This window comes from Ranitomeya imitator, chromosome 5 (genome assembly GCF_032444005.1).
Source record: "Ranitomeya imitator isolate aRanImi1 chromosome 5, aRanImi1.pri, whole genome shotgun sequence".
Classification (NCBI taxonomy): domain Eukaryota; kingdom Metazoa; phylum Chordata; class Amphibia; order Anura; family Dendrobatidae; genus Ranitomeya; species Ranitomeya imitator.
Window position 1 is genome coordinate 294,099,322 of NC_091286.1, and position 129,750 is coordinate 294,229,071.

The 129,750-nt window shown below is 44.8% G+C and overlaps 1 protein-coding gene across 1 annotated transcript; it reads right to left on the reverse strand.

Annotated features, from left to right (window-relative positions):
• Positions 1 to 58,773: 58,773 nt before the first annotated feature.
• Positions 58,774 to 103,070, reverse strand: LOC138637504 (uncharacterized). Its single transcript, XM_069726250.1, has 4 exons — positions 102,950 to 103,070; positions 101,369 to 102,330; positions 96,153 to 96,203; positions 58,774 to 60,232 (listed from the first exon to the last, which is right to left on the reverse strand). The coding sequence occupies exons 2-4, from the start codon at positions 102,075 to 102,077 to the stop codon at positions 59,676 to 59,678; spliced, it is 1,317 nt and encodes a 438-aa protein (XP_069582351.1). The 5' UTR covers positions 102,078 to 102,330; positions 102,950 to 103,070; the 3' UTR covers positions 58,774 to 59,675.
• Positions 103,071 to 129,750: the final 26,680 nt, after the last annotated feature.

Sequence of the window (129,750 nt, forward strand, 5' to 3'; positions counted from 1 at the left end):
AAGGAATTGAGAATGCCAGTCAGAAGCGTTCAAACCGTGATTAACTAATGGGAAATCAGGGGCTCTGTAAAAACAAAACCACAGTCAGATATACCAACAAAAATGTCATCCACAACTGCTAGGAAAATTGATTGGGATGCAAAGAAAAACCAACAAATAACATCAGCTGAAATACAGGACTCTCTGAAAACTAGCAGTGTAGCTGTTTTAAAAATGCACAATAAGGAGGCACTTAAAGAAAAAAGGGCTTCATGGTCGAGTCGCCAGAAGAAAGCCATTACTGCGCAAATGCCACAAAGTATCTTGCCATCAATACTTTAAACAGCACAGAGACAAGCCTAAAAACTTCTGTAACAAGGTAATTTGAAGTGATCAAACCAAAATTGAACATTTTGGCCACAACCATAAATGTTACATTTGGAGAGAGGTAACAAGGCCTATGATGAAAGGAAAACCATTCCTACTATAAAGCACGGAGGTGGATTGCTGATGTTTTGGGGATGTGTGATTTACAAAGGAACAGGAAACTTGGTAAAAGTTGAAGGAAAGATGAATGCAGCACGTTATCAGCAAATACTGGTGGCAAATTTGCACTCATCGGCCTGAAGCTGCGCATGGGATGCACTTTGATGTTCCAACATGACAACGATCCAAAACACAAGCACAGAAATAGAGAAAGCTGAGCACCACTGGTGATTCATAGAGCCAATACCATCAGCTGATCAAAAAATTCCGCAAAAATAAAACCTTTTTTTGCATAATCCAAATGAAATGAAAAGAGCGGTCTCTCACCGTAATGAAGTCCAAACTTTATTGGTCCAAAAAATGTTTAAAACATCTCAGGCAGGTGGGGGGGCTGGAGAGTTATAAGCAACTGTTAGGTCTGTATGCTTGATAATTCCTTATCCTTCCCTGTTTTGCTTTCTTCCCCTTCCTGCACACCCTGGTGGATTCCTCTGTTATATGTGAGTGAATATTTTGTGTGTGTGGAGTTGTCAGTTTCTCCTCGTCTTTGTTGCAGACGGCTCCTGTGACCTCTCTGCTGCATTGCTTCATTTATCCTGTCTAAAATCCCTCCAGAGTGCTGATAATGATCTGTGATGGTGGTGGTGGGGAGTGGAAGCAGACCCCTGACACACTATGCTGTGGTGACCTGAGGTCATGGTGAGGAGGAGACGCCATGACGGGAGAGCATGGAGGCAGCTGAGAAGGCAGATGCTGCAAATGCCTCCTACGCATGGAGACTGGAGATAGCAGCCAAATTGGAGAAGTTTGCGAGGCTGGAAGGAGCAACAAAGATGATTGCTGAAGGGGGAGAGGGGGAGACCGAGGAGAAGGAAGTCTCAGAGGCTGATTCAGTAAAGGAGGGGTTAATGGGTGAGGATGAACAGTAGGAAAAGGAGAGTGTGGAGCAGGAAGACACTGAGGAGCCTGCTATAGGGGAGCCCACATTGAAGGATGTATATAACTTGGTTAGATTCTGTAAGACTGCACTAACAGCCCTTACAAAAAGTGGATGGGGCTAAAGAAAAAAGGTCCAGCATGAAGGCAGCCATAAATAAAACTGCCGCCAGAGTGGGGGCAGTGGAGGAGAGAGTGAGTGTGCTGGAAGACCAACTCTCTAAAATGCAGAAGTCTCACGCTCAATTTTTGCAGAAATGTGCTGCCCTGGGTGATAAAAATGATGACTTGGAAAACCGCTCAAGGCAGAATAATGTGAGATTAGTGGGCATCCACGAGAAGGTGGAAGGGACCGATCCTACAGCGTTTATTGAGGATTAGCCCCGCACTAAAATTGACATCAATATCTTGACCAAACTTTATGCGGTGGAGAGAGCGCCCCGCGTTCCAATGAGACCCCTCCCGCCGGGATCCCCACCCCCGTACTATCCTTGCTAGGATCCTGAATTATAGGGACAGAGACATTATATTAAAGAAAGCAAGAACGGCCAATGATCTGTGTTTTAATGGCCAAAAGATTTCCATTTATCCTGATTACTCGGCCGAGGTGCAAAAGCAGAAGATGCAATATGGTGCAGTAAAGAAAAGACTGAGAGACTTGGCTTTGGCTTATTTTACCTTATATCGGGCAAAGCTCAGGTTTGTGGCCCTGGAAACAGTGCATTTTTTCCAAACACTGGAGGAGGCCGCAAAATGGCTTGACTTAAAAAACAGCCAGCTCCAGGCGGATAAGGGCAGAGTAAAGTGAGCGGAGTGAAATGCCTTGCTGTGTTGTGCTGTTCTTTGACAAGGAGAAACGAAAAGATGGTGCTGTTATATGGAGGTTTCTTGTTCCTGCATATTAATCGATATGGACTATGGAGGGACTGATTGTAATAATAATGTCTATATGCATATGCGGAGGAGGTGTGGGGGAGTTTTAGATAGATAGTGGTTCAGAGGTAACGTTTATAGGGTAGCTAGACGTTGGAGTACCCACTCTCTTGTAAGAGAGGGAAAAATACAACAGGAGAACTGTTAGGCTATGTGCACACGCAGCGGATCTGCAGCTCCGGGTCCGCAGCAGTTTCCCATGAGTTTACAGTACAATGTGAAAGCGGTCCTAAGGGGTCTCTTCTTTCGAGAGATTTCCAGGTGTAGGTCGAAATATAAGCTAGAAGATAGGGAAATAATAGAAACCTTGGAGAGGGTGGAGAGGTATATGGTATTAGACCCGTCAGTAGAAAATCAGTGTAGGCTAAGGGGTGCACAGGAAGAGGTAATAAGGTGTATTTGAGGAAAGCGGAGAGGAGGGCCTTCCAGAAAACGCAATTTTATTATGAAGGTAAAAAAGTGGGGCATCTGTTGTCAGTGGTGGTGGCAACGCAGAGGGAATCGTCTTATGTATATAAATTGAAGACTGATGAGGGAAGGGAGGTGGGAGACACAGAGTATTTTGGGGGAATTTAGACGATTCTATAATCAGTTATATTCTTCGGGATTGGGGGACTCATTGGGAGACATAGAGGGTTTTCTTCAGGAAGCAGGGCTCCTTAGTATTAAAGACAGTGATAGGGGGAGACTGGAATGGCTATTATATCTATGGCTAATAATAGGGCCCCGGGGTCAGATGGTATCCCGAGTGAAATTTACAAACAATTAATTGAGATGGTAACACCCAGATTGCAAAAGGTTTTTGAAGAGGCTCTTCAGGAGGGTGAATTACCGGCATCCATGAGGGAGGCTGTGGTGGTGGTCATTCTGAAGGAAGGAAGAGATCCGAGGTTGGCGGAATCTTATAGGCTAGCCGTTTGGTGAGTGTGGTTCAGGATCTTGTTCATCCTGACTAATCTGGATTTATGCCAAATAAGTCTACGGCGATTAATTTGTGTAGACTCTTTCTGAATTTGCAGCTGCCGTCAGACAATAGGGGTAGTAGGGTTGTGGTATCATTGGATGCGCATAAAGCGTTTGATAGTGTTGAGTGGCAGTATCTTTGGAGGGTGTTGGAACGCTTTGGTTTTGGGTCGACCTCTATTTCATGGATACGGTTGCTATATACTTCCCCAACTGCTAGGGTCAGAGTTAACGGGCAAATGTCTGGGAGTTTTGCGCTTCATAGGGGGACTAGGCAGGGGTGTTCACTGTCCCCGCTGCTTTTTGCTTTGGCAGTGGAGCCTTTGGCGCAGACAATTAGGAGGACGGCTTTGGTTAAAGGGTTCAGATATGGCATGGTAGAAGAAAAAGTACCCCTGTATGCAGATGATGTGTTGCTTTTTTTGGAGGATTCCGGAGAGTCGTTATTGAGAGCAATGGATATTATTAAAAACATTTGGGTCTATATCGGGATTAGAAATTAACTGGGAAAAATCCACTGTCATGGCTATAGATGATTGTGTTGTTGATTTGCCAATTTCGGGGGAGGGTAGTAGGCTGGCAATGGTGCGACAGTTTAAATACCTGGGCATTCAGGTGTCATTCCCGATTTCGAGCTATGCAGTTTTGAATCTGATTCCACTGCTGAGTAAGTTTAGAAGTAAAGTAAGGGCATGGTGTAAACTGTATCTTTCAGTAGTGGGAAGAATTAATTTGATTAAGATGATTTTGATGCCCCAACTGCTGTACGTCTTGCACAATGCCCCTATATGGTTCCCTAGGCGGTGGTTTCGTACTATTGACTCTATATTTAGGGATCTTGTGTGGGGAAAAAAGCAGCCGAGGATCAGACTTGAGATATTACAGAGGCCTAAGGATGGAGGGGGACTGGCGCTTCCGAACCCTTGGATTTATTACTTAGCTGCTCAGGGCCAACAGACGAGGGGATGGAGGGATATGTCTGGGGCTGGTTCAATACAAAGGGTCTTGGTCCAGGTGATGGGGAGGGATCCCTTGGTTCAGGGGTTGGAGGCAGGAAGATTCAGGAAGATGGGTTTGGTGTATCCTACTTTAGCGCTGATACATAAAGTCTGGGAGGCAATTAAAAAGATTAGAGGTTTGTAGAACTTGACAAATTTTTCCCCGATATGGCCAAATGAGACTCTACCGGAATTTGTTAAAATGGTAGAATTTAAAAATTGGATGAGACTGGGAATACAGTACATGGTTAAGGTGCAGGACATGCAGGGACTGGTGCCCTTTGGAAAGGTTCGGCATGCTTATGTTACGCAGAGAAAGACAATGAATATGGAGATTCACAAGGATATATTCATTGATTATGTCTGCACAGAGGAGGGAACAAAAGGGATAGTGTCGGACATTTATAAGGATCTAATGCATACTTTTATAAATAATTATTCTACTAGAGCACAGGGGAAATGGGAGGAGGAATTGGGTAGGGATAGAGGAAGATAAATGGGAAGTGATTATGGAATATATACCCCAATTATCGCTGAGTGAACCTGGTAGACTCTCGCAGATATATGTACTCCATAGAGTATATAGCACTCCTGAACGGCTCTACAGAGCGGGTCTTAGACAGACTTCTGAGTGTCCTCGGTGCTGGGTGGAGGGGGCTTGAATTCTCCATATGTTATAGCAGTGTCCGAATCTGAACCCATATTGGACTGCGGTGCTTAATGCCATAGGAGGAGCATATGGTTGTAGGATTGAGAGGGATCCTGTGGTGTGTATACTGGGATATGTGGAGGAGGTCCAGGTACATAATAAATATAAGGTGGCATTAGCTAGATTATTATATATTGCGCGGAAACTAGTCGCAAGATACTGGATAAATGAAGATCCGCCGACGTTGAGGGAATTTTTAAGACAGTCTGACTCCATTGTGAATATGGAAAAAAACATTTATGTTAAGAGAAAAGGCATAAGAACATTTGAGACACTATGGACACCTTGGGTGGAGAGAAGATGACCCTGAACTTAGGTTATACCATGCATTATTCGCTGCTCTTGTATGTAATGGGGGGAGGGGAAGGGAGGGAGGACATTTCTGAAACTAATGACCATTGTTAATGTTATTCTCATTGCGATTTTTGTTTTATTGCTTTGTACCTTGAATTTGGGTAAATAAAAATGTATCTGATTTAAAAACAACGAGGAAGGATAAGCCATCTTTCTGCATAACCCCATATTGGCTAATGTAGACCTGATAAATGCAAACATCCCTGAGGCCATCTGTTTATGTGATGCTATGAGACATGGCTACAGTAAATAGTGAATACCTGGCTGGACAGTGATGTGTGAGTATTCTGAGTGAGCTATCATCTTAAATGTTCAAAGAAGCTGAAAAAGGAGGAGACCGGGAAGCCATCCATAAGTTTTAGTACTGCATTGTACTAAGGTTTAGTAAGGTTGCCAAATTGATCTATATTCCTGTTCATCAAGTCTGTCTACACAGTCTAATATGTCTGACTTAATTGGAAACTTTCAGTTGATTCATGTATAATGCGGGAAGGCACAGGAAACGCACTCATATCTTCCTTTTACACCCCTGCGAGCTACATGAAAAATGGGTCCTGGGTTGTTGTGTTTGTTCCTGCTTTGAGCCCATGCAGGCTGCCAGTAGCTATTGGTGTTGGCTGGCCAGGACCATATGTAACACAGTTCAATAAAGGATACTCCCATTCTAAAACACAGTCTTTGCTGAACTGTCATTTGATAAGGGTTATCTACAAGGTATAGCGGGTGCAAAGTCTTATGGAAGTTTCCTTTACGGCAAGAACCCTTTTCCAGATGGCAACTCTGTCTCATAAGTTGCCCCAGGATCTCGCTATCCCTCTCCTCCAATCGCCTTTCACTGTGGATAACCTCTTGAATGCACTGTTCACTTGTCGCACCATACTCCAATTACCCCTAACGGGAAGCAGTCACTTGCCTTAACACTAAAGACCCTGCCACTATGAGCTAGTCCAAAACATTAACTGTCTCCGACTCTGAAGTTTGGTGCTGGGCAGACTTAATCTTTTACACAGTTATGTGCAAACATTACTATACTGTACATTACACAGGAACATATTACATTACAATTCACATTATACATGATACAACACTACGAGATTGGTGTATTCAGGGTTAGGAACGCGATAGTCCAGTCCACCACCCGTACACATGCTCCCAAAACCACAGGTATGAATCACAGCTTTGCTGCACAATTACTGTCAGGTATATTTTTCTCTGAAATGTTCTGGCCTTTCAGAGAATATATAGTTAAAAAATTCAGCCAGAATCATAGGCAGAGATTAGACTAGTCTGCCCATTGCCAGCATCTTCCAGTACAGCTGTAGTTGATTGACAAATCTCTCCCATACCCCAAAAAATGGTCAATCAACTAGTATGGTGAGGTGAGAAACCTGCTCAGGGTAGGCACTGAACTAGTCTTGTCTCTATCTCTGGTCCCCGTACTAAATCTTTCAACTATACAGTGAGTACGGAAAGTATTTAGACCCCTTTAAATTTTTCACTCTTTGTTTCATTGCAGCCATTTGGTAAATTCAAAAAAGTTCATGTTTTCTCATTAATGTACACTCTGCACCCCATCTTGACTGAAAAAAAAACAAATGTAGAAATTTTTGCAAATTTATTAAAAAAGAAAAACTGAAATATCACATGGTCATAAGTATTCAGACCCTTTGCTCAGACACTCATATTTATTTCACATTCTCTCGATTTTCTTCTGATCCTCCTTGAGATGGTTCTACTCCTTCATTGGAGTCCAGCTGTGTTTAATGAAACTGATAGAACTTGATTTGGAAAGGCACACACCTGTCTACATAAGACCTCACAGCTCACAGTGCATGTCAGACCAAATGAGAATCATGAGGTCAAAGGAACTGGCCAAGGAGCTCAGAGACAGAATTGTGGCGAGGCACAGATCTGGCCAAGGTTACAACAGAATTTCTGCAGTACTCAAGGTTCTTAAGAGCACAGTGGCCTCCATATTTCTTAAATGGAAGAAGTTTGGGACCACCAGAAGTCTCCCTAGACCTGGCCGTCCAGCCAAACTGAGCAATAGTGGGAGAAGAGCCGTGGTGAGAGATGTAACGGAGAACCCCAAGATCACTGTGGCTGATCTCCAGAGATGCAGTAGGGAGATGGGAGAAAGTTTCACAAAGTCATCTGCAGCCCTCCACCAGTTGGGCCTTTATGGCAGAGTGGCCCGACGGAAGCCTCTCTTCAGTGCAAGACATATGAAAGCCCGCATAGAGTTTGCTACAAAAAACACATGAAGGACTCCCAGACTATGAAAAATAAGTTTCTCTGGTCTGATGAGACAAAGATAGACCTTTTTGGTGGTAGTTTCAACGTTTCTTTTTGTTTTTCAGTCAAGATGGGGTGCAGAGTGTACATTAATGAGAACAAAAATGAACTTTTTTGAATTTACCAAATGGCTGCAATGAAACAAAGAGTGAAAAATTTATAAGGGTCTGAATACTTTCCGTACCCACTGTATTTTCAAAATATACTTGACCGCAATCATGCAGTCTGGCCTTATTTTTGTTGCCTGGGGTTTGGGCAGCATGAATCAGCTGACAGGTTCCCTTTAAAAGGGTATTCTCACCTTAGACATGGAAGCCACATCTATAATGTATTAATGATATATCCTGTGAAAGAACAACTTTAAGAGGATAAAAGATCACAGTGATGTCTGTGTAGACAGGCGCACCATCACTACAGCTGCTTCCACCTGTTGCATTATAGTTGTTTCCCATACTCAGTAATATCCTGGTGATGTGCTTACTTATCTAATTATAGGGTGTAACACATTCTAGCTCTGGAATGCTGGTATAGCAACATTCTTATCAAATAATCATCTTAGCTTAAATGTACACTCCACAGGTAGAGGATGTACCCATTTAAATGTTTATTACTCATCCAGGGCACGTGCTGACCAATACTGCACTTCATCTATTCTTCCTGCCATATTCTCACTTTTCTTTGCTTACAGGAAAAGATCAAAGGCAAGTGTAAAAAGGTCATAAGCCCTACCACAGTCCATTACATTTTTTTTTGTAAGTATTTTCTGCAACCTAACACCTGTCTTGGGCAGACCTTATTATCTAACAAAAGAGTTGTCAGCTTCAGACTATAATTGACAAATCTACGCAGAACACTCCTCAATGTCCTTCTAACTTTAACTTTAACTTTGTAGAAGTTCTCTGTTGTTGAATCTCAGCATACAGAGTGGGTTCCTTCAACCCTCCTTGGTTCCCTTGCAGCGAAATAACGATATTGCAAGATCGTGCTGTGTGCACAAAACACTGCGTTTGCGCATCTTTTACTAACTGAAACATTCTCTTAGACCTGTCCCACATGTCCAGATAATTCCGGTACCGGAAAAATCGGTACCGGAATTATCCGTGTCCGTGTGCTTACGTAGCACATCAGTGTGGCACACGTGCGGCAGCCGTGTGCCGACTGAGGACCACACGGACCGTGCAGTAGACAGCGCTAGAGTTAAGCACTGTCCCCTGCGTGCGGTGCTGAAGCCGGTATTCATCCCTTCTTCCCAGCAGCGTTCGCTGGAAAGAAGGAATGAATAATCTTTTTTTTTATTTTTTAAAATAAAGTTGCCGGTAATCTGTCCCCTCCCACCCCTTGTCCGCCCGCCCGCTGGCATCAGCGCTTAAATCCTCTCAGTGTCGCAGGTCTTCCTGTATGAGCGGTCACGTGGTGCCGCTTATTACAGTAATGAATATGCGGCTCCACCCCTATGGGAGGTGGAGCCGCATATTCATCACTGTAATGTGCGGCACCACGTGACCGCTCATACAGGACAAGCAGCGACGCTGAGAGGATGTAAGCGCCGAGGGAGCTGGGTAAGTATTTTAATTCCAGCGGGCGGGCGCACAGGGGGTGGGAGGGCGCAGATTACCGGCAACTTTATTTTAACCCCTTTCTGACATTAGACGTACTATCCTGTCGAGGTGGGGTGGGCACCTATGACCACCGGCGGGATAGTACGTCATATGCGATCGGCAGCGCTCACGGGGGGAGCGCCGCCGATCGCGGCCGGGTGTCAGCTGTTTATCGCAGCTGACATCCGGCACTATGTGCCAGGAGCGGTCACGGACCGCCCCGGCATATTAACCCCTGGCACACCGCGATCAAAGATGATCGCGATGTGCCGGCGGTATAGGGAAGCTTCCCGCAGGTAGAGGGCTCCCTGCGGGCTTCCCTGAGCCCCCTGCAGCAACGCGATGTGATCGCGTTGCTGCGAGGGTCTTACCTCCCTCCCTGCCTGCTCCAGCCCCGGATCCAAGATGGCCGCGGATCCGGGTCCTGCAGGGAGGGAGGTGGCTTCACAGAGTCTGCTCAGAGCAGGCACTGTGAAGCCTGCAGCACTGTAAGTCAGATCAGTGATCTGACAGAGTGCTATGCAAACTGTCAGATCATTGATCTGTGATGTCCCTCCCTGGGACAAAATAAAAAAGTTAAAAATTTTTCCAAATGTGTAAAAAAAAAAAAAAAAAAAATCCTAAATAATGAAAAAAAAAAAATATTATTCCCATAAATACATTTCTTCATCTAAATAAAAAAACAAAACAATAAAAGTACACATATTTAGTATCGCCGCGTCTGTAACGACCCAACCCATAAAACTGGCCCACTAGTTAACCCCTTCAGTAAACACCGTAAGAAAAAAAAAGAAACGAGGCAAAAAACAACGCTTTATTATCATACCGACGAACAAAAAGTGGAATAACACGCGATCAAAAGGACAGATATAAATAACCATGGTACCGCTGAAAACGTTATCTTGTCCCGCAAAAAACGAGCTGCCATACAGCATCATCAGCAAAAAAATAAAAAAGTTATAATCCTGAGAATAAAACGATGCAAAAATAATTATTTTTTCTGTAAAATAGTTTTTATTGTATAAAAGCACCAAAACATAAAAAAATGATATGAGGTGACGCTGTAATCGTACTGACCCGAAGAATAAAACTGCTCTATCAACTTTACCAAACGCGGAACGGTATAATCGCCTCCCCCAAAGGAAATTCATGAATAGCTGGTTTTTGGTCATTCTTCCTCACAAAAATCGGAATAAAAAGTGATCAAAAAATGTCACGTGCCCGAAAATGTTACCAATAAAAACGTCAACTCGTCCCGCAAAAAACAAGGCCTCACATGACTCTGTGGACAAAAATATGGAAAAATTATAGCTCTCAAAATGTGGTAACGCAAAAAATATTTTTTGCAATAAAAAGCGTCTTTCAGTGTGTGACGGCTGCCAATCATAAAAATCCGCTAAAGAACTCGCTATAAAAGTAAATCAAACCCCCCTTCATCACCCCCTTAGTTAGGGAAAAAATAAAAAAATGTATTTATTTCCATTTTCCCATTAGGGCTATGGCTAGGTTTAGGGCTAGGGTTAGGGCTATGGTTAGGGCTAGGGTTAGGGCTAGGGTTAGGGCTAGGGTTAGGACTAGGGTTAGGGCTAGGGTTAGGGCTAGGGTTTGGGCTAGGGTTAGGGCTAGCGTTAGGGCTAGGGTTGGGGCTACGGTTAGGGTTGGGGCTAAAGATAGGGTTAGGGTTTAGATTACATTTACAGTTGGGAATAGGGTTGGAATTAGGGTTAGGGGTGTGTCAGGGTTAGAGGTGTGGTTAGGGTTACTGTTGGAATTAGGGTTAGGGGTGTGTTTGGATTAGGGTTTCAGTTATAATTGGGGGGTTTCCACTGTTTAGGCACATCAGAGGCTCTCCAAACACGACATGGCGTCCGATCTCAATTCCAGCCAATTCTGCGTTGAAAAAGTAAAACAGTGCTCCTTCCCTTCCGAGCTCTCCCGTGTGCCCAAACAGGGGTTTACCCCAACATATGGGGTATCAGCGTACTCAGGACAAATAGGACAACAACTTTTGGGGTCCAATTTCTCCTGTTACCTTTGGGAAAATACAAAACTGGGGGCTAAAAAATAATTTTTGTGGGAAAAAAAGGATTTTTTATTTTCACGGCTCTGCGTTATAAACTGTAGTGAAACACTTGGGGGTTCAAAGTTCTAACAACACATCTAGATGAGTTCCTTAGGGTGTCTAGTTTCCAAAATGGTGTCACTTGTGAGGGGTTTCTACTGTTTAGGTACATTAGGGGCTCTGCAAACGCAATGTGACACCTGCAGACCATTCCATCTAAGTCTGCATTCCAAATGGAGCTCCTTCCCTTCCGAGCCCTCCCATGCGCCCAAACAATGGTTCCCCCTCACTTATGGGGTATCAGCGCACTCAGGACAAATTGGACAACAAATTTTGGGGTCCAATTTCTCCTGTTACCCTCAGGAAAATACAAAACTGGGGGCTAAAAAATAATTTTTGTGGGAAAAAATTGTTGTTTTATTTTTACGGCTCTGCATTATAAACTTCTGTGAAGCCCTTGGTGGGTCAAAGCGCTCACCACACATCTAGATAAGTTCCTTAGGGGGTCAACTTTCCAAAATGGTGTCAGTTGTGGGGGGTTTCTACTGTTTAGGTACATTAGGGGCTCTGCAAATGCAATGTGACACCTGCAGACCATTCCAGCTAAGTCTGCATTCCAAATGGAGCTCCTTCCCTTCTGAGCCCTCCCATGCGCCCAAACAGTGGTTCCCCCCACTTATGGGGTATCAACGCACTCAGGACAAATTGGACAACAAATTTTGGGGTCCAATCTCTCTTGTTATCCTCGGGAAAATACAAAACTGGGGGCTAAAAAAATAATTTTTGTGGGAAAAAAGTTTTGTTTTATTTTTACGGCTCTGCATTATAAACTTCTGTGAAGCCCTTAGTGGGTCAAAGCGCTCAAAACACATCTAGATAAGTTCCTTAGGGGGTCTACTTTCCAAAATGGTGTCACTTGTGGGAGGTTTCAATGTTTAGGCACATCAGTGGCTCTCCAAACGCAACATGGCGTCCCATCTCAATTCCTGTCAATTTTGCATTGAAAAGTCAAACGGCGCTCCTTCCCTTCCGAGCTCTCCCATGCGCCCAAACAGTGGTTTACCCCCACATATGGGGTATCAGCGTACTCAGGACAAATTGTAAAAAAACTTTTGGGGTCCAATTTCTTCTCTTACCCTTGGGAAAACAAAAAATTGGGGGCGAAAAGATAATTTTTGTGAAAAAATATGATTTTTTATTTTTACGGTTCTGCATTATAAACTTCTGTGAAGCACTTGGTGGGTCAAAGTGCTCACCACACCTCTAGATAAGTTCCTTAGGGGGTCTACTTTCCAAAATGGTGTCACTTGTGGGGGGTTTCAATGTTTAGGCACATCAGGGGCTCTCCAAACGCAACATGGTGTCCAATCTCGATTCCAGTCAATTTTGCATTGAAAAGTCAAATGGCGCTCCTTCGCTTCCGAGCTCTGTCATGCGCCTAAACAGTGGTTTACCCCCATATATTGGGTATCGGTGTACTCAGGACAAATTGTACAACAACTTTTGCGGTCCATTTTCTCCTGTTACCCTTGGTAAAATAAAACAAATTGGAGCTGAAGTAAATTTTTTGTGAAAAAAAGTTAAATGTTCATTTTTATTTAAACATTCCAAAAATTCCTGTGAAGCACCAGAAGGGTTAATAAACTTCTTGAATATGGTTTTGAGCACCATGAGGGGTGCAGTTTTTAGAATGGTGTCACACTTGGGTATTTTCTATCATATAGACCCCTCAAAATGACTTCAAATGAGATGTGGTCCCTAAAAAAAAATAGTGTTGTAAAAATGAGAAATTGCTGGTCAACTTTTAACCCTTATAACTCCCTAACAAAAAAAAATTTTGGTTCCAAAATTGTGCTGATGTAAAGTAGACAGGTGGGAAATATTACTTATTAAGTATTTTGTGTGACATATCTCTGTGATTTAATTGCATAAAAATTCAAAGTTGGAAAATTGCGAAATTTTCATAATTTTTGCCAAATTTCCATTTTTTTCACAAATAAACGCAGGTACTATCAAAGAATTTTTACCACTATCATGAAGTACAATATGTCACGAGAAAACAATGTCAGAATCACTGGGATCCGTTGAAGCGTTCCAGAGTTATAACCTCATAAAGGGACAGTGGTCAGAATTGTAAAAATTGGCCCGGTCATTAACGTGCAAACCACCCTTGGGGGTAAAGGAGTTAAAAACCAAAAAAAAAAAAAAAAAGATTATTCATTCCTTCTTTCCAGCGAACGCTGCTGGAGAGAAGAAATGAATGGGGCTTCAGCATCACACGCGGGGGGCGGGATACAGCGCTTACAGTAGCGTTGTCTCCTGCACGGCACACGGACTGCACACAGACAACATTCGTGTGCAGTACATGTTTTACACGGACCCATTGACTTTTATGGGTCCGTGTGATCCGTGCGCTCCCACGAACAATGACATGTCTCCGTGTTTTCCAAACGGACACACGATCTGTGAAAACATTGCTGACATGTGCAGAGACACATTGATTTTAATGTGTCTACGTGAGTCAGTGTCTCCGGTACGTGAGGAAACTGTCACCTCACGTACCGGAGCCACTGACGTGTGAAACCGGCCTTATATATATGGGTGACCATTGGATCACTGCTTAGTAGACAATGCAATAAAGCCGGGTAAAGAAAAAGAATGAGACCTTGTACTTTCACAAGGACATGGAGGGTTGTGAGATCCGACTCTGTTTGCTGTAATCCAAAACCCGAAAGTTTGGGCCCAACTGATAAGAAGTCTGGCCCTTTTGTTAGATATTAAAGAGTGTTTTACTCACTTTTACCAATAACTTGCATTTAGTAAAATCACCAGTGTGGGGCTGTCCACTCTTTTATTAGGAAAAAGGAGCTGAGCAAGACCAGTGATAGATTCAATATAATGGCTCATACACATATGCGAGAAAAAAAAACGGTCCGTAATCTGGACCGAAAAAACGGAGGAAAAATATGCGATTGTCATGTGAGGTCAATGCGATTTTTTATCGCAACATCTGTCTGACATTCGTATACAATGCGATTTTAACATCAGCTTTTACATACAGCAGTTCTCTGTGCTTTACACAGTTTTAAAACAAAATATTCTTCAAAACACACACACACATATACAGTGGGGCAAAAAAGTATTTAGTCAGTCAGCAATAGTGCAAGTTCCACCACTTAAAAAGATGAGAGGCGTCTGTAATTTACATCATAGGTAGACCTCAACTATGGGAGACAAACTGAGAAAAAAAAATCCAGAACATCACATTGTCTGTTTTTTTATCTTTTTGTTTGCATATTATGGTGGAAAATAAGTATTTGGTCAGAAACAAAATTTCATCTCAATACTTTGTAATATACAAAGTATTGAGATGAAATTTTGTTTCTGACCAAATACTTATTTTCCACCATAATATGCAAATAAAATGTTAAAAAAACAGACAATGTGATTTTCTGGATTTTTTTTTCTCAGTTTGTCTCCCATAGTTGAGGTCTACCTATGATGTAAATTACAGGCGCCTCTCATCTTTTTAAGTGGTGGAACTTGCACTATTGCTGACTGACTAAATACTTTTTTGCCCCACTGTATATATATATATGTGATAGATAGATGAATAGATAGATAGATAGATAGATAGATAAGTAGAAAAGCCCGCAATTCCTGTGCGCATACAGTAAAATCACACTGACTGGTTACAATAGAATAGATAGGATAGAAATATACATATAGTATAGGTGTATATATATATCTACTATATAATTGTCAAAGGGTCACTTCCGTCTTTCTGTCTGTGTGTCCTTCTGTCTGTCACAGATATTCATTGGTCGCGGCCTCTGTCTGTCATGGAATCCAAGTCGCTGGTTAGTCGTGGCAAAACGCCCACGACCATTGCCACGACCAATCAGCGACGGGCGCAGTCCGGCGGCAACATGGCCGCTCCTTCCTCCCCGCAGTCAGTGCCCGCTCCGTACTCCCCTCCAGTCAGCGCTCACACAGGGTTAATGGCAGCGCTAATGGACCGCGTTATGCTGCGGTGTAACGCACTCCATTAACGCTGCTATTAACCCTGTGTGACAAACTTTTTTACTATTGATGCTGCCTATGCAGCCTCAATAGTAAAAAGATCTAATGTTAAAAATAATTTAAAAAAAATAAAAAATCATCATATACTCACATTCCGGCGCCTTTCCCGCTCCTCGCGATGCTCCGGTGACCGCTCCATGCAAGCGGCAGGTTCCGGTGGCAAGGATAGTATGCGACAAGGATCTGCCATGACGTCACGGTCATGTGATCGCGACGTCATCACAGGTCCTGCAAGAAAGACCTGCCATGACATCACGGTCATCACAGGTCCAGCGCCCATACCAACCCTGGGACCGGAAGCTGCCCCGTGCACCGCACACTGGGCCAGGACTTCAACGGAGGGTGAGTATATGTTTATTTTAAGTCTGTATACTACATGGCTCTGTGCTGTATACTCCGTCGCTGTGCAATATACTACGTGGCTGGGCAATATACTACGTGGCTGGGCAATATACTACGTGGCTGGGCAATATACTATGTGGGCTGTGCAATATACTACGTGGACATGCATATATATATATATATACACAGTACAGACCAAAAGTTTGGACACACCTTCTCATTGAAAGATTTTTCTGTATTTTCATGACTATGAAAATTGTAAATTCACACTGAAGGCATAAAAACTATGAATTAACATGTGGAATTATATACTTAACAAAAAAGTGTGAAACAACTGATAATATGTCTTATATTCTAGGTTCTTAAAAGTAGCCACCTTTTGCTTTGATGACTGCTTTGACCACTCTTGGCATTCTCTTGATGAGCTTCAAGAGGTAGTCACCGGAAATGGTCTTCCAACAATCTTGAAGGAGTTCCCAAAGATGCTTAGCACTTGTTGGCCCTTTTGCCTTCACTCTGCGGTCCAGCTCACCCCAAACCATCTCAATTGGGTTCATGTCTGGTGACTGTGGAGGCCAGGTCATCTGGCGTAGCACCACATAACTCTAATTCTTGGTCAGATAGCCCTTACATAGCCTGGAGGTGTGTTTGGGGTCATTGTCCTGTTGAAAAATAAATGATGGTCCAACTAAACGCAAACCGGATGGAATAGCATGCCGCTGCAAGATGCTGTGGTAGCCATGCTGGTTCAGTATGCCTTCAATTTTTAATAAATCCCCAACAGTGTCACCAGCAAAGCACCCCCACACCATCATACCTCCTCCTCCATGCTTCACGGTGGGAACCAGGCATATAGAGTCCATCCGTTCACCTTTTCTGTGTCGCACAAAGACATGGTGGTTGGAACCAAAGATCTCAAATTTGGACTCATCAGACCAAAGCACAGATTCCCACTGGTCTAATGTCCATTCCTTGTGTTCTTTAGCCCAAACAAGTCTCTTTTGCTTGTTGCCTGTCCTTAGCAGTGGTTTCCTAGCAGCTATTTTACCATCAAGGCCTGCTGCACAAAGTCTCCTCCTAGCAGTTGTTGTAGAGATGTGTCTGCTGCTAGAACTGTGTGTGGCATTGACCTGGTCTCTAATCTGAGCTGCTGTTAACCTGCAATTTCTGAGGCTGGTGACTATGATAACATTATCCTCCGAGCAGAGGTGACTCTTGGTCTTCCTTTCCAGGGACGGTCCTCATGTGAGCCAGTTTCTTTGTAGCGCTTGATGGTTTTTGCAACTGCACTTGGGGACACTTTCAAAGTTTTTAAATTTTTCGGACTGACTCACCTTCATTTCTTAAAGTAATGATGGCCACTCGTTTTTCTTTACTTAGCTGCTTTTTTCTTGCCATAATACAAATTCTAACAGCCTATTCAGTAGAACTATCAGCTGTGTATCCACCAGACTTCTGCACAACACAACTGATGGTCCCAACCCCATTTATAAGGCAAGAAATCCCACTCATTAAACCTGACAGGGCACACCTGTGAAGTGAAAACCATTTCTGGTGACTAACTCTTGAAGCTCATCAAGAGAATGCCAAGAGTGCAAAGCAGTCATCAAAGCAAAAGGCGGCTACTTTGAAGAACCTAGAATATAAGACGTATTTTCAGTTGTTTCACACTTTTTTGTTAAGTATACAATTCCACATGTGTTAATTCATAGTTTTCATGCCTTCAGTGTGAATTTACAATTTTCATAGTCATGAAAATACAGAAAAATCTTTAGATGAGGTGTGTCCAAACTTTTGGTCTGTACTGTATATATACCTATTCTATGTGTATATATCTATTCTATTCTAACCTGTCAGTGTGCTTTTACTGTACACTGCACTGAATTACCGGCTTTTCAAAGAACACCAGTGCGTAAAAATCGGACAGCACTCGCATGGTGCGAGTGCTGTGCGATTTTTATCTTGCACCCATTGACTTACATTGGGGAGTCTCCCCCGAGAATCGCAGCAATACGCAGCATGCTGCGATTTTTTTTCTCAGTCCGATATCCGCTGAGAAAAAAAAATTGCAGATGAGATGTAACTCATTGAACAACATTGGTTCGAGTGCAATTCGATTTTTTATCGGATTGCACTCGTCCTTTCTCGCACAAATTAGTATGAGCCCTAAAGGGGGTTTTCTGGCTGAACATACATTTTTTATTCACTGTACTAGACTGCAGATTGCTGAATCCTGATGGTGTGCAACATACTTGTGGCCACATGTTGACTAGCGTCTCATCTGCCTCGCTCAGTAGAGCAGATTACGCTCAAATTATGTTCAATTTGGAAAACCCCTTTAATTAAAAAATGATGATTTCTAGAGAGGGCCTCTGCTTGAAATCTTTGTTTCAGCTAGATCATATTTTTTGTTATTGAAAATAATATACCGTATATACTCGAGTATAAGCCGAGATTTTCAGCCCAAAATTTTGGGCTGAAAGTGCCCCTCTCGGCTTATACTCGAGTCACGGTGGGCGGCAGGGTCGGCGGGTGAGGGGGAGAGGGTGCTGAGGCATACTCACCTAGTCCCGGTGATCCTGACGCTCCCTCTGCCGTCCCACGGTCTTCGGTGCTGCAGCTCTTCCCTTGTTCAGCGGTCACGTGGGACCGCTGATTAGAGAAATGAATATGCGGCTCCACCTCCTATAGGGGTGGAGCCGCATATTCATTTCTCTAATCAGCGGTGCCGGTGACCGCTGATAGAGGAAGAGGCTGCGGCACTGAAGACCGTGTGACAGGCAGAGGGAGCGGGACGCCGGGAGCAGGTAAGTATGTAATATTCACTTGTCCGCGTTCCACACGCCGGCCGCCGCTCTGTCTTCGCGTCCTCTTGCTCTGACTGTGCAGGTCAGAGGGCGCGATGACGCATATAGTGTGCGCGCCGCCCTCTGCCTGATCAGTCAGTGCGGAGAGACGCCGGGACTGGACGCCGGGAGCTGCAAGCAGCGAGGTGAGTATGGCATTTTTTTTTAATTGCAGCAGCAATGGCACAGCTTTATATGGCACAGCTATGGGGCAATAATGAAGGGGGCAGAGCACTATATGGCAGCTATGGGGCAATAATGAATGGTGCAGAGCACTATATGGCAGCTATGGGGCAATAATGAACGGCGCAGAGCACTATATGGCAGCTATGGGGCAATAATGAACGGTGCAGAGCACTATATGGCACAGCTATGGGGCAATAATGAACGGCGCAGAGTACTATATGGCAGCTATGAGGCAATAATGAACGGCGCAGAGCACTATATGGCAGCTATGGGGCAATAATGAACGGCGCAGAGCACAATATGGCAGCTATGGGGCAATAATGAAAGGCGCAGAGCACTATATGGCACAGCTATGGGGCAACAATGAACGGTGAAGAGCACTATATGGCACAGCTATGGGGCAATAATGAACGGTGCAGAGCACTATATGGCACAGCTATGGGGCAAGAATGAACGGTGCAGAGCACTATATGGCACAGCTATGGGGCAATAATGAACGGTGCAGAGCACTATATGGCACATCTATGGGGCAATAATGAACGGCACAGAGTACTATATGGCAGCTATGGGGCAATAATGAACGGCGCAGAGCACTATATGGCACAGCTGTGGGGCAATAATGAACGGTGCAGAGCGCTATATGGCACAGATGTGGGGCAATAATGAATGGTGCAGAGCACTATATGGTACAGCTATGGGGCAATAATGAACGGTGCAGAGCACTATATGGCACAGCTATGGGGCAATAATGAACGGTGCAGAGCACTATATGGCACAGCTTTCTATGGTACATCTATGGGGAAATAATGAACAGTGCAGAGCACTATATGGCCCAGCTATGGGGCAATAATGAACGGTGCAGAGCACTATATGGCACAGCTATGGGGCAATAATGAACGGTGCAGAGCACTATATGGCACAGCTATGGGGCAATAATGAACGGTGCAGAGCACTATATGGCACAGCTATGGGGCAATAATGAACGGTGCAGAGCACTATATGGCACAGCTTTCTATGGTACATCTATGGGGAAATAATGAACAGTGCAGAGCACTATATGGCACAGCTATGGGGCAATAATGAACGGTTCAGAGCACTATATGGCACAGCTATGGGGCAATAATGAACGGTGCAGAGCACTATATGGCACAGCTTTCTATGGTACATCTATGGGGCAATAATGAACGGTGCAGAGCACTATATGGCACAGCTATGGGGCAATAATGAACGGTGCAGAGCACTATATGGCACAGCTATGGGGCAATAATGAACGGTGCAGAGCACTATATGGCACAGCTTTCTATGGTACATCTATGGGGAAATAATGAACAGTGCAGAGCACTATATGGCACAGCTATGGGGCAATAATGAACGGTGCAGAGCACTATATGGCACAGCTATGGGGCAATAATGAACGGTGCAGAGCACTATATGGCACAGCTTTCTATGGTACATCTATGGGGCAATAATGAACGGTGCAGAGCACTATATGGCACAGCTATGGGGCAATAATGAACGGCGCAGAGTACTATATGGCAGCTATGGGGCAATAATGAACGGCGCAGAGCACAATATGGCAGCTATGGGGCAATAATGAAAGGCGCAGAGCACTATATGGCACAGCTATGGGGCAATAATGAATGGTGCAGAGCACTATATGGCACAGCTATGGGGCAACAATGAACGGTGAAGAGCACTATATGGCACAGCTATGGGGCAATAATGAACGGTGCAGAGCACTATATGGCACAGCTATGGGGCAAGAATGAACGGTGCAGAGCACTATATGGCACAGCTATGGGGCAATAATGAACGGTGCAGAGCACTATATGGCACAGCTATGGGGCAATAATGAACGGCACAGAGTACTATATGGCAGCTATGGGGCAATAATGAACGGCGCAGAGCACTATATGGCAGCTATGGGGCAATAATGAACGGTGCAGAGCACTATATGGCACAGCTGTGGGGCAATAATGAACGGTGCAGAGCGCTATATGGCACAGATGTGGGGCAATAATGAATGGTGCAGAGCACTATATGGTACAGCTATGGGGCAATAATGAACGGTGCAGAGCACTATATGGCACAGCTATGGGGCAATAATGAACGGTGCAGAGCACTATATGGCACAGCTATGGGGCAATAATGAACGGTGCAGAGCACTATATGGCACAGCTATGGGGCAATAATGAACGGTGCAGAGCACTATATGGCACAGCTTTCTATGGTACATCTATGGGGAAATAATGAACAGTGCAGAGCACTATATGGCCCAGCTATGGGGCAATAATGAACGGTGCAGAGCACTATATGGCACAGCTATGGGGCAATAATGAACGGTGCAGAGCACTATATGGCACAGCTATGGGGCAATAATGAACGGTGCAGAGCACTATATGGCACAGCTATGGGGCAATAATGAACGGTGCAGAGCACTATATGGCACAGCTTTCTATGGTACATCTATGGGGAAATAATGAACAGTGCAGAGCACTATATGGCACAGCTATGGGGCAATAATGAACGGTGCAGAGCACTATATGGCACAGCTATGGGGCAATAATGAACGGTGCAGAGCACTATATGGCACAGCTTTCTATGGTACATCTATGGGGCAATAATGAACGGTGCAGAGCACTATATGGCACAGCTATGGGGCCATAATGAACGGTATGGAGCATCTATTTTTATTTTTGAAATTCACCAGTAGCTGCTGCATTTTCCACCCTAGGCTTATACTCGAGTCAATAAGTTTTCCCTGTTTTTTGGGGCAAAATTAGGGGGGTCGGCTTATACTCGGGTCGGCTTATACTCGAGTATATACGGTAATAAAATAAGAAAGTGTCTGTCAACGAGCTATTTGCTACTGATTATAGTGAATTATAATTTCTCACATTTCATCATCTCCTCCAACATATACCTCAGAATAAATAGTGATTATGGCTGCATGTATTGAAGCTGATGTTGATGTAATTGTGACCCTTTCCTATGATCGTTATTGGTGACAAGCCATTGCATGTAAAATTAAATCAATCATTTGATAAACTTGGAGATCATTATTGGTAATGAGCATAATTTTCTCTATTATGTGTCCTTTTACTTACCTCCTGCATGTTGCCAAATGGCCAAGATGACCTACAGGAGATACATAATAACAAATTTGTAGTATGACTTGATCTTAAGATAGGCCATGAATAATACATTTAAGGACACCACAACACTATTTATTCAAAATACAAGTATGACAGTAGTATGACTGTGTAAATTGCACTTTAGGTAAAGGAAGAACTGCCTATATGAGTGGTTGTTCTGGTCTTTCCCAGCATCAAGACCATGTGAATTATATAGGATTATAACAATTCCACAGATGTAACAGTGCACTGTCTAAAGAAGGCTGGCAGTAATAAAGCTTCCCCGGACATGTTTTACACAAGCCACTGCCTTGAGCAGTTCAAGTGCGGCACCCTCAAGTGGCTGAGGCAGAAATTGTAGGAGAGAATGCAAACACAGCCATAACAGTACCCCATAGTCATATTGTAAAAAATATACAGCAAGAATAAAGTCCTTTAATTGAAATAAACACACACCGTCCTCTTTTTTCCATTTATTACTGTGAAAATAAAAATAATAAAAAAACATATTACTCACCTGTCCGACGGCAATCCATTTGTCCAACAGAAAAGTCCCGCTCTGAATCCAGGACACATTGAGCTGAGCTTAGGGCGCAGCTTCAGTGACGAGCGGTAACGTCATAGAGGTTACTGCCAGTCACAGCCAGCTGTTCAGAAGCTCAGTTCTGCAGTAACCTTCATGATGTCACCACTAGCACCATGAGAAGATTCTCACGATGCTACTAGTGATCTCATTGAAGTCACCACAGTTCATTGGGCCGCTCGTAATGAGCTGCCAATGGGAATCGCAGCTTCAGTGACCTGTGGTAACCTCAATGACATCACCGCAAATCTCTGAAGCTGCACTTTCATGCTCAGCTCAGTGTCTCACGGCTGTCAGCATGAACGGTCACTTCATACCATCATTCAACAAGGCATCCGGATGAAGCAAAGATGGATTATGGTGTGGGACAAATGGATTATCGATGACATTTGAGGAATATGTTATGAATATATCTGTTATTTTTAATTTTACACTAATAACTAGGTAAAGAGGGTGGGGAGTGTTTATTTCAAATAAAGGAGTCTGTGTCTTTCTTTCAATTAAAGGACTTTATTCTGTCTTATAGATGCCTCTCCACTACTAACCCCTGGACTTGATGTCAGCAGCCAAAAAGAGCTGACATCAACCCCAACCCTATTATTCCACTTACCACTGCACCAGGGCAAGTGGGAAGGGTGAGGATAGGTGCCAGATTTGGCACATCTTACTGATGTGCCTTGTCTGGAGCCCCTGAGGGCTGATGTTATTAGCCTGGGAGGGGGACAATATCCATGGCCCCTTCCTTGGCTATTAATATCAGCTCACAGTTGTCTGTTTAGCCTCTGCTGGTTAGAATTTATGGAGGGAATCTGTCTTTTTTTTCGGGGGTTCCACTGTAAACTAACCACTGAATGCTAAGCAAAAAGCTTAGATCTGTTATTGATAGTGTGGGAACATTTAGGGCTAATGGCACTTTCTCAGCTTATTAATAGCAGCCCCCAGCGGTCAGCTTCCTATATCTTTGAACATCTTTAATATCTAACACTCTTTCATTTCCATTGTGAATCTCATTCCATATGTGCCACACTGACAGCACACCGATACACAGGTAAGGGCAGCACACGGACGTCACATACATACACACGGACCACCGATCTCACCAGTACTGGTTTTTCATGTACAAGAATCACGAGGGCATGTGAAGGGAGCTTAAAACAGTGCAGTGTTTGTATTATCTACAACATTCCATTAGTGCAAAAGTGGCTGTGTATTTCACTTGTCTGTACCGGAAAGATATATATCTTGGTACCGTGTTAGCCAGTAGATAGAAAAATATTTAGAAGTGAGAGTCCTCAGTGGTTGATACCTTAAATAAATTGCATAAATATGTGATTCTTCAGAATTTGTTTTAGTCTTTGCCTGATGAAGACACCTGTGTAGTCTCGAAAGCTTGCAATTTGTTACCATCTTTTCAGTTAGCCATTAAAAGGTATCAATCACTGAGGACTCTCAATTCTAAATATTTGACTTGTCTGTACACTAAGTCCATTAAAAACAACACTTACTTCTTAGGTCGATCAGGTCAAAAAAATGTGTTGTTATTTTGAAGTGCATTTGCAACAAAACTGCTCACAATTTAGTTAAAAACAAGATAAATGACAGCAGAATGCGCATAATATGTATAAACCTGGTGTTATGGGGTCATCTAGTGGTAGTTTTGTAGGTTTTTTTCTCCCCTAGAACCAATTTAGCTGCAGTAAATGGAAACAATGAACGAAGATTGGTATATGAAGTATGCTAGTTTGAGAAAGGGGATAGCACAGAAAGTATTGTCCAACACAAATCTAAAAGGTGTTGGAAAATAATAAATTATTATTATGAGTAGAAGACCGTACACCTTTTGTTTTTTAAAAAGTGGTAGAGAGGTTGATTGATACATTTAATACATGTTACGCGTGTTAGATACAACATTTTTACTATAATTATTCTAGATATCTGTTATAGTTACAATGATACAGTGATATGTAAAAGTCTGGTCACCCTTGGTCAAAATTGGTTATTGTGAACAGTTAAGCAAGTTGAAGATGAAATGATCTCTAAAAGGGCTGATGTTAAAGATGATACACTTCATTTGTATTTTAGGGTAAAAACATACATTTTAGTTTTTTACATTCTAAAAATAACAAAAAGGTAAATGGGCAAAAGTTAGGGCATCCTGCATGGTTATCACTAGTAGCACTCCCTTTAGAAAGTATCACAGCTTGTAAACACTTTTTTGAAGCCAGACAAAAGTCTTTCAATTCTTGTTTGAGGGATTTTCATCCATTGTTCCTTGAACAATTCTTCCAGTTCTCTGAGATTCCTGGGTCGTCTTGCATGCTATTTTAAGGTCTAACCACAGATTTTTAATGATGTTCAGATCAGGGGACTGTGAGGGCCATTGTAAAACTTTCAGATTGTGCCTTTTGAGATAGTCTATTGTGGATTTTGATGTGTGTTTAGGGTCATCATTAGTGATGAGAGAGCACTAAAATGCTCTGGTGCTCGATGCTCGGGTCGAGCAAATTTGAATACTCAGGTACTCGACCCGAGCAACGAGCCCAATGTAAGTCTATGGGAGACCCGAGTATTTTTACCACGATCCCCAGGAGAGTCCTTTTAAGGTCTAAAAACATCTTAAAATGATGGAAACACTGCTCAAATGACACAGGGACATCATGGGGATTGCCCCTGGAAGCGTTCCTGACTCCTAGTTCACAGCTGTAAACAATTTTTTCGAGATTCAGGCAATTTTTCCTGGTGCCACAAAAAACACACTAAAACGAAACCAAAACGGATTTTGCTGGGAAATATGTTAAGGTACACCCTTTGCAGGTTAATGACTTGCCTGTAAGGCCAAATAATTAACCCCAGACCGAAAAGTTCCTCCCTCACTTGGGCTTAGTTCAGACGCACCGTTTTTGAAGCTTTTTTCAACTTTAACATTGCTTTCAACCAGTACAAATGCATTCAATGGGAAATGTCATTGTAACATTTAACAACCCTAGCTGGCCATGTGGTGTGCGACACATAAGGAGACACATCTTGTTTCATTTATGAAGGAGGGACTCTGAAAGTCACAGAGCCTATTTGTACTGGTGCATCAGGTGGCATTAATCTTCTTAAAGGGCCATTATTAAACAGTGAGTATCCTAAACTGTTGTAGTCTATGCTGTGAGAGGATGGCCTGCCAAGATTTATGACGCACCACAATACCCCTTTCATAAGATGTCCAGGAGGGCTTCCTGAAAAAATGTTGCATTGAATGCAAGTCCTGCCCTGCAACCAATTCATATGCACCCCAATAAGCCTTGGAACCCACATACAGGATTGGCCCAGGAAAATCCACTTCACAATATGCATTTTGTACTGCCGTACTCCTTTGTTTTACACATTGGCAGCAAGGCCAGCCCTGCTGCATAGTCATATGCACCCCATTACGCGTTGGAACCCACATACTGGATGGGCCCAGGAAAATCCACTTCACAATATGCATTTTATACTCCCGTTCTCCTTTGTTTTACACATTGGCAGCAAGGCCAGCCCTGCTGCATAGTCAGCCATATGCACCTCATTAGGCCTTGGAACCTACATAGTGGATGGGCCCATGAAAATCCACTTCACAATATGCATTTTGTACTCTCGTACTCCTTTGTTTTACACAGTGACAGCAATGTCTGCCCTGCTGCATAGTCATATGCACCCCATTACGCCTTGGAACCCACATAGTGGATGGGCCCATGAAAATCCACTTCACAATATGCATTTTGTACTCCCATACTCCTTTGTTTTACACAATGACAGCAATGTCTGCCCTGCTGCATAGTCATATGCACCCCATTACGCCTTGGAACCCACATAGTGGATGGGCCCATGAAAATCCACTTCACAATATGCATTTTGTACTCTCGTACTCCTTTGTTTTACACAGTGACAGCAATGTCTGCCCTGCTGCATAGTCATATGCACCCCATTACGCCTTGGAACCCACATAGTGGATGGGCCCATGAAAATCCACTTCACAATATGCATTTTGTACTCCCATACTCCTTTGTTTTACACAATGACAGCAATGTCTGCCCTGCTGCATAGTCATATGCACCCCATTACGCCTTGGAACCCACATAGTGGATGGGCCCATGAAAATCCACTTCACAATATGCATTTTGTACTCTCGTACTCCTTTGTTTTACACAGTGACAGCAATGTCTGCCCTGCTGCATAGTCATATGAACCCCATTACGCCTTGGAACCCACATGCTGGATGGGCGCATGAAAATCCACTTCACAATATGCATTTTGTACATCCATAAGTCGCCAATGATAGACATAAAAGGTCTAACTTAATCTACCCAAGTGATTAATGGGGCTGCAGTGCAAGATTTCCAACATATAAAAATGGCATTTCCACGCCAAAAAAAATTAATTACACCTCCATGCAAAGTGTGCGTTTTTTCCACAGAAACACTTGAAGAGCATGATATTTTTTTTGACCGGTACTGTATCAGATAAAGAAAATAATGTTGCTCCCCTGAAATCGTCTTCTGATGGAAAAGAAAAGCATTCAGTGAACTGTTAAACTGTAGGCAAAGATCGTACATTGCAAGATGGTGGACGTTAAGCAAGGCATGGTTCCAAAAGTTTTGTTTCAAATGTCAGAAAAGTGCACTCTTCCCCTACCAAATCCGTTTCTCAATGTTCAAATAAAAAAATCACATATAAAATCACACAAAGTTAAGGAGAACTGACTGCAAGGAAAAAAAGGAAAGGATTTTTTATCTCTTCCACCAAAACTTGCTAACACTTCAGAGTTGTGGTGGATAAAAATATCACCAATCAGTCCAAAATCGAGTAAAACAGATTACTTTAAATCCTTGCAAGACTATACAGTTTACTAATGTGATACAAAATGATGTGTTTTCAGTTAAGCTTTTGAGAATACCCAACAATGCAGTCTAAATGACATGATTGGAGACTGTTACTTTGAAAAAAAAAGATAAAAACTTGTGCACCATGAAACCTCAAGCTGTGAAACCCTTTCTTGGTTTTCAAATGGTAATGGTATACCGACAATATGTTGAGAGCAGGATGCACTACATTGAAGGACGATCTACTTTTTTCTGTGTAAATATATTTTTATTAAAGAGAAGAGAATTTTACAAGAAAAACAGACAAACTACAAACTACGACAATGAGCAAAGTACTTTTTCTTATAATATACAATTCGAGAAGAGTAACACAAAAAAACACTCGTTCACAAACCTTGCATAAATCTTACATAAAAGAGAGAAAAGGAAAAAAAAAGAAAAAAGAAAAATTAGAGGGAGTAAACCCTCTAGAATGACTACGGTAACTTTAACTTATAAGCAATAACTCCTTGCCCCCACAACAGGCGAGGACTTTCAAAACCGTAAATAAAAGAAAGCATACCTAAAATCAGTTTGCCCATGTCCCCAAGAGCGAGACATGCACGCAAATAGTATCATTATAATTATAAATGTAACTGGTAAATCATGGTACAGACCTATCACACCGAACTGGTGGAAGGAGAACAGCTCACCCAGGGGGGAGATAGAAAGAGGAGGAAATAGAGGGGGGAGCCCAAGTAGGTGGGGCTCAAGAAAAGAAATATAAAATGAGAATACGAAAAGAAAAGAAAAATAGCTTAGTAATCAACTGTAGAATAGACAGGCGTATCAGGTAAACAGGACGATCTACTTTTTGTCTTTTTAATGGTATGATGGTTCCCTCTTTGCAGAATGATTTACAGGAGAATTTGGCAATTTTAGTTGCCAAGTTTTTAACGCTAAGGTTGAGATATGGCTTTAAAGAAGGCTAATACTTGCAATACAACGCAATTTTATTTCAAAGTACAAAATTAAAGAAATAGTATGATTGAATAGTATGAGTGCGTACACTTTTGTATATCTTTACAAACAAAGGTTAAGTACATTTTGGATTAAATACATATAATGATTAAGTATATCTAAAGATTAACTACATACAGTATACTTACATCATCACCAAGAGGCTTTTACACATCATTCGTCTGTAATATCAGAGAAGCAACACAAAGACAGAGAATCCCTGGGAGATTACCTACACTGCATGGGTGTCTCCAATTATACAGGTATCAGCATACTGTACATGTACAGGTACCCAAGTTTTGGCATCTGTCTTAGTCATGTTTCTCTGGTCTTATATAGTGATTAGCACTATGTAGTAACTCTGGTTTCACCCAGCCCTTCAAGTGGCCAGCTTTCAAGGTTGGATGAAACTGAGATATCATGGAGTCATCAGACGAGGGGCCATAAACCCTTAGAATATAAAAGCCACAAGACTTTAGATAAAACTACCACAGGGAGAGGTTCAATAATACTTAATGTTTTACAATCCCCAACAGCAGACACATAGAAGATTAGAACTGTTTGTGAAGTGAATAAACAAACATTTCTCAAGATTGTGGCACTATGAGCATTGTCTGTCACATCTGTAAATGTTTTACAAGAAATCCAGCTATGTAATTGTCTGAATGCATTCAGTATATTTCAATGTGGATTCAAAATAGCCATTTGTATATTCGCACTATACTATAAACAGCAATCATGGTTGACAAGTGTTATTTCCGGCCTGGTGCACTCAGACCAGTCCGGCTTTATGCCTGATCGGTCCACTGCGATCAACTTACGAAGGCTGTATATGAATTTGCAACTCAGATCCGACAACTGTGGCCAGAGAGTTATTGCATCTTTAGACGCTCATAAGTCATTCGATAGTGTGGAGTGGGGATATCTCTGGCAGGTGCTCCGGAGTATGGGGTTTGGACCGCAGTTCATATCCTGGATTCGACTGATGCCGATGGCTAGGGTTAGGGTAAATGGGGAGTTATCACGGACCATACAACTGGCTAGAGGGACGAGACAGGGGTGTCCGCTCTCTCCTCTTTTGTTTGCTCTGGCTGTGGAACCACTGGCTGCTAAGCTTCGACGGTCTGATGAGGTGACTGGGTTTAAATATGGGATGATTGAAGAAAGAGTGGCGTTGTATGCGGATGACATTCTGCTCTTTCTGGCTGACCCGGGTACGTCCTTGGAGGGAGCCATTGGGATTATTGAGCGTTTCGGATCGGTGTCGGGACTTAGGATAAACTGGAGTAAGTCTGTCTTGTTTAAGGTGGATGATGATGGTGGGGAGCCACTGGAGGATGGGCGACTGGAGGTGACTAGCCAATTTAAGTACCTTGGAATATGGGTATCTATGCCTGTTACTGACTATATACATAGAAATCTGACTCCAATCTTAGGTGTTCTTAAAGCGAAAGCGGATGCTTGGCTTAAACTGCATTTATCTGTGGTAGGTAGGGTGAATATTATTAAAATGATTTTGATGCCAAAAATACTGTATATTCTTCATAATGCGCCAGTTTGGATACCACGCGGGAGATTTAGACAGATTAACTCTCTGTTCAGGAATTTGATATGGGGGAGACAGCATCCGCGTATCAAACACGAGACACTTCAGTGACCCAAGGAAGATGGGGGACTGGCATTGCCTAACCCTGAAATATATTTTCTTGCAGCCCAGAGTCAGCATTTAAAAGGCTGGGCGCATGAAGGGTCATCTGGGGTGGTACAGCGGCTGGTGGAAGTGGTGACAAAAAGAAGGCCAGTAGTACAATGTTTGGAGGATGGATCCCTGGGGGCTCTGGGGAAATTATACCCGACTGTGTTGTTGATACGCAGGCTGTGGGATAGGCTGAGACATATACGGGGGGGTCACGGATTTGACTAGATTCTCACCGCTATGGCATAACAGCAACTTACAGGAGTTTGAGGCACTGGGGGTACTGACAGAATGGCAAGTCAAAGGGATTCAATACGTGTATCAAATAATTGAGCGAGGTGAATTGAAATCATTTTCCCAATTACAGGCGGAATTTGGTCTTGGGACTGTGGGGGAATTTCAGTATTTGCGGATGAGGCATGCTTTTGGAGCTCAGAGTAGAAACGGAGGTATTGGAATTCAGAGGGATATAGTACTGGAGTATGTGTGTAATGAAGGGACTACTGGGGGAGTCATCTACTTTGTATAAAGATCTGGTGCACACTTTCCTATTGGGGTTTCCAATAATGGCGAGAGCTAAGTGGGAGAGGGATCTGGGTCCAATGGAGAATGAGACTTGGGAGTCGGTGCTAGAACGGGTCCCACGATTGTCACTGAGCGAACCGTATAGACTGTCACGGCTCTATGTGATACACAGGGTTTATAAGTCACCGATGGTGCTATATAAGGCTGGTTTGCGTGATGATTCTGAATGCCCGAGGTGTAAAACTGCGGATGCTGATATACTCCATATGATGTGGACGTGTCCGAGACTGGCTGCTTTTTGGGTGGTAGTTTTGAGTCGTATGGAAGGTGCGTATGGATGTAAGGTGCCAAGGGATCCTATAGTGTGCTTGTTGGGATGTGTGGATGAGATTGGAGTGGATAACAACCTAAAGATAGCTATTGCCAGATTGTTATACATGGCTAGGAAGGTAATAGCTCGAAATTGGATTAGGGAAGAACCGCCGTCAAGAGGAGAGTTCCTCCAGTATGTGAAGCAGGGCCTGACACTGGAAAAGGGGTTTTATAAAAAAAGAGGGAAAATCGAAATGTTCAATAAAATGTGGTCTCCGTGGATTGCTATGGGATAGGGGTATTATAGAGGGAGAGTTAATTAAGGTTCCTAATTAATGGTAATGTTAAATGTGGCTTATATTATTGGCCAAGGGATTAGATAGTATATTGGTCTAATGATGGAAGTGCTAAGCAAGGTGAGCTGCTTTGTTGGGTGGGGTTGGGGGGTGGTGGGATTGAAGGGGAATGTTTGAAGGGGGGGAAAAAGCTTTGTATTGAAAATGAGAATGTAACATGTCATTTATCTTGTTATTCTTAATAAAAATTTATTTGAATAAAAAAAAATAAACAGCAATCATATCTATATTCAGGCTTTCTAGAAAAACTTAAGCTTAACCCATTGAGTACTGTGGATAATCATGACAATCTTCTTGACCAGTATGTATAGGTAAGTAATGTTAAAAATAGCTGCTACTACAGTTAGGTCCATATATATTTGGACAGCGACAACATTTTTCTAAATTTGGTTATAGACATTACCACAATGAATTTTAAACAAAACAATTCAGATGCAGTTGAAGTTCAGACTTTCAGCTTTCATTTGAGGGTATCCACATTAAAATTGGATGAAGGGTTTAGGAGTTTCAGCTCCTTAACATGTGCCACCCTGTTTTTAAAGGGACCAAAAGTAATTGGACAGATTCAATAATTTTAAATAAAATGTTCATTTCTAGTACATGGTTGAAAACCCTTTGTTGGCAATGACTGCCTGAAGTCTTGAACTCATGGACATCACCAGACGCTGTGTATCCTCCTTTTTGATGCTCTGCCAGGCCTTCACTGCGGTGGTTTTCAGTTGCTGCTTGTTTGTGGGCCTTTCTGTCTGAAGTTTAGTCATTAACAAGTGAAATGCTGCTCAATTGGGTTGAGATCAGGTGACTGACTTGGCCATTCAAGAATATTCCACTTCTTTGCTTTAATAAACTCCTGGGTTGCTTTGTCTTTATGTTTTGGGTCATTGTCCATCTGTAGTATGAAACGACGACCAATCAGTTTGGCTGCATTTGGCTGGATCTGAGCACACACTATGTCTCTGAATACCTCAGAATTCATTCGGCTGCTTCTGTCCTGTGTCGCATCATTAATAAACACTAGTGACCCAGTGCCACTGGCAGCCATGCATGCCCAAGCCATCACACTGCCTCCGCCGTGTTTTACAGATGATTTGGCATGCTTTGGATCATGAGCTGTACCACGCCTTCGCCATACTTTTCTCTTTCCATCATTCTGGTAGAGGTTGATCTTGGTTTCATCTGTCCAAAGAATGTTCTTCCAGAACTGTGCTGGCTTTTTTAGATGTTTTTTAGCAAAGTCCAGTCTAGCCTTTTTATTCTTGATGCTTATGAGTGGCTTGCACCGTGCAGTGAACCCTCTGTATTTACTTTCATGCAGTCTTCTCTTTATGATAGATTTGGATATGGATACGCCGACCTCCTGGAGAGTGTTGTTCACTTGGTTGGCTGTTGTGAAGGGGTTTCTCTTCATCATGGAGATTTTTCTGGGATCATCCACCACTGTTGTCTTCTGTGGGCGCCCAGGGCTTTTTGCATTGATGAGTTCACCAGTGCTTTTTTTCTTTCTCAGGATGTACCAAACTGTAGATTTTGCCACTCCTAATATTGTAACAATTTCTCGGATGGGTTTTTTCTGTTTTCGCAGCTTAAGGATGGCTTGTTTCACCTGCATGGAGAGCTCCTTTGACCGAATGTTTACTTCACAGCAAAACCTTCCAAATGCAAGCACCATACCTCAAATCAACTCCAGGCCTTTTATCTGCTTAATTGAGAATGACATAACGAAGGGATTGCCCACACCTGTCCATGAAATAGCCTTGGAGTCAATTGTCCAATTACTTTTGGTCCCTTTAAAAACAGGGTGGCACACGTTAAGGAGCTGAAACTCCTAAACCCTTCATCCAATTTTAATGTGGATACCCTCAAATGAAAGCTGAAAGTCTGAACTTCAACTGCATCTGAATTGTTTAGTTTAAAATTCATTGTGATAATGTCTATTACCAAAATTAGAAAAATGTTGTCTTTGTCCAAATACATATGGACCTAACTGTATGTATTCTGGAAATAAAAGTGACAACTGAAAGAATGTGAAGATGTTCTAAGAAATAACTGTGACCATGCTCAATTTTCAAAAACTGTTCTGTTCAGCTGTGTAGCAAATATTGGAGACACAATAGATGATCTGATATCCTTTCAAATAATTACTTTACAGAAAAAAAGAGCATTTATTATTATTCCTGTTTATTATCCTAGAAAGAAAGAAGGAACATGCAGTCTCTCTCATACAAGTTATCTCAGCCAAAATTGATTAAGTCCTCTGCATCTACAAGCATTCACCCACCATTTTTTTGTATTGAGCTCTCAAGGAGAGAAACTAATATAGTGGACAAAGAAATATTTGTAATGAACTACTGAGCCAAACTAACAGAATTGCTTTAGCAAATTCATATGAAGTGTATTGTGTCCAATGTGAGCAACCAGGCAACACAAAAAGGAGCTTTTCAAGTGAGCTTTTTAAAGTACACAAATGTTATGAAGTCTTTGCCAACAAGGATGTGGTTTCACCAATGGGGGGTACCTTTTTTAAAAATATACTATTGCCATCACAGCCCCCTTGCCCAAAATTCTCCGGCCTATAACAGTACAGAACACGTTGACCCTGGTCATGTAGTCAGAGATAAAGAAGAGACATTCCAGGAAACAGAGTTAAGAAGTAGGCCCAATGTAGGGGTGTGGGTCTCTGAGACTTGTAATGGGGGTGCATGATCTGACAAACAATTCTCCAATGGGGGGGTAACTTTTCTAAAAATATACTATTGCAGTCACAGCCCCCCCTTTGCCCAATATTCACCGGCCTATAACAGTACAGAACACGTTAATCCTGGTCATAAAGCGGAAGGTAAGGAAGAGACATTGCAGGAAACCAAGTTAAGAAGTAGGCCTAATGTATGGGTGTGGGTCTCTGAGACTTGTAATGGAGTGCATGGGCTAACAAACAATTCCCCAATGGGGGGTATGAGCTGACAAACAATTCCCCAATGGGAGGTACCTTTTCTAAAAATATACTACTGCCATCACAGCCCCTCTTGCCCAACATTCACCGGCCTATAACAGTACAGAACACATTAACCCTGGTCATGTAGTCGGAGATAAGGAAGAGACATTGCAGGAAACCAAGTTAAGAAGTAGGCCCAATGTAGGGGTGTGGGTCTCTGAGACTTGTTATGGAGTGCATGACCCGACAAACAATTCCCCAATGGGGGGTACCTTTTTTAAAAATATACTATTGCCATCACAGCCCCCCTTGACCAACATTCACCGGCCTATAACAGTACAGGACACATTAACCCTGGTCATCTAGTGGCAGGTAAGGAAGAGACATTGCAGGAAACCGAGTTGAGAAGTAGGCACAATGTAGGGGTGTGGGTCTCTTCATGGGGATCATAGACACCCTTGCCCAAAAATTGGACTGCCTGTAGCAGCACAAAAGACGTTAAGCCTGGTGATCTAGTGGTGGAGAATGAGGAGACATAAAGATAAATCATAATGAAATAAAACAAATACATAAAAAATGTGAATCCATCGATTAAAGTAAATAGCAAAAGGGAGGGGCGAACACAGGTTCAAAGATTTGATGCCAGAATGTGTGCAACAAGATATGTTTGTCCCTAACAACAGCTCAGAGACAGGGCTATAAATAAAAATATAATATAAAAGTCTTTGAATTATTTTTATTGTAGAGGTATACACTATCTCATTAGAGGACTGTCCAGAGATAGGGAAAATGGAAAATATAAGAATAAATGGGAATAATAGAAGAACATCTCTGTTTTATGACATTTCCCCCTGCGGGAATAACAATTGTTTTGGTTTCCAATTAGTAACGGGCATCATAAAAACACCCTTGCACAAAAAAAATTGTGACTTTGGCATCACGGAATCCATTCACCCTGGTGTTCTACTGGTTGTGGATGAGGAGGATTAGGATAAGGAGTAGGATAACTACTGGCTTGGAAACCCAATAATTAAAAGGCACAGAGGAATCCCAAAGGATGTTTGAACAATCTGCAAAGTACTCCCTCAGCATCTTCCCAAACATTGCATTTCTTGTGACAGCACCCCTTGCCTCTGTCCCGACACGATGGGAGGGTCTGAGAAAACTATCCCAGAACTTTGCCATTGTTCCCGTGCCTGAGCTGGATTGTACTTCTGTCTCTCTCGCTTGGACTCCTTGATTGTACAACAAATTCTGACATCTGCTGCTAGCGTTCTCACATGGGAATTTTCTAAGTAATTCCACTACAAGGGCCCTCTGGTACTGAAACATTTTAGTACACCTCTCTGCCTCTGGCTGAAAAGATTGAAAGTTATCCTTGTAGTGTGGGTCTAGAAGTGTCACCAACCAGTAATGAGTGTCACCAAAAATTTTTATAATGCGAGGGTCACGTGAAACGCAGAGCAAGAAAGTCAGCCATGCGTGCAAGACTGCTAACAGGCGAGACTTCAGTGTCCTCACCTACAGGACGATTGACCAAGCTGTTCTCCTCCCTGTCCTCAGGCCATCCCCGCTGAACAGACGGTATGACAGCTGTGCTGGTAGTACCGTCTGTAGCGCATGAAAGTAGCTCCTGTTCTTCCTCCTCCTCCTCATTGCCTACCAATCCACGTTGGGAAGACATGAGGCTGGGCTGAGTGTTATCCCCCCTGTATGGTTCCTTGATCCATGTCCTCGTGCTCTGCATGAAATGCATCCTCTTTAATTGTGAGCAGAGAGGTTTTCAGAAAGCTGAGAAGAGGGATGGTGATGCTAATTATGGAGTCATCGCCGCTCACCATCTTGGTGCAGTCCTCCAAGTTTTGTAGGATGGTACATATGTCTGACATCCATGTCCACTCCTGAGGTTTTATATGTGGAGTCTGAACTGAATATCGAAGGCCTTGCTGATGTTGGCAATCAACAACTGCCCTCTTCTGCTCATAAATCCTTTCCAACATATGCAGCGTAGAGTTCCAGCGCGTAGGGACACCACACACCAGTCGGTGAGCTAGAAGCTGCAAATGCTGCTGAAGCACGGCAAGGGTGGCTGAAGCTGTAGCTGGTTTTCTAAAATGGGCAGACGGCGTACTTTCACTAGCAGATCCGGCAGCTCTGGGTAGCTTTTCAGAAAACATTGAACCACGACATTAGGCACATGGGCCAAGCAAGGTACGTGTGTGAGCTCACCTTGCTTCAGAGCCGCCACCAGGTTCCGGTCATTGTCACACACAACCATGCCTGGCTGTAGGTTCAGCGGTGTCATCCAAATATCTGACTGCTCTTTCAGCGTCGTCCACAACTCTTCGGCATTGTGCGGTTTGTCACTTATGCAGATCAGCTTCAGCAAAGCCTGTTGCCGCTTGGATCAGGCACTGCTGCAGTGCTTCCAGCTTCTGACTGACGTGTTGATTTGAGAGATGGAGGCTGAAGAGGAGGTGCTGGAGCTGTAGGCTGTGGGGGCAACCCTGATTGACGTAGGGCCCGCAATCCTCGGCGTGGGATGTGTTCCATCCCAAGGTCCGACTGGGTCCCAGCTTCCACTATGTTAACCCAGTGTGCCATCAGTGAGATGTACCGTCCCTGGCCACATGCACTTGTCCACAGTTAGGTGGACTTTCCCTGTAACAGCATTGTTGAGGGCATGGGTAATGTTGCGGGACACATGGTGGTGTAATGCCGGTAAGGCGCATCGGGAGAAATAGTAGCGACTGGGGACCAAGTACCTTGGGACGACTGCTGCCATCGGGTTGCGGAAAGCTTCCGTCTCATCGAGCCTAAGAGGCAATATTTCGAGCGCAAGCAGAAGAGAAATGTTAGAATTTAGGACTGTGGCCTGTGGGGCGTTGGCTGGGTATTTACGCTTGCATTCCAATGACTGGGGTATAGACAACTGAAGGCTGTGCTGGGATAAAGACATGGACGGGCTTGATGATAGTGCTGCTTGACTGTGGGCAACAACAGATGCAGGGCTAAAGGCATCATCACATGCACGGTTGACTGGGGTTTGGCTTCTACGCAAAACAGTGGAAGAAGCAGTGGTGTCACCTGCAGACAGTGTTCCTGGAGCCTGGGGTTCGTCCCCCAAAGTCGGGTGCTTTGCTGCCATGTGCCTGATCATGCTGGTGGTGGTCAGGCTGGTAGTTTTGCTACCCCTGCTGATGCGGGCATGACAGGTGCTGCAAATGGCCTGTTTGGGGTTATCGGCAGAGTCTTTAAAAAATAACCAGACTCGGGAAGATTTAACAGTTGGAATGGCAACTTCCCTCATGTTGCGGTTACGAGGAACAGATGCACACCTTCTGTCTGTGGCCACCACACTGCTTCTTCCTGCCTGTTGGGGTGATATGCCTTCTTCCCTATGTGTGCTGCTGTCCTCGCTCTGCATGTCCTCCAGCCAGGTTGGATCAGTCACTAGGTCATCCACCATCTCGTCTTCCACATCCGCACCCTGCTCCTCCTCCTGACTTTCTGGCAATTGTGTCTCATCATCGTCCACCTCTTATGACACTTTCCTACCATTGCCTTCATGTGAATGGGGCTGGTCAAAGCTTTGGGCATCGCTACATGCGATCTCATCTGTCCCCACTTCAAGTTGACCGGCTGAGAGTCCTGAATCTTGAAATGGAAAACTGAACAGCTCTTCAGCGTGTCCAAGTGTGAGATCAGTTGTCTCCGGGCACTCGGTATGGTGGGAGGAAGGAGGATCAGATTGAGGAATATCCGGGCCACACTCACTGCTACTCAGATTTGACCGTGAAGACACAAAAAGAGCACAGCAAGGTCAAAAATACTCTGTTGTAAAGAAGTCACAGTAAATAAGCAAATGCTAGTCAAAAAATGAAAAAACTACAGGGTATTTAGTTAATACGTTTTTTTTTGCAAAAAAATGTATATTAACCCCTTTCTGACCTCGGACGGGATAGTACGTCCGAGGTCAGAAGCCCCTCTTTGATGCGGGCTCCGGCGGTGAGCCCGCATCAAAGCCGGGACATGTCAGCTGTTTTGAACAGCTGACATGTGCCCATAATAGGCGCGGGCAGAATCGCGATCTGCCCGCACCTATTAACTAGTTAAATGCCACTGTCAAACGCAGACAGCAGCATTTATCTACCGCATCCGGCTGGGTGGCCAGAAATGACGGCATCGCCGACCCCCGTCACATGATTGGAGGTCGGCAATGCTTCAGTAATGTAACGATAGAGGTCCTTGAGACCTCTATGGTTACAGATCCCCGGCAGCTGTGAGCACCACCCTGTGGTCAGCGCTCACAGCACACCTGATTTTCTGCTACATAGCAGCAAACAGCAGATCGCTACTATGTAGCAGAGCCGATCGTGCGGTGTCTGCTTCTAGCCTCCCATGGAGGCTATTGAAGCATGGCAAAAGTAAAAAAAAAAAGTTAAAAAAAATGTGAAAAAAATAAAAAAAATATAAAAGTTTAAATCACCCCCTTTCGCCCCAATCGAAATAAATCAATTAAAAAAAAAAAATCAAACCTACACATATTTGGTATCGCCGCGTTCAGAATCGCCCGATCAATAAAAAAAAAGCATTAACCTAATCGCTAAACAGCGTAGCGAGAAAAAAATTTGAAACGCCAGAATTACGTTTTTTTGGTCGCCGCGACATTGCATTAAAATGCAATAACGGGCGATCAAAAGAACGTATCTGCACCAAAATGCTATCATTAAAAACGTCATCTCAGCACGCAAAAAATAAGCCCTCAACCGACCCCAGATCATGAAAAATGGAGACGCTACGAGTATCGGAAAATGGCGCATTTTTTTTTTTTTTAGCAAAGTTTGGAATTTTTTTTCACTACTTAGGTAAAATATAACCTAGTCATGTTAGGTGTCTATGAACTCGTAATGACCTGGAGAATCATAACGTCAGGTCAGTTTTAGCATTTAGTGAACCTAGCAAAAAAGCCAAACAAAAAACCAGTGTGGGACTGCACTTTTTTTGCAATTTCACTGCACTTGGAATTTTTTTCCCGTTTTCTAGTACACGACATGCTAAAACCAATGATGTTGTTCAAAAGTACAACTCGTCCCGCAAAAAATAAGCCCTCACATGGCAAAATTGACGGAAAAATAAAAAAGTTATGGCTCTGGGAAGGAGGGGAGTGAAAAACGAACATGGAAAAACGAAAAATCCCAAGGTCATGAAGGGGTTAAGCTGCTCCACAAATCGCCAAGGTATACCCATAATAGAGCAGTCCTATCTAATGTACGTATATAATCCCTGATGTATTTAAAAACCTGATCATCTGTGTTATGGCTGGCAATCAGGCAACACAGCGTGCAGTAATCAGCGCACATACAGAGATCTGGCAATAACCAAAAACAATAGGACGAGCTCTGAGACGTGGAATCTCTGTAGACTGCAGTACCTGATCTATCCTCACACAACTATAAGCAGCAGTGGATTGCGCCTAACAACTACCTATGCAACTCGGCACTGCCTGAGGAGCTGACTAGCCTGAAGATAGAAATACAAGCCTGACTTACCTCAGAGAAATACCCCAAAGGAATAGGCAGCCCCCCACATATAATGACTGTTAGCAAGATGAAAAGACAAACGTAGGAATGAAATAGATTCAGCAAAGTGAGGCCCGATATTCTAGACAGAGCGAGGATAGCAAAGAGAACTATGCAGTCTACAAAAAACCCTAAAACGAAAACCACGCAAAGGGGCAAAAAGACCCACCGTGCCGAACTAACAGCACGGCGGTGCACCCCTCTGCTTCTCAGAGCTTCCAGCAAAAGACAATAGCAAGCTGGACAGAAAAAAAAAACAGAAAACAAACTAGAAGCACTTATCTAGCAGAGCAGCAGGCCCAAGGAAAGATGCAGTAGCTCAGATCCAACACTGGAACATTGACAAGGAGCAAGGAAGACAGACTCAGGTGGAGCTAAATAGCAAGGCAGCCAACGAGCTCACCAAAACACCTGAGGGAGGAAGCCCAGAGACTGCAATACCACTTGTGACCACAGAAGTGAACTCAGCCACAGAATTCACAACAGTACCCCCCCCTTGAGGAGGGGTCACCGAACCCTCACCAGAACCCCCAGGCCGACCAGAATGAGCCACATGAAAGGCACGAACAAGATCTGGGGCATGGACATCAGAGGCAAAAACCCAGGAATTATCTTCCTGAGCATAACCCTTCCATTTGACCAGATACTGGAGTTTCCGTCTAGAGACACGAGAATCCAAAATCTTCTCCACAATATACTCCAATTCCCCCTCCACCAAAACAGGGGCAGGAGGCTCCACAGATGGAACCATAGGTGCCACGTATCTCCTCAACAACGACCTATGGAATACATTATGTATGGAAAAGGAGTCTGGGAGGGTCAGACGAAAAGACACCGGATTGAGAATCTCAGAAATCCTATACGGACCAATAAAACGAGGTTTAAATTTAGGAGAGGAAACCTTCATAGGAATATGACGAGAAGATAACCAAACCAAATCCCCAACACGAAGTCGGGGTCCCACACGGCGTCTGCGATTAGCGAAAAGCTGAGCCTTCTCCTGGGACAAGGTCAAATTGTCCACTACCTGAGTCCAGATCTGCTGCAACCTGTCCACCATAGAATCCACACCAGGACAGTCCGAAGACTCAACCTGTCCTGAAGAGAAACGAGGATGGAACCCAGAATTGCAGAAAAATGGAGAGACCAAGGTAGCCGAGCTGGCCCGATTATTAAGGGCGAACTCAGCCAACGGCAAAAATGACACCCAATCATCCTGGTCAGCGGAAACAAAACATCTCAGATATGTTTCCAAGGTCTGATTGGTTCGTTCGGTCTGGCCATTAGTCTGAGGATGGAAGGCCGAGGAGAAAGATAGGTCAATGCCCATCCTACCACAAAAGGCTCGCCAGAACCTCGAGACAAACTGGGAACCTCTGTCAGAAACAATATTCTCAGGAATGCCATGTAAACGAACCACATGCTGGAAGAACAAAGGCACCAAATCAGAGGAGGAAGGCAATTTAACCAAGGGCACCAGATGGACCATTTTAGAAAAGCGATCACAGACCACCCAAATGACCGACATTTTTTGAGAAACGGGAAGGTCAGAAATGAAATCCATCGAAATATGTGTCCAAGGCCTCTTCGGGACCGGCAAGGGCAAAAGCAACCCACTGGCACGTGAACAGCAGGGCTTAGCCCTAGCACAAATTCCACAGGACTGCACAAAAGCACGCACATCCCGTGACAGAGATGGCCACCAGAAGGATCTAGCAACCAACTCCCTGGTACCAAAGATTCCTGGATGACCGGCCAGCACCGAACAATGAAGTTCAGAGATAACTTTACTAGTCCACCTATCAGGGACGAACAGTTTCTCGGCCGGACAACGATCAGGTTTATTAGCCTGAAATTTCTGCAACACTCTCCGCAAATCAGGGGAGATGGCAGACACAATGACTCCTTCCTTGAGGATACTCGCCGGCTCAGATAACCCCGGAGAGTCGGGCACAAAACTCCTAGACAGAGCATCCGCCTTCACATTTTTAGAGCCCGGAAGGTACGAAATCACAAAATCAAAACGAGCAAAAAATAACGACCAACGGGCCTGTCTAGGATTCAAGCGCTTGGCAGACTCGAGATAAGTCAAGTTCTTATGATCAGTCAATACCACCACGCGATGCTTAGCACCCTCAAGCCAATGACGCCACTCCTCGAATGCCCACTTCATGGCCAGCAACTCTCGGTTGCCCACATCATAATTACGCTCAGCAGCAGAAAATTTCCTGGAAAAGAAAGCACATGGTTTGAACACTGAGCAACCAGAACCTCTCTGTGACAAAACCGCCCCTGCACCAATCTCAGAAGCATCAACCTCGACCTGGAACGGAAGAGAAACATCAGGTTGACACAACACAGGGGCACAGCAAAAACGACGCTTCAACTCCTGAAAAGCTTCCACGGCAGCAGAAGACCAATTAACCAAATCAGCACCCTTCTTGGTCAAATCGGTCAATGGTCTGGCAATGCTAGAAAAATTACAGATGAAGCGACGATAAAAATTAGCAAAGCCCAGGAATTTCTGCAGACTTTTTAGAGATGTCGGCTGAGTCCAATCCTGGATGGCCTGAACCTTAACCGGATCCATCTCGATAGTAGAAGGGGAAAAGATGAACCCCAAAAATGAAACTTTCTGCACACCGAAGAGACACTTTGATCCCTTCACGAACAAGGAATTAGCACGCAGTACCTGGAAAACCATTCTGACTTGCTTCACATGAGACTCCCAATCATCTGAGAAGATCAAAATGTCATCCAAGTAAACAATCAAGAATTTATCCAGATACTCACTGAAAATGTCATGCATAAAAGACTGAAAAACAGATGGAGCATTGGCAAGTCCGAACGGCATCACCAGATACTCAAAATGACCCTCGGGCGTATTAAATGCCGTTTTCCATTCATCTCCCTGCCTGATTCTCACCAGATTATACGCACCACGAAGATCAATCTTAGTAAACCAACTAGCCCCCTTAATCCGAGCAAACAAGTCAGAAATCAATGGCAAGGGATACTGAAACTTAACAGTGATCTTATTAAGAAGGCGGTAATCAATACACGGTCTTAGCGAACCATCCTTCTTGGCTACAAAAAAGAACCCTGCTCCCAATGGTGACGACGATGGGCGAATATGTCCCTTCTCCAAGGACTCCTTCACATAACTGCGCATAGCGGTGTGTTCAGGTACGGACAAATTAAATAAACGACCCTTAGGGAATTTACTACCAGGAATCAAATCGATAGCACAATCACAATTCCTATGCGGAGGTAGGGCATCAGACTTGGACTCTTCAAATACATCCTGAAAGTCCGACAAGAACTCTGGGATGTCAGAAGGAATGGATGACGAAATAGACAAAAATGGAACATCACCATGTACTCCCTGACAACCCCAGCTGGTTACCGACATAGAATTCCAATCCAATACTGGATTATGGGTTTGTAGCCATGGCAACCCCAACACGACCACATCATGCAAATTATGCAGTACCAGAAAGCGAATAACTTCCTGATGTGCAGGAGCCATGCACATGGTCAGCTGGGCCCAGTACTGAGGCTTATTCTTGGCCAAAGGTGTAGCATCAATTCCTCTCAACGGAATAGGACACCGCAAAGGCTCCAAGAAAAATCCACAACGTTTAGCATAATCCAAATCCATCAGATTCAGGGCAGCGCCTGAATCCACAAACGCCATGACAGAATACGATGACAAAGAGCACATTAAGGTAATGGACAAAAGGAATTTGGACTGTACAGTACCAATAACGGCAGAGCTATCGAACCGCCTAGTGCGTTTAGGACAATTAGAAATAGCATGAGTAGAATCACCACAATAGAAACACAGTCTGTTCAGACGTCTGTGTTCTTGCCGTTCTACTTTAGTCATAGTCCTGTCGCACTGCATAGGCTCAGGTTTACTCTCAGGCAGTACCGCCAGATGGTGCACAGATTTACGCTCGCGCAAGCGACGACCGATCTGAATGGCCAAGGACATAGACTCATTCAAACCAGCAGGCATAGGAAATCCCACCATTACATCCTTAAGAGCTTCAGAGAGACCCTTTCTGAACAAAGCCGCTAGTGCAGATTCATTCCACAGAGTGAGTACTGACCATTTCCTAAATTTCTGACAATATACTTCTACATCATCCTGACCCTGGCATAAAGCCAGCAGATTTTGCTCAGCCTGATCCACTGAATTAGGCTCATCGTAAAGCAATCCCAGCGCCTGGAAAAATGCATCAACATTACTCAATGCAGAATCTCCTGGTGCAAGAGAAAACGCCCAGTCCTGTGGGTCGCCGCGCAAAAAAGAAATAATAATCAAAACCTGTTGAATAGGATTACCAGAAGAATGAGGTTTCAAGGCCAAAAATAGCTTACAATTATTTCTGAAGCTCAGGAACTTAGTTCTGTCACCAAAAAACAAATCAGGAATCGGAATTCTTGGTTCTAGCATCGATTTCTGATCAATAGTATCTTGAATCTTTTGTACATTTACAACGAGATTATCCATTGAGGAGCACAGAGCCTGAATATCCATGTCCACAGCTGTGTCCTGAAGCACTCTAATGTCTAGGGGAAAAAAAAGACTGAAGACAGAGCTAAGAAAAAAAAATGATGTCAGGATTTCTTTTTTCCCTCTATTGGGAATCATTGGTGTGGCTCCTTGTACTGTTATGGCTGGCAATCAGGCAACACAGCGTGCAGTAATCAGCGCACATACAGAGATCTGGCAATAACCAAAAACAATAGGACGAGCTCTGAGATGTGGAATCTCTGTAGACTGCAGTACCTGATCTATCCTCACACAACTATAAGCAGCAGTGGATTGCGCCTAACAACTACCTATGCAACTCGGCACTGCCTGAGGAGCTGACTAGCCTGAAGATAGAAATACAAGCCTGACTTACCTCAGAGAAATACCCCAAAGGAATAGGCAGCCCCCCACATATAATGACTGTTAGCAAGATGAAAAGACAAACGTAGGAATGAAATAGATTCAGCAAAGTGAGGCCCGATATTCTAGACAGAGCGAGGATAGCAAAGAGAACTATGCAGTCTACAAAAAACCCTAAAACGAAAACCACGCAAAGGGGCAAAAAGACCCACCATGCCGAACTAACAGCACGGCGGTGCACCCCTCCGCTTCTCAGAGCTTCCAGCAAAAGACAATAGCAAGCTGGACAGAAAAAAAAAACAGAAAACAAACTAGAAGCACTTATCTAGCAGAGCAGCAGGCCCAAGGAAAGATGCAGTAGCTCAGATCCAACACTGGAACATTGACAAGGAGCAAGGAAGACAGACTCAGGTGGAGCTAAATAGCAAGGCAGCCAACGAGCTCACCAAAACACCTGAGGGAGGAAGCCCAGAGACTGCAATACCACTTGTGACCACAGAAGTGAACTCAGCCACAGAATTCACAACACATCTGTATAGTACCTGTATAAGCAGGGTTCAGAGAGAAAATATCCATGTGGACATGCAGGATGGAACAGCTTCAGTGCAAATGGCCCACAGAGGAGTGGTGGACTCCCCAGTCTTGTAGAAACAAGAGAACAATTATAGAACCAAAAACACATGGGCTACTTGCACAGTGAACAAGTCTGTAGAAACCTGTTCACACCACCAAGAAACTTGAAGACACAAAAAGAGCACAGCGAGGTCAAAAATACTCTGTTGTAAAGAAGTCACAGTAAATAGGCAAGTGCTAGTCAAAAAATGAAAAAAATACAGGGTATTTAGTTAATACGTTTTTTTTGCAAAAAAATGTATATTAAGCTGCTCCACCAATCGCCAAAGTATACTGTTGTGAATTCTGCTTTTAGGTTCCCTCCAGTGGTTGTAGGTGGTAATGCTGTTGTCCCTGAGTTGCAGTCCTGGTCAGGTGTTTCTGCTGATTGCAGTTCTGACTGGGGTATTTAGGTGTGTAGGATTCATTAGTCCTTGCCAGTTGTCCATGGTTCTGGGAGGTTTTGGATCTTTGTCTGGTTACTCCTGCCTTGCTGCCAATTCAGCAAAGATAAGTGTATGGTTTTTGTGGCACACATGCTGTGTGCTTAATAATTCTGTGCTACTCATTTGTTTTCTCTTGTCCAGCTTAGACTGTGTCAGTGTTTTCTCAGTCTTGTTGGGTTCTCTGGAGTTGCAGATATACGCTCCACATCTTTAGTTAGATGGTGGAATTTTTTGTATTTTCTGCTGTGGATATTTTTGGAAGGATTTTAATACTGACAGCTTAGTATTCTGTCCTATCCTTTCCTATTTTAGCTAGAGTGGCCTCTTTTGCTAAATCCTGTTTCCTGCCTGCATGTGTCTTTTCCTCTACTACTCACAGTCAATATTTGTGGGGGGCTGCCTATCCTTTGGGGTTCTGCTCTGAGGCAAGGTAGAATTCCTATTTCCATCTATAGGGGTATTTAGTCCTCCGGCTGTGTCGAGGTGTCTAGGATTTGTTAGGCACACTCCACGGCTACTTCTATTTGCGGTGTTAAGTTCAGGATTTGCGGTCAGTACAGTTTACACCAACTCCAGAGAAAGTTCCATGCGGCTCCAAGGTCACCGGATCATAACAGTATACCCATAAGGTATATAAGTCTCCAGTGCTTCCTCTCAAACCATTTTCTAGTGCTTTTTGAAGTGTGTTTTGGGTCATTGTCCTGCTGGAAGACCCATGACCTCTGAGGGAGACCCAGCTTTATCACATTGGGCCCTGCATTATGCTGCAAAATTTGTTGGTAGTCTTCAGGCTTCATAATGCCATGCACACGGTCAAGCAGTCCAGTGCCAGAGGCAGCAAAGCAACCCCAAAACATCAGGGAACCTCCGCCATGTTTAACTGTAGGGACCGTGTTCTTTTCTTTGAATGCCTCTTTTTTTCTCCTGTAAACTCTATGTTGATGCCTTTGCCCAAAAAGCTCTACTTTTGTCTCATCTGACCAGAGAACATTCTTCCAAAACGTTTTAGGCTTTTTCAGGTAAGTTTTGGCAAACGCCCCCGGAAGAAGCTGGCGGCGAAACGCGCGTCTGGGTGAAGGGACGCCCAGGAGAAGCTGTGCAGTAGGTAATATATACCCGTTATTTACCACCTTATCCCACCATCTAGTGAGGTTCTTGTACCCTGTATACTGGCCCATTGTGGCAACTATATGTGAATTGGGGAGGTGGAGTATGGTTTTTGAGACCCTATGTTTAGGGTCTGGGTTGTTAATTATAATATGCCGCATAGCTTCTCAGTAATATAGGTATAGGTATCAGCATGTTGTTGGCTTTGGTACGTCTGGTCATCCTCTAGCATGTGCTATATGCAGATGGTTGCTATACATATTTACCTGTATTTACCTTGTTCTGTGGCATCCCTTAGTACGGTATTTTGTATTTGTCATTGTTCCTTTTTATATTTATCTGATAATATAATATGATTTTACATTTTATTTGTGGGATCTCTTCTTGGTTCCATTGAGATCATTGTGGGATCTTGTGTTATAGTGTTGTTGAAGTGCCCTATGCTATTTTCGGACATTTTGTGATTAATTCAGTCCTATCTAATGTATAAAATCCCTATCTGATGTATTTAAAAACCTGACCTTTTAGAGATCACTTCATCTTCAACTTTCTTAACTGTTCACAATAACAGAAATTTTGACCAGTGGTTCCCAAACTTTTAGATGCTACTGTATATGACTCCCAATATGCCAAGTAACAATATTAAAATACCGGATGACAAACAAGCTTTTGGAGGTTTGTTCATTAATCATTCATACACAAAATACGTGGTAGTACTGTGGTAAGCAATTCTGTGAAGCAGAGTGGGGGAGTGTAAGCTCACTGCTCCACCAATCACCTATGCCGTCTGAGGCACAATGATGTCACTACATGGTATGGGATCAGCTACAGCACAAAATGGAGAGCTGCTATGCACATTGTGGGAATGTGGCTTACTATTTTTTTCATATTTTACGGTAGAATTGAAGGGTGCAATTTAGTGTTTTATACTGTGAGATGGGCACTGTGGAGGCATAAAGTGTATGAATCGTACTTTTGGTTTAAACTCCATGAGAGACATCATTTTGTTGTGTGTGGGATACTTGGGACTTTATACTATGGTTGGTATCATACTATGTGTGGGGGCACTGATTGCTTCATACTGTACAGTTGTGGCCAAAAGTATTGACACCCCTGCAATTCTGTCAGATAATACTCAGTTTCTTCCTGAAAATGATTACAATCACAAATTCTTTGGTATTATTATCTTCATTTAATTTATCTTAAATGAAAAAACACAAAAGAGAAAGAAGCAAAAAGCAAAACATTGATCATTTCACACAAAACTCCAAAAATGGGCCAGACAAAAGTATTGGCACCCTCAGCCTAATACTTGGTTGCACAACCTTTAGCCAAAATAACTGCAACCAACCGCTTCCGGTAACCATCAATGAGTTTCTTACAATGCTCTGCTGGAATTTTATACCATTACCCTTTGGCAAACTGCTTCAGGTCCCTAATATTTGAAGGGTGCCTTCTCCAAACTGCCATTTTTAGATCTCTCCACAGGTCTTCTATGGGATTCAGGTCTGGACTCATTGCTCGCCACCTTACAAGTCTCCAGTGCTTCCTCTCAAACCATTTTCTAGTGCTTTTTGGGTCATTGTCCTGCTGGAAGACCCATGACCTCTGAGGGAGACCCAGCTTTATCACATTGGGCCCTACATTATGCTGCAAAATTTGTTGGTAGTCTTCAGGCTTCATAATGCTATGCACACGGTCAAGCAGTCCAGTGCCAGAGGCAGCAAAGCAACCCCAAAACATCAGGGAACCTCCGCCATGTTTAACTGTAGGGACCGTGTTCTTTTCTTTGAATGCCTCCTTTTTTCTCCTGTAAACTCTATGTTGATGCGTTTGCCCAAAAAGCTCTACTTTTGTCTCATCTGACCAGAGAACATTCTTCCAAAACGTTTTAGGCTTTTTCAGGTAAGTTTTGGCAAACTTCAGCCTGGCTTTTTTATGTCTCGGGGTAAGAAGTGGGGTCTTCCTGGGTCTCCTACCATACGGTCCCTTTTCATTCAGACGCCGACGGATAGTACGGGTTGACACTGTTGTACCCTCGGACTGCAGGGCAGCTTGAACTTGTTTGGATGTTAGTCGAGGTTCTTTATCCAACATCCGCACAATCTTGCATTGAAATCTCTTGTCAATTTTTCTTTTCCGTCCACATCTAGGGAAGTTAGCCACAGTGCCATGGGCTTTAAACTTCTTGATGACACTGCGCACAGTAGACACAGGAACATTCAGGTCTTTGGAGATGGACTTGTAGCCTTGAGATTGCTCATGCTTCCTCACAATTTGGTTTCTCAAGTCCTCAGACAGTTCTTTGGTCTTCTTTCCTTTCTCCATGCTCAATGTGGTACACACAAGGACACAGGACAGAGGTTGAGTCAACTTTAATCCATGTTAACTGGCTGCAAGTGTGATTAGTTATTGCCAACACCTGTTAGGTGCCACAGGTAAGTTACAGGTGCTGTTAATTACACAAATTAGAGAAGCATCACGATTTTTCGAACAGTGCCAATACTTTTGTCCACCCTCTTTTTTATGTTTGGTGTGAAATTATATCCAATTTGGCTTTAGGACAATTCTTTTTGTATTTTTTCATTTAAGACAAATTAAATGAAGATAATAATAACAAAGAATTTGTGTTTGCAATTATTTTCAGGAAGAAACTGAGTATTATCTGACAGAATTACAGGGGTATCAATACTTTTGGCCACAACAGTAAATGGGATTATTGTGGGGGCATCATACTGAGTGGTGGTATTATGGGGACATGTTTTAATGGGGGAGACTGAGGGTGTCTTTGCATGGTGGTATCATACTGAGTGTAAGGGAGACACATGGGCATCATAGTGGGTGAGGGCATCATTGTGTGGGGGCCACTGGCATCATACTGTGTATAGGAAGCATTATGGAGGCTCTGGGTGCATCCTAATGTGAATGTTGTGGCACTAAGTTCTACAAGAATAACAACAACAGATAGTAAAATTATCAGTGATAAGCGAGCACTAAAATGCTCGAGTGCTCAGTACTTGAATTGAGCAGGTCGGACGCTCGGACAGGCTCGAATCGAGTAACAAGTATAATAGAAATCAATGGGAAACTCAAGCATTTTGCCTAACAGGAGGGTAGGGGAGGCAGGATAATCACTTAAACAGATGGAAACAGCGCTCAAACTGAATGGGAACAGCTTGGGGAAGACGCCTGGGAACATCTCTGACTCCCAGGTTGCTGTTGGGAACAATGTGATCAGAGTATTACTGCTTTTTTACGGACTGACGATAAAACATACAAAACTGAAGATTATTATTTATTATTATAGTGCCATTTATTCCATGGCGCTTAACATGTGAGAAGGGGTATACATAATAAAAAAAAAACAAGTACAATAACCTTGAACCCAACAAGTCACCGACTGGTACAGAATAAGAGAGGACCCTGCCCGCGAGGGCTCACAGTCTGTAAAGCAAAATTAAAGAGATAAAACAATGCCTACTCCACCCCTTACCGGGCCATCTCTCACAGTATTTCCCCATCGTCTATGACCAGCATCGGACTGGAGTAGCTTGGGCCCACCAGAGAAAATCATTCTAAGGGCCCACCATGCTTAAGGGGTACTAGCTGCAGAGTCTTCCCTTAGCTTCCATCTGGTCAAGCACGCTAGACACAGGATACATTCACGTGATACACACCAGTCACACGCTAGACACAGGATACATACACGTAACACACACCAGTCACACACTAGACACAGGATACATTCACGTGACACACACCAGTCACAGGATACATTCACGTGACACATACCAGTCACACGCTAGTCACAGGATACATACACGTGACACACACCAGTCACACCCTAGACACAGGATACCTACACGTGACACACACCAGTCACACACTAGACACAGGATACATTACACACTGAATGGGAAACCACTGGGTAAATCTGACAGTGAGAAGGACTTGGGGATCCTAGTTAATGATAAACTTACCTGGAGCAGCCAGTGCCAGGCAGCAGCTGCCAAGGCAAACAGGATCATGGGGTGCATTAAAAGAGGTCTGGATACACATGATGAGAGCATTATACTGCCTCTGTACAAATCCCTAGTTAGACCGCACATGGAGTACTGTGTCCAGTTTTGGGCACCGGTGCTCAGGAAGGATATAATGGAACTAGAGAGAGTACAAAGGAGGGCAACAAAATTAATAAAGGGGATGGGAGAACTACAATACCCAGATAGATTAGCGAAATTAGGATTATTTAGTCTAGAAAAAAGACGACTGAGGGGCGATCTAATAACCATGTATAAGTATATAAGGGGACAATACAAATATCTCGCTGAGGATCTGTTTATACCAAGGAAGGTGACGGGCACAAGGGGGCATTCTTTGCGTCTGGAGGAGAGAAGGTTTTTCCACCAACATAGAAGAGGATTCTTTACTGTTAGGGCAGTGAGAATCTGGAATTGCTTGCCTGAGGAGGTGGTGATGGCGAACTCAGTCGGGGGGTTCAAGAGAGGCCTGGATGTCTTCCTGGAGCAGAACAATATTGTATCATACAATTAGGTTCTGTAGAAGGACGTAGATCTGGGGATTTATTATGATGGAATATAGGCTGAACTGGATGGACAAATGTCTTTTTTCGGCCTTACTAACTATGTTACTATGTTACATTCACGTGACACACACCAGTCACAGAATACATAAACATGACACACACTAGACACAGGATACATACACGTGACACACACCAGTCACACACTAGGCACATACACGTGACACACACCAGACACAGGATACCTACACGTGACACACACAGTCACACACTAGACACAGGATACATTCACGTGACACACACCAGTCACACGCTAAAACACAGGATACATACATGTGACACACACCAGTCACACACTAGACACAGGATACACTCACACAGCATACAAACACCAGTCACACACTAGACACAGGATTAGAGATGAGCAAACCCTTGAATGTTCGGGTCCAGCCAAACAGTTAAAAAAAAGTCCAGGTTCGGGTACAGAACAGTACCCGGACCCATTCACTTGAATGGGGGGCCCGAACATCCAGTGTTTACCACTCTGTGAGGTGCAAGACAGCGCGGCAAACACTCTTTCTCCACATAGCCCCCTCCTCATCCCCCCTTTTGCCCACAGCTCCTCATTATCCCCCTTCTCCACACAGCGCCTCATCATCCCTCCTCCTCCACACAGCTCATCGTCCCCCCTTCTCCACACAGCTCATCGTCCCTCCTTCTCCATACAGCCCCTCATCATCCCTCCTTTGCCACACAGCCTCATCATCCCTTTTCCACACAGCCTCATCATCCCTCCTTCTCCACACAGCTCATCATCCCTCCTTCTCCACACAGCCTCATCCCTCCTTCTCCACACAGCTCCTCATCATCCCTCCTTCTCCACAGCTCATCATCCCTCCTTTTCCACACAGCTCCTCATCATCCCTCCTTCTCCATACAGCCCCCTCATCATCCCGCTTTTCACACAGCCCCTCATCATGACCCTTTTTCCATACAGCCGGTCATTATCATCTCCCCTTCTCCACACAGCCCCTCATCATCTTCCCTTTACAAGCCCCACTCAAGTTACATCAACCCTTTCCAAAATACATCCTCTCACCACTCTCACTGAATCCTGGGTCTTCATTCCTATTTGTGCAAGGGTCCATTGCGCAGCTTCTCGGTCCTCTCCTCACGGGGCTCCATGGTGCAGCCTCTCATTTCATTCCTCTCCAGCAGCCTCAGAACAACGCTACTTCCTGCTTTCAGGTCACTGGTCTGATGGAGGCCCCGCCCCCTTCCGGTGACATCATGCCATTGCCCTCAAAAAATCAACTGTTATTCCACACCCAGTGCCGGCTGTCTGCACTGCTCAGCAACAAGTGATATGAGGTGAGCGCTTTCTCATCACCTGCTGCTTCCACTTCTATTGATCTCATCCAGCACACCACAGCTGATAGAGCGGTGAGCGCCACAAGATCAGTAAAAGCTGCAGCAAATTATGAAAAAGCTCTCACTTCACATCACTTGTTGCTGAGCAGTGCAGACGGCCGGCACCGGGTGTGGAATAACGAACTCACCGCTGGGTGCACGCAATCCTAATACAGGGCACTAATGAATGAGGCAGGAGTCTGTTGCTGGTGAGGGCCCACTGGGAGGTGGGCCCACCGGAGGATTCTACGATCTCCCGGTGGGCCAGTCCGACGCTGTCTATGACTACAGTAGATGCTATAGTAAAGAGAAAAGTAAAACTACACCAACAGGTAAATGTGATTTTTAACATTTTACTACCTTATCCGGACATATGGTGTGTGACATGGTCAGACACATCCTGTTTTAATTTATGAAGGAGGGACTTAAACTCACAAAGCCTATGCAATCAATGCAAGAATTGCCAAAAATTAGAAAGACAGAGTCCAAAATACCATGTATTAGACATAAAGGAGGGCCTCATACACATTCTGTTAAAATTGTTGTTAGGTAGTGGGACTCCTAAAGCCTGTGAAGTGCAAGGACTGCCAAAATTAGGAGGGACTGCAATACACACAGATAGCCTCAGAATTCTTTTTCCCCCATTTTAAGGAGTAGCACTCCACTCCTAGACTGGTAAAGAGTATGCACCAACTGCAATGGCTGAAAAAAAAATTAAAAAATTACCACTGAGGGGGGTATACACACACACACACACACATATATATATATATATATATATATATATATATATATATACACTAGCTGTTTCCAGCTAGCTAATTCTCAGAACGATCAATCATTGATATCTAATTAACGCTGCTGGTGATTATGCAATTAAATGTATGCTTACTTTGGCTGAAGTGGTTGAATTACATAGAAAGTGCTGCATGTGGTAATGTGGGGGGCGGAGCCTTGTGTGGTAATGTGGGGGACGGAGCCTCGTGTGGTAATGTGTGGGGACGGAGCATCGTGTGGTAGTGTGTGAGGACGGAGCATCGTGTGGTAATGTGTGTGGACGGAGCCTCGTGTGGTAATGTGTGTTGACGGAGCCTCGTGTGGTAATGTGTGTGGACGGAGCCTCGTGTGGTAATGTGTGGGGACGGAGCCTCGTGTGGTAATGTGTGGGGACGGAGCCTCGTGTGGTAATGTGTGGGGACCGAGCTTCGTGTGGTAATGTGTGGGGACGGAGTGTGGTAATGTGTGGGGACGCAGCATCGTGTGGTAATGTGGGGGGACGGAGCATTGTGTGGTAATGTGTGAGGACGGAGCATCATGTGGTAATGTGTGGGGATGGAGCCTCGTATGGTAATGCGTGAGGACGGAGCATCGTGTGGTAATGTGTGTGGACGGAGCCTCGTGTGGTAATGTGTGGGGACGGAGCATCGTGTGGTAATGTGTGTGGACGGAGCCTCGTGTGGTAGTGTGTGGGAATGGAGCTTCGTGAGGTAATGTGGCGGGACTGTGCATTGTGTGGTAATGTGTAAGGACAAAGCATCGTGTGGTAATGTGCGGGGATGGAGCCTCATGTGGTAATGTGTGTGGACGGAGCCTCGTGTGGTAATGTGTGAGGACGGAGCCTCGTGTGGTAATGTGTGGGGACGGAGCATCATGTGGTAATGTGTGAGGACGGAGCATCGTGTGGTAATGTGTGTGGACTGAGCCTTGTGTGGTAGTGTGTGGGGACGGAGCTTCGTGTGGTAATATGTGGGGATGGAGCCTCGTGTGGTAATGTGTGCGGACGGAGCTTCGTGTGATGTGTGGGGACGGAGCATCGTGTGGTAATGTGTGAGGACGGAGCATCGTGTGGTAATGTGTGTGGACGGAGCCTCGTGTGGTAATGTGTGTGGACGGAGCCTCGTGTGGTAATGTGTGGGGACGGAGCCTCGTGTGGTAATGTGTGGGGACGGAGCCTCATGTGGTAATGTGTGGGGACCGAGCTTCGTGTGGTAATGTGTGGGGACAGAGTGTGGTAATGTGTGGGGACGCAGCATCGTGTGGTAATGTGGGGGGACGGAGCATTGTGTGGTAATGTGTGAGGACGGAGCATCATGTGGTAATGTGTGGGGATGGAGCCTCGTATGGTAATGTGTGAGGACGGAGCATCGTGTGGTAATGTGTGTGGACGGAGCCTCGTGTGGTAATGTGTGGGGACGGAGCATCGTGTGGTAATGTGTGAGGACGGAGCATCGTGTGGTAATGTGTGAGGACGGAGCATCGTGTGGTAATGTGTGTGGACGGAGCCTCGTGTGGTAGTGTGTGGGGATGGAGCTTCGTGAGGTAATGTGGCGGGACTGTGCATTGTGTGGTAATGTGTAAGGACAAAGCATCGTGTGGTAATGTGCGGGGATGGAGCCTCATGTGGTAATGTGTGTGGACGGAGCCTCGTGTGGTAATGTGTGAGGACGGAGCCTCGTGTGGTAATATGTGGGGACGGAGCATCATGTGGTAATGTGTGAGGACGGAGCATCGTGTGGTAATGTGTGTGGACTGAGCCTTGTGTGGTAGTGTGTGGGGACGGAGCTTCGTGTGGTAATATGTGGGGATGGAGCCTCGTGTGGTAATGTGTGCGGACGGAGCTTCGTGTGATGTGTGGGGACGGAGCATCGTGTGGTAATGTGTGAGGACGGAGCATCGTGTGGTAATGTGTGTGGACGGAGCCTCGTGTGGTAGTGTGTGGGGACGGAGCTTCGTGTGGTAATATGTGGGGATGGAGCCTCGTGTGGTAATGTGTGGGGACAGAGCTTCGTGTGGTAATGGGGTGGGGAGCGGGATTGTGTGGAGATGTGGTGGAGGCGGAGCTACTGTGCAGGGGGCGGGATTAGCTAGTAATCACGATGCCTCATATATATATGAATCGTAGAGGTAGGCCTCATACACATCCTGTAAAAAATAATGGAGGGAATCACACACACCCTCTAAAATTATGAGCAAGGGCCGCACAATGACCCTTTAAAAATTTGGAGTGAGATCAAGCATGTAGCACAGGGGAAGAGGCAGTGGTGTCACCATCAGACACCAATTGTGGACCCAGGCGTTCGGCCCACCTAGCTGGGTGCTTTGAGGATATGTGTCTGAGCATACTGGTCGTGGTCAGGCGGGTACTGGTCAGGCCCCTGCTGATCTTGGTATGGCACAGGTTGCAAATGACCATTCTTTTATCGTCCGCACTTTCTTTAAAAAAGCGCCAGACTGGGGAACTCCTAACCCTTGTCCTAGTACGCGTGTGGATGCTCTGGGGAATAATTGCCCTTCTCCCTCTAGCCACTCCATTGTCTCTTCTTGCTTGTTGCGGTGCTGCAAATCCTTCCCTCTCTGCGCTGTGGGCTTCGCTCTGCATGGCACCTTCCCATGTTGGGTCAGTGACTTCATCATCCAACACCTTCACACTGTGGTCATCCTGACTTGTTGAAAACAGTGTCTCATCATCATCTACCTCTTTAGACACTAATTGACCTTCCCAAACATCATCTTCTTCTGACCATGGTTGCTCAAATATTTGGTCTTTGTCAAGAACATCTGAAATGTGTGAGATTACAGGATACATATTATACAGTGTCACATAGTATATACAAAAACATATATACATAAATGACACAAAAGATACAAAAAGGATATGCAAAGGTAAATACACTGACATGGATCAAATAGGAGAGGGGCTGGGGGCAAAGGAAGAGGAAGGGGGAGGGGAAGGGAACAATAAACAATAGGTCCAGTGGAAAGTTAAAAGCGATATTCCCAACTCCAAGATCCTATCCAAATATGCAGTAGGCGTAATAATAATACTAGCAAATACCTCCAATTAGAAATTTAGTATAGTGTTTCTGATTCGCCATGTCTCTTTCGTCATGTGCAGACATTGCAGGACCTTAGGTATCCATGATTACAACCACTGATATAGTGACAGCTAGTTGCTTGTGGTCCTAACCATGAATACCTAAGGTCCTGCAATGCCTGCACATGAGGAAAGAGACAGAGGGAATCAGAAAAACGATACTACATTTCTAATTGGAGGTATTTGCTAATATTATTATTACGCTTACTACATATTGTGATAGGATCTTGGAGTTGGGGAAAATCCCTGTAAAACACTGTCACCTTAAGGGTGTAGGTAGGTAGAAATTTAATGGAGCAACAGCAAAAATTGTAAGGTTTGTTGGATGTCAAGGAGGATCTAAACTACATATAGGGTATAATTAACCCCTTCATTCCTCCCAGCAAGAGTTCACCTTTATGAAAAGGCCATATTTTACAATGTGTCAGTTTATGAGGTACTAACTATGGAACGCTTCGGGGGGGCGTGGCCTGGAGTGAGATGTGAGCAGACGTGTGTTGATGCAGCTCCTGCATAGTATCTAGCCAGGACATGCTTTGTGGTACTCAGAGACGCTTCAGTGCCTCCCTACTGTGAGGCCCAAAGTGCAGTGACCCTACCAGATCTCTTGCAATGTAGTGACGCCATCCATGATGGGCAAAAGAGGCCTCAGAACGCCGAGGATCCGGACAGAAAGGCTCAAGATAGCGCCCATACCGCTGGTGAGACGGACGCAGTGGAGGGGGTCGACCCAGGGAGAGAGCAGGCGGATAGACGCTGTGAGCAAACTGCAGTGTTTTGCCAGGAGAACGGGGGGATTCAGGCCGAAGATGGAGGAGACATATGCACATCGCGGAGGTATGAGAGGGGAGAGGAGGAACCAGAGCGGGGGGAGGAAGACGATGATGAGAGTGAAGATGGGAATCAGAGCGGCTCGCAGGGAGGTGATGCAGAACATGGCGATGTGGCTACAAAGTTGCTGCGGGTGAAGATGGGAGAGTGGCTATTGTCGGAGAAGCCGACCGTAAGGGACATTTTTCATGCCATTATACACTGTGACTCTTCTATTATCAATATGGCGGCACAGTTGGGAAGTATTCAAGCTAATATGACCAACATGCAGCACACTATGCATGTGGTGAAGGAGAGGGTAGGAGAAGTTGCGAAAAAAGTCAGTTGTGCGGAGGACTATATAGCAGGAGCCGAGAAGGAACATAAACAAATGGCATTAGCCCTTACTGCTGTCCAGAGCAAAGAGGATGACCTGGAAAACAGGTCCCGGCGCAATACCTTGAGATTTTCCGGCACGCCGACCAAAGTTGAAGGTCATACTCCTACAGAATTTTTTGAGACATGGCTCATGGATAAGCTGGGTGCCAATAAGCTGTCTCGGTTCTATGCCATTGATCAAGCCTACGGGGTTTCCACTTCCCCTTCCCCCCTGGAAGTCCACCACGGACTGTAATTGCTAAAGTTCTGTCCTGAGGCTTGCTAGGGACCACCCAGACCTCGTGAATAATTCCGCAATCTCCATCTTTTCACATTATTCTACCGAAGTGCAGAAACAGAGGGCCAGGTTTACTCACATCAAGAAAAGGCTATGGGAGATTGTTGTGACATATTCCATGTTATATCCAGCCAAGCTGTGGATTGTAGTTCACTTTTTTTCTAATGCCAATGAAGCATTCAGGTGGCTGGACTGTAATGAGAAACTGGCATCATACTGTGTATAGAAAGAATTATGGGGGTTCTTGGGGCATCATAATGTGTATTTGTGGACACTGATGGCATTATAATGTGTTGTGGCACGAAGTTCTACAAGAATGACAACATAACAGATTGTAAAATGATCAGTGATAAGCGAGCACTAAAATGCTCGAGTGCTCAGTACTTGAATTGAGCAGGTCGGACGCTCGGACAGGCTCGAATCAAGTAACAAGTATAATAGAAATCAATGGGAAACTCAAGCATTTTGCCTAACAGGTGGGTAGGGGAGGCAGGATAATCACTTAAACAGATGGAAACAGCGCTCAAACTGAATGGGAACAGCTTGGGGAAGACGCCTGGGAACATCTCTGACTCCCAGGTTGCTGCTGGGAACAATGTTATCAGAGTATTACTGCTCTTCTACGAACTGACGATAAAACATACAAAACCGAAGAGTATTATTTATTATTATTATTATGCCATTTATTCCATGGCGCTTAACATATGAGAAGGGGCATACATATTAAAAATAAACAAGTACAATAATCTTGAACCAAACAAGTCACCGACTGGTACAGAAGGAGAGAGGACCCTGCCCGCGAGGGCTCACAGTCTATAAGGCAAAATTAAAAAGAGAAAAAACAATGCCTACTCCACCCCTTACCGGGCCATCTCTCACAGTATTTCCCCGTCGTCTATGACTACAGTAGATGCTATAGTAAAGAGAAAAGTAAAACTACACCAACAGGTAAATATGATTTTAACATTTTACTACCTTATCCAGGCATATGGTGTGTGTGACATGGTCAGACACATCCTGTTTAATTTATGACGGAGGGACTCAAACTCACAAAGCCTATGCAATCAAAGCAAGAACTGCAAACAATTAGAAAAAAAACGGAGTCCAAAACACCCTGTATTAGACATAAAGGAGGTCCTCATACACATTCTGTTAAAATTGTTGTTAGGTAGTGGAACTCCTAAAGCCTGTGAAGTGCAAGGACTGCCAAAATTAGAAGGAGGGACTGCAATACACACAGATAGCCTCAGAATTCTTTCTCCCCCCATTTCAAGGAGTAGCACTCCACTCCTAGACTGGTAAAGAGTATGCACCAAGTGCAGGGGCTGAAAAAAAATTACCCCTGAGGGGGGTATATATATACACACACACACACTTGTGTGTGTGTGTGTGTGTGTATATATATATATATATATATATCTATATATATATATATATATAAATTTTAGAAGTAGGCCTCATACACATCCTGTAAAAAAATTATGGAGGGAATCACACACACCCTCTAAAAACCATGAGCAAGGGCCACACAATGACCCTCTAAAAATCTGGAGCAAGGTCAAGCACGTAGCACAGTCGAAGAGGCAGTGGCAGTGGTGTCACCAGCAGACACTAATTGTGGACCCAGACGTTCGGCCCACCTAGCTGGGTGCTTTGCGGATATGTGTCTGAGCATACTGGTGGTGGTCAAGCTGGTACTGGTCAGGCCCCTGCTGATCTTGGTATGGCACAGATTGCAAATGACCATTCTTTTATCTTCCGCACTTTCTTTAAAAAAGCGCCAGACTAAGGAACTCCTAACCCTTGTCCTGGTACGCGTGTGGATGTTCTGGGGAATAATTGCCCTTCTTCTCCCTCTAGCCACTCCATTGTCTCTTCTTGCCTGTTGCAGTGTTGCAAATCCTTCCCTCTCTGCGCTGCTGGCCTCGCTCTGCATGGCACCTTCCCATGTTGGGTCAGTGACTTCATCATCCAACACCTTCACACTGTAGTCCTCCTGGCTTGTTGAAAACAGTGTCTCATCATCATCTACCTCTTGAGACACTAATTGTCCTTCCCAAACGTCGTCGTCTTCTGACCATGGTTGCTCAAATATTTGGTCTTTGTCAAGAACATCTGAAATGCGTGAAATTACAGAATAGATACATATTATACAGTGTCACATGGTATATACAAAAAAAAAAATATATATATATATATATATATATATATATAAATGATACAAAATATGACATAGAAAATATACAAAAAAGGATATGCAAAGGTACAGTGCCTTGCAAAAGTATTCGGGCCCACCTTTTCCCACATATCATGCTTCAAACAAAGATACCAAATGTAAATTTTTGGTGAAGAAACAACAAGTCGAACACAATTGTGAAGTTGAATGAAATTTATTGGTTATTTTAAATTTTTGTGGAAAATCAAAAACTTAAAGTGGGGTGTGCAGTATTATTTGCCCCCTTTACTTTCAGTGCAGCAAACTCACTCCATTAGTTTATTGTGGATCTCTGAATGATCCAATGTAGTCCTAAATGCCTAATGATGATAAATATAATCCACCTGTGTGTAATCACGTCTCTGTATAAATGCACCTGCTCTGTGATAGTCTCAGGGTTCTGTTTGAAGCACAGAGAGCATCATGAAGACCAAGGAACACAACAGCCACGTCCGTGATACTGTTGTGGAGAAGTTTAAAGCCGGATTTAGATACAAAATAATTTCCAAAACTTTAAACATCCCAAGGAGCACTGTGCAAGCGATCATATTGAAATGGAAGGAGTAACATACCACTGCAAATCTACCAAGACCCGGCTGTCCCTCTAAACTTTCATCTCAAACAAGGAGAAGACTGATCAGAGATGCAGCCAAGGGGCCCATGATCACTCTGGATGATCTGTAGAGATCTACAGCTGAGGTGGGACAGTCTGTCCATAGGACAACAATTAGTCGTACACTGCATAAATCTGGCCTTTATGGAAGAGTGGCAAGAAGAAAGCCATTTCTCAAAGATATCCATAAAAAGTGTTGTTTCAAGTTTGCAACAATCCACCTGGGAGACACACCAAACATGTGGAAGAAGGGGCTCTGGTCAGATGAAACCAAAATCTAACTTTTTGGCAACAATACCAAACGATATGTTTGGCGTAAAGGCAACACAGCTCATCACCCTGAACACACTTTCCCCACTGTCAAACATGGTGGTGGCAGCATCATGGTTTGGGCCTGCTTTTCTTCAGCAGAGACAGGGAAGATGGTTAAAATTGATGGGAAGATGGATGGAGCCAAATACAGGACCATTCTTGAAGGAAACCTGTTGGGAGTCTGCAAAAGACCTGTGATTGGGACGAAGATTCGTCTTCCAACAAGACAATGATCCCAAACAAAGCAAAATCTACAATGGAATGGTTCACAAATAAAAGTATCCAGGTGTTAGAATGGCCAAGTCAAAGTCCAGACTTCAATCCAATCGAGAATCCGTGGAAAGAGCTGAAAACTGCTGTTCACAAACGATCTCCATCAAACCTCACTGAGCTCGAGCTGTTTGCCAAGGAAGAATGGGCAATGATTTCAGTCTCTCGATGTACAAAACTGAGCTGGACATTCCCCAAGCGACTTGCAGCTGTAAGGCTACGTTCACATTTGCGTTGTGCGATGTTGCGTCGGAGACGCAACGCACAATGCAAACAAAAACGGAACAAAACGCATGCTAAAACGCAGCGTTTTGCGATGCATACGTCCTTTTTTGCCGAATTTTGGATGCAAAAAAAATGCAACTTGCTGCGTCCTCTGCGCCCTACGCTTGTGGCAAAAAAACGCATGCGTCGCAAATCGCAGCACAACGCATGTCCATGCGCCCCCCCATGTTAAATATAGGGGCGCATGCGTCGCCGCGGCTGCGCCCGATGCAGCCCGGCAGAACGCTAATGTGAACGTAGCCTAATCGCAGCAAAAGGTGGAGCAACAAAGTATTAAGTTAAAGAGGCCGAATAATATTGCACGCCAACTTTTCAGTTTTTGAATTACCACAAAAATTTAAAATAACCAATAAATTTCGTTCAACTTCACAATTGTGTTCCACTTGTTGATTCTTCCCCAAAAATTTACAATTGGTATCTTTATGTTTGAAGCATGATATGTGGGAAAAGGTTAAAAGTTCAGGGGGCCAAATACTTTCGTAAGGCACTGTATATACATGGATCAAATAGGAGAGGGGCTGGTGACAAAGGAAGAGGAAGGGGGAGGGGAACAATAAACAATAGGTCCAGTGGAAACTTAAAAAGCGATATTCCCATCTCCAAGATCCTATCCAAATATGCAGTAGGCGTAATAATAATATTAGCAAATACCTCCAATTAGAAATTTAGTATAGTGTTTCTGATTCGCCATGTCTCTTTCGTCATGTGCAGACATTGCAGGACCTTAGGTATCCATGATTACAACCACTGATATAGTGACAGTTAGTTGCTTGTGGTCCTAACCATGAATACCTAAGGTCCTGCAATGCCTGCACATGAGGAAAGAGACAGAGGGAATCAGAAAAACGATACTACATTTCTAATTGGAGGTATTTGCTAATATTATTATTATTACGCTTACTACATATTGGGATAGGATCTTGGAGTTGGGGAAAATCCCTGTAAATCACTGTCACCTTATGGGTGTAGGTAAGTAGAAACTTAATGGAGCAATAGCAAAAATTGTAAGGTTTGTTGGATGTCAAGGAGGACCTAAATTACATATAGGGTACAATTAACCCCTGCATTCCTCCCAGCAAGAGTTCACCTTTATGATAAGGCCAAATTTTACAATGTATCACTTTATGAGGTACTAACTATGGAACGCTTTGGGGGGCGTGGCCTGGAGTGAGATATGAGCAGACGTGTGTTGATGCAGCTCCTGCATAGTATCTAGCCAGACATGCTTTGTGGTACTCAGAGACGCTTCAGTGCCTCCCTACTGTGAGGCCCAAAGTGCAGTGACCCTACCAGATCTCTTGCAATGTAGTGACGCCATCCATGATGGGCAAAAGAGGCCTCAGAACGCCGGGGATCCGGACAAAAAGGCTCAAGATGGCGCCCATACCGCTGGTGAGACGGATACGGAGGAGAGGCCGACCCATTGAGAGAGCAGGCGGATAGATGCTGTGAGCAAACTGCAGTGTTTTGCCAGGAGAATGGGGCGTCCCGGATTCAGGCCGAAGATGGAGGAGACATATGCACATCGCGGAGGTATGTGAGGGGAGAGGAGGAACCAGAGCGGGGGAGGAAGACGATGATGAGAGTGAAGATGGGAGTCGGAGCAGCTCGCAGGGAGGTGATGCAGGACATGGCGAGGTGGCTACAAAGTTGCTGCGGGTGAAGATGGTAGAGCTGCTATTGCCGGAGAAGCCGACCGTAAAGGATGTTTTTGGTGCCGTTATAAACTGTGACTCTTCTATTATCAATATGGCGGCACAGTTGGGCAGCATTCAAGGTAATATGACCAAAATGCAGCACGCTATGCATGTGGTGAAGGAGAGGGTAGGAGAAGTGTCAGTGCTGCGGAGGACTATATAGCAGGAGCCGAGAAAGAACATAAACAAATGGCAATTGCCCTTACTACTGTCCAGGCCGAAGCGGATGACCTGGAAAACAGGTCCTGGCGCAATAACCTGAGATTGGTCGGCTTGCCGGAAAAAGTTGAAGGTAATACTCCTACAGAATTTTTTTGAGAAATGGCTCATGGATAAGCTGGGTCCTGATAAGTTGTTTCGGTTCTATGCCATTGAACGATCCTACAGGGTTCCCACGTCCCCTGACCCCTGGATGTCCACCACAGACTGTAATTGCTAAAGTGCTAAACTTGGGATAGAGATTATTCTATCGAAGTGCAGAAACAGAGGGCCAGGTTTACTGACATCAACAAAATGCTACGGGAGATTGGTGTGACATATTCCATGTTATATCCTGCTAAGGCTACGTTCACATTAGCGTTTTGCGTGTTTGCGTCGGGCGACGCAGCGGCGACGCATGCGTCATGCGCCCCTATATTTAACATGGGGGACGCATGGACATGCATTGTGCGACGCATGCGTTTTTTTTGCCGCAAGCGTCGGGCGCAGAAAACGCAACAAGTTGCATTTTTCTTGCGTCCAAATTTCGGCAAAAAACGGCGCATGCGTCGCAAAACGCAGCGTTTTTGCATGTGTTTTGGTGCGTTTTTATTTGCGTTGTACGTTGCGTCGCCAACGCAGCGGCGCACAACGCAAATGTGAACGTAGCCTAAGCTGTGGATCGCAGCTGTAAACAAAGTTCAATTTTTTTCTGATGCCAAGGATGCACTCAGGTGGCTGGACTGGAATGAGAAACAACTGCGGCTGTAGAAGGAGAGTCTCTGCAGATTGAAGGCCTCATGAGTTGAGCGTATGTTTGCTTATTTGGCACTTCTGGTGGCCTCTTGGCATATTTTTGTGGCGATCTAATATGTTAATATTTGTTCACAAGATTAAGACATAATGGATCTTTGCATTGAGGAATCTGATGTGGGACTGGATATGGAGAGTTAGGCTAAGTGCACGCGCTGCGGATTCCATTGCGGAATTTTCCGCAGTGGATTTGCCAAATCTGCAGTGAAAAACCGCTGCGGTTTTTACTGCAGATTTACCGCGGTTTCTTTTGCGGTTTCCTCTGCAGGTTTTCACCTGCAGATTTCTATTGGAGCAGGGGCAAACCCGCAACGGAATCCGCAGAAAGAATTGACATGCTGCGGAAAATAAACCGCTGCGTTTCCGCGCGTTTTTTTTCTGCAGAATGTGCACTGCGGATTTCATTTCCCATTGCTTTACATAGTACTGTAAATGCATGGGAAACTGCTGCAGATCCGCAGCAAAATCCGCAGCGTGTGCACATACCCTTAAAGGACGGATAATAATGTGTGTCTGTTTTTCCATTACGGGAAATGATATTTAGTTTTCTCTGTTATAATTTTTTTGTTTCGGGGTTAGTTTTTGGGGGAGGAGGGTAATGGGGATTGTTTATGTCATGCTTCCTATTCCTATCTGACTCACACCTTGACTGGGCGTTGGATACAAGAGAACTATCATGCTACGTACTCTGCGTACTCAAGGGGAGTAAGTATTTTGATATGCAGGTGGACGAAGTTTGAAAAGCTCACCTCAATTATTGCTTCGGAGGGGCGATATGTGTGTTTATTGTGCAAACTTAATAATAGGCCTATACTACTCAGGTCAGTGTATGTTCAGCCGCCATATAATAATAAAGTGCTTTTGAAAATATTGGAAATTATTGCGGGTTTCCCAGGGATCCTGTACTTGCTGATGGGTTACTTTAATAATGTACCTGACTCCCATTGGGACAGAGATAGGGGAGAGTATATAAAGCCGGGGGGTAATTGTACTCCATTTGGTGCTTTGTTAAGAGAAACGTCTATGATTGATCTTTGGAAAGTTCGTAGCCTCGGGGTGCATAAATTCTTGTGTTATTCAATGACTTCTTCGGCGTTGGGGCATGACCAGATGCTAAGACTTGTGACAGATGTGGGATATTTGATTAGAACGGTGTCTGACCATTCTCCATTGTATGTCTTGCTTGGTGAGCAGGGTCAACTAATGAATAATAAACCCCCTTGGCTATTAAATCCCTTCTGGCTGCAGCTAATTGATAAGGGAGGTGATTTAGAGAAAGAGCGCCGAGAGTTCTTTGGGGTTAATAGTGCTATGGCGTATGAAGGGAATGTCTGGGAGGCCATGAAGGCTTTCTTCAGGGGGCTTTGTATTAAAGGGATATATAGGGTCCAGACGAACACTAAGCAAAAGGACCAGTGGGTATTTATGGAGTTGAGGGAAGCGGAAAAGGCATTGACCTTGAACCTATCCACTCAGGCGGAAGAGAGGCTTAAAAAGGCTCAGGCTTTAGTAAGTGCGCTGTCCTTGGGGAACGGCAGAACGAAAAAAGATATTCCGAACTATGCAATACTTTGAGGAAGGAGAGAGAGCCGACCATCTCCTAGCCCTGGTGGTTGCTGCACAAAGAGACAATGCTTACAAACTTGCCTTAAAGGGTGAAGATGGGCAGGAGGTCAGAGATACCCTGGGCATACTGGAGGTGATGGCAGGCTTTTATAGTAATTTATATAGGTCACAGATGCAGCCGACGGATGCAGAGATTGATGATTTCTTGGTCAGAGCTGAGCTTCCTAAACTGTCTGTGGAGTCCCAAAAATTGCTAGATAAACTGTTTAACTTAAGAGGTGCTGGAGGTGGCGTTGGCCTCTATGGCTAATGACAGGGCTCTAGGGGTGGATGGTTTGCCCTGGGAAGTGTGTGTGTGTGTGTGTGTGTGTGTATGTATGTATATATATATATATATATATATATATATATATATATATATATATATATATATATAAAAATATATAGGAAACTTTTGCAGCCCGCTTTGCTGAATGTATATAGGGCAGGGGTAGACAGAGGTGAACTCCCACGGTCCATGTGAGAGGCAGCTATTGTACCAGCCTCATTGCCAACGACAGATGTAAAACTTTTAGCTAAAATGATGGCTAATCGTCTCAATAAAGTTAGAACATCTATAATACATCTGGACCAAGTGGGTTTCATGCCCAACAAATCCACAGCGACAAATTTTAGGATACTATTAACATGCAAGTGAAGGCGGACAATGAAGGGCATAGAGAGATAGTCACTAGATGCGGCCAAAGAATTCGATAGCGTAGAATGGAAATACTTGTGGGCCACGTTGCGTCATATGGGCTTTGGGCAGATGTTTATCAAATGGGTTTGGTTGTCGTACACTGCTCCTAGGGCCAGGGTACGTGTTAATGGGTGGCTGTCTGGTGTTTTCTCCTTGTTTAAAGGCACGCGACAGGGGTGCCCCTTATCCCCACTGTTTGCTATAGCAATTGAACCACTGGTGGCGGTGATACGAAAGGATCATTTAAATATGGGACACATGAGGAAAAAGTAGCACTTTATGCTGACAACATGTTATTTTTGGGAGATGCAGGGGGTGATCTGGGGGCGGTAATGACGGTCCTTGACGAGTATGCCGGTATATCTGGGATCTGTATTAATTGGGATAAGTCTGTACTGTTGCCGCTGGATCGTGGCACTCTTGTTGTGGGAGATCGGCCGACTCAAATTCAAGGGGTTAAGGAAATCACTCACTTGAGCATTAGGGTGTCAAATAATATTGAAGATTATGAAAGACTTAATTTGAACCCACTACTGGGCAAAATTAAACAAAAGATTATGACATGGAGGAAGCTGAAATTGACAATGGCTGGGCATGCTAACTTGATAAAGAAGATACTTATGCTTCAGCTCTTATACGTGCTACACAATGCACCGGTCTGGCTGACTCTTTTCTGACTTGATATGGAAAGGGGGCCGAGCACGTATAAAGTTAGAACTGTTGCAGCGTCCAAAGGATGATGAGGGGTTTAGATGTTCCCAACCCATGGTTGTATTACATTGGGTCTCAATGCCAGAATGCCAGCATATGGTGGAATGGGATGACCACGATTTCAATAGCTCAGTGGGGAAGGTTATTTATCATGTCGTGGGGAGGGGCCCGCTGTTGGCTGCCTTGGAGGCGGGTAGATTTTGGATGAGTAAAAGGTTTCAAACATTGGCGTTGCTTGAGAAACTGTGGGAAAAAAATTGAGCAGAGGGGAATAGGGGAATACACGAGATACACATCCATTTGGTATGACCCCCGCTTAACCGAAATGCTAAATCTACGGAATTTTGGACAGTGGAGAATTGGTATATAGTATGTGTCGCAGCTGCTAGATGGTGAGACGTTTAAAACATTTGAAACACTTAGGAAAGAGTTCCCTTTGGAACATACTATGTTTTATCAGCATCTGCAGCTGTGGCATACATTCTCTAGACAGTTAAGAAGGTCACCGATAGTGATACAGAGTGATAGTATGTTGAATATAATTGGTCCACAAAGGGGTACTAGGGGTTTTATATCGTTAATTTACATGTTCCTGGATAAACACCTGCTGATGGATAGAGCTAAATGGACAAGGGATTTGGGAGATATATCAAATGACCAGTGGGAGTCAATTTTACAATATGTCCCTAGAATATCTATAAGTGAATCCGGGAGGGTGTCGCAGTTATTCACCATACATAGGGTATACAGGACCCCGGTGTGGATGAGAAAGGCTGGACTAAGAACGGACTCTGGATGCCCGAGGTGTGCGATGGATGAAGCTGACATTCTTCACATGTTGTGGTCTTGTCCACAATTGCAGGCATCTTGGATAGTGGTCCTAAATTTAATAGAAAGAGTGATAGAAACAAGTATTTCTTGAGATCCATTGACATGAATTTTAGGACATGTGGAGGGGGTCGTGTTGGATGAATGGGGCAAACTGGCAATTGCCAGAATGCTTTATGATGCAAGGAAGACTATTACACTGCATTGGTTAGATGAAAATCCTCCTACTAGGAAGGAATTCGTGAACAGAGTTAACTTTGTAGCTCTTATGGAGCAGAACGTATATATATATATAAAAAGAGGCAAAATGAATCATTATGATTCATTTATCATGCCGACCCATTTGTGACCTACGATCATGTGACGGGGACACTGATGGGCGGGATTAGTGACGCGCTTCCAGTAAGCGTGAGTTAAGTGCCGATGTCAAAAATTGACAGCAGCATTTAGCTACCAGCAGCGGGTGGATCACGATGCCACCCACGGCTGTTGCGGGCACATCAGCTGTATATATTCGGTGAAATGTGCCCATAAAGGTGCGGGCTATTACGCCCTGTGTCGGAAATGGGTTAATCCTTCAGGTGGATCATAGAAATTAAAGCAATATGGAAGGAAAAAATGAACATTTTACTTTTTTCCACAAAAATGTTTAGCCCCAATTTTTTTATTTTTACAAGGGTAACAGGAGAAAATGGACCCCAAAATTTGTTGTGCAATGTCTCCTGATTACGCCGATACACTATATTTGGGGAAAAACTATTGTTTGATTGCATAGCAGTGCTCGGAAGGGAAGGCACATTGTTTAACTTTTTGAATGCTAAAAATGGCTGGAACCCAGAGCGGACACCATGTCAAACTTGAAGAGCCCCTGATGTGCCTAAACAGTGAAAATCTCCCCCCCCCCCCCCGCCCCCCACACACACACATTATCCCATGTTGGAATTGATCTAGTGTTTGCCTGGTATGTGAATTTTATTATGCGGTGCATTACGAAAGTTGTGTAGTGTGAATCAGGTTAGCATACGCGAGTTGTGCAAGACAGAAATAGAAATTAATTTATTAGTCCATGGACAAGTGGTAGTGTTTGAAACCAGGGCTGTGGAGTCGGAGTCCAAGCTCATTTTGGTGGAGTCTGAGGTGGTATAAAAATGGACCGACTCCAACTCCTAAAATATATACTAAATTGGGTACAGTAGTCCAATGCAGTTTGTGGGGAATATTTTTTTCATAAGACTTTGGGAAAGTTATGAAATATCCTATAAATGTCTGTCCTATTCCTGATCTAAGGTCTAGACTTTTAGCAGAGATGAATCTGTGCTGCAGTTTATGTTCATGATAAGTAGTGAAGCTTCTCCTCTACAGATAAGGGGAAAAAACTAAACACACAGGGAAAGAAAGCCTACATTCATCTCAGAATTTCTGGAGTGAACAGAAAAGCAGGATTAAAGAAGGTAAGTGCTTCCTAAAGCATATCTAAACTTTCAATAAACTGTGCATAAATCAATAGTCCAGTATATGTTGTCTCTGTATGCTTGATGTTTTAGTTTGTTTTTCCTCTTAGCTCATGTTTGGTCCTCAAGAGCCACCAACAGGTCATGTTTTCAATACTTCCTTAGTATGGCCCAGGTGATAATTGCATCACGTTCACAGGCAGGGTATTCATCACCTGTGAAATACTAAGGAAATCCTGAAAACATGACCTGTTGGTGGCTCTTGAGGACTGGACTTGGGGAACACTGACATAAAACATAAGGGGAAAAAATGTTTTCTAACATTTCAAATTTGGAAATACAGTAACAGGATCGATGAGGACATATACAGTATATATTTGTGTTCTGGAATGTGATTCAGCACAAACATGCTCCCTCCCTCCTCCCCTCTTCGTAGACTGTGAAGAAATATGATGTGAAGCATTTAGTGAGCTGTACCCTGCTGAGGCAAGCCATGACAATTAAAGTTTAGAGTAAAGCTATTTAACAACACATTTTACAAACTTTATACTTATCATCTGTCCTATTGTTCTATGCAAAGATTGTTTTATTTCTATCCCGAATTATACAGTGCATGCAATGCATTCTTGAAAGAATTACAATATACTTTATTTTTTTTACAAAGACAAAATTATTTTGAGAGCGAATTTACATAATTACAAAATGTTTAAGAAGCATCTTATGAAGTCAGCTGTATTTGAGCATTTTACAGTGACTCAAGATAAAAAACATTTTGTGTGTCAGTGTATAAGTGACCCAGATGAAAACAAATGTGATGCCAAAATCAGGCAGTGATAAAAATGCTCCTTCAAGAGCTTCCAATCTAAAGGTACCGTCACATTGAACGATATCGCTAGCGATCCGTTACGTTGCAGCGTCCTGGATAGCGATATCGTTGAGTTTGACAGGCAGCAGCGATCTGGATCCTGCTGTGACATCGTTGGTCGGAGCAGAAAGTCCAGAACTTTATTTCGTCGCTGGATCTCCTGCAGACATCGCTGAATCGGCGTGTGTGACGCCAATTCAGCGATGTCTTCATTGGTAACCAGGGTAAACATCGGGTTACTAAGCACAGTGCCGGGGGACAGACAGCGGTAGGTAAGTATGTAGTGTTTTTTTTTGTTTACGTTTACGCTCGTAACCAGGGTAAACATCGGGTTACTAGGCGCGGTCCTGCGCTTAGTAACCCGATGTTTACCCTGGTTACCAGGGGACCGGCATCGTTGGTCACTGGAGAGCTGTCTGTGTGACAGCTCTCCAGCGACCAAACAGCGACGCTGCAGCGATCGGGATCGTTGTCTGGATCGCTGCAGCGTCGCTTAATGTGACGGTACCTTAAGAAAACATTTACAATGCTGCCACCCAAAAGATCACAGCAGCACCAAGAGACCAGCACTTCTCGCCAGACAAAGGAGGAGGAAAGAGCATCTCAAACATCAGTTACAAGATATTTTGTAAGTGACAAAGTTACTGTAACTATGACAGCAGATGTGTTTAAATGACAGCTCATCGAGCTTGTTGTGAAGGATAGTGTACCATTATCATTATTTGCACAATCAGCTTTTACAGCTCATAATGGAGAAATGGCTCGCAAACTTGGTGTTTCCCTTGAAACAGAAAGTATTAGAAAATTAGTGATTGAAGAAGCCCTTAACCAAAAGGAAGATCTTAAGACTCAAGAGATAATTTGTGCTTCTCGAAAATGGATGCCTGCACACGTCACAGAGTGAACTATTTTGCTATCAACGTTCGATGTTTGTGACAACAAAAAAATTGTTACTAAGACACTAGCAGTAAAAGATACTAAAGCTCTTCACAGCAGCCAGTTTCTCCACACCTTGATGGAAAAAGTTCTGCAAGATTATGAACTAAAAAAAGAACAGGTTCTTGTTATTGTGACTAATAATGCTTCAAACATGATAAGTACAATGAAACTAATAAATGAGAATAATGAAGGTGAACAGCAGCTAGAAGAACATTTCACATTCAGTATGTTGGAAATAGAAGGCCATAGTCCTGTTCCCATAACTGAGGAACAAACAGATATCACTACAGAAGAACAGCAAAATGATTATTTACAATTAGATGATCTTGTTGAAGCTGCTTCACACCTCTTTCCAATTCATCACATGCGCGGTGTTGTGCACATGCTGCAGCTGGCATTAAGAGATTGTCTACAAGAGGGACATGCTGGAACTCTAATTAGCAAAGTGAAAAAATTGGCTATTGCTGCCAGAACCCCTACAATTGATTCCATCTTGAAGAGACTTGCTGGAGAAGGGGCAATTGTGGCTCAAGCCACTTGGTGGGGCAGCACCTATTTAATGATTCAGTGATTGCTTGAGCTGAAACCCTTCCTTGTAGGTATGGCCAACCCTCAGGTAACACTACATGAAGGTAAATGGACACATGTGGCCGAATTGAAAGAATTGCTTCATCACCCATTTACAGTGACTAAAAAGTTACAAGCTGAGGATTTGACTCCTGGCATTTTCACAAAGGAGTGGAAGAACTTGTTGTTTTGTCTGTCCCAAAGAGGAGGTTTAATCGCAGATGGCATTGCTGCTTCAATGAAACGGAGAGACACTGATATTAGAAAATAAAATTCTTCTAGCAGCTGTTTACGTGGACACGAGTCATTGTATACAGTTTACTAAAGGAAAAGAAGCTTTGATTGAGGTAGCAGTTAGGATGAGTGGGCTACAGGACGGCCAAGAGCAAGAGGACTTGGATCCTGCCTATGCTGCTGTTCCTTCATCCTTGTCAGATGAGGAGGTTGATTTCGACAAGTATTTGGACGACATGTAACAAGCAAAGCGTTGCCGCAGGAAAAAAAAGATTCCACTGCCATAGAAAACAGATTGACCATATTTCAGCAAAATTTTTCACTTGCTTTTAAAGAAGTAGAGGAGATCAATCGTTCATCAAAACTGTGCACGAGGCAACTCCTTTATACCCTGAAATTGTTAGAGATGTCTCCCATGTGGTTACTGCTTTGCCACCACCCCAAGTTAGTGTAGAGAGGTTGTTATCTAGCCTTAAAATAATTAGATCAGATTTGAGGACATCTATAAAGGAAGGATCTGATGGAGGCGATACTATTTCTCAGAACAAATTCACAGACGGCACAAATGCTATTAACCCCTTTACCCCCAAGGGTGGTTTGCATGTTAACGACCAGGCCAATTTTTACAATTCTGACCACTGTCCCTTTATGAGGTTCATATATGCTAGCCACCTTAGGGAGAGACCCAAGTTGGGCTAAATGTAGCGGGACGAAAGAGACCGAAAAGCCCTCTACTTAAAGGAAATACATAGTGGATGCTTTCCTGAAACGGAAAGTACTTGCAAGCAGCATAATACAAAGAATAGCAGGTTTACCCAGAATCCTTTGCAGTAGGCGGAGCTATGCAAATAATCTCTTTCCACCCCAGTCTAATCCACAGCGCTTGGAACCGCCAAGCGTGCAATGCTGCGGATTAGTTTCTAAATTTACACAGCCAACCAATTCCTACCTGTGGACACGTGTTTCGGGCTTTAGGCCCTCATCAGCACAGGGCAGGAATTGGTTGGCTGTATGGAGTGCTATTCTGCTATTCCTGCTATTCTTTGTATTATGCTGCTTGCAAGTACTTTCCGTTTCAGGAAAGCATCCACTATGTATTTCCTTTATGAGGTTATAACTCTGGAACGCTTCAACGGATCCCGGTGATTCTGACATTGTTTTCTCATGACATATTGTACTTAATGATAGTGGTAAAATTTCTTTGATATTACCTGCGTTTATTTGTGAAAAAAATGGAAATTTGGCGAAAATTTTGAAAATTTTGCAATTTTCCAACTTTGAATTTTTATGCAATTAAATCACAGAAATATGTCACACAAACTACTTAATAAGTAACATTTCCCACATATCTACTTTACATCAGCACAATTTTGGAACCTATTTTTTTTTTTGTTAGGGAGTTATAAGGGTTAAATGTTGACCAGCAATTTCTCATTTTTACAACACCATTTTTTTTTAGGGACCACATCTCATTTGAAGTCATTTTGAGGGGTCTATATGATAGAAAATACCCAAGTGTGACACCATTCTAAAAACTGCACCCCTTAAGGTGTTCAAAACCACATTCAAGAAGTTTATTAACCCTTCAGGTGTTTCACAGGAATTTTTGGAATGTTTAAATAAAAATGAATATTTAACTTTTTTCACAAAAAAATTTACTTCAGCTCCAATTTGTTTTATTTTACCAAGGGTAACAGGAGACAATGGACCCCAAAAGTTGTTGTACAATTTGTCCTGAGTACGCCGATACCCCATATGTGGGGGTAAACCACTGTTTGGGCGCATGGCAGAGCGCGGAAGCGAGGGGGCGCCATTTGACTTTTCAATGCAAAATTGACTGGAATCGAGATGGGACGCCATGTTGCGTTTGGAGAGCCTCTGATGTGCCTAAACATTGAAACCCCCCAAAAGTGACACCATTTTGGAAAGTAGACCCCCTAAGGAACCAAGTGCTTTACAGAAGTTTATAATGCAGAGCCGTAAAAATTAAAAATCATATTTTTTCACAAAAATGATCTTTTCGCCCCCAATTTTTTATTTTCCCAAGCGTAAGAGAAGAAATTGGACCCCAGAAGTTGTTGTTCAATTTGTCCTGAGTACGCCGATACCCCATATGTGGGGGTAAACCACTGTTTGGGCACATGGCAGAGCTCGGAAAGTAAGGAGCGCCATTTGACTTTTCAATGCAAAATTTACTGGAATTGAGATGGGACACCATGTTGCGTTTAGAGAGCCACTGATGGGCCTAAACATTGAAACCCCCCACAAGTGATACGCTGATACCCCATATATGGGGGGGAACCACAGTTTGAGCGCATGGTAGAGCTCGGAAGCTCATTTGGAACGCAGACTTAGATTGATTGGTCTGCAGGCGTCACATTGCGTTTGCAGAGCCCCTAATGTACCTAAACAGTAGAAACCCCCCACAAGTGACCCCATATTGGAAACTAGACCCCCCAAGGAACTTATCTAGATGTTATGTGAGAACTTTGAACCCCCCAAATGTTTCACTACAGTTTATGCCGTTTAAGCCGTGAAAATAACAAATCTTTTTTTTTTTCCACAAAAATTATTTTTTAGCCCCCAGTTTTGTATTTTCCCAAGGGTAACAGGAGAAATTGGACCCCAAAAGTTGTTGTCCAATGTGTCCTGAGTACGCTGATACCCCATATGTTGGGGTAAACCCCTGTTTAGGTGCACGGGAGAGCTCGGAAGGGAAGGAGCACTGTTTTACTTTTTCAACGCAGAATTGGCTGGAATTGAGATCGGACGACATGTCGCGTTTGGAGAGCCCCTGATGAGCCTAAACAGTGGAAACCTCCAATTATAACTGAAACCCTAACCACACCCCTAACCCTGACACACCCCTAACCCTAATCCCAACCGTAAATGTAATCCAAACCCTAACCCTAACTTTAGCCCCAACCCTAACTGTAGCCTTAACCCTAACTGTAGCCTTAACCCTAGCCCTAACCCTAGCCCTAACTTTAGCCCCAACCCTAACTGTAGCCTTAACCCTAGCCCCAACCCTAACTCTAACCCTAATGGGAAAATGGAAATAAATACATTTTTCTAATTTTTCGCTAACTAAGCGGGTGATGAAGGGGTGTTTGATTTACTTTTATAGCGGGTTTTTCAGCAGATTGGCAGCGGTCACACACTGAAAGACGCTTTTTGTTGCAAAACATATTTTTTGCGTTACCACATTTTGAGAGCTATAATTTTTCCATATTTAGGTCCACAGAGTCATGTGAGGTCTTGTTTTTTGCGGGACAAGATGGCGTTTTCAGCGGCGCCATGGTTATTTATTTACATCTTTTTGATCGCGTGTCATTCCACTTTTTGTTTGGCGGCATGATAATAAAGTGTTTTTTGCCTCGTTTTTTTTTTTTTTTTTTTTTTACGGTGTTCACTGAAGGGGTTAACTATTGAGACGATTTTATAGGTCGGGTCGTTACGGACTCGGCGATACTAAATATGTGTACTTTTATTGTTTTTTTTATTTAGATAAAGAAATGTATTTATAGGAACAATATATATATTTTTTTTTTAGGAATTTTTTTTTTTTTCCACACATGTGAATTTTTTTTTTTTTTTTACACTATAACATTGCCCCAGGGGGGCATCATGTTATAGTGTAAGATCGTTGATCTGACACAGTGCTGTGCACTGTGTCAGTTCAGCGATCTGACGTGCACTTCTGCAGGCTTACCAGCGCTTGCTCTGAGCAGGCGCTGGTAAGCCACCTCCCTGCAGGACTCCGATGCAGCCCCGTGGCCATTTTGGATCCGGGCCTGCTGCAGGGAGGAGGAGGTAAGAGACACTCGCAGCAACGCAATGACATCGCGTTGCTCCGGGGGTCTCAGGGAAGCCCGCAGGGAGCCCCCTCCCTGCGCGATGCTTCCCTATACCGCCGGAACACTGCGATCATGTTTGATCGCAGTGTGTCTGGGGTTAATGTGCCGGGGGCGGTCCGTGACCGCTCCTGGCACATAGTGCCGGGTGTCAGCTGCGATAGTCAGCTAACACCCGGCCGCGATCGGCTGCTCTCCCCTCGTGAGCGCGGCCGATCGCATATGACGTACTATCCCGTCGGTGGTCATACAGCTCTTCCTGTGCTGAGCGACCATGTGGCACCACTCATAACGGAGTGCATACCAGGACGGGAAGTTAGGAGCCACGCATACCAGGACCGCTATGGGGGGAGCCACGCATACCAGGACAGCAACAGGGGGAGCAACACAAGCCAGGACAGCATACCAGGACAGGAATTATTATTATTTATTTATATAGCACCATTGATTCCATGGTGCTGTACATGAGAAGGGGTTACATACAAGTTACAGATATCACTTACAGTAAACAAACTAACCATGACAGATTGATACAGCGGGGCGAGGATCCTGCCCTTGTGGGCTTACATCAGGGCTGTGGAGTCGTGGAGTCGGAGTTTTTAGGAAAAACAATTGTCATTTGGATTGTGAATGCAGAATTAAAAACCTGAGAATGTCAAAGAACCGTCTGTTAGGGCTCGCGGAACACACAAAATAATAAGATAGGTAGAATAAGGTGCGTTCGCAGCCCGGGGTCCACCGTGCAGAGATGGAACCTGCTGCCAAGTAATGACGGACTATATGGCGGTACAATGTGACTACACACACACGGGTTAACTTCACCCTGTGTGAAGGAAGCGAACCCTGTTAAGTCACAGGGCCGCGGTACCGCACACAAGAGCACAAGCAAGGAGTCTCCGAGCTCAGTCCTAAGACTTGGGATCTGAGCCTGTGTAGACTACTTGCGGTCGACACCGCAACTGGGGTGACAGCGTAACCAAAATAATAACTAAAGGATGCACGAGAGTGCATGCGGTGCCGCACTGGCGGACGCCACTAACCACCCAGGCTTGGGTCAGGAAAGCGCTGTGAAAGCGCACGGCGCCGCACTGGCGGACACAGCAACTAGACGCTGTATTGGTGTGTAACGTGCTGTTGGGTAAGTCGGGCGCTAGACAGCAATCATACACCTTCCGCGAACAGTCATCCAATAGGGAGGGTTTTTTAAAGAACGACTTTCACATACAACACACACACGTTTAAAAAATGTACACTAGCGCATGGCCGTGCGGCCATGCGAGCCTTAAATAGCTGCAGCACGTATAGGACCTTTCAAAGAAGGACCAATGGAATTGCTGCAGCCTGCAGTACCTGAGCATGTGACCCTAGATCTCCACTGAGAGATCTTGCCCTGGGCATGCTCAGTGTGCAAAGCAGAACTTAGTACTAGTACCTACAGGACCTTCCGTGAGAAGGACCAATGGAAGTCGCTGCAGTACCTGAGCATGTGACCCTAGATCTCCACTGAGAGATCTTGCCCTGGGCATGCTCAGTGTGTGCAAAGTAGGACTTAGTCCCAGAACCGTCTGCTCGCCGCTGCCCAGCACTGGCTTCAATGGCAGAAGCTGGAAAAGCAGCAGTAACCCTATGCACAGAGTGAGACTGAGCAAGACGCTGGGACCGACGTCTCCGCTGAGCAGACTCCACTGCGGCTGGAGAAGAATGGGAGACCGCAGAAGAGATGGTTCGAGATTCCCCCTGTGCAGAGGCGGGAACTTGACACCTAACAAGCGTCACATTAAATCAGCTGTATTTGAACATTTCACCATCACTCAAGATAGAAAATATTATGTCTGTCAGTGTATGACAAATGATCCAGACAAAAACAAGTGCTGTGAAGCCAAGATCAGTGCATATTCAGGCAAAGATAACAATGCTCCTACCAGAGCTTCTAATGTAAAGAGACATTTACAGCGCTTTCATCCAAAAGTACTCAAAGCAGTGGATGAGAAAGACTGCATCCAAACCAATGAACCAGTGCCCAGCTCTTCCAGCCAAACAAAGGAGCAGAAAACTTTGCAGCCATCAGTTGCAAGATATTTTGTCAGTGACAAAGTTACTGTGACATTGACAGATACATTTAAAAAACAGATCATAGAGCTTGTTGTAAAGGATAGTGTGCCTATTTCATTATTTTCACAACCAGCGTTTATGTGTCTGAATGGGGAAATGGCCCGCAAGCTTGGTGTTTCTCTGGAGAGAGAGAGAGAGAGTATTAGAAAATTAGTAATCGAAGAAGCTTTTAAACAAAAGGAAGAACTTAAACTCTCAAGGGACGTTTTATGTTTCTTAAAATGGATGCCTGCACACGTCACAGAGTGAACTATTTTGCCAGCAATGTCCGATTTGTTTGTGACAAAAATGAAAAAGTTACCAAGACATTGGCAGTAAAAGACACCAAAGCTCATCACACCAGTGAGTTTCTCCAGGCCTTGGTGGAAAAGGTTCTGCAAGACTATGAACTTAAAAAAGAGCAAGTTCTTTCTGTTATAACTGACAATGCTTCAAATATGATAAGTACTATTAAGCTAATGAATGAGAGTAATGATGGTGACCAGCAGCTAGAAGAACATTCTGGGTCCACAGACACAGAAATGTTTGAAATAGAGGAACACAGTATTGTAACTTCAGATGAACAGCAACATGATAGTTTAGATGATCTTGTTGAAACTGTGTCAATACGTTCTTTCATTCATCACATGCGCGGTGTTGTGCATACGTTACAGCTGGCTATAAGAGACAGTCTGCAAGAAGGACATGCTGCTGCACTGATTGGCAAAGTGAGAAAATTGGCTACTATTACCAGAACCCCTAAAGTTGACTCAATTTTGAAGAGACGTGCTGGAAAAGGGGCAATTATTGATCAAACCACACAATGGGGCAGTACTTACTTAATGATTCAGCGCTTGGTTGAACTGAAAACCTTTCTTGTAGACATGGCTAACCCTCAACTGACGCTAAATGAAAGTCACTGGAATCAGGTGACTGAGCTGGAAAAATTGCTAGAGCACCCATTTACAGTGACTAAAAAATTACAAGCAGAGGACTTAACTCCAGGTATTTTCTTAAAGGAGTGGAAGAACCTGATGTTTCGCCTGTCCCAAAGAGGAGGGTTAATTGCAAGTGGCATTGCTACATCAATGAAACGGAGAGAGGAGCTACTATTACAAAATAACATTCTTTTGGCAGCTGTTTATGTAGACCCAATACATCGGATTCTTCTAGATGATCAACAGCTAACTAAAGGAAAAGAAGCTCTGTTTGAAATAGCAGTAAGGATGAAAGGGTTGCAGAACAGTCAGGAGGAACAAGAAGAATTTGGTCGTCCTGCCACATCTTCACCCTCATCAACTGATGAAGAATTTAATTTCGAAAAATATTTGGATCACGAGGACCATGCAAAGCGTTCCCGCATAGAAGAGTCATCCCCATCAAAGAACACAGCCAGTACATTTCAGCAGAATTTTTCATGTGCACTAAAAGAAATTGAGAAAATTGACCGTTCATCAAAAATAACAGTGCAACAAGCGATTCCTCTGTATCCTGACATTGTCAGAGATGTTGACCGAGTGGTTACTGCTTTGCCACCAACCCAAGTAAGTCTGGGTTCACATTGCGTTATGGCGGTACGTTTAACGGACGACTACGTTACACCGCGGCATAACGTAGTCCGTTAACGCCGCCATAGACTGCAATGTCGGACGCATCGCTAGCGCACGCCCACAATGGGCGTGCGCTAGCGATGTGCCGTCATTTGAGTGACGGACCCGAGACGCGGGCTGCAGCGTTTCCGGGTCCGTCACTGCTAGCGCAGATGGAGCTAGCAGAAGCTCCATCTGCGCTAGCGCTGTGCAAAAGTCGGCACTTGCGTTAGCGCAGTCCGTTCAATGTAGGCGTTGAACGGACTCACTAACGCAATGTGAACCTAGCCTTAGTGTAGAGAGGTTGTTCTCTGCTCTCAAAATAATTATATCAGATTTAAGGGCATCCATGAAGGAGGATCTGACAGAGGCAATACTTTTTCTGAGGACAAATTTATAGATTTCTTCTTATTAACTGCATAACAGTGTTTATTGCATATTTACTTACAAGAGATTAGAAAAGTTTATAAAAGTTATTTGCTATATTTTAATTGTATTCTAATAAATATAGTTTTTGCTCTAAGTGGTCTGATTACTTATATGATGGTGAGAAACTGAATAAGCACGATGTTAATATTTGACAACAGTAAATTTATTGTTACGAATTGGCCATTTATGAAGGAGTCGGAGCCGGAGTCGGAACCTGATAAAATCCAGGAGTCGGAGTCGCAACTGTGGCTTACAGACTCCACAGCCCTGGCTTAAATTCTACAGGATTATGGGGAAGGAGACAGTAGGTTGAGGGTTGCAGGAGCTCCGCTGTTGGTGAGGCGGTAGCTTCGGTAGTGAATGAGGAGACAATAAGGAGACAATGTATACCTGGTTATACTCAAGTCAAGCTTATCTATATATATTATTGTCTAAGGGTTTTTCCGTCTGTCTTTCTGTCTGTCTGTCCTGGAAATCCCGCATCTCTGATTGGTCGAGGCCGCCAGGCTTCGACCAATCAGAGACCGGCACAGCATCAACGTAGAAATCCCGCGCCTCTGATTGGTCGAGGCCGCCAGGCTTCGATCAATCAGCAACGGGCACAGCGACGATGATGTCATAAAGGACGTAGACATCTCACGTTTCTGATTCGGCGACGGGCACAGTATCGACGTAGATGTCATAATGGTTGCCATGGCGACGATGTCATAAAGGTTGCCTCGACCAATCAGCGACGGGCACAGTCTGCCGCGAATTCTGGAATCATCATTGTCCATATACTACGGGGACATGCATATCCTAGAATACCCGATGCGTTACCAGTTTTCTGTGGCAAAATTAGGTGGGTCGGCTTATACGCTAATGTTTTTTTTTAATTTCTCAAGGGTAACAGGAGAAAATGGACCATACAATTTGTTGTGCAATTTCTCCTCAGTGCGCAGATACCCAACATGTGGAGGAAAACAACGGTTTGGGTGCACGGCAGGGAGTGCCATTTGATTTGACTTTTTAAATATGCTGGAATAATCAGCGATTGCCATGTCACGTTTGGAGAGCCCCTGATGTGCCTAAACAGAGGAAACCCCCCACAAGTGACACCATTTTGGAAACTAGACCCCTCAAAGGAACTGATCTTGATGTGTGGTGAGCACATTGAATCCACAGGTGCTTCACAGAAGTTTAAAACGTAGAGCCGTGGAAATAAATTTTTCCCAAATAAATCTTTTTTTAGCCCCCTATTTTTGTATTTTCATAAGGGTAACAGGAGAAATGGCTCCATACAATTTGTTGTGCAATTTCTCCTGAGTACACCGATACCCCATATGTTGGGGAATAGTACTGTTTGGGCGCACCGCAGGGCTTGAAAGGGAAGGAACTCCATTTGACTTTTTGAACACAAAATTTGAAGGAATAATTAGCGGACGCCGTGTCGTGTTTGAAGAGCCCATGATGTGGCTAAACAGTGTAAATCTCCCACAAATGACACCATTTCGGAAACTAGACCCCTTTGGGACCTTATCTAGATGTGTAATGAGCACCTTGAACCCCCAAGTGCTTCACAGGAGTTTATAACGTTAAGCCGTGAAAATTAAAAAAAAAAAAAAAAAAAATACATTTTTCCCCACAAAATCTTTTTTAGATACAAATTTTGTGTTTTTCAAGGGAAAAGGCAAAAAATGAACCCCAAAGTTTGTTGTGAAATTTCTCCTGAGTTCACCAATAACCCATATGTGGTCGAAAACTACTTTTGAGGCACAGTGCAAACCTCAGACGGGAAGTAGCGCCATATTACAGCGCAGATTTTGCTGCACTTGTTTGAGGGTGCCATGTTAAATTGGCAGAGCCCTTGAGGTGCCAACACAGCAGAACCTCCCATAACTGACCCCATTTTACAAACTAAACATCTCAGTGAATTAATCTAGGGGTGCAGCGATTATATTGACACCACAGGTGTGTCACAAACTTTATACCATTGGGCAGTGAAGAAAAAAAATTTCCATTTTTACCACCAAGATTGTGTTAGCCCCAAGTTTTACATTTTCACACTGGGAAATGGATAAACAAAGTCACGACTTTAATCAGCATAACTACCAACTATAGAATTATTACTACAGGTAGACAAGAGGATGAATATCCGCTGATAACAATACTGGATAGAGCGTACGGACCAGTCGCTGATTAACAGAGAGAGGAAGAGGGGGGAAATGCATCAAAATAATGACCATAAAGTCCACTGCAGAGTATCAGATCAGCGATCTGACAGGCAGGGCAGGAGGCTTACCAGCGCCTGCTCTCAGCGGGCGCTCACAAGCCACCTTCCCTGCAAGACCCGGAAAGACCCAGCGGCCATCGTGGTGCCTGCGGTCTCCATGGAGAACATCAGGGCAACGCAATTGCATTGCGCGATGCTCCTCTATGCCGTTGTCACTACTGACAGCGGCATCAGAGGGGATAAATGCCCGCGATCGGTGCTAGCATTGATCGTCGGTGTTGCTGCGGGGTGTCAGCAGTCACATACAGAGTGAGGCCACGCGATTGGTGCGCCGTGTTAGTACTGCTGCTTGCAGGAACGCATCTCCGGCAGAGCAGTACTAGTACGGCGCATGTGGGGAAGAGGTTAAGGGTCATGGCCATGTGGAACACTGGAGTATTAATTAAAACATCAACACTCCAATATTACCACGGTTTTGCCTTCCTCACTATGCCCATGTGTTAGTCCCCAAAACTTCATTTTTAGTTCATCTATGGGAGTCCAGTTAGAAAGTTGTGAAGTGGGGTTTTGAGCCAAAACTGCTTGGCAACAAAATTTGTCTCAGCCATCGCGAAGGTTACAAAATCCTTACAGAAAGAGACTTTGAAAAAGTCTGTTACTGTGAGGCCAATAGTGTCAAATTGTATTCCTTATTATTACACCACAAAATCATGAATCTGTGGCTCTTAATCTTTGGAGGGTGAGGTCCATAACAGTGGACGCTGGATCATTTGCGGTCCTGGGGTGTCCGAGTGGCTGTTTGGTATCACTTGAGGAAGAAAAATAAGGAAGATGGCATCCTCTCCCCTCACTATCAGTGTTGAAGACAAGGAAGGCTTATGTCTACTCGGCTGAATACCATGATTGGGATGAGTGGAACATTTTTTTCAGGTGAGTGGCATGGGTAAAATAACCAGATTTTATTCAGGTGTGTGTGTGTGTGTGTGTGTGTTTGGTGTTAACTTTGTTATTTATTTATTATAATAGAAAAAAAGGACTCTAGAAAGAAAAGAATAAAAAGTCAAATAAAAATACAATTTTTTTTTGTAAATTTAGAAAAACAACAAACAAACAAAAAAACCTTGTTTGGTAGAGTGGCTTAACCCCTTAATGACCGCCAATACGTCTTTTAACTGACCTGAGATAAAAGAGAATAGCCTCCCCATACAGGTAACAATCCAGCATCTGTCAGTTGTACACTATAGCTGACAACTTGCTGTACCAGCCACGATCAGTATTTGCACCATCTAAATCTGTTTAACCCCTTAGATGCTGCTGTCAATAGTGACTACATTATTATAAATGGTTAACAGAGCGTGGGGGCTTCTTCTTTGTCCCAATTGGTACCCTCATATCATGATTTTGTTGTCCTGCTGTTTGCCATGGCAATTCATGGCCAAATAGCGGCTTTACAGTCTGACGGCTGTAGTAATCTGTTTAGAAGTTAGAGACATTTAGGTGGTAAAAATACACATTTTCATTTCTGTCATACCACTTTGCATTAATTCCTGTAAAGCACCTGAAGGGTTAATAAACTACCTGACCGCAGTTTTTGATATGTCAGGGGGTGCTGTTTTTAAAATGGTATCACGTTTGTGGGTTTCCCAATATATGGGACCCCTAAAGTCACTTCAAACATGGATAAGTCCCTAAAAAAATAAATTTTGTAAATTTCTTTGAAAAAATGAAAAATTGCTGCTACATTTTTAAACCTCCTAAACTGCTAACAAAATAAAATAATATTTTACAAATGGTGCTGATGTAAAGCAGACATGTGGGAAATGCTATTTATTAATGGTTTGCTGTGGTATGACCATCTGGACTAAAGGGATAATCATTCAAATTTAGAAAATTGCTAATTTTTTAACATTTTTCTCAAATTTTTGATATTTTTTATAAATAAACACAAAAAATGTTGAACAAAATTTACCATTATCATAAAGTATAATGTGTCACGAAAAAACAGTCTCAAAATCACTGGGATTTGATGAAGCGTTGCAGAGTTATTACCACATAAAGTGACACTGGTCAGATTTAAAAAATTTGGCTCGGTCACTAAGGGGTTAATATACATTTTTTTGCAAAAAAAGCATTAACCAAATACCCTGTGTTTTTCCATCTCTTTACTAGCACTTGCTGTTTAGGCCTCTTTCACACTTCCGTCTTTGTAGTCCCGTCGAGATACGTTTTTTGAGAAAACAGGATCATGCAAAAAAAAAAAAAAAAATTTGCGGGATCCTGCATTTTCTCATAGACCTGTAGTAGCAACGTATCGCAACGGATGGCCACACGTTTCATCCGTTGTGCACTGGATCCTGAGGAATTTCACGGCCCGTCTTTTGCAAAAAACGTTCAATGAAACGCTTTCTCTCTCAGAATCTCATATTATAAAATTCGGCCAGGAACTCGGTCAACGCATCCGTCATAATACTAGATGCGTCACACACCATTTCCTCTATTTTCACAACGCGTCATTTCACTGCACTATGACGCACAGCCAACAACGGAAGTGTGAAAGAGGCCTTAGTGATATTTTCTGCAACAAGAGTATTTTTTGGTTTTACTGTGCCTTTTTTGTGTCTCAGTTTCTTGGTGGTGTGAACAGTGTCCCTACAGGCTTGTTCACCGTGTGCATGGCTCATGTGTTTGTTTTAACCTGTTGCAAAATCTAGTTGCCAGGTGGTTACCAAAAACCTATGTCCTGTTGTGTGGTTTATTCGATAAATTGTCCTATACTGACATTTACTGTCCAAAGTGTAAAGGTGATAGAGTTTGCTCACATGACACTCTCAGCTGGTTTCTAGCGGAAGCCTCTAGAAGCTGATGAGGTAAACGTCAGGGAGGAGCTCCTGTGAGAAGTGATGTGAGGAGAGATCGACTTCCTAGGTTGCTCTGTCTTCAGCTGAGGTCCCGCTTCCCTTAACCGCTTCATGACCTTGGGATTTTCCATTTTTCCGTGTTCGTTTTTCGCTCCCCTCCTTCCCAGAGCCATAACTTTTTTATTTTTCCGTCAATTTGGCCATGTGAGGGCTTATTTTTTGCGGGACGAGTTGTACTTTTGAACGACATCATTGGTTTTACCATGTCGTGTACTAGAAAACGGGAAAAAAATTCCGAGTGAAGTAAAATTGCAAAAAAAGTGCAGTCCCACTAAATGCTAAAACTGACCTGATATTATGATTCTCCAGGTCACTACGAGTTCATAGACACCTAACATGTCTAGGTTATTTTTTACCCAAGTGGTGAAAAAAAAATCCAAACTTTGCTTAAAAAAAATAAAAAAAAATTGCGCCATTTTCCGAAACTCGTAGCGTCTCTATTTTTCATGATCTGGGGTCGGTTGAGGGCTTAGTTTTTGCGTACCGAGCTGGCGTTTTTAATGATTCCAATTCGGTGCAGATACGTTCATTTGATCGCCTGTTATTGCATTTTACTGCAATGTCGCGGCGACCAAAAAAACGTAATTCTGGCGTTTCGATTTTTTTTTTCTCGTTACGCCGTTTAGCGATCAGGTTAATGCTTTTTTTTTATTGATAGATCGGGCGATTCTGAACGTGGCGATACCAAATATGTGTAGGTTTGATTTTTTTTTTATTGATTTATTTTGAAAGGGGGGTGATTTAAACTTTTATATTTTTTTTTATTTTTTTCACATTTTTTTTTTACTTTTGCCATGCTTCAATAGCCTCCATGGGAGGCTAGAAGCAGGCACAACCCGATCGCCTCTGCTACTTAGCAGCGATCTGCTGTTCGCTGCTATGTAGTAGAAAATCAAGTGTGCTGTGAGCACCGACCACAGGGTGGCGCTCACAGCTACCGGCAATCAGTAACCATAGAGGTCTCAAGGACCTCTATGGTTACAATGGAGAGGCATCGCCGACCTCCGATCATGTGACGGGGGTCGACGATGCGATCATATCCGGCCGGATGCGGTAGTTAAATGCCGCTGTCTGCGTTTGACAGCGGCATTTAACTAGTTAATAGTGGCGGGTGAATCGCAATTTCACCCGCCGCTATTGCGGGCACATGTCAGCTGTTCAAAACTGCTGACATGTCCCGGCTTTGATGCGGGCTCACCGCGGAGCCCTGCATCAAAACAGGGGAGCTGACCTCGGACGTACTATCCCGTCCGAGGTCAGTAAGGGGTTAATCTTCCATTGACCAGGAAACTGCCACAGCCTACGCCAGGAGGGCCTGTTAAATTTCAATCTTCATAGAGACAGAAGAGATAGAGCTGCACAAGGGCTCTTCTGCTACACTCCACGCCTTTAACCCCCGCAGCTTTTTTCGGTTTTGCGTTTTCGTTCCCCTTCTTCACAGAGCCATAACTTTTTTTAATTTTTCCATCAATATGGCCATGTGAGGGCTTGTTTTTTGAGGGACAAGTTGTACTTTTGAAGACACCATTGGTTTTAACATGTAATGTACTAGAAAACGGGGAAACAATTCCAAATGCGGTGAAATTGTAAAAAAGTGCAATCCCACACTTGGTTTTTTTTGTTTGTTTTTTTTCTTGCTAGGTTCACTAAATGCTAAAACTGACCTGCCATTATAATTCTTCAGGTCATTACGAGTTCATAGACACCAAGCATGTCTAGGTTCTAGTTTGTCTAAGTGGTGAAAAAAATTCCAAACTTTGTAAAAAAAAAAAAAAATTAATAAATTTAAAAAAATGGCGCCATTTTCCGATACCCGTAGCGTCTCCATTTTTCGTGATCTCGGTTTGGGTGAGGGCTTATTTTTTGCGCGCCGAGCTGACATTTTTAAATTATACCATTTTGGTGCAGATACAATCTTTTGATGGCCGTTATTGCATTTTAACCCCTTTATCCTATATGACGTACTATCCCGTCCAGGTGACCTGGGACTTAATTCCCAGTGACGGGATAGTACGTCATAGTGTTTAATGCGACATCGCGACTTAAATCGCGGTGATCGCATTAAATTTCCGGCGCCATCTTACCTGGAGGAAGATGGCGCCGACATCCCCGGGCATGGCTTCGCCCCCCAGGCCTCTGGATCGCTGTGATTGGCTGTTCAATTCTGAACAGCCAATCACAGCGTTCCTCATTGTTTCAGCCAATCGGAGCGGCTGAAACAATGAGGTCGCAGGCTAGGATCGAGTACCAATGTACTCGATCCTAGGGCCGGTGCCTGGCAACGCCAGGCACCGGCAAAAACCCCCCGGATTGGCGCGATCGCCGATCGTATCGATCGCGCCAATCGCAGGGCACAGCGGCGGTATTACCGCCGCTGTGCCCTGCTGTACTGGCCTGGATCGGTGCTGCAATAGCACCGATCGTAGACCAGAGCCTAGTGCAGGCCCAGCAGAGGCTGATTGGCGCGATCGATGCGAACGACGATCGCGCCAATCACCGGGCACAGCGGCGGTGTTACCGCACTGTGCCCAGCTGTTCCCTGCCCCGTACCCGGCTTTTCCCTGCCCCGTGCCGGCTGTCATACCCCCTGCCCCCTGCTGTAGCGGCCTGGATCGGTGCTGCCATGGCACCGATCACAGGCCAGTGACTAGTGCAGGCCCAGCAGGGCCTGCAGGAGCTGATTGGCGCGATCAACGATCGCGCCAATCACAGGGCACAGCGGCGGTCACGTTGTGACCGCTGTGTGCCCTGCTGGTGACCTGGCAGTGACCTGCCTAGGATCGGAGGGATCCTAGGCAGTTGCCATGGTCACCAAGCCCTGCAGGGATTGGTGGGATCGATGTTATCATTCGATCCCACCAATGACAGCTCACAGCAGCGGTGTGACCGCTCTGTGACCTGTCTGTCACCTGCAGGTGACCTGTGTGACCGCTCTGCAGGGGTCCTCACTCTAGCTGAGGGACTCCTGCTGAGCGGTCACACAGCCAGATCTTGTCTTGCTGGGCCTTGTGGTGCTACAGAAGCCTGTAACACCACAATCCCCTGCGATACAAAAAAGCGGAAGAAAGAAAACCAAAGAAAGAAAACCAAAGAAAGAAGAGAGACAACAAAAGGTAAGTGCTAACAGCCCCTACCCGGTCTCATTTCACCCCCCCATCCCCCCCTTCCACCCATCCCCCCCTTCTTTACCCCCTCCGTCCCTCTTTGCGCCGCCTCCGTGCGCACGTTTAGCAGCCGCCGAGAGGGGCTCTGCAAACGGAACATGACGCCCGCAGACGATTCCATCAAAGTCTGCATTCAAAAACGTCAGTACTTCCCTTTTGAGCCCCAACGTGTGCCCAAACAGTTTTTTCCCACATGTGGGGTACCAGCGTACTCAGGGCAAATTGGACAACAACTTTTGTGGTCCAATTTCTCCTGTTACCCTTGGGAAATTAAAAAATTGGGGACTAAAAGATCATTTTTGTGGGCAAAAAATAGGATTTTTTATTTTCACGCCCGGGCGTTATAAACTTTAGTGAAACACTTGGGGGTTCAAAGTTGTCACCACACATCTAGACAAGTTCCTTAGGGGGTCTAGTTTCCAAATTGGGGTCACTTGTGGGGGGTTTCCACTGTTTAGGCACATCAGGGGCTCCTCAAACGGAACGTGACGGCCGCAGACGATTCCATCAAAGCCTGCATTCCAAAACGTCACTACTTCCCTTCCGAGCCCTGACGTGTGCCCAAACAGTAGTTTTCTCCCACATATGGGGTACCAGCCTACTCAGGACAAATTGGACAACAACTTTTGTGGTCCAAATTCTCCTGTTACCCTTGGGAAATTAAAAAATTGGGGACTAAAAGATCATTTTTGTGGGCAAAAAATAGGATTTTTTATTTTCACGCCCGGGCGGTATAAACTTCTGTGAAGCACTTGGGGGATAAAAGTGCTCACCACACATCTAGATAAGTTCCTTAGGGGGTCTAGTTTCCAAAATGGGGTCACTTGTGGGGGATTTCCACTGTTTAGGCACATCAGGGGCTCACCAAACACGACATGGCATCCGATCTCAATTCCAGCTAATTTTAGCTTGAAAAAGTCTTATGGCGCTCCTTCCCTTCTGAGCCCTGCCATGCGCCCAAACAGTGGTTCCCCCCCACATATGGGGTATTGTCTTACTCAGGACAAATTGGACTACAACTTTTATGGTCCAATTTCTTCAGTTACCCTTGCTAAAATAAAAAATTGGGGACTAAACGATCATGTTTGTGGAAAAAATACGTTTTTTTATTTTCACGCCCGGGCGGTATAAACTTCTGTGAAGCACTTGGGGGATAAAAGTGCTCACCACACATCTAGATAAGTTCCTTAGGGGGTCTAGTTTCCAAAATGGGGTCACTTGTGGGGGATTTCCACTGTTTAGGCACATCAGGGGCTCACCAAACACGACATGGCATCCGATCTCAATTCCAGCTAATTTTAGCTTGAAAAAGTCTTATGGCGCTCCTTCCCTTCTGAGCCCTGCCATGCGCCCAAACAGTGGTTCCCCCCCACATATGGGGTATTGTCTTACTCAGGACAAATTGGACTACAACTTTTATGGTCCAATTTCTTCAGTTACCCTTGCTAAAATAAAAAATTGGGGACTAAACGATCATGTTTGTGGAAAAAATACGTTTTTTTATTTTTACGCACGGGCGGTATAAACTTCTGTGAAGCACTTGGGGGATAAAAGTGCTCACCACACATCTAGATAAGTTCCTTAGGGGGTCTAGTTTCCAAAATGGGGTCACTTGTGGGGGGTTTCCACTGTTTAGGCACATCAGGGGCTCACCAAACGCGACGTGGCGTCCGATCTCAATTCCAGCTAATTTTAGCTTGAAAAAGTCTTATGGCGCTCCTTCCCTTCTGAGCCCTGCCATGCGCCCAAAAAGTGGTTCCCCCCCACATATGGGGTATTGTCTTACTCAGGACAAATTGGACTACAACTTTTATGGTCCAATTTCTCCTGTTACCCTTGGGAAATTAAAAAATTGGGGACTAAAAGATCATTTTTGTGGGCAAAAAATAGGATTTTTTATTTTCACGCCCGGGCGGTATAAACTTCTGTGAAGCACTTGGGGGATAAAAGTGCTCACCACACATCTAGATAAGTTCCTTAGGGGGTCTAGTTTCCAAAATGGGGTCACTTGTGGGGGATTTCCACTGTTTAGGCACATCAGGGGCTCACCAAACACGACATGGCATCCGATCTCAATTCCAGCTAATTTTAGCTTGAAAAAGTCTTATGGCGCTCCTTCCCTTCTGAGCCCTGCCATGCGCCCAAACAGTGGTTCCCCCCCACATATGGGGTATTGTCTTACTCAGGACAAATTGGACTACAACTTTTATGGTCCAATTTCTTCAGTTACCCTTGCTAAAATAAAAAATTGGGGACTAAACGATCATGTTTGTGGAAAAAATACGTTTTTTTATTTTTACGCACGGGCGGTATAAACTTCTGTGAAGCACTTGGGGGATAAAAGTGCTCACCACACATCTAGATAAGTTCCTTAGGGGGTCTAGTTTCCAAAATGGGGTCACTTGTGGGGGGTTTCCACTGTTTAGGCACATCAGGGGCTCACCAAACGCGACGTGGCGTCCGATCTCAATTCCAGCTAATTTTAGCTTGAAAAAGTCTTATGGCGCTCCTTCCCTTCTGAGCCCTGCCATGCGCCCAAAAAGTGGTTCCCCCCCACATATGGGGTATTGTCTTACTCAGGACAAATTGGACTACAACTTTTATGGTCCAATTTCTTCAGTTACCCTTGTGAAAATAAAAAATTGGGGACTAAACGATCATGTTTGTGGAAAAAATACGTTTTTTTATTTTTACGCACGGGCGGTATAAACTTCTGTGAAGCACTTGGGGGATAAAAGTGTTCACCACACATCTAGATAAGTTCCTTAGGGGGTCTAGTTTCCAAAATGGGGTCACTTGTGGGGGGTTTCCACTGTTTAGGCACATCAGGGGCTCACCAAACACGACGTGGCGTCCGATCTCAATTCCAGCTAATTTTAGCTTGAAAAAGTCTTATGGCGCTCCTTCCCTTCTGAGCACTGCCATGCGCCCAAACAGTGGTTCCCCCCCACATATGGGGTATTGTCTTACTCAGGACAAATTGGACTACAACTTTTATGGTCCAATTTCTTCAGTTACCCTTGCGAAAATAAAAAATTGGGGACTAAACGATCATGTTTGTGGAAAAAAATACGTTTTTTTAATTTTACGCACGGGCGGTATAAACTTCTGTGAAGCACTTAGGGGATAAAAGTGCTCACCACACATCTAGATAAGTTCCTTAGGGGGTCTAGTTTCCAAAATGGGGTCACTTGTGGGGGGTTTCCACTGTTTAGGCACATCAGGGGCTCACCAAACGCGACATGGAGTCCGATCTCAATTCCAGCTAATTTTAGCTTGAAAAAGTCAAATGGCGCTCCTTCCCTTCTGAGCCCTGCCATGCGCCCAAACAGTGGTTCCCCCCACATATGGGGTATCAGCGTACTCGGGACAAATTGGACAACAACTTTTGCAGTCCAATTTCTCCTGTTACCTTTGGGAAAATAAAAAAATTGTTGATAAAAGATCGTTTTCATGACTAAAAAGTTACATTTTCATTTTTTCTTTCAACATTGCTTTAGCTCTCATGAAGCACCAGAAGGGTTAATAAACTTCTTGAATGTGGTTTTGATCAGCTTGAGGGGTGCAGTTTTTAGAATGGTGTCATTTTTGGGTATTTTTTGCTATATAGACCCCTAAATGTGACTTCAAATGTGAGGTGGTCCCTAAAAAAAATGGTTTTGTAAATTTTGTTGTAAAAATGAGAAATTGCTGGTCAACTTTTAACCCTTATAACTCCCTAACAAAAAAAAAAATTTGTTTCCAAAATTGTGCTGATGTAAAGTAGACATGTGGGAAATGTTAATTATTAAGTTTTTTGCGTGACATATCTCTGTGATTTAAGGGCATAAAAATTCAAAGTTGGAAAATTGCGAAATTTTCTAAATTTTCGCCAAATTTCCATTTTTTTCACAAATAAACGCAGGTAATATCAAAGAAATTTTAGCACTATCATGAAGTACAATATGTCACGAGAAAACAATGTCAGAATCGCCAAGATCCGTTGAAGCGTTCCAGAGTTATAACCTCATAAAGGGACAGTGGTCAGAATTGTAAAAATTGGCCCGGTCATTAACGTGCAAAGATCAAGATTCCTCCCGCGAAAATTGCGGGCACATGTCAGCTGTTCCAAACAGCTGACATGTCCCAGGAAAGATGTGGGCTCACCACCGGAGCCCACATCAAAGGGAGGGAGTCCGACATCGGCGTACTATTATGCCCGATGTCGGTAAGGGGTTAATGGTTCCGCCAGCATGAGTGCATCATGTGTACTTCACATTCTACTGTATATCCTGAGACAGGGAACCATATCAGGAACTTAATTGTGAGTAAGCAGTGAATACTATTTCCACAGTGAACCAAACTGTATAGGCCCATCCTTGGTAGTAATATAACTGAAGGACTGTGTGAATTACGATAGTAGCCCGTTATACAGTACAGACCAAAAGTTTGGACACACCTTCTCATTTAAAGATTTTTCTGTATTTTCATGACTATGAAAATTGTACATTCACACTGAAGGCATCAAAACTATGAATTAACACATGTGGAATTATATACTTAACAAATAATGTGAAACAACTGAAATTATGTCTTATATTCTAGGTTCTTCAAAGTAGCCACCTTTTGCTTTGATGACTGCTTTGCACACTCTTGGCATTCTCTTGATGAGCTTCAAGAGGTAGTCACCGGGAATGCTTTTCACTTCACAGGTGTGCCCTTTCAGGTTTAATAAGTGGGATTTCTTGCCTTATAAATGGTGTTGGGACCATCAGTTGTGTTGTGCAGAAGACTGGTGGATACACAGCTGATAGTCCTACTGAATAGACTGTTAGAATTTGTATTATGGCCAGAAAAAAGCAGCTAAGTAAAGAAAAATGATTGGCCATCATTACTTTAAGAAAGGAAGGTCAGTTAGTCCGAAACAATTGGGAAAACTTTGAAAATGTCCCCAACTGCAGTGGTAAAAACCATCAAGCGCTACCAAGAAACTGGCTCACATGAGGACCGCCCCAGGAAAGGAAGACCAAGAGTCACCTCTGCTTCTGAGGATAAGTTTATCCGAGTCACTGGAATTATCTATATTATTCAAGGTTTTTTTTTATCCTTGGTTATTACACATCTAGATTAGGCCATTTGGGCCATAAGCTTTTTACTACTCTTGCATAGAATAAAATTTTGGAATAATATAATATAATATGATCTATTAATTAAAATGTGGGACAACCCATTTAAGTTTTTTTTTTTACATGACAAGTTCATTATATTTGATATGGAAAAATTTCCTCAACTGTAGACATTTTTTTAATTAAATATCAAGGCTGGTCCATGACTTTGTCCAAGCTTTTAATTCTGGGTTTCTGTGTATTTGAGTTTGAAATCCTGGCTCTTGCTGCACACAGGTAATCAGCTGTACACAATACCTTCGTGACCTTAGACATATCCATACGTCCCGGTTGGAAAGGGGTTCCCAACCTTGCACGTATGGATAAATCCTGGCGAAAATGCGGCACCATGATTGGAGACATGGTGATCGCATTAAATTGCCTGCTGTTTCTAACAGCAGTTCTGAAAGGCCTATTGACCCTTTAATGAGCCTTGCTATATGAATAAAGGTACTGTCACACTGAACGATATCGTTAACGATATCGTTGCTCTTTGTGACGTAGCAACGATATCGTTAACTAAATCGTTATGTGTGACAGCGACCAACGATCAGGCCCCTGCTGGGAGATCGTTGATCGCTGGGGAAAGTCCAGGACTTTATTTTGTCGCTGGATCTCCCGCTGACATCGCTGAATCGGCGTGTGTGACGCCGATTCAGCGATTTGTCACTGGTAACCAGGGTAAACATCGGGTTACTAAGCACAGGGCCGCGCTTAGTAACCCGATGTTTACCCTGGTTACCGTTGTAAATGTAAAAAAACAAACACTACATACTTACATTCCCGGTGTCTGGTCATGTCCCTCGCCTTCAGCTTCCAGCACTGACTGGTGAGCGCCGGCCAGTCGTAAAGCACAGCACAGCGGTGACGTCACCGCTGTACTTTACGGCCGGCGCTCAGTCAGTGCTGGAAGCTGAAGGCGAGGGCCATGACCAGACACCGGGAATGTAAGTATGTAGTGTTTGTTTTTTTTACATTTACAACGGTAACCAGGGTAAACATCGGGTTACTAAGCGCGGCCCTGCGCTTAGTAACCCGATGTTTACCCTGGTTACCCGGGGACTTCAGGATCGTTGGTCGCTGGAGAGCTGTCTGTGTGACAGCTCTCCAGCGACCAAACAGCGACGCTGCAGCGATCGACATCATTGCTACAGCGTCGCTGTTTGGTCGCTGGAGAGCTGTCACACAGACAGCTCTCCAGCGACCAACGATGCTGGTAACCAGGGTAAACATCGGGTAACTAAGCGCAGGGCCGCGCTTAGTAACCCGATGTTTACCCTGGTTACCATCCTAAAAGTAAAAAAAAACAAACACTACATACTTACCTACAGCCGTCTGTCCTCCAGCGCTGAGCTCTGCTCTCCTCCTGTACTGGCTGTGAGCACAGCGGCCGGAAAGCAGAGCGGTGACGTCACCGCTCTGCTTTCCGGCTGACCGACGCTCACAGCCAGTACAGGAGGAGAGCAGAGCTCAGCGCTGGAGGACAGACAGCGGTAGGTAAGTATGTAGTGTTTGTTTTTTTTTACTTTTAGGATGGTAACCAGGGTAAACATCGGGTTACTAAGCGCGGCCCTGCGCTTAGTTACCCGATGTTTACCCTGGTTACCAGTGAAGACATCGCTGAATCGGTGTCACACACGCCGATTCAGCGATGTCTGCGGGGAGTCCAGCGACCAAATAAAGTTCTGGACTTTCTTCCCCGACCAGCGACAGCACAGCAGGGGCCTGATCGCTGCAGCCTGTCACACTGGACGATATCGCTAGCGAGGACGCTGCAACGTCACGGATCGCCAGCGATATCGTCTAGTGTGACGGTACCTTAAGGATAAAAGGCAGATTAGAATCTCAGTTTGCAGACACTGTTTTGAGGGTGCTGCCCCTTATCAGTGCAACGCATGAGATCTGGTTTAGCAAGGTAAGAGGCGTCTGACCAGGATCCAAGGAGCAACCTTTCTCCTTGTTGAGAATTATATGATTTAACTTTTATCTTGTCATGAGGCTCTTTAAAGGGTCAATATTGACTTTTAGGATTGCTACTTCCAACGGGTGGCACTAGAGTTCTACTCCTCTTCCTCTCTGAAGAGGTAATTTGCATATTTAACTTCCCAGAGGACCATTGCAGGCTTGGCATGTCACTCTCCACAAGGAGAAATGTTCCACTTTGGATCCCGAGAGAGAAGGAAACATGACAGTGAATGAGCAGGAACAGATAGTTTGACCAACGTAGGTAGCAGGGAGAGGAACAAAGAACTGGTGGAGGATGCAGGACAGCAGGTAGAGAGCAATACATATGTGGGATAAATAGTGATGTTTGGCTGGAACATACAATACCTGTATGGTCACACGAGGAGGGGGTGCTATAGGGTGTGAAGTTTCGGTGACCTAAGGAGAGAAAAATACCATTAGATAAACATAGTGATGACATATCATAGCGAACTAAAGTACTAAATAGTACTAGAAAGTATAAGGCTATGTGCACACGTCCAGAATTGCCGCAGAAATTTCCGCGGCAATTCCACAATTGCGCCGTGGGTAAAACGCATGCGGAATTGGCACACGTTTTCCCGCTAAACACTAGCGTTTCACAAGCGTAATTGGCTTGCAGAATGCTAGCGTTTTCCAAGCAGAGGGGCTATCAGGTCTCAGCCGGCTCATGGAATGCTGCGATCGCAGTATTTAGGGGGCTAAAGTGCCGGAAGCACCCCGACGAAGGAATCTCCGAAACACGCGTCGGGGTGCTCTGTACTTGGGAACACAGGACTGACAGGTATATATATCCCCAATCTCTGTATATTACCCTGGTGTGCATATGCAATCTTATACTGCATGTGAGGACATGTTATATATGGTGGTTTTTCCTTTTTCTCCTTTTTAAATATTTTGGGACATTGCTGTTTGCAAATAATCATAGTATTTTATATTTTCAGCACATGCACTTTAGGCTTATCCCCTAAATTTGTTGATTTTTAGCACTTCACATTTTTAACCCACTTATACAAATATATATATGTGTCCATGAAATACACACCACCATGAGTTTTTTATAAGATCGTGGGATTGTATACTTTATTTATATTATATTGTATAACATTTTATCCTGTCTATTCCTTATATATTTTAACTAAAAAATTCCCAAGTACGTGGAAAGTAGTGCCGTTACTGACATATAAAAATATAATAAAGGCTTATTTTTTACTATTTTTCAATCTTGGTTATTAATTTATTTACCTTCTTATATGAATAGTGTTGTTGGTCTTGTGTTTCCATATGACGGCATTTTGGTTTCTACATTAGTTCCGAGTGGTCTGCCACTTCTTTCTCTTTTAGCAACGGTATTTCGGTCTATCACATCTTTACATTAATCTTATATATATTTTGATACCCTATTTACTGGAAATACAGTTGCTATTATGTTCTTTTAAGCGTAATTAGCTTGCAGAATGCTAGCGTTTTCCAAGCAGAGGGGCTATCAGGTCTCAGCCGGCTCATGGAATGCTGCGATCGCAGTATTTAGGGGGCTAAAGTGCCGGAAATAGTGCGTGACTGCTCCTTGCACTTGGTGTCAGCTGTCACAATCAGCCGACACCCAGAGGCGATCGTCCGACTACAGCCCGTGTACAATGGTGATCGAGATGCCATAATATGTCCCTGGTCAGATAGGCCCAGGACACAAGGACGTATAATTACGACAAATGTCAGGGATTTAACATATGCATATCCAATTGAAGCGATGCAGAAACCATGGGGAACAATTAAATATAGAAGACTTCATACTCACAGTACAGGCCACATAGCTCAATGGTCTGTAAGGTTTATATCTATAAAGCCAGTGCACGAGTGTGAAAGAAACTCACCTTTGATAATGTTGGAGCACTGATCTTAATTAAGACATGGGTGACCCGGTGGTGTGCTTGTTGGGATGCATGGATGAGATTGGAGTGGATAACAACCTGAAGATAGCTATTGCCAGATTGTTATACATGGCTAGGAAGGTAATAGCTCGAAAGTGGATTAGGGAAGAACCGCCGTCAAGAGGAGAATTCCTCCAGTATGTGAAGCAGGGCCTGACACTGGAAAAGGGGTTTTATAAGAAGAGAGGGAAAACTGAATTGTTCAATAAATTGTGGTCTCCGTGGATTGCCATGGGATAGGGGTGTTATAGAAATAGAGTGAATTAAGGTCCCTAATTTACGGCAATGTAAAATGTGGCTTACATTATTGGCTGAGGGATTAGTTATTCTATTGCTTTAATGATGGAAGAGCTAAGCAAGGTGAGCTGCTTTGTTGGGTGGGGGGTGTTGGAATTGAAGGGGGTTGTTTGAAGGGGAAAAACTTTGTATTGAAATTGAGAATGTAACATGTCAATTATCTTGTTATTCTTAATAAAAATCTATTTGAATTAAAAAAAAAAAAGACATTGGTGGTATATAGCGTGTATTGGACTAGCTATGGTTGTGACCCAATGTCGGCTCTCACTAATTGGTCCTTCAAGCTGTGTGATGCATATATACCGGCCCCCCGACATATCCTGTGTGATACATATACATCGGCCCCCGGCGTATCCTGTGGGATGCATAGACACCAGCCCATCTGGTGTGATGTAAACACTATAATTAAAGGGACTCTGTCACCTGAATTTGGAGGGAACAATCTTCAGCCATAGGGGCGGGGTTTTCGGGTGTTTGATTCACCCTTTCCTTACCCGCTGGCTGCAATATTGGATTGAAGTTCATTCTCTGTCCTCCGTAGTACATGCCTGGACAAGGCAATCTTGCCTTGCGCAGGCGTGTACTATGGAGGACAAAGAATGAACTTCAATCCAATATTGCAGCCAACGGGTAAGGAAAGGGTGAATCAAACACCCGAAAACCCCGCCTCCATGGCTGAAGATTGTTCCCTCCAAATTCAGGTGACAGAGTCCCTTTAAGTATATAGTGAGGACTTGTGTATATAGTAAGGTGCTGTGTGTATAGAGATGTGTATATAATATGGTGCTGTGTGTATATTAGGTAGTGTAGACTCTACACCATATACAAAAGGCATATCTCTACACTATATAATATACACACGGCATCATACCATGCTTTACAACCACAGGATATAGTGTGGAGCTCTGTATACAGTGTGGACTCTCCACTACAAATATACAGAGAGCCATACTACATAACTATACCAAAGCTTCATAGTATACAGTACAATATACTCCATACATTAGTACTATACCAAAGCTTCACAGTATACAGTACAATATACTCCATGCATTAGTATAGTCCACACATATAGTAAATAATGTGAAGCAGTGTATATAATGGTTTGTAGTATATATTGTGGAGCTGTGTATAATTCTCCATACGTTACACACATTTCACCTGTCCTATTTACTGGGTTTATTCCTCAGTATCTGTATTAGGCCCGGGTCACACTTGCGAGTTCGGCACGAGTCTCTTGCATCAAGTCTGTGCCCTGCCGCCGGAACTCGGGACTGGAGTCTGCGGCCGAATGTATTTCTATGCAGCTAAACGCTCCGTTCCAGAGTGCCAGGACACTTCATGCGAGTTCCTCGCACTAAACTCACAAGTGTGTGTGTGTGTATATATATATATATATATATATATATATATATATATAAAATCAGGGTGGGGAGTGTTATAGTATGTGGGCTGCTGGGGTTTGTATGACAGGGCTGTTTTTTTTTTGTCCCAGACTGGCCCTGTATGTGCTAACAAAAGTGACTTGGTGGGTGCCAGCATGATCTCGATTAGATGGTTTATAATCTCGTCCAAGTTCCTTCATAACGAGTTTCTTAGTACATCCCCTATTGAGAAGATTTTGTAATCTCTGTGTTTCTGATAGTTCTAGTGGCTGTATCTGATAATACACTTTGGATACAACATGATTTAGGTCATGATTTCTTGGTGTTGTGTGGATGGTACCTTTCGTGATGGAAAAGGCAGTTATGGTCCATAGGTATGACATATAATTCTGTTGGAAGTGACCAGCCATCACTAATAATGACTATAGTATCCAGAAAATTGGTATTTTTGGATTTTCGATGGATGATAAAAGTGAGGACTGAGATTATGGTATTGATCTTATTGACTAAATATGAGCGATTCTGGGGGACCTGTCCAGACAACAAAAATGTCATCTATGTATCGTTTCCCCATGAGGAATAGTGTTTATAGCGTGCACTAGTATAGGGGTGTTTATCCTCAAAGTCCACCATAAAAAAATTAGTATATAGGGGTGCTACGTTCGTTCCCATCGCGGTCCCGGTTAGTTGTTGACAATCGATCCTTGTTCACGATAGTGGTAAGTATTTCCTCACAAAACTGTTTTTTTTTTTTTTTGCATTGGGCTCAAATCTGAACTGTCCCAAAAGTCTTTTGTGGCACATAAATCCAATTGATGATCGATACTAGTATAGAGACCGTTTACATCCATAGTAACCAGTAAACTATTAGTAGGGATGGGGCCTATGTTTGTGAGGGATTTGATAAAATCATTTTTATCAAATAGGAAAGATCTGGTAGGTTTCACTAGATGTGGGAAGATTCTTTCAAGAACAATGGCCAATGGGGAGAGGACAGAATGAGTGGAGGATACAACAATTTTTGGAAGGGCATAAAAGACTGGTGCTATCGGGTGACAATTGGCTATAAACTCCCTGAGCTTTGTGTCAATGGTATTGTTGTGGAGATATTTCTCTAGTATGTTAAGGATCTCAACCCTGATCTCAGTTAGTGGATCTCTGGGTATAGGCTTATAGGTTTTGCCATCTTGTAGCTGTGAATGTATTTTGTTTCTGAAGTAACCCTTGTCCATCACAATGACGCTCCCTTTGTCAGCTGGTTTAATAATTATTTGCTTGCATTGAACGAGGTTGTTGAGTACAGCCTGTTCATTGAATGTGAGGTTACTTTGGATCTGTAGTTCACCATTAGTGATAAGCAAGTATACTCGTTGCTCGGGTTTTCCCGACCACGCTTGGGTGATCTCCGAGTATTTGTTAGTGCTCGGAGATTTAGTTTTCCTTGCCTCAGCTGCATGATTTACAGCTTGAGTACATGTGGGGATTCCCTAGCAACCCCCACATGTACTCAGCCTGGCTAGCAGCCGTAAGTCATGCAGGTGCGTCAACAACAACTAAATCTCTGAGCAGTTACAAATACCTGGAGATCACCCGAGTGCTCAGGAAATACTCACTCATCACTATTCACCATCCTAGATCTCTTTTAGCATCTCAGATACATCTCTGTTTACCAAAGTTTCAACAGGGTGCCAAGTTCTAGGAGGATTGTATTGGTCCATTAGTGGACCCCTAGTTGGTGACTGGTCTAAGTAGAATCGTTGACTGCACTTTTTGGTGGGACTTCCAGAGATGCCTGTTCAGAAAAGTGTGCCTTCAAATCACACTGTGCGATAGAAGCTATGCAGTTCTTGATCAGAAGGATTTTCGTAGAAGGACAGGCCTTACTGTTATAAATTCAGTTCATATGAAGTGAGTATATGGGATGAGATGTTGTAGATGAGAGGTTCTGGCCTACCTGTGACCTGGTTCGCATCCTTGGACCTCTGGTTCCGTCTACCGCTTTGCCGTCTCGATTTCCTTGTGGTCGATTTCCTCTGGAACCTAAAAAAAGGGTTTTGTAGAGAAAGAGACTCGTCGCTTCCAGAACTGGAATAATATGAGCGAGGTGGTCGTGTAGGTCTGTAGAATTCTGTGGAGTGCCATCGATAAACCTGGCCAGATATATAATCTTCAGAGTCTTTGATGAATTTCCTGCGTTTTTTGGATTCCAATTTGGTTTTAAATTCCGCAAGATTCTTGTCTACCTTGGACTTGATAGTTTGCCAATCCTCCAAAGTGCTTGTATTAACAAGTTGCTGTTCAATGATTTCTACTTTTTGCTTCGCCTCGGTTACAGCTGTGTGTAGAAATTCCAGGGTAAGTAGAATTAGGTCCATAGAACACTTATTGAGAATAGCATCAAACTTGTTACAGTAGTCAGGCTGATCAAGGAAAAGGGCAGGGCGTAAGTGGGAACGTAGACCCCTCGGGATACGCTGCACCTTGTAGTATTCTGCGAGGGTGGCGTTATGTAAATCCAATGAGATAAAGCGTTTTGATGCTTGTTCATAATCTCGAGTCTTGAGGTCTCCTGTTGGAATCTGGAGAAAATGACTAGATGATGCTACTCGAGATATGATAGCGTTGGCTTCAGTATCGTTGTAAGTAGCCGTTGGTAATGACATTTGTGCAGTGATGAACAGGTGCAACAGTCAAATTTGTACAAAGAAGATGAAAGAAAGACTAGCACTGTCCTTTTAAAAATAGTGTGCTCGAGGAAGAGACTCTTGGTCCAGACTAATCGAAGTAGAAACCTCAGCAACCACAAAAAGAACGAAACTGTAGGTCTTACTGCACTGTTATTTATTTGGATCCGTCAAGGAGTCAAAACAGATATGGTCCGACGTTTCGACAGAGAGCGGTCTTTGCCAAGGACATCTGAAGTGCAGGAGATCACAGAATAGATACCAATTATACAGTGTCTCAAATGATATACAAATATATACAGAAAACATACACACAAACAGGATATGCAAAGGTAAATACATGGATCAAATGCGGGGGGGGGTAAGGAACAATGAGGAAGAGGCCCAGAGGAAACAATCACCATCTCCTATTACAGGTGCGGTAGGTAGAAGCTTAATGAAGCAATTATGTCTATCGTAAGGACATATAGGACATAGTAAAGTGCAATAAGTAATATGGATAGAAATAATGCACACCATGTAGGGGGAGGGGGGTATCAGAAACAATACAGCCCAAAACTTAGCTGGAGGGCGCAAAAGTAACAGTAAGGTAAAGGGGACGGATATGGGGGAAAGAGACAGGAAGGAAAGGGGTGAAGCAAAAGGATAGCTAGCAGACTGACAGACACGGCTTCAGAAAAGATGTACTAGAGCATAGAAGGGGTTAATACATCTCGGGAGCAGCTCAGCCGTCCTGGAATATACAGAAATGGTTCCCACTCCGTGTATATGATGCCCGGGAAGAGGGAATATCAATAACTGCGCACAGAGCTGGGAGTGTGTCCGGGAAGGTAATGGCGGCAGCGGAGTACCTGAACAAACACCGGGAGACGCGGCAGCTCCTATTTATGCGTCCCGCACACACAGCTGCACATGACCGGAAGTGTTCAGGCACCGGAAGTGACGCATGTCACCTCGGTCACTGCACAGCACGGTAGTGTGGGGGACGCTGGGATGAAGCGTCACTGTTGTGGGCGTGGCGTAGATAACGACCTGTTCTCACTGGGGGATTACCATGGAGACCTGTGGGAAGCGGCGTGCAGAGAGAAGACATGAGAGTGGATGAGCAGGAATGGAGGAAGGGGGGAAGAAACCAGTGACTAACATGAGTGGCGGGAAAGAGGACATGTATGGGGGTTTTGGGCGGGGACAGATGCTGCCTGTAGTATGGCCACATGAGGGCAAGGCGGAAGTTGGTTTCTTATTCGTCAGTTTCTTATTGTTTTTTTTATAAGTTTAACAACAAAAATCAGCATCCCGATAATCCTTGTGCCAGCTAACAAAGCAATAGTCCACACGAGTCCAAGGGATCCCAAAACAATCCCACGAACGACGAGATATGTCCTCAGCTCAAGTCTCGCCCCGTTCGCTTCCGCAGTCACAGATGGACATGGGGTCTTGCCTCAGCTAAGAATCCCCACTCCTTCTCCTTTAAGGATCAACTCACATCTGATCTCAAAATAAGAATGGATTGTCTGAGCTCCTGGGATCCGCCCATGAAGGGGGTAGGGGTCACACCTTCTATTCAATGGTTGGGTCCACCAGAAGATTCTAGACTGGTGGGCTCCAAGTAGTCTATGTAGTATGTACATTTGACTAGCCACCTGCTGTGAGGAAGAATGGCTATTCTTTCACTAGTGGTATTGACAAAGCTTAATTACATTATAGCTTAGGGCTGCAAGTATTGGGGGAAGGAGACATATTGTTACAGGTGAACTCCCAGCACAAGAAAATACAGAAATTACAGCTAATTAGAAACCAGAGAACAGTTACATACATCAAATGGCATATTATTCAGATACAGGACAGGGCAAAAGTACATATCATGACATCTACCCTCTCCTAGTGTATCCTCACCCATCCCCTGCAGACTGTGAGCCCTCCTGGGCAGGGTCCTCTCTCCTGTACTTGTGTGTGCCTTGTTTTTGCTCATGTTTATTGTATTTGTCTATATTTGCTCCGTCCACATGTAAAGCGTCATGGAATAAATGGCGCTATAAAAATGTATAATAATAACATACAATGCGGCAAGGAGCCCTGATGTGAAAACACTTAAACAGCTACAAAAACTATAAAACTGGCACAAAAATAGGCACCAAAGAGCATTGAAGAAAAGGTTAAATGACTTTGGGCCACTGATCTTACACTGCATAAATATAGAACAGGGAGCCCTACATCGAAACCAGGTCTCTTCAGCCTGCCCCAAATGGGTTCTGGGCATTAGAACTGGCATCAAAGTGGGCAGACAGCCAATTTTCACAGATTTGAATAAGTAACTGATGTTTATAAGGGGTTAAATGACTTTGGCCCACTGATCTGACACTTAAAATACAAAGATAGTGATGCCCTGCATCAAACCCAGGTCCCTCCAGCCTGGCCCAAATGGGTTCTGGGCACCAGAATTGGCATCAAAGTGGACAAACAGCTCATTTTCTCAGATTTGAATAACTGGTGTTTTAAGGGGTTAAATGACTTTGGGCCACTGATCTCACACTAAGAATGCACAGATAGTGACGCCCCGCATCAAACTCAGGTCCTCTGGCATCAAAGTGGGTTAAATGACTTTGGGCCACTGATCTGACACTTAAAATACACAGATATTAATGCCGCGCAACAAACCCAGGTCCCTCATGCCTGTACCAAATGGGTTTTGGGCATCAGAATTCGCATCAAGGTGGGCAAACACTCCATTTTAACAGGTTTGAATAAGTAACTGATGTTTTCAAGGGGTTAAATGACTTTGGGCCACTGATCTGACACCATTATTACATGCATTTTGATGCCCTGCATGAAATTCATGTCACTTTAGCTTTCCTCAAATGGGTTCTGGCCATGAGAATTGGCATCAAAGTTTGCAGACAGTCATTCATGATTTGAATAACTGATTTTTTTAAGGGGTTAAATGACCTTGGGCCACTAATCTCACACCACCAATACATACACAAGCTGTAGACACCCTAGCGATGTAAAAATCGGTCTTCCTTTGATATTCTAGATAGATTAAAAGCCGGCAAATGATCAGCAGCGTACATTTTAATCACAGAGTGACAGATTAGCTTACAATAGATAGAATAGAGATATACACATAGAATACATGTGTATATACAGTGGGGCAAAAAAGTATTTAGTCAGTCAGCAATAGTGCAAGTTCCACCACTTAAAAAGATGAGAGGCGTCTGTAATTTACATCATAGGTAGACCTCAACTATGGGAGACAAACTGAGAAAAAAAAAATCCAGAAAATCACATTGTCTGTTTTTTTAACATTTTATTTGCATATTATGGTGGAAAATAAGTATTTGGTCAGAAACAAAATTTCATCTCAATACTTTGTAATATATCCTTTGTTGGCAATGACAGAGGTCAAACGTTTTCTGTAAGTCTTCACAAGGTTGCCACACACTGTTGTTGGTATGTTGGCCCATTCCTCCATGCAGATCTCCTCTAGAGCAGTGATGTTTTTGGCTTTTCGCTTGGCAACACGGACTTTCAACTCCCTCCAAAGGTTTTCTATAGGGTTGAGATCTGGAGACTGGCTAGGCCACTCCAGGACCTTGAAATGCTTCTTACGAAGCCACTCCTTCGTTGCCCTGGCGGTGTGCTTTGGATCATTGTCATGTTGAAAGACCCAGCCACGTTTCATCTTCAATGCCCTTGCTGATGGAAGGAGGTTTGCACTCAAAATCTCACGATACATGGCCCCATTCATTCTTTCATGTACCCGGATCAGTCGTCCTGGCCCCTTTGCAGAGAAACAGCCCCAAAGCATGATGTTTCCACCACCATGCTTTACAGTAGGTATGGTGTTTGATGGATGCAACTCAGTATTCTTTTTCCTCCAAACACGACAAGTTGTGTTTCTACCAAACAGTTCCAGTTTGGTTTCATCAGACCATAGGACATTCTCCCCAAACTCCTCTGGATCATCCAAATGCTCTCTAGCAAACTTCAGACGGGCCCGGACATGTACTGGCTTAAGCAGTGGGACACGTCTGGCACTGCAGGATCTGAGTCCATGGTGGCGTAGTGTGTTACTTATGGTAGGCCTTGTTACATTGGTCCCAGCTCTCTGCAGTTCATTCACTAGGTCCCCCCGCGTGGTTCTGGGATTTTTGCTCACCGTTCTTGTGATCATTCTCACCCCACGGGGTGGGATTTTGCGTGGAGCCCCAGATCGAGGGCGATTATCAGTGGTCTTGTATGTCTTCCATTTTCTAATTATTGCTCCCACTGTTGATTTCTTCACTCCAAGCTGGTTGGCTATTGCAGATTCAGTCTTCCCAGCCTGGTGCAGGGCTACAATTTTGTTTCTGGTGTCCTTTGACAGCTCTTTGGTCTTCACCATAGTGGAGTTTGGAGTCAGACTGTTTGAGGGTGTGCACAGGTGTCTTTTTATACTGATAACAAGTTTAAACAGGTGCCATTACTACAGGTAATGAGTGGAGGAAAGAGGAGACTCTTAAAGAAGAAGTTACAGGTCTGTGAGAGCCAGAAATCTTGATTGTTTGTTTCTGACCAAATACTTATTTTCTACCATAATATGCAAAAAAATGTTAAAAAAACAGACAATGTGATTTTCTGGATTTTTTTTTCTCAGTTTATCTACCATAGTTGAGGTCTACCTATGATGTAAATTACAGACACCTCTCATCTTTTTAAGTGGTGGAACTTGCACTATTGCTGACTGACTAAATACTTTTTTGCCCCACTGTATATATATATATACTAGCTATTGAACCCGTTCTACGCCCGGGTGGCGAGCATTTATATTGGTATATGGTCTCCATCCTGGTATGTGCTGCTCCATCCTGCGTCCCCATCCTGTCATGAGCTGCTCCATCCTGCGCCCCCATTCTGTCATGTGCTGCTCCCATCCTGCGCCCCCATTCTGACATGTGCTGCTCCCATCTTGCGCCCCCATTCTGACATGTGCTGCACCCATCCTGCGCCACCATTCTGACATGTGCTGCACCCATCCTGCGCCTCCATTCTGACATGTGCTGCACCCATCCTGCGCCTCCATTCTGTCATTTGCTGCTCCCATCCTGCGCCCCCATCCTGTCATGTGCTGCTGCCATCCTGCGCCCCCGTTCTGTCATGTGCTGCTCCCATCCTGCGCCCCTGTTCTGTCATGTGCTGCTTCCATCCTGCACCCCCGTTCTGTCATGTGCTGCTGCCATCCTGCACCCCCGTTCTGTCATGTGCTGCCCTATTCTGTCATGTGCTGCTCCCATCCTACGCCCCCGTTCTGTCATGTGCTGCTCCCATCCTGCGCCACCGTTCTTTAATTTGCTGCTCCCATCCATATGCCCCATACGCTGTTCCATAAAGGTTTATGGCCCCCATAAGATGCTCCATAGTATATGCCCCGTACACTGCTCCATAAAGGTTTATGGCCCCCATAAGATGCTCCATAGTATATGCCCCGTACACTGCTCCATAAAGGTTTATGGCCCCCATAAGATGCTCCATAGTATATGCCCTCGTACACTGCTCCATAAAGGTTTATGGCCCCCATAAGATGCTCCATAGTATATGCCCTCGTACACTGCTCCATTATGGTTGATGGCCCCATAAGGTGCTCCATAGTGTATGCCCCGTACGCTGTTCCATAAAGGTTTATGGCCCCCATAAGATGCTCCATAGTATATGCCCCCATACACTGCTCCATTATGGTTTATGGCCCCCATAAGATGCTCCATAGTATATGCCCCGTACACTGCTCCATTATGGTTTCTGGCCCCCATAAGATGCTCCATAGTATTATATGCCCCCGTACACTGCTCCATTATGGTTTATGGCCCCCATAAGATGCTCCATAGTATATGCCCCCGTACACTGCTCCATTGTGGTTTATGGCCCCCATAAGATGCTCCATAGTATATGCCCCGTACACTGCTCCATTATGGTTTATGGCCCCCATAAGATGCTCCATAGTATATGCCCCCGTACACTGCTCCATTATGGTTTATGGCCCCCATAAGATGCTCCATAGTATATGCTCTCGTACACTGCTCCATTATGGTTTATGGCCCCCATAAGATGCTCTATAGTATATGCCCTCGTACACTGCTCCATTATGGTTTATGGCCCCCATAAGATGCTCCATAGTATATGCCCCCGTACACTGCTCCATTATGGTTGATGGCCCCATAACATGCTCCATAGTATTATATGCCCCCGTACACTGCTCCATTATGGTTGATGGCCGCATAACATGCTCCATAGTATTATATGCCCCCGTACACTGCTCCATTATGGTTGATGGCCCCATAACACGCTCCATAGTATTATATGCCCCCGTACACTGCTTCATTATGGTTGATGGCCCCATAACATGCTCCATAGTATTATATGCCCCCGTACACTGCTCCATTATGGTTAATGGTCCCATAACATGCTCCATAGTATATGCCCCCGTACACTGCTCCATTATGGTTGATGGCCCCATAAGATGCTCCATAGTATTATATGCCCCGTATGCTGCTGCGATATATAAAAAAAATATACTATACTCACCTATCGTCGCTGGGCGCCGAGTGCTGGGGGGCCTGAGCAGGCGGGGACACCGGCGCGCTGTGGGGGTCAGGTGTCGGAGTCACCGCTAGCTCAGGCCCCCGACACTTGCTATATTCACCTGTCTCCCGTTCCAGCGCTGCGTGCCGCTTCTTCCGGGTCCTCTGGTTGTGACTGTTCAGTCAGAGGGCAGCGCGCATTAAGCGCGTCATCGTGCCCTCTGAACTGTGAACGTCACAGGCAGAGGACCCGGAACACGGAGCCGGACGCAGCGCTGGAACGGGGGACAGGTGAATATACTTACCCTCCTGGCGCGTCCCTGACTCTCCGTTGGAGATCGCGGTGTGCGTTCAGTGCTTACGCATACCGCGATCTCCTGGGAGCGTCACTCTGTGGGGTCCAGACTGCGCCGGCGCTTGCGCTTTCGCAGTCTATAAAGGCTTCGGACAGAGTGACGCTCCCAGCGTTATAGATATATATATATATACACTGCTCAAAAAAATAAAAGGGAACACTTAAAAAAATATAACTCCAAGTAAATCAAACTTCTATGAAATCAGTTTTTGAATTTTCACAAAAATTTAAAATAACCAATAAATTTCGTTCAACTTCACAATTGTGTTCCACCTGTTGTTGATTCTTCACCAAAAATTTACATTTGTTATCTTTATGTTTGAAGCATATGTGGGAAAAGGTTGAAAACTTTCAGGGGGCCGAATACTTTCACAAGTGTATTTACATACACTAAATAGATGCAAAAGTTAGATATGTATATGTCAGTGACCAATACAATTAGTATAGTGTGTGTGCAAATTAGGGGACATGTATGTAATTAATAAAAGATTATTTGGAGGGGAAAAAATGGCATGGGCTCCCGCATAATTTTTCAATCCAGAGAGGGAAAGCCAGCGACTGGGGGCTGATGTTTATAGCCTAGGAAGGGGTTAATACCCATGGATCTCCCCAGGCTATGAAAATGAGCCCACAGCTGTATATTTAGCGTTAACTGGCTATTAATATAGGATGGCCCCCAAAAAATGACATAGGGTACTTATAATATCCAGAAAAGGCTATGCAGACAGCTTCGGGCTGATATTCATAGCCTAGGAAGGGGCCATGGATATTGACCCCCCCTTGGCTACAATCATCAGCTGCCTTAGAAATGGCGCATCTTTAAGATGTGCCAATTCCGGCACTTATCCTCTCTCTTCCCACTGCCCTGTATCGGTGGCATATGGGGTAATAGTTTGGGGGTTGATGTGACCTTGGTATTGTAAGGTCACATCAAGCCCGGCGTAGTAATGGAGAGGTGTCAATGAGACACCTATCCATTGCTAATCCTATAGTTGTTACAGGTTCAATAAAGACGCAGCCATAATAAAGTCTTTTAATGAAATAAAACACTAAACACAGTTTTTCAACTATATTATCCGGCTAATCCATACGATGCCCTCGTTCTTCTGTAATAAATAAAAAAAATATATACCATACCTGTCCGTCGTTCCGTCCCACGCAGTAATCCATATCTGGGGAAAATACAGTTTGCATCCAGGAGTGGTGCTAAAATGTGACCGCCATGGCTGCAGGGACAAGGTTTTGATGCAGGGCATCACTATCTGTGTATTCTTAGTGTGAGCTCAGTGGCCCAAAGTAATTTAATCCCTTAAAAACATCAGTTACTTATTCAAATCTGTGAAAATGGGCTGTTTGCCAACTTTGATGCATATTCTGATGCCCAGAACCGATTTGGGCCCGGCTAGAGGGACCTGGGTTTAATACCAGGCATCATTATCTGTGTATTCTTAGGCTGCCATCACACTAGCAGTATTTGGTCAGTATTTTACATCAGTATTTGTAAGCCAAAACCAGGAGTGGAAAAATTAGAGGAAAAGTATAATAGAAACATATGCACCACTTCTGTATTTATCACCCACTCCTGGTTTTGGCTTACAAATACTGATGTAAAATACTGACCAAATACTGCTAGTGTGACGGCAGCCTTAGGCCGGCCTCACACTAGCGAGTTTTACGGACGTAAGAGCGCAGAAACTACGTCCGTAAAACTCGCATAAAATACGGCACAATTATTCTCTATGCCCCTGCTCCTATCTGCCGTATTTTCCTGATCAGTATTATACGGCTTTCTACGGCCGTAGAAAATCGCAGCATGCTGCGTTTGTCACCGTATTGCGCAAATAAAACATCAATGAAAGTCTATGGAAGCCCCAAAAATACGGATTACACACGGACCAGTAGTGTGACTTGCGAGGAATACGTAGCGGTGTTAGAGAGAAAAGCCGGTAATTCAGTGCGGTGTACAGTAAAATCACACTGACAGCTTACAGTAGAATAGGTAGAATAAATGTCTACACATAGTATAGGTATATATATGTCATTGAGACACATATATATATATGTCACGATATGGTATGAAATATCATATAAGTTTAGTTGCTCTTCAGCTCATGAGGTGGGCTAAACCCCCCCTTCACTAGCTGACTCTCCTTGTTTCTCTCTGGGCTACGGACTGTATGCTAGAAGGGGGTTTTATTGCCCTGGGGTCATAAATTCCAGGCTCGACGAAAGTCCCTCGCCCCCTCCCACCTGCACCAGCTGGAACTGGAAAAATGGCTCCAAAATTCATGAAAGATTCTTTGTTTGGTTTTTGTACGATATTATGCACCATGTTTACGTTAAGAACACGAAAATATATATTCGTATTCTCACTCGGTGTATCTACCCATCCCGCGAAACACGGGCTTCTAACTCCATCTGGTAAAGAAGTAGGGATTTCTCTGTAAATATGTATCCCAGATAGGACATATTTGATCTTATTAGAATGCTCACGTTAATCCGAGATGAATGCTGGGTTTGGTATGACTCTGACATGTTTTGTAGTGAAGTTATAGAAATCAGAGAAAATAGTTTAAAGTTTAGTCAGAATGTAGAGAGAGGAGGGTCTGGATAAGCCAGCCTTTCTGTGATGTCACAGCCTTAAGGTTTTAAGTGTCTGGCAGGCTTCCCCAGCTCAGATTTCTTCCTGACTTCTTGTCTTCTGAAGCCAGCAGCACGTCCAATGAGCTGGGACGTATGGAAAAAACTCCCCTAGCCTGATTGCCTGCCATGCTTTGAACATGTGAGTGTTACCTTCTCATTTAATCCCTGTTTATTTCATAATTACCCTTGTACATATTTGCAATTGTCTCATTTGTAACATCTTTATAAAATATTTTTGATAAAGCACTGCCTAATTTTTTATGGGATATAATATTATATGTTAGTTCATTCTCCATGCTCTAAACGTACCCTGTCTCTGGAAGAGAATTACGCTACTGTGTTGGGTTAGCTTCGGACCCCTTTAATCGAAGCTGGTGGCAGTGATACCGTGCAGACTTTTGGGTTATGCTGAAGCGACTGCGGCGTTGCTAATTATTGTTCCTGCCTGAGTGGGAGTAGTTTATCGCGTCGCTGCAGCGTGCCCAATAGCCAGTACATAGCAGGCAGCCTTTCTGGCGACTAATTACCCAGGGTGCAGTACCTAATCTGACCTGAGAGTAAGGGGGGCGCCAGAGAGGTGCAAGTGTTAAGTGGAACTGTAAGCGGGATATACATAAATCCCTGCAGTTTGTGGTATATTGAAAGCAGTGGGATACCTAGAATAAGCCCCTGCTGTAAACTAAGAGGTCAATAGCCTTGTGTGTGTTTTCTCATCACATTGTTAGCAGTGGAGGGATAACTAAGATAAGCCCCCTGCACATGTGATAGCCGTCTGTTGGCCTAAAGTCACCCCAACCCGTGACGTAGGGGTGACGGTCACGGTGGGAATCGTGATGAATTGGTGGCAGCGGTCAGGGGATTCCTTACATTTGGTGGCAAGGCGGTGGGATCTTAGAGCATTAGTGATTTGGTTTGAGCAATCATTCCTCTCACTAAAAACTTGCAGAAAGTTCTTGCGAGGACTCTGCGCAAATAAGTTTGGAGAACGAACTCAGTGTTTTATTAGTTTTGAGACAATTGCGTACTGGTAATTATCCCCTCCCTTCTCTTCGTTTTTCTATCCTATCTTTTATTTGGCAACCATGGCTGTGAAAGGGGAAGCCTGGTACAACCAGCAGAAGAAGGACATTCTTGCTGGGATATGCATGTACCATGGCCTGAACCCCCAGGACAAGTCCAAGGCTCAAATGGTCGCTGACCTGGTGCAAGATGAAGCCGACCAAGCCAGGTCACAGAGCCCAGAGGCCGCAGAAGCCAGCACCAGCGAACATGGTGCTGCAGCAGAGGTCCAACCACTGAATGCTGGCCCTGTTAGCAATCCGGGCGAATTGGACCCCCACCTGCAGGCGGCCTTGAAAGAATTCCCCACTGACGACCATGAGGGACGTCGGCAGCTGATTCAGCAATACTGGCAGGAGGCCCAGCAAGCCGAGAGAGAGGCCCGAGCTGAGAGAGAGGCCCGAGCTGAGCGAGAGGCCCAGGCCCAGCGAGCCGAGCGGCAAGCGGAGCGGGAATACCAGCTGCAGTTAGCCCAACTGCAAATGCAGGGTTCGTCCCAGACCAACCGTGAGCCCAGCAGCGCTCAGATACCTAAGCCCCGGCCTGATCACTTTCCTGTTATGGAGAAGGACGGAGACTTGGACACTTTTCTGCGGGCCTTTGAGAAAGCCTGCAGACAGTACCGGCTGCCTACAGATGAATGGGCACGATACCTGACACCAGGGCTGAGAGGTAAAGCTCTGGAGGCGTTTGCTGCCCTCCCTCAAGAACAAGATGGTGACTATGAGGCCATCAAGCAGGCTCTGATAGCCAAGTACCAGCTTACACCCGAGGTGTACCGTAGAAAGTTCCGGACCCTCCAACGTGGCCCACACGACAGTTACAGTGATGTGGTGCATGGACTGGGGACCCACTTTGACCAGTGGACCCAAGGACTGTCAGTGACCACCTTTGCACAGCTGCGAGACCTGATGATCAAAGACCAGTTCTTTCATCTTTGCCCAGCTGAGGTGCGACAGTTCGTGATGGACAGAGAACCCAAAGACGTGACGAAAGCAGCGCGGATTGCCGATGCCTATGAGGCCAACCGTAGATCGGAAGTGCGGAAGCCAGTCACCACCAGCTGGAGAGGGGGTAAGCCTGCAACCAACACCTGTATCCCTGCCAGCCAACACACCAGAGGTCCTGGCCCCGTGGCCAACAGCACCAGACCTACCACCGAACCTCGCAAGTGTTTCACCTGCCATCAGACTGGTCATATCAGTCCCTCCTGCCCAACCAAGCAGAACACCCCAGCCAAGGCCCCAGGGCCTAATGCAGCAGGTTTTTTGGTGGGTGGTGTGGTTGGGAGGGTGTGTGACAACGTACAGCACGTCACTGTGGGAGGCCATGTTGCTACAGGCCTCAAGGACACCGGGGCTGAACGAACCCTCATCCGACCCGAAGTGGCGGCCCCTGAAGAAATCATTCCGGGGAAAACCCTAACTGTCACTGGGATTGGGGGCATCAGCTGTCCCTTACCGATGGCCCGGGTTTTTTATTGATTGGGGTGCCGGGAGCGGGGTGAAGGAAGTGGGGCTGTCTGATAATCTGCCTACTTATGTTTTGTTGGGTACTGATTTGGGGAGGTTGGTTGCACACTACGTCCCTGACACCCCTCCCCAATCTGCTAATGAGGGTAACGTTAACCCTGATGATGATGATGATGATGATGGGAAATCGCATGTGTTACCTGACCATGCTTTATCTTGTAATGATGCATCTAAGGCTACGTTCACATTAGCGTTACGCTAATGTGCGTCGCTGTTGCGTCGGCGACGCAGCGGCGACGCGCCCCTATGTTTAACATAGGGGACGCGTGCGTTTTTTTGTTAGCGTTTTTCGACACGTGCGTCGTTTCCGACGCTAGCGTCGGACGCAAGAAAATGCAACAAGTTGCATTTTTCGTGCGTCCGATTTTCGTCAAAAAACGACGCACGCGTCGCAAAACGCAGCGTTTTTGCGCGCGTTTTGCGTGCGTTTTTTGTGCGTCGTGCGTTGCGTCGTCGACACACCGGCGCGCAACGCTAATGTGAACGTAGCCTAATAACCATTTTTTTCCTAGGATTGATGGTGAAAATGTTGTACCTGTGCCAACTGAACCTGATAATGATTTTTCTGTGAAGGTTAATGTGTCCATAGGTACAGGCGTGCCCAGCCACGTCGCTCTGCGGAGTGAGACGGCTGAGGAACCCCTAACAGGGGCAAGTGTCGGTGCTACAGGAAATGGGGAGATGCATGGGAACCGTGAGGTAGGCGATGCCATGAAAGTGACCAGTGCCACCGAGGAAGGTAACTGGCCCATAAGTAGCACTGCCCCTGGAGTGTTGGGGGTGGATGGGGAGGTAGAGCCCATAGCAGCACCGGCTGATGGGTCTGTAGAAACCCCCGGGGAGACAGCCTACGTAGCTGCTGTCATCCGCAGTCAGAGTGCCCGGAACGCAGATAATTGTCTGCCTTCCGGACCCTCCTCAGTCATTACTGTGACTGAACCAGAGGTGGACCCAGAGCAGGTCCAAGAGGGTTCCCGTGGGGAAGGGACCCTGACATCGCTTCTGGCTTCCCCTAGCCAGGAGTTTCAGGCCGCTCTGCACACAGATGCGAGCCTAGAGAGTTTGAGACAACTCGCCGGGACGTGCTTCTCCGAGACTGATAAGGAGAAGGTGTTCTGGGAACGAGGAAGGTTATACCGGGAGACAGTACCCGGAGAATCACAAAAGGAGTGGTTGAGGGAAAGACAGCTGGTCGTCCCGCAGCAATTCCGGGGTGAGTTGTTGCGGATTGCCCATGAGATCCCGCTAGCGGGACACTTGGGGATCAGCAAAACTATGGCCCGGCTGTCTCAACACTTCTATTGGCCTAAGATGGGGACAGATGTGTCAAACTACTGCCGCTCCTGTGTCACCTGTCAAAGGGTGGGGAAAGCGGGGCCTGCTATTAAGGCTCCCCTGATCCCTTTGCCAGTGATAGAGGAGCCTTTCCAGAGGATCGCGGTGGACCTTGTGGGCCCGCTGGCCGTCCCCAGCAGCTCTGGAAAGCAATACATCCTTACTGTGGTAGACTATGCTACCCGGTACCCAGAGGCAGTAGCTCTGTCGTCAACTAGGGCAGATAAGGTGGCGGATGCCCTGTTGGCTATCTTTTCACGTGTAGGATTTCCCAGGGAAATGCTTACTGATCAAGGGACCCAATTTATATCTCGCCTAATGGAGGCTTTCTGTAAGAGAATGCAGGTGAAGCACCTGGTATCGAGTGCGTATCACCCACAGACCAATGGCTTGTGTGAACGCTTCAATGGTACCCTCAAACAGATGCTACGCATGCTGGTTGAGACTCAAGGGCGCAACTGGGAGCGGTACCTCCCACACCTGCTGTTCGCTTACCGAGAGGTTCCGCAGGCCTCGACGGGGTTCTCCCCCTTCGAGCTCCTGTACGGCAGGCGAGTCCGGGGACCCCTTGGGTTGGTAAGAGAATCCTGGGAAGAGCCGAACCCTTCTGAAGTGTCCATAGTGGAGTATGTCATGCGCTTCCATGACAAGATGCAGACCTTGACGCAGTTGGTGCATGACAACATGACGCAGGCTCAGGCTGATCAGAAGCACTGGTACGACCAGAACGCCCGGGAGCGGACCTACGACGTGGGTCAAAAGGTGTGGGTGCTGGTCCCCGTACCAACGGATAAGCTTCAGGCAGCCTGGGAGGGCCCGTACGTCGTCCACCAACAGCTCAACCCAGTCACGTACGTGGTCACGCTTGACCACGCTCGGGGTAGGTGAAAAGCCTTTCACGTCAACATGCTGAAGGCTCATCACGAACGTGAACCTTTCGTCCTACCGGTCTGCAGCTTGCCCGAAGACGGGGAGGAAGACACCCTCCTGGACATGCTGGCCCAAGCCAAGGCCAATGGGTCCATTGAGGACGTGGAGGTAAGCGCCTCGTTAACTGAACCCCAGCGGTTGCAGTTGCAAACCACACTGGAACCCTTCCGGGTCGTGTTCTCCAACCGACCTGGGAGGACTGAGTTAGCCGTCCACGAGGTGGACACCGGGAATCACGCCCCACTACGGCGAACACCCTATCGAATCTCTGACCAGGTGCAGCAGATTATGCGCCAAGAGATCGATGAGATGTTACAGCTGGGGGTGATTCGACGGTCAAAGAGCGCATGGGCATCACCTGTAGTCCTCGTGCCAAAGAAGGACCGGACCACCCGGTTCTGCGTGGACTACAGGGGGCTCAACGCCATCACAGCCTCCGACGCGCACCCAATGCCGCGCATCGAGGAGCTGCTGGATAAGTTAGCTGGCGCAGATTACCTAACAATAATGGATCTGAGTCGAGGATACTGGCAGATTCCCCTGAGCCCCGAGGCGCAGGAGAAGTCCGCCTTTATCACACCCTTTGGACTGTACGAGTCCACGGTCATGCCCTTCGGCATGAAGAATGCCCCTGCCACTTTCCAGCGGATGGTCAACCTCCTGCTTCAGGGACTGGAGATGTACGCAGTGGCGTACTTGGATGACATTGCCATCTTCAGTTTCTCCTGGGAGGAACACCTGCAGCATCTCGAGGAGGTGCTCAGGCGAATTCACCAAGCAGGACTGACTATAAAGCCCGGAAAGTGCCAGATGGGCATGAGGGAGGTTCACTACCTGGGGCACCGGGTAGGCGGGAACACCCTGAAGCCAGAGCCTGACAAAGTGGGAGTGATCGTGAACTGGCCCACTCCCGTGACCAAGAAACAGGTGATGTCCTTCTTGGGCACTGCAGGGTACTATAGGCGCTTCGTACAGCACTATAGTAGCCTGGCAAAACCTTTGACGGACCTCACCAGGAAGAAGCTACCCCACATCGTCAACTGGACAGATGGCTATGAGGGGGCCTTCCAGGCGTTGAAAACCGCACTGTGCAACGCCCCTGTGTTGAAAGCAGTCGACAGCAGTCGACCGTTCTTGGTGCAGACCGACGCCAGCGAGTTTGGCCTTGGTGCTGTGCTCAGCCAGGTTGACTCGGAGGACCAAGAGCACCCCGTGTTATACCTGAGCTGGAAGCTTTTGCCGAGGGAAGTGGCCTACTCCACCATCGAGAAGGAGTGCCTGGCCATAGTCTGGGCCCTGCAGCGCTTGCAGCCCTACTTGTATGGTCGCCCCTTCACTGTGGTGACCGACCAAAACCCTCTGCGCTGGCTAAACGCCATGTGTGGAACCAACGGCAGGTTGCTACGCTGGAGCCTTGCCCTTCAGCAGTTTGACTTCACCATTGAACACAAAACGGGCAAAGAGCATGGGAATGCAGATGGACTCTCCCGCCAGGGTGAACCTACTGAGGTGCCCATGGAGGCATACCGTGGGGTACTGCCTCCCTAGCGCACACCAAAAGGGGGAGGTGTCACGATATGGTATGAAATATCATATAAGTTTAGTTGCTCTTCAGCTCATGAGGTGGGCTAAACCCCCCCTTCACTAGCTGACTCTCCTTGTTTCTCTCTGGGCTACGGACTGTATGCTAGAAGGGGGTTTTATTGCCCTGGGGTCATAAATTCCAGGCTCGACGAAAGTCCCTCGCCCCCTCCCACCTGCAACTGGAAAAATGGCTCTAAAATTCATGAAAGATTCTTTGTTTGGTTTTTGTACGATATTATGCACCATGTTTACGTTAAGAACACGAAAATATATATTCGTATTCTCACTCGGTGTATCTACCCATCCCGCGAAACACGGGCTTCTAACTCCATCTGGTAAAGAAGTAGGGATTTCCTGTAAATATGTATCCCAGATAGGACATATTTGATCTCATTAGAATGCTCACGTTAATCCGAGATGAATGCTGGGTTTGGTATGACTCTGACATGTTTTGTAGTGAAGTTATAGAAATCAGAGAAAATAGTTTAAAGTTTAGTCAGAATGTAGAGAGAGGAGGGTCTGGATAAGCCAGCCTTTCTGTGATGTCACAGCCTTAAGGTTTTAAGTGTCTGGCAGGCTTCCCCAGCTCAGATTTCTTCCTGACTTCTTGTCTTCTCCTGAAGCCAGCAGCACGTCCAATGAGCTGGGATGTATGGAAAAAACTCCCCTAGCCTGATTGCCTGCCATGCTTTGAACATGTGAGTGTTACCTTCTCATTTAATCCCTGTTTATTTCATAATTACCCTTGTACATATTTGCAATTGTCTCATTTGTAACATCTTTATAAAATATTTTTGATAAAGCACTGCCTAATTTTTTATGGGATATAATATTATATGTTAGTTCATTCTCCATGCTCTAAACGTACCCTGCCTCTGGAAGAGAATTACGCTACTGTGTTGGGTTAGCTTCGGACCCGTTTAATCGAAGCTGGTGGCAGTGATACCGTGCAGACTTTTGGGTTATGCTGAAGCGACTGCGGCGTTGCTAATTATTGTTCCTGCATGAGTGGGAGTAGTTTATCGCGTCGCTGCAGCGTGCCCAATAGCCAGTACATAGCAGGCAGCCTTTCTGGCGACTAATTACCCAGGGTGCAGTACCTAATCTGACCTGAGAGTAAGGGGGGCGCCAGAGAGCTGCAAGTGTTAAGTGGAACTGTAAGCGGGATATACATAAATCCCTGCAGTTTGTGGTATATTGAAAGCAGTGGCATACCTAGAATAAGCCCCTGCTATAAACTAAGAGGTCAATAGCCTTGTGTGTGTTTTCTCATCACATTGTTAGCAGTGGAGGGATAACTAAGATAAGCCCCCTGCACATGTGATAGCCGTCTGTTGGCCTAAAGTCACCCCAACCCGTGACGTAGGGGTGACGGTCACGGTGGGAATCGTGACGAATTGGTGGCAGCGGTCAGGGGATTCCTGACAATATATATATATATATATATTATTACTTCATCCAGCGCGATATAGCAGAAAGCCGGTAATTCAATTGCCGGCTTTTGCTATCTCCTTCCTAAACCCGACATGATATGAGACATGGTTTACATACAGTAAACCATCTCATATCACCTTTTTTTTGCATATTCCACACTACTAATGCCAGTACTGTGTCTATGCAAAATTTGGCCGTTCTAGCTAGTAAATTACAGGGTTAAATGGCGGAAAAAATTGGCGTGGGCTCCCGCACAATTTTCTCCGCCAGAGTAGTAAAGCCAGTAACTGAGGGCAGATATTAATAGCCTGGAGAGGGTCCATGGTTATTGGCCCCCCCTGGCTAAAAACATCTGCCCCCAGCCACCGTAGAAAAGGCACATCTGGAAGATGCGCCTATTCTGGCACTTGGCCACTCTCTTCCCATTCCCGTGTAGCGGTGGGATATGGGGTAATGAAGGGTTAATGTCACCTTGCTATTGTAAGGTGACATTAAGCCAAATTAATAATGGAGAGGCGTCAATTATGACACCTATCCATTATTAATCCAATACTAATAAAGGGTTAAAAAAAAACACACACACATTATTAAAAATTAATTTAATGAAAAAATCACAAAGGTTGTTGTATTAATTTATTCTACTCTCAATCCACTCACTGAAGACCCTCGATCTGTAAATTAAAAAAAAATAATAAACCAACAATATACATACCTTCCGAGGATCTGTCACGTCCAACGATGTAAATCCATCTGAAGGGGTTAAAATATTTTGCAGCCACGAGCTTTGCTAATGCAACGTTTCTCATGTCTGCAAAACCCCGGAGAATGTAGGTAAAGTAGGTCATTGACCTATATTTACCTGCATTTGCGGTGAGGCGCCCTCTGCTGGCTGTTCCTAGATCGTGGGAACTTTCCTAGAAAGCTCCCAGGCTCGAGTTCATATGAGGACAACCAGCAGAGGGCGCCCTCTTATGATCTCGAGCCAGGGAGCTTTCTATGAAAGTTCCCACGATCTAGGAAGAGCCAGCAGAGGGCGCCTCACCGCAAATGCAGGTAAATATAGGTCATTGACCTACTTTACCTACATTCTCCGGGGTTTTGCAGACATGAGCAACGTTGCATTAGCAAAGCTCGTGGCTGCAAAATATTTTAACCCCTTCAGATGGATTTACATCGTTGGACGTGACAGATCCTCGGAAGGTATGTATATTGTTGGTTTATTATTTTTTTTTAATTTACAGACAGGAAGGCAGGAACTGAAAAAGAGCAAAAGAGAAGGACAAGGTAACGGACAAAAAGCAGAGAAACAGGGAAGCACGGATCACGGAGCAGAGCAAAAGCTGAGCAGAGGAACGTGAGAAAGGGAAAATAAAGACAGGCGTATTAATGTACAGATAAATATGTTCGAGAATTATGTATCGTAGCTAAACAAGACTTAAAATTAAAAGTAGAATAACGCAGCAATTGTAGCTAAACACTACTTCGAAGTACGCCTAGGAACCTGTAAGAAAAACAAATTAAAATAAAGGTGCATTAAATTCTTCTGTTCATATAGGCCTGTCATGTCTGGAAGCACCCTAAGGTGATCCTAAACCGAATGGGGGGAAATTCGTTTTTCCTGTAACTATGTGGACAACAGAAAAGATTGGCTCAAAATCAAGGCTAATCATTGGGCGGAAGTATAACTGGAACCTATAAGCCTGCTAGGATGTACAGTATAGTCTACCTATAGGACGGGACTACAAATCAAGTAGAACCACCGGAGGCTCTAGAAGGATTCAGACCATGTTGCTGCAGAAAGGTCATACCCTCCTCCGGTGTTGCGATATGTACCATTCCGGACAGGAGTCTCACCAAAAGAGTGGAGGAAGGCGACCAAGAATAAGCAAAATGGGACCTCCGGAGCTCCCGTGTGATGGATGAAAAATCTCGTCGTTTTTTCAAAGTATCTTTAGACAAGTCTCTGAAGAATGTTAGGTGGCCATATGGGGAGGTCAAGAAGCTTTTTTTCGGAGGAGAGGTCAAACAGTTTGCCCCTAACCCAGGCTGGAAAAAAGGAGACAATAATGTCTCTTGGCACATCTGATGGAAGGGACACAGGTCTTTTGATTCGGTAAATTCTTTCAATAATATTGGGTTCGTTGACGTCAGGAAAGAAATTAGAGATCATTTGGTGGATGTAGCTTTTCAGGTGGGGGGGTTTAACAGACTCCGGGACACCCCTAATTTTAACATTGTTTCTACGTCTATGGTCTTCGAGAGATGCCAGGTTACTTTTGAGTGAGTCTATGTCTCTTTGTAGGTTTTCAAGTAGAGTTGAGGACATGGGAGGGGTTGGTAAAGGATCCGAATAGGGAGAATCACAACCCCCGGGGGAGAAGTTCTCTATACTACTGTTTGAAGAGTGTGTAGAAGGTTCGTATGAATCATGTATTAGTGAAGAATGTTCGCAGAGGGAAGATCTTGAGGAAGATAAGGACAAGGAGGAATCCAGACTTTCCGCAATGGATGTCAGCGCATCCTCTATGTATGACTCTGATGCTATATCTGTGCTGGGTGGTCGAGTGTTTGGCGGATTAAAATAAAGTAGTATTTTGTCCATTATTAGGGAATGTCCCTCCATTTTTTTGTTGAAGCGGTCGCAGAAGACTTTCATCACATTGTCTATAAACAATTCAGACGGGGGTTTACCTGTAGCTCTTACCCCTTCTGCACTGGGAAAAGATTCTATGTTTTCTTCAATATATCTCCTCCCCCCATGATTGGTACACTCACTGGGTTTCTGTAAAAATGCCACTTGTGAATGGCGAATTATTTGTGGTATGTCATTTGACATCACTTTGTCGCCTTCAACCCTGTGCCTCTCTGTCATTTGGTATTTGGGCTGGGGTACGAAAGCGTGGGCATTGTAGTTCAGTGTGCGGCAGGCAGCCAGACTTTTTATTTCCCCAGCTACAGTTCTGCTGTTGAATGTGGGCGGGATCGAGGGCGGGGTTTCATCTTCTCTCCTGCTCCCCGTCTCCCTTAGTGGTTGTAAATCTGCTGCAACATTTATGGGTATTGCGCTGGTCTGGGGAGCATTGTTATTCAATATCCGACAAGCAGCTTGTCTATATGATTTACTAGCTGCGGTGCCGCTGTTAAATATGGGCAGAGCCGAGGGCGGGGTTTCATCCCCCCTCCTGCTCCCTGTCCTCCCAGGAGAAAGCAGAGCCACCGCACTAGCTCCATTTATATTGCTGGTCTGGGGGGCTGGAGCGGTCGGACCCAGAGATTGTGGAGCGGGAGCCACCCGTGGATGAGGCTCACCTGGTGCTTCTGTGGACGGGCCGGTGCCTCTGCTTCTTGCAGCTATACCGGCACGAGCCGTGGGCGGAACAATGGGCGGAGCCATTGTGAGCCCTCTGCCTCCCGGCCTCGCCTGTCCAGGTGATGCCGCTGCTTTGTGTCTCTTCCCGGCGGCTTCTCTGGAATGTGTGCCCGCAGCAGGGAGCCCCGGGGACTTCAGGACGGGGGCCGCTTGTGGAAGCGGTTTATCTAGAGTTTCACCCGCAGCTGAGTCCGGGTTCCTCACTTTGGAAGCCAGGCTGCCGCGCTTTGTGGGCGTGGTTTTGGGTGGGGTTTCGGCGCTGCTCCTCATTATGTGTCCTGGTCCTTTTAGTCCCCCTGCAGCTGCGATTGTCCTCCTTCGTATTCTACCAGAGACTGTGGACACAGACGGTCACTTCCAGCTTGGGATGCCTAGCCACTGCAGGCCCCATACTCTATACGGACTTACAACTACAATTTCTGTGCCCGTTGGCACTACCTTCCATATGACTCCCCTGATGATTCTCCATGACCGGAGTTGAAACGCGTAGGGAGGAAAAAATTTATATTTCAAGAGGATTCAGGACTTTGCCTTCATATACATTGGGAGGGTTGGTCCCTTAGAGCGAGGTCCATTTGGGGCCTGTCCTTGTTAGGACAGGAGTTACACAGGGGCTACAGGGTAGACATATTAATATAGCCCTGCCTCTTTTCATCAATTTGGATCTCTACTGTGTCGTACGGAAGTATACAGTGTCAGGCAGCTTGGGTGAGATCAAACCATCATATTTTATATTGAGCACTGGTTCACCTGAGCACTTTATATGTATTTTTTTCGTTTGTGTCCTGTTGGGTGTGCATTTTTTAGTATTCATTATTAAAGGTTATGTTTTATTAGTGGATATCCTCCACAGCTGATTCTGTCTTGAGCCAGAGGGTATATGTATGGTGTGATTTTCACACACTACTGCTTCTCTTCCTCCTCCGTATGGCAGTGGTGCCGCTGCCAGCTGTAGGCGGAGTTGAAGGCGTGGCTCCGTCCCCGCCTCCCATCTCCAGCCTCCCCACTGTGATCAATGCCGCGGCTCTGGGTCTGGTCCCGAGAGTCGCGCCGGCTCGGGAGCAGTGACCGGGGGGCCCCAGGGGTCCAGCCGCCAATGTTGATTGCGGCGCAGGCTCGTCCGATGCCCTCTCTGCCATCTGACTGCGGCTCCGTCCTCTGGGGGCGGCGCCGCCGCCTGCCGCAGGCGTGTCCAGGGGCGGGGTTTCCTCCCCTCTCCTGCTTCTCGGCCTCGCCAACTCAGGCGAGGCCGCGGCTTTGGGCCTACCTGCGGCGGTAGCTCCGGATCCAGCGGGGATGTCAGCGGAACCCGCAGCTTTCGATGCGGGGGACGCTGTGGATGTGTGCTTGGCCGGGAGTCCTCCAGTGGACGAATCTGGTCTGGGGCTTGGTAGCACCGATGAGTGCAGCCCCCGGTGCTTCAGCTTGTGGAGGCCCGCAAGGCCACGGCTGGGGACCGCATGTTCCTGGGTCGCTTGTGCCCTCTTTAAAGCCGGGTTTTTCATTGTGTCCAAGTCCTAGACACTATAAATAAAGTCTAAAACACCTCTTTCCAAAAATGTAAGCAAAATTGCCGCTTATAATAGGGGTTTTTAGCAGGAGCTCCTGTGACACAGGTCTGCTCCCAAACCCTAGCAAGCCGCGCCCCCCCCAAACTTTGAATTTTTATGACCTTAAATCAGAGAGTCAGATCGCACAAAATGCTTAATAAATAACATTTCTCACATGTCAACTTTACATCAGCACAATTCTGGAAACAATTTATTTTTTGCTAGAAAGTTATAAGGGTTAAAAGTTGACCAGCGATTTCTAATTTTTACAACACCATTTTTTTAGGGACCACATCACGTTTGAAGTCACCTTGAGGGGTCTATATGACAGAAAATACCCCAAAGTGACACCATTCTCGAAACTGCACTCCTTAATGTGCTCAAAATCACATTCAAGAAGTTTATAAACCCTTTACGTGCTTCACAGGAACTGAAGCAATGTGGAAGGAAAAAATTGACATTTAACTTTTTTTCACAAACATTTTAATTCAGAACAATTTTTTTATTTTCACAAGTGTAAAAAGAGAAAATGAACCACAAAAGTTGTGCAATTTTTCATGAATATGCCGATACCCGATATGTGGGGTAAACCACTGTTTGGGCGCATGGCAGAGCTCGGAAGGGAAGGAGTGCCGTTTGACTTTTTCAACGCAGTTTCGGCTGGAATTGAAATCGGTCGCCATGTCGCATTTGGAGAGCCCCTGATGTGCCTAAACAGTGGAAACCACCCACAAGTGACCCCATTTTGGAAACTAGACCCCTAAAGGATGTGTGATGAGCACTTTGAACCCCAAGTGCTTCACAGAAGTTTATAACGTAGAGCCGTGAAAATAAAAAATCATATTTTTTCCTCTAAAATTATCCTTTCGCTTCAAAATTTTTATTTTCCCAAGGGTAACAGGAAAATTAGACCCCCAAAGTTGTTGAGCAGTTTGTCCTGAGTATGCTGATACCCCACATGTGGGGGTAAACCACTTGTAGGCATGGCAGGGCTTAGAAGGGAGGGAGCACCGTTTGACTTTTGAACGCAAAATTCTCTGAAATCAATGTTGTCGCCACGTTGTGTTGGAGACCCCCTGATGTACCTAAACAGCGGAAACCCCCCAATTCTAACTCCAACCCTAACCCCAACACACCCCTAACCCTAATCCAAACTCTAACCACAACCTTAACCCCAAACCTAACCCTAACACACCCCTAACCCTAATCCCAATCATAACCCTAACCACAAACCTAATGTCATGCCCTTCTGTCTGTTTCTGGTTTTCGGCATGACAATGCATGTTTGCTTTAACCCTTCACTCTTTTCCCCCTAAATTGAGCTGAGATACTGTTGGCTGTTACCTGGATGGTGCCTTTTCAGTTCCCTTCTCTGCTGCGCAGCCGTACATGGTGGTTAGGTCTTTACTGCTGTAGGACCATACGCATGTGCGATCCCTGGTTGCTGCTGTGGAAGCTGTCCGCAGGTTGTGAGGTCATTTGCAGCTGGTGCATGACTTTCCACATGGGTCAGTGCATGCAGTTTCAGTCAGGTACCCTGAGCCTCAGATCTTGCACTGATTGTGCTGTAATGGTTTCTGTTTGTGCTTAGGGCGTGCGCGGCCACACCTCCCCTGCTTTTATCAGGGTTGGGGTGTGTACTTGAAATGCTGTCCCCAGCCAATTGTTGAGGGGCATCTCCTATATAAAGTTCCCCTGCACTATGGGCGGGGCCTGAGCTACTCACAAGATCCTGAACTTTGCTATGTGTGTTTGTGTTCCTGCACCTCTCCTGTCTATGTTTTGGTACCAAAGTCCTTGCCTTGATTCCTGTTTTGTCCTGTTCTGGCGCCTGTCCTGGAGGGGGTATATCCAGGCCCGAATCCTTGATCCTGTACCTGTCCTGTACCTGTCTGAACTGTGTCTGCTGTGATTATGTTCCTGGAATCCCTCTGCATCTGGAGCCTCACTCCCAGTGACTTTGAGTCTCTTGACTCCGGTGTTTCTGCTGAGCATCTACTACTTTGTGCTCTGACTAACATGCGGTGTTAACCCCGTCTGGCTCACGTCCAGTATTGCGGTGCTTGCACCATCACTCTTGAGTTCCTTCCTAGGTCGGATGCCCGGAGCCTGACGACTGCAGTCTGGAACCAGATGACCACTGCCTGGAGCTTGGAGCCTGATGACTGGTGGTGCCTGTAGGTCGTGTTGAATGTCCGGAACCGAACGACTCCTGTCTGATGTCTGCTGTGACCCTGGGTCCAGATGTCCTGTCTGTACCCTGATGTCCTGTCTGTGTCCTGATGACCTCATGCAGAATTGACTGCAATTGAGAATGGACACCATGTCGCATTTGGAGATCCCATGATGTGCCTAAACCGTGAAAAAACCCCAATTCTAACTCCAACCCTAACCTCAACACATCCCTAACCATGCCCCTAACCCCAACCCTAACTCCAACACACCCCTAACCCTAAACCCAACCATAACTCTAAGCACACCCCTAACCCTGACACACCCCTAATCCCAACTGTAAATGTAATCCAAACCCTAACTTTAGCCCTAACTAAGGCGGTGATAAAGGGGGGTTTGGTTTACTGTTTATACCTGGGTTTTATAGCGGGTTTTTATGTTTGGCAGCTGTCAGACACTAAAAGACACTTTTTATTGCAAAAAATAGTTTTTGCGTTACATTTTGAGAACTATAATTTTTCCATATTTTGGTCCACAGAGTCATGTGAGGTTTTGTTTTTTGCGGGACGAGTTGATGTTTTCAATGGTACCATTTTTGGGCACATGACATTTTTTGATCGCTTTTTATTCTGATTTTTGTTAGGCAGAATGACCAACAACCAGCAATTCATGAACTTCTTATGTGGGGGTTGGGGCATTTATACCATTCCGCGTTCGGTAAAATTGATCACATTGATCATGTTTGATCGCAGTGTTCCGGGGGTTAATGTGCCGGGAGCAGTCCGTGACCATAGTGCCAGATCTCAGCTGCAATAATCAGCTGACACCGGGCCGCGATCTTCCCCCCCTGTGAGCGCGGCTGATCGCCTATGACGTACTATCCTGTCACTGGGAATTAAGTCCTAGGTCACCTCGATGAGATAATACGTCAGATGGCAGAAATGGGTTAATGACCAGGCCAACTTTTATAATTCTGACCACTGTCCATTTATGAGGTAATAACTCTGGAACGCTTAAATGGATCCCGGTGATTCTGACTTTTTTTTTGCTGACATGTTGTACTTTATGATAGTGGTAACATTTCTTTGATATGACTTGCGTTTGTGAAAAAATACAGAAATTTTACGAAAATTTTGCACTTTTCCAACTTTGAATTTTCATGCCCTTAAATCACAAAGAGAGATATGTCACACAAAATACGTAATAAGTAACATTTTCTCCATGTCTACTTTACATCAGCATTATTTCGGAACCAATTTTTTTTTTCTTAGGAAGCTATAAGGGTTAAAAGTTGACCAACAATTTTTCCTTTTTAAAACACCATGGTTTTTTTTTAGGGACAACAGCACATTTGAAGTGACTTTTATGGGTCTATATGATAGAAGATACCCAAGAGTGACACCATAACTAAACCCCTCAAGGTGCTCAAAACCACATTCAAGAAGTTTATTAAAGGGCCACTGTCACCCCCATCCAGCCGTTATAAACTAAAAGAGCCACCTTGTACAGCAGTAATGCTGCATTCTAACAAGGTGGCTCTTTTAGTTTTTGGTGCATGTATTCCAAAAATAAAGCGTTTTATTACTTCTCCAAAATACCTGTCTTTATCCAGGGAGGCAGGTCCTCACCCCCCTGCTTGAAAAGCCACACTGCCGTCACTCAAATATTCTGGGGCTCCGGGCATCGCCCACTCCGCGCTGTTTTCGCTTGAAATCCGGCGCCTGCGCTGTGTACTACTGTGTGGGGCAGGCGCAGTGTGCTCTGGCCGTCTGACGTCACAGCCAGGCTTGCAGACTGCGCGTGTGCGGCCACCCACCTTGGGAATCCCAGCCCCGCAGTGTGTTATGCATTATGCACAGTGCGGGGCTGGGATTCATAGGCAGGGCGGCCGCACAGGCGCAGTCTGCAAGCCTCGCTGTGACGTCAGACGGCCAGAGCACACTGCGCCTGCCCCACACAGTAGTACACAGCGCAGGCGCCGGATTTCAAGCGAAAACAGCACGGAGGGGGCGGTGTCCGGAGCCCCAGAATATTTGAGTGACGGCAGTGTGGCGTTTCAAGCAGGGGGGTGAGGACCTGCCTCCCTGGATAAAGACAGGTATTTTGGAGAAGTAATAAAACGCTTTATTTTGGGAATACATGCACCAAAAACTAAGAGCCACCTTGTTAGAATGCAGCATTACTGCTGCACAAGGTGGCTCTTTTAGTTTATAACGGCTGGAGGGGGTGACAGTGGCCCTTTAATCCTTCAGGTGCTTCACAGGATATTTTGGACTGTGGGGGGGAAAAATGAACATTTAACTTTATTTCACAAAAATAAAATTTATTTTGACAAGCGTAACAGGAAAAAATGGACCCCAAAATTTGTTGTGTAATTTCTCCTAGGCACGCTGATACCCCATAGGGCGCATGGCAGAGCTCAGAAGAGAAGGAGCGCCATTTGACTTTTTGATTGCAAAATGTGCTGGAACAATTGGCGGCCGACATGTCGCGTTTCGAGAGCCTCTGATGTGTCTAAACAGTGAAAATCCCCCAAAAGTGACACCAATTTGGAAACTAGCCCCTCAGTGAACTGATCTAGATGTGTGGTGAGCACACTGAACCCTCAGGTGCTTCACAGAAGTTTAGAATGTTGAGCCGCAAAAATAAAAAAAAGTAAAATTTTCCCCACAAATGTTTTTAGCACAAAATATTGCATTTTCATAATGGTAGCATAAAAATTGCACTATACAATTTCTTGTGCAATTTCTCCTGAGTATGCCAATACCCAATATGAGGGAGAATACTACTGTTTGGGCGCACGGCAGGGCTTGGAAGGGAAGGAGCGTCATTTGAGTTTTTGAATGTAAAATTTCCTAGAATCATTAGCGGATGTCATGTCTAATTTGGAGGCCCTGTGATGTGCCTAGATGGGGAAGACTTCACAGGAGCAGTAGGACGAAGTATGTCAAAGACTCTACGGAAGGCCACCAGGAAGGCCCCTAGGTTCATGACGATAGGATCCCCTGCTTCCCAGAGGGGAGTTATCCATATTAGAGCATCTTCGGCCACGTAGGACATGATGTAACCCACCTTGACCCGGTCAGAGGGGAAACATGCTGCATTCTGCAGGATGTAGCACACTGTTTCAGGAA

What these genes read in the sequence shown, in the direction of transcription:
- LOC138637504 (XM_069726250.1), bottom strand. Translation starts at nt 102,077, where the DNA reads ATGTCATTACCAACGGCTACTTACAACGATACTGAAGCCAACGCTATC. An exon ending in GGATGCGAACCAGGTCACAG is followed by an intron (nt 96,204 to 101,368) that starts GTAGGCCAGAAC and finishes TTCTCTCCTTAG; the next exon opens with GTCACCGAAACTTCACACCC. An exon ending in CTCCTCGTGTGACCATACAG is followed by an intron (nt 60,233 to 96,152) that starts GTATTGTATGTT and finishes CACGCATTTCAG; the next exon opens with ATGTTCTTGACAAAGACCAA.